This window comes from Mugil cephalus, chromosome 13, assembly GCF_022458985.1.
Source record: "Mugil cephalus isolate CIBA_MC_2020 chromosome 13, CIBA_Mcephalus_1.1, whole genome shotgun sequence".
Taxonomy (NCBI): Eukaryota; Metazoa; Chordata; class Actinopteri; order Mugiliformes; family Mugilidae; genus Mugil; species Mugil cephalus.
Genome location: NC_061782.1, coordinates 251,019 through 395,197, shown reverse-complemented (window position 1 = coordinate 395,197; position 144,179 = coordinate 251,019). Strand labels below are relative to the sequence as shown.

Here is a 144,179-nt window from a genome sequence, read left to right as displayed (position 1 = left end):
CTTACATTTAAGCTAATGTTAGCTCGATTAGGCGATTGTTAGCTAGTTTGGATAAATGTTTAGCCAATGTTTCATTTAGCTTAGCTTGTTTAGGTGAATTTTGGTTCATTTAAAAATGTTATGTTTAAGCAAATGTTAGCTTGTTAAGCTAAGATCGGACTTTATGCATCCCAGTCGGGAAGGTGCTACAGCGGCATGACACAACAGTGCAAAATACAATAAGGTAAGACAGGAGAAAACTATATGACAGTTAATATATATTTATTTGTACAAGAAATATTTAGCTGTGGATTAGCAGCCATGTTTCCACCAGTCTGCCCCAGGGCAGCCATGAGCTGTTAGTTCACCACCACCGGGGTGTGACTGTGCGAGCGAATGAATAATGCATCAATGGTAAGAGCTTTGGGCATCTAATGGAGAAGCACTATATAAAACCAGTGCATTGACCCAGGGGTTCTCAAACTGTTTGGAGCTCGGGACCCCGTACAAGGGAATTAAACATATGTTTACTACCATTTATGATTTCAGATGCCAGGAATTATTTGTTTGAAGCCGTGCGACAAGTGCCTCATGAGTAAAGTGACAGATTTACACGGTGTCACAATCATATCAGGTTTTTTATTGACCCAACGCTGATGAAGGAGGAAATAATTGGTTTGATATGTTTGTTTTATTGGTGCAGCGATCCCAACGTGTAATTACGACTTTTTTAAGGACGTAACTTGTTACAAATTTATCACAAAATATTTTGTGAACCCTCAAACTATGGCTCAGGGACCCAGCTTGAGACCATTGCATTAACTAACCAAAAAATAAAAAAATAAAAACAAGTTTGTGTTGGCGAATGTTACTTTGTTCAGGTGAACGTTAGCCTGACTGTGTAGCGCTGTGGTTATCTGTATTTTATTTATTAATCAGGGACTGCCAACAAATGAACTGTCTGCTATAATCCAACATATTTACAGCTGTATTCTCTCATACTGTTGTTCGTCAATGTGCACTGTCCCAAATAAATTCATCTTGTCTTGTCTTAGGAGAATGTTAGCTAGTGTAGACAGATTTTACCATGTTTAGGAGAATATTAGTTGGTTAAGTTTAAGCAAATGTTAGCTGGTTTACGTCAATGTTAGCTTATTTAGCCATGTTTAGGCTAGTGTTAGCTTGTTTATGCTACGATTCCATTTTTAGGAAAATGTCAGCTTGCTGGCTTCTGTTTCCTTTATTGGGCGGCTGTTGGGTAAACAGTAGCTTTTGTAGGCTAATATTTCATCCTTTCTTCTTTCTATTCTTTCATCCTTTCATCCTACAAATAATTGATGGATCATGATGAGTTGCATTTTCTTTCCCCGTCTCATCTTTCATCTTCATCTCCACTTTCAATGTTTCAGGATTCATCCTTTTGTCTTCCACCTGTCACCTCCATCCCTCTGTTCATCCCTCCATCCCTCTATTCATCCCTCTATCACTCCATCCATCCCTCTGTTCATCTCTCTATCACTCCCTCCATCCCTCTATTCATCCCTCTATCACTCCTTTTATTCTGTTCATCTCTCTATCACTCCCTTTATTCTATTCAACCAACTTTTTCTTTTGCCCTTTTCTCATTTATTTCTTCCTTCTCTCCATCTCTTCTCTCATCCGTCCGCTCATCCCTCCTTTTCCCTGTGGTCAGATTTAACATCCGTGACTTTAATATTTCAGGATTCAGTTTCTTGTCGTCCATCTGTCACTCCCTCCATCCCTCCATTTATCCATCCCAGTGTGAACTTCTCTCATCCTCCACTCACTCGTCTTTCCATCCCTCCATCCCTTCTTCCTTCATAATTCATTACATTCACTTTTTCTGTCATTATTTCAGGTTTTCATATTAAATTCATCATCTTTTCCTCCCTCCGTCCCTTTCTATCCCTCCTTTCATCTCTCCATCGTTGGTCCAACTCTTCTCTTCTTCTCTCGTTCTTTTACTTTTACCAGTATTTACAGATACTTAATGCCGTTTCTTTTTATTTTGCATCCATCCATCGTCTCACCGACATAGATGACCCCCTCCTTGGTTTTGGCAGCGGCCTCCCCGACGCCGACCTTCGTCTTCTCGGCGGCCGCCACCACTCCGTCCTTGGCCATGGAGAATCCCTTCTTCAGAGCGTCCATGATGCTTCTCCTCTCTTCTTCTGGTCTTTTCTTTCTGTTCTGTCTCTTCTTCTGCTGCTGCTCCGTCTGCCTCAGTCGTCTCTTCTCATCTGCCAGCGATCTGTTCTTCCTACTAATGGAAGAGAGAGCGACGGATAGAGAGAAGGGTGGAGAGAGGGCACGTGAGAGAGAGAGAGAGGGAGAGAGAGAGAGAGAGAAAGGAGGGAGAAAGGAGGGAGGGAGGGAGAGTCATGTGTTGAAGAAACCTGGAACTGTGGCTGATCAGTGAAGGAAAGAAAACAGAAAAGTGGAGAAAGAAAAATAATGAATCAGTTTTATCTCGACCTAAAGATTTCAGGGAAGTCAGAATCTGAGCAGCTTCTGATAGAAAGTGTGTTTTATTAACGTGATTTACTGAACTGGAGGCAGAACACCAACACAGAAGACTTCTCTAATCACACAGAAGACAACAACCAGACACAGGCAGACAATATCAGAACAAACAATATGTAACATTTTGACACACAATTACAAAACAATATCGATTAAGAACCCTGAGGACAGACATCACATTTATTCAGGCTGTATCATATCATGCTAACATGCTAGCGGCTAGGTTAGCTAGGTTCTTATCAAACCTTCATCTCTGCTCATTCACTGTGTTGAATCTAATTCTTCGAATAATTCCAGAACAACACGGAAACACATTTTAGTTAAATCTGATCTGAGGAGCAGCAGAATAATACACTATAAATAACAACAAGATACTGTAAGTATGAAAGTGTACATTTACATTTACTGAACTGTCCCTTTACTAAACATTTCATGAACATCTCTCAAGTCTCTTAAGAATTTATTGCATCTGCTGTTTCATGAGTCACAGCTCTGACTAAAACAGTGACCCCTGGTGGTGAAACTAGGAATGGCCGTTTTACTGAAAATTTGTAGTTGTCTTGTATTTTTGCACGTTGAAAATTCACCCCACGTCTTAATTTAGACAAATGATATTCGACTATACAAGCTGTCGTTAGCCTAGCGTTTTTCAGTACTTCTTATATCTGATAACTTACTGGTTCTCAGACTGTCTCTGATCTGCAGTTTAAATGTTTGTAGACATGTTGAAAAGTGTGTTTTAATGGTGTTTAATGGTGCAGCATCCATGCTAAACGAGTTAGCCTGAACCACTTGTTCTAAATGAAGTTCTGGAGCAGGGTTAAAATGTCCAGACACTGCTCTACTTGGCAAACAGCACCAGACATTTTTGTGGAAATGTTTCTTCATCCTCTGAGTCAGAAGAAACCTTTAACCTGAACCAGCGACTGTTTGCTGCGCTCTGATTCTGGAGATGTTTGGTTTCTTATCTTCTGGACCAAAAAGGATTCTCACTGCTTTCACCGGTCCGGCCCGTTCATGAAGGACAGAGGAAACCAGAGAGGCCTCATCGTCCAGGAACCTGGATGTGACTCAGCAAAACTCACACCTCTCCTCTGATTGGACGACAGCTGGCTGGCGCCGTGCTATTTTAAGACACATTTCATTTTTTCCAGCATGGATTGGCAGCAGATCAGCTGCTGCATTATGGTCTGTTGAGGGTTACCGTGGCGATGATAGCTGTCCTCCCAGTGATCGATACAGACCGCTGCACACTCATACAGTGATGTTACTTCAATTCTCATACGATCTGTGTCACTGGTCGTGCTGATGCAACGTTCAGACCAGTGGTTTACAACATCAGGGTGGGGCCCGTTCCAGGGTCATTAGATCAGTCTGAGGGGTCCTGACATGTGCAGTGATTCTCTGGGCGTCCATGTCTTTGTAGCTGACAGTTGCCTAGGTAACCAGAAAATCCTACTAAGGCCAGCTGAGATTAGTGTACGTCCACAAATGTTAACGTAAACCCATTAGCATTAGCATAAATCTGAACCAGTTATTGTTAACCTACTGCAGGACATATATACACCGTAACATTTCACACCTAGCTTACACTGGTGTGAGCCATTTAAACATGTACCTTCTATCTCGCCCAAACTCTAGGTGGCGCTGTGTCTTTTTTGCCAGTCAAGTGAATTTTTGATTCTACACCTTCTCCACTTTCAACAATGGCAACAAATGGATTCCTGCATTTAGCTTCCTGTTCTCTCTAGTGTTGGTGCCATATGTCTCTTAATGGAATAAATGTGAGAGGAACATTTACATGAAGGTGATGTAGAAAATAGCACAAAGCAGTTATTTGAGGGTCGTCCAGTGATTATTTGATCATATTTTAGGGCTCATTATTTTAATGATAATAACCAGAAGAGTGTTGATGACTACAGGACAGTGGAGGAGTCAGATGTTGGTCTCAGGGCTGGACTCCTCGTTCCTGATCACCTCTGTGAGGAATCTCAGAGCTGATTGAAAGCTGCAGTAAAGAGTGAGTCAGTGTCCAACATGTTTCTGTTAATGACACAGTCACATGAGTGTTGTTGCAACAACCTCCACTTTTAGCTGAGGAGGAGAGAGTGCTCTTATTTCTAAACCACTATTGTTGTTAAGGGATCCACTGATCTACTGTAACTAAACTAATACAACTTAAGGTTTATACAACAGTACTGCAGTACTACTCAGCAGTGGTTTAATGTGTCTTACTCCATTGTATTGTTCTGAACCAGCTCAGGGGAGTAAAAAAATGATTATTGGTTTCCAAAGCACGGCGCCCTGTTTGTAGATAAGAATATTTTTCCTCTACTAAAGTGTGTGTTTTTCTACTCGTTACAGAACTTTATATGAGGCAGGTTGAGCCTTTAAAGGCAGATGCAGCTTTTATTTTTCCACGTCTTTTTTCTGAACAGATCATCTGGCTTGTCCTTATGTTCTTTAACTTGTTCAGTTTCAAACTGTGACGTTTATATTTTTAGATCTTGAACACACTGGTCTCTCCTCGTTATCCACCGTTGGTTAAACCACAGCTGATCTCTGCCTCATCAGATTTTGCTTTCTTTGATTTGGAAGTTGTGTTGTGAGCTGAAAACGTGTCCTGTACTGTACGTTTAGCTGGGAGCTCACTAGCCACCCAGCTAACAGTAGTTTTTCATAGCTCGCTTACCTCAACGCTAACAATAACTCTTTGTAGCCTCCCAGTGTTAAAATTCACTAACTCTTCCAAAAGGAAGACTGTGTCTGCTTCTTGCTATGTGTAAAACGTTTTTTGAGATATAGAAAATAATTCATGTAGCTACACAGTCCCTAAAGTTTCTAACATTACAATGCGTCACATCCAAATCTCAGAACGAATGTGACTGGTTGCCTATAGTTGGAAGGAGCCTTCCCATTCATGGACCAGCTGAACCGCCCCTTCCTCTTCTCTCTCTCTCTGTTTCCTGGTTTCAGTTTACTTTCACTTTCTCCAGTCCTGTTATTCACTGTATGAAGGACATTCTACTTTCTCCAGGGTCGTGTCTCAGATCTTTTTCTCCATCTGAAGGTAATGAAGCAGTTTGTGGTGTTTTCTTCATCATCAGCTCAGTTCCAGCAGAAATCTGCCGCTCCATAGTTCACGTTAAACTCAGTCACAGCTGAAAGGAAAGAGTCTGGATCAAACTCATCCTCCATTTTGTGTCTCTGGTCCGTTTGTGTCACTCGGTGCATGAATATGATTGAAGATGATTTTCTTTCCTTCACCTTTTCATCGAGGACACAGTCGGGCTTTTATTTTGAAACTGTCTGTAGAAGTTTGATCTGATTTTATAACGTAAAACCCTGAAAGTAACTAAGTACTTTTACTCCAGTACTGTGAGGTATGATTTATCCGTCACATGGAGCTGAAATTCAAAGAGAATTCAAATATCCAGAGTGCGTTTCCATCCATCTGCTGGAGGAGAACAGCTAATGAGCAGAATATGAAAGAATCCATTTGTAAAGATGTGTCTGGATGCCAGGTGTAATAACTAGTGTCCTCCATGGCTCCATCTAGTGGACTGACAGTAGAAGTACAGCAGCTGTTGAATAAGAGAGAATCAGTGGAGGATCAGCTGACAGGGTAATGGAGGATTCACTCATTAAGGAGCTGGTTCATTAGTGGAATCATCATGGGACATCGGTAAAGATGCACGTCACATGTGTTTGTCATTGATCTTCAGATAGTTAGTGGGTATGTGTGTGTGTGTGTGTGTGTCTGTGTGTGTGTGTGTGTGTGTGTGTGTGTGTGTGTGTGTGTGTGTGTGTGTGTGTGTGTGTGTGTGGTTGTGTAACCATTACAATAAAGACATAAATAGACATCAGTTACATCTGAAGTATTACATACAGCACAGCAGCCACACTCCACAACTCACTGGAACTGTTTCCACCATTAACACCAAATGAATTAGTTCCAGTTCTACAGGATATTAAACATCCCTCAATAACACAACACAGTAACAAAATAACAAAGGAAACAGGACATTCACACAAAAAATGGCACTCGTATATCACTAAATATTTGTTATTATACACAAAAACAACTTATCAGCGGACGCACACAGACTCACACTGTCCAGACTAAGTCTGTAACTATTAAACCTGCACACTGTCTGGTCAACAGAACAAAGATCCAAACATTAACCAATCAGAGCACTGGGTGGGCGGGGCTTAACAGGACAAAAGGCAGCTGTGAAATTAAAGCAAATATATCCTGACAATTCAAACTGAACCAGAATAAAACAACAACACAAACTCTGATGATCTTTCTACAGCAGGAATGATTTCATTTGATGTTCACATGAATGATCAGTGTTTCCTCTGCAGGTGGAAGAAGAAAGTGAATTCAGCAGCATGGACCAGAGAGAGGACAGACTGGAGGGACCAGGACCTGGACCTGGACCTGGACCTGGACCTGGACCTGGACCCGGACCCGAACCCAGCTGTGTGCCCTTGAAAAGCAACCAGTCAAAAGAGATTGAGATTACTTTTAAAGGAGGACGTGGTTCTGGTCCAAAGAGGTAAAGAGTGGGTGAAGCTGTCCTCCATGAGGAGCTGATGGTTCTACTTTCATGTCTCCTCCTCTTTGGGTTAAAGCAGGTTCATCTTACATCACTGAGTTTATTCAACATGTTTGTTTCATCCTTTTACTTCTGACGTCTCTGATTTGAATTTATTCTCATCAGTTTTTATCCAACATGAACATTTATCTGTGGTGGTTTGGTTTGAGGATCCAGCAACAGGGACAAGACTCTCTTAGATCTGGACCTGGATCTGGACATGGACCTGGATCTGGACCTGGACCCAGCTGTGTGTCCTTGAAGAGCGACCAGTCCAAGGACTTTTGGATTACTTTTAAAGGAGGACGTGGTTCTGGTCCAAAGAGGTAAAGCATCAGTAAATGTTGAGTGTCTTGGTTCCTCTTGTCTTCTTGCAGACTGATGAGTGTCTGATCACTAGATGTCTGTCCTGTTGTAGAGAGACCAGCTCTACACACTAGTGTTGTTGCTTCTTTGCTTGTTCAGGTCCATGTGACTCAGAGAGGAATCACCATCAGCAGACAGTCAAAGCCAGTAGTTCCTTAGTGATGCTGCAGCTGCTGCTGCTTTCAGGAGACACAGTGTCCACTTCTTTAGTCACGTTCTGTCTTAGTTTCCTCTTGAAAACATGAATGACAGTAGATCTGGTGCATATTTAACTCCTGCAGCCTCTACACTCATCTGACAGCATTGACTTCACTCCTGTATCATGTAGGAAGACGGCCTTTGTTCACAAGTGACCAGGATGTTCATTCATACAGGACAGAAACGTGTTAAAGTGGCATCACATTAACACAGAGGAGTAAATGTCTGAGTCTAAACTGTCCATGACTCTCATCATTGTTCACAGGAATGAACCTGGACCTGAACCCAGTTGTGTGTCCTTCAAGAGCGAATGGTCCAAGGACTTTATTGATGAATTTAAAGAAAGTCAGAGGTAAGTTGTTGACTCCTTCCACCTGATGAACAAGGCACCAGGTTCTGCAGAATGTTCTGTAACTAACCACCAGTCAGTTGGTCGTACAACAGGGTGTGTTTTAATGTCTCTAAAAGATCAGACTTTAATCTATAGAGATAAATGTCCAAGTGTATTTTATTTAAAATAACATGTAGCCTTGTGTTCTTAAATGAGACTCTTTGGCTAGCAAGGTGTCACAGTGTCAGGTTCAGAAAGAGCAGACTGAAGGTTGTCACAGATGTGGGAAGTGTCAAGGATCATTTCTATGTCCGGGTGGAAACCATGAACCTGTTTACAGGCTGCTGATGAAGTCAGAGTAACCAGGCTTTAGGCTCTGACCTGATGAAGAAATACATTTCTCAACACAGGGATTCTCCATTGTTGTGAGATTCAGTTGTATAACAGTGGTTGGTTATGGTGTTGTGTTTCAACCTTGTAGTGGAGCTTGGACACTAGTTAACCAAACCAGTGGTGACCTACTATATGGGGACTAGCTTCTCATGTAAGAAGACAGGTTATTAGCACCATCTAGTGGCTCTAGTAGGCGTAGTAGGCTTGACCAGACACTAGCTGAGATGCTCAGCAGTAACAGTCAGGGAATTATCTCCAAACGTTGACTCAACCTGGAACATGTGACAGTAACAGCTAGGTCTGGAACTATTTTACAGGCTGGTAGCTGTGGCTCTAGATTTCACTCTGTTTCTCACTCAGACAGAAATGCATGGCAGTAACAACCATGTTTTTACAAGCTACAAGGGCTAAAGCTAATATTGTATAAAGTGACTGACCTTAAATGACGCGAGCAAACAGAGATGCAGAGGAAGAGGACATTGTTGGAATGTTTTGAAGCTATAAACTAAATTAACTTGTCTGTTGAAGAGTAATCAGCATTGTGTCTCTGGAAGCTGTTGAACCTTAGAAAAACATGAATATTTCTTTCTTGTGTTCATAGCAGTGGTTGGGAAAACACAGCCTTAGAAGAGGTGATCAATAAGTGGATATTTGAAGCAGAGTAGTGTCTTCTATCTTCTAATGGAGGAGAGCTAATTGTTGATGATTGGTCCACAGAGTCCACCAGCAGAGCTCAGAGGTTCTCAGTGGTCAGTCTACCCAGCAGCATCAGACACAGCTGGACTCCATCTTTCTGGTCTGTACATGTACAACAACTACTTTCCATCATGTCCATGCTGCTCTTTGTAGACCAGTGGATTGTCAGTGTGTCCAACATGGATCTGATGTTTGTCTCCATGGTTTCAGTCTGCTTTTGTCATTCATATCGTCTTCTGTTCCAGCTGCTGGAGGACAACATCATCACTTTTATAAGAAACGAGCTGAAGAAGATCCAGAAGGTTGTGAGACCAGATTACCCAGAATGCTCAGAGAGTCAGAGGGAGGATGAGGAGGTGTTGGAGGGTGAGGATGAAGAGCAGAGGAGGAGCAGCAGAGATTTATTCCTGAAGATGACAGTGAACTTCCTGAGGAGAATGAAGCAGGAGGAGCTGGCTGACTGTCTGCAGAGCAGTAAGAGGATTTCTCTAAACATTGAAGCTGCTGGAGAAATGAGACATTTACTAATGTCTCAAGAGACGAACCAAGATATATTCACACACTCATTCTTTAGAGCAATGACATGTTGGAATATTTACTGGAGAGTTTATTCATTCATCTTATTTCTTGTTTCTTCATTCAGGACATTTTGCTCCAGTTTGTGGACGTAAAGTTAAATCTGGTCTGAAGGAGAAGTTCCAGTGTGTGTTTGAGGGGATTGCTAAAGCTGGAAACTCAACCCTTCTGAATGAGATCTACACAGAGCTCTACATCACAGAGGGAGGGACTGCAGAGGTCAATGATGAACATGAGGTCAGACAGATTGAAACAGCATCCAGGAAACCACACAGAGCAGAAACAAGCATCAGACAAGAAGACCTCTTTAAAGCCTCACCTGGAAGACATGGACCAATCAGAAGAGTGATGACAAAGGGAGTGGCTGGCATTGGGAAAACAGTCTTAACACAGAAGTTCACTCTGGACTGGGCTGAAGACAAAGCCAACAGGACATCCTCTTCATATTTCCATTGACTTTCAGAGAGCTGAATGTGGTGAAAGAGAGAAAGTTCAGCTTGGTGGAACTTGTTCATCACTTCTTCGCTGAAACCAAAGAAGCAGGAATCTGCAGCTTTGAAGACTTCCAGGTTGTGTTCATCTTTGACGGTCTGGATGAGTGTCGACTTCCTCTGGACTTCCACAAGACTGAGATCCTGACTGATGTTACAGAGTCCACCTCAGTGGATGTGCTGCTGACAAACCTCATCAGGGGGAAACTGCTTCCCTCTGCTCGCCTCTGGATAACCACACGACCTGCAGCAGCCAATCAGATCCCTCCTGAGTGTGTTGACATGGTGACAGAGGTCAGAGGGTTCACTGACCCTCAGAAGGAGGAGTACTTCAGGAAGAGGTTCAGAGATGAGGAGCAGGCCAGCAGGATCATCTCCCACATCAAGACATCACGAAGCCTCCACATCATGTGTCACATCCCAGTCTTCTGCTGGATCACTGCTACAGTTCTGGAGGATGTGTTGGAAACCAGAGAGGGAGGAGAGCTGCCCAAGACCCTGACTGAGATGTACATCCACTACCTGGTGGTTCAGGCCAAAGTCAAGAAGGTCAAGTATGATGGAGGAGCTGAGACAGATCCACACTGGGATGAAAAGAGCAAGAAGATGGTTGAGTCTCTGGGAAAACTGGCTTTTGATCAGCTGCTGAAAGGAAACCTGATCTTCTATGAATCAGACCTGACAGAGTGTGGCATCGATATCAGAGCAGCCTCAGTGTACTCAGGAGTGTTCACACAGATCTTTAAAGAGGAGAGAGGCCTGTACCAGGACAAGGTGTTCTGCTTCGTCCATCTGAGCGTTCAGGAGTTTCTGGCTGCAGTCTATATGATCCACTGTTACACCAACAGGAAGACAGATGAGCTGCAGGAACTCCTGGGAAGAAACTACAATAACTCACCTCTGGATGAGTTTCTAAACAGAGTCATGATTAAATCCCTGGAGAGTAAAAATGGTCACCTGGACCTGTTAGTTCGCTTCCTTCATGGCCTCTCTCTGGAGTCCAACCAGAGACTCTTAGGAGGTCTGCTGGGTCAGACAGAGAACAGTCCAGAAATCATCCAGAGAACCATCAACAACCTGAAGAAGATGAACACTGATAAAATGTCTCCTGACAGAAGCATCAACATCTTCCACTGTCTGATGGAGATGAAGGACCTCTCAGTTCATCAGGAGATCCAAGAGTTCCTGAAGTCAAAGAACAGATCAGAGAAGGAACTCTCTGAGGTCCACTGCTCAGCTCTGGCCTACATGCTGCAGATGTCAGAGGTTCTGGATGAGTTGAACCTGGATCAGTACAGAACATCAAAGGAGGGACGACGGAGACTGATCCCAGCTGTGAGGAACTGCAGAAAGGCTCAGTGAGTCCTGATCATTAACAGAATCAATCAGTGGAGATTAGTAGTTTAGTTCTTCAAACATTCTCATTGTTCCACTTGTTCTCTGCAAACATTACAGTCAGTTGTATTTAGTCCCAGATGTTCTCCAGCTGTTTAAAGCTGTTCTTCTCTTTATTTCTAATCCTTAGTACATTTGACTCTTTAATTTCTATTTCATTATATTCACTGGAAATATTCACATGTTCACTGAGCTCAACTAAAAAGATCCAGAGTCCATTAACCAGTGAAGACAGTCCAGATGTTTGTCTCATCCAGATGTCCCCATGATGGATCAGATCCACTGACAGACTGTGGACAGTCTGGAAGCGTCAATGTAACTCAGTCTTGTCTCCATTCATCTAAACAAAGGTCTGACAGAGATGATGACAATGATTGTTTCCTGTCAAACACAGTCAGCTCAACCACTGATGTGGAGACAAAATGTCCAACAGGACGTGTCCAACTGTCCATGATCAACACATCACCTTCATAGAAATGTCTTCTTCCATTATAACACATTTTATTTATTTGTCTCATGACAGACTTGTTAACTGTGGACTCTCAGAGAGTCACTGTGAAGTCGTGGCCTCAGCTCTGAAGTCCAACCCCTCCCATCTGAAACATCTGGACCTGAGTGACAACAGCCTGAAGGATTCAGGAGTGAAGCATCTCTCTGCTGGACTGGAGAGTCCAAACTGTAAACTGGAGACTCTGGGGTCAGTTTTCATTTCTTTTCTTCTCAGGCTTCTGAAGAATGGAGATCCAGTTTAGATGAGTTCTCTTGTCAGGACTGTCAGATAGAAAAGGAACTGAAAGAGTTGAAATGAAGGAGCATCATGTTCCTGAACATCAGCAGGTATCTCCTCAGTCATCGGTGGTGGGTCTGATCACAAACCACATCAAGTCCAGTCTTCACATGTGTTGACATTAACAGAGTTCTTGGTGTCACTGATCATTCTTTCTGTCCATACTGTCTGTGGACAAATCCCCTTATAGTCTGACTCCAATCAGCCCAGATGGAGGACAACACCCACAGTGTTGTTGTGTTGTGTTGATCTTAAACTCATCTTTTCTTCAACACCAGTCAGTACGTTTTTTTTTCCACGGTTTCCGGGTGCAGTGAGGGACAGGAACCCCAAAAGGAATTTTGATTTAGTGTCAGTCAGACTGCTGAAGTTTATTTTAGTGTCAGGCTCAACAGTGGAGTTGTGTTAGGAAAAAAGAAAAATTCACGTCAGTGTGGCAGGGGAATTAAAACAACTCTGGAATCAGCCCATATGACATGTGATGTTTTGGGAAACCCACTTGAAAGTAACTTGCCCTTTTTAAACTTTTGAATGACACAAACCTCCGGACACCAAATCAGGAAGAAAGGTTTGGAATCAAAGAACTAATCAACAGTTGTAGCCCAACTGTGTGAGGAGATATTATCCTTAATGAGGTCAAGATTTATTGATCTGTGTTGACATAAAATTTTTGGTCTGAATGTTGTGCTACGTTTGGAGATGTCTGTAGAAGGCTGACTGATGAAGATCCCCAAAAACCAAAAGGAAAAAGTCACTTACTCATTTTTAAGAACAGTCATTGTCAGGACACATTTCACACCTCAACCCACCGACTGATCATCAATCTTTTTCATCTTTTATTTTTTTTCAGTTTGATGATTGCATTTTGTCAAGACAGCTGTGATTTTTGGGGCCAGCCTGATCCAACCCCCCCATCTGAAACATCTGAACCGGGACTAAAAAACCCTGAAGGATTCAGGAGTGAAGAGCGTGTGGTTTTTGGAGAGTCCAGATGTAAACTGGAGACTCTGGTTGAGTTCACTGCTGTTACTGTTGTTGATCTGTATGTTTAATCACCAATAAATCTAATTTCATGTTCATTAATAATTTATTGATCCCAAAGTAAAAGTCAAATGGTAAGTTCACCAACCCTCCTCAGGTCGGGAAAAAGGTCCCCTGACATGGCCTTAAAAACTAACTGGGCCTTATTTTCATCATTATTTGTCTTCTGTGTGTTTTTGATTGTTGACGCCTTGTAAGCATTTTGGTTCTGTTGAGTTGTGTAAAGTGCAATATACAGAAATAAAATACATTACATTCTTATTTCCTATTTACATCATACTTTAGTTGATGTCACTGACATCAACCTCCTCACTGACCCACTCCCTCCCTCACCACCTCTCCCTTTCCCCCACACCTCCCCCCCTCCTCACCCCTTCTACCCTCCCCCTCACCCCACCCCCCCCCACTCACCACCCCCCCCTCCACCACCCCTCCCGACACCTCCCTCCCCCAACACCTCCTCACTGACACCCCTCCTCACCACCCCTCACGACACCCCCCACCCCCCCCTCACTACCCTCCCCCCCCCTTTTAAACCTACCCTCCCCACCCCTCCTTCCCCTCCTCCCTGACATCCAACCCCCCCACATCACCCCCTCCTCACCCCTCACTGACATCACCCTCCTCCCTGACCCTCACCTCCCACCCCTCAACCACCCTCCTGACCACACCCCTCACACCCCCCCACCCCTCCCCCTACCTCCTCACAACCACCCCCCCCGACACCCTCCCAACCCTACTAACCCACCCACTACCCCTCCTCCTCCCCCCCTACACTCCCCTCACCACTAACCCCCCCACACAACCCCTCACACACCTCCTCCCACCACCTCCTCACACCACCCCCCCTCCCCCACACCTCCTCAAAACCCCTCCTCACACACCTCCACCACCCCTCCTACTCACCCCCCTCCCCCCCTCCCCCTCCTACACACCCACCCTACACCTCCCCTAACCTCACCACCTCCTACTCCCACACCTCCTCACTGACCCCCTCCCTGACACCTCCCCTGACATCACACCCCTCACGCCCCTCCCATCACCCCTCATCCACACCCTCCTCCCCTACCCTCCTCACTGACACCTCCCCTCTCACACCCTCCCTGCCCCTCCCCACCTAACCCTCCTCACTGAAAACCCTCCCCCCTACCTCCTACCCTCCTCCTGACCACTCCTCCTCCCACCTCCCACTACACCTCCCCACACCCACCTCCCCTGACCCTCCCCCAACTCCCCCCCCCACACCTCCCCCCCCCCCCAAAACTCAACCCCCCTCCCCATCACCCCTCCTCCACCACCTCCTCACGACCCTCCCACCCCCCCCACACCTCCTCCCCCAAAACCCCGCCTCCTACCCTCCCCCTCAACCCCCTACAACCCTCCTCCTACCCTCCAACACACCACCCCCCCCTCCTCACTGACACCTCCTCACTGACTACCCCTCACTAACACCACACCCTCCCACAAACCTCCTCAACCCCTCCACTCACACACCCCTACTCACCACCAACCTCCTCCCAACCTCCTCCCTGACACCTCCTCACTGACATCCCCTCCTGAACCTCCACTACACTCCTCCCTCATCCACCTCCTCACTGACACCCTCCTCCCTGAACTCCTCACACACCTCCTCCCCACCTCCTCACTCATAAAACACCCTCATTTCACTGCCCCCCCTAACCTCCCCACCCCCTACAACCCCTCCTCCCCCCACTCCCCTCACTCTCCTCCTACACCTCCGCCCTCCCCTCCAACCCTCCTACATACCCACCCCTCTACCCCCCACACCCCTCCTGACACCTCCTCCTGACTAACCCCTCACTGACACCTCTCCTCCACCCCCCTCACCTCCTCACTGACCACCTCCTGACATCCACCTCCTCCTGACACCTCCCCCACACCCTCCTCACTGACACCTCCTCACTGACACCTCCTCACTCACCCCTCCACACACACCTCTCACTGACACTCCCTCCTCACTCCCCCTACATCACACCTCCTCACTGACACCCTCACCTACACCCCTACTACACACCCTCCTACCCTCCTCACACCCCCTCCCAACACCTCCTCTACACCCTCCACTGACACCTCCTCACTCACACCCCTCACTAACCTCCTCACCCCCTCCTCCCTGCCCCCTTCACTCCCCACCTCCTCCTCACCCCTCCTCCTCCTGACTACACCCCTCCCTGACATCACACCTCCAAACCACCACCCTCCACACCCCTACCCTCCACCACACCCCCCTCCTGACCCTCCTCACATACACCCTCACTCACCTCCTCACTGACCCTCCCTACACCTCCTCCTCACACTCACCCTCCCACCCACTCCTCATAACCCCTCCTCCTCCTCCTGACACTCCTCACTGACATCACACCTCCTCACTGACACCTCCTCCCACCCTCCTACACCACCTCCCATCACCCCACACCCTCCACTGACCTCTCACTCACTCCACACTCCTCCCCACTCACCCTACACCCTCCTCACTACACCCTCCCACTGACACCTCACTCCCTCACTCCCCTCACCCTCCTACATACACGCCTCACTGACACTCCTCACGACACTCCCAACATCCTCCTCCCACTGCATCACCCTCCCCTACCTCACCTCACCCCTACCTCATAACCCCACCTCCCCTGACACCCTCCTTCCTCCCCTGCTCCCCACCTCCTAACCCACACCTCCCCACTCTACCCTCCCTGACATCACCTTCACTGACCACACTCCTCCCTACTCCCCCTCCCTCTACAACCTCCTCACTGACACCCTCCTCACCTACACACCCCTCCTCATCACCTCCTCACTGACAACACCTCACCACTCCTCCTCATACTCCCCCCTAACCCTACACCCTCCTCCTCACTCACGACCTCCTCACGACGCCTCCTCTACTACACCCCCTCACATCACCTCTCCCCCCCTCCACACCTCTACACCACCTCCTCACTACACACACCCTCACTGACACACACCTCCTCACTGACACCCCTCATCACTACACCTCCTCATGACACCCCTCCCACACCTCCTCACCTCCTCCTCTACACCCTCCTAACCCACCCTCCCACCTCCCTCCATCCTACCCCCCTCCACATCCTCCTACTCCACCCCCTCACTGACACCACCTCCTCTACACCTCCTCCCTACACCTCTCACGACCCTCCTCCTCACACTCACACGCACCTCCTCACACACCCTCCTCACCCTCCTCACTCACCTCCTCCTACACCCTCACCTCACCTACCCTCTCACCCCTCCCACACCTCCTCACTGACACCACCCTCCACTAACACCTCCTCACTGCACCTCCTCACTCACCACCTCTCACTGGACACCTCCCATGACACCTCCTCACCACCTCCTCCCTCCACCCTCCTACCTGCACCTCCTCATCACCTCCTCACTGAACCTCACACCATCACCTCCCCTGACACTACCTCCCTGACACACCCCCTACTCCCACTGACCTCTCCTCATCACACCCCCCTGACCTCACACCCCCTCCTCACACCTCCTCTACTACCTCAACACCTCCTCCCTGACATCCATCCTCACTGACGCCTCCTCACTCCCCACCTCCTACACTACTCCTCCTCACTCCACACCCCTCCTCACCCCTAGCACCTCTCACTGACACCTCCTCACACCCCTCCACCCTCTCACTCCTCCTGACCACTCCTCACTCACACCCTCCTCACACACCTCCTCCTGACACCTCCCACCTACATCACGCCTCTCTCACCTCTACATCACACCTCCTCCACTCACCCCCCCCTGCACCTCCCACTGACACCTACACACTCCCTCACACCTCCTACACTCACCTCCTCCCTGACCTCCCCCATCATCACTCCTCCTCACCTCCTCCACACCTCCTACTACCCTCCTACACCCCTCACTCCCACTGACACTCCTCCTGCACTCCTCCCTGCACCTCCTACACTCCTCACTGCACTCCTCCTCCTCACTCCTCATGACACCTCTCACTGACACTACTGACTCACCTCATGACACCCACACCTCCTCACTGACACCTCCCACTGACCTCTCACTACATAACAAACCTCACTGACCCTCCTCCTACCTCATCCCTGACACCCTCCTCACTGACATCATCAAACCACCTCCTGAACTCCTCACTGACATCACACCTCCTCACTGACACCTCCTCCACACTCTCCCTCCACACCTCCCACTGACCTCCTCCTGACACCTCTCATCTCAACATCACATCCCTGAAACCTCGCAATCACTCCACTCTCATGAACCTCTCCTCGCACTCACTCCTGACAATCACGCCTCCCTCACTTGACTCACATCCTCCCCAATCATGACACACTCCTCACTGAACCTCTCCTGACACCTCCTCACTCTGACACCTCATCCTCATGACATCATCCCTGACCATCACTGACACACCCTCCTCACTGATCAACCACCCTCCTACTGACACTCCCATGACACCTCACTCCACTGACATCTCACTACACTGCACTCCTCACTGACTCGCACTCCTGCCTTCACTGACACCTCCTCTACATGACGACCCTCCTCACTACACCCCTCACTAAAGTGCACCCTCTCACTGACTACCCTCCTCATGACACAACCTCCTCACTGAACACCTCCTCCTGACATCACGACCTCCTACTCCACTCCTCCTGACACCTCCTCATGCACCTCATCATCTCACTCCCTCCTGACACCTCCTCACTGAATCCGCACTCCTCACTGACTACACTCCTCACTAGACACCTCTCACTACCTCTCATGACACCACTCTCAACGTCCACTGCACCTCCTCACTGGACCCTCCTCACTGACTCACACACTCCTCACTCACCTACTCCCCCTGCATCTAAACCTCCTCACTGACCCTCCTCCGACACCTATCCTGAACTCCCTACCATCACCCTTGCACCTCCTACACTGCCTCCTCACCTGTACACCTCCTCCGACGCCCCCTCCTACTTGACCCTAAAATCACCCACGCCTCCCATACCCTCACTCATGACATCAACCTCCTCCTGACTCTCTCCTGACTCCTCCCTCACTGACACCTGACCTCTCATGTGCCTCCTCACTGACACTCCCACTGACACTACACACCTCTCTAACTGACACCTCCTCACTGACACCTCCTCACTGACTACACCCTTCACTACGCACTCTCTGCACCTCCTCACTGACCCTCTCACTGACTCACCTCCTACACAACCTCTCACTCACCTCCTCCTGCACTCTCACGCACCTCTCCTGACATCACTGCCTCCCACTGACCCTCCTCACTGACATCAACCCCACTCCCTGACCTCACTGACACTCCTCCTGCACCTCTACTAACCTACACTCCTCACATACACCTCCTCCTGACACTCCTCCTGACCCTCCACTGACACCTCCCCCCCTGACACTCTCACACCCCTGACATCACACCTCCTCACTGACATCCCCTCCTAAACCCCCCTAATCACCCCCTGCACCTCTCACTGACTACCTCCTCACTGACCTCCTCACGACATCTCTCCTGACCTACCCTCCTCCTGCACACCTCTTCACTGACCCTCCTCCCTGACCATCCCCCTGACATTCCTCCTGACTACCTCCCATGACCCTCCTCCTGCACCTCCTCATAACACTAAAAACCCTCGACCATCTCACTGAACCTCCTCCCTACACCTCTCACTGACATCACACCTCCTCACTGCACCCCTCAATGACATACACTCCTCTGACCTCCTCATGACGCCTCAGACACCTCCTCACTAACGTCCCCTCCTCACTGCACTCCTCACTGACCTCCTATGACACTCTCACTAACTCGACCCTCTCCTACACCTCCTCCTGTTCACACCCTCACTACCCTCACCTACACTCTCACTGAACCTCCTCACTGCACCACCCTCCGACACTCCCGACACCCTCCTCACTGACATCACACTCTCTGCACTCTCACTGAATCACACCTCCTCACTGACATCCACTGACCTCCTCACCTGCACCTCCTCACTACATCACACCTCCTCACTGACCCTCCTACACTAGACACTCCTCACTGACTCCTCCCCTGACACCTCACTAACATCACACCTCCTCACTGACACCTCACTGACTAACGCCTCCTCACTGACACCTCCTCGAACTCCTCACTGCACCTCTCACTGACCTCTCCTGATACACCTCCCCCTGACACCTCTACTACATAGCCTCTCACTGACACCCCCCATCCTGACAACACTCCTCACTGCCCTCTTCATGACATCACCCTCCTCACTGACACCTCCTCGCCCTCTCACTGACATCACACCTCGCTCCGACCTCTCATGACACCTCTACTGCTCACACTCCTCACTGACTACACTCCCTGACACCTCCTCACCTGACACTAACCCTCTCCTGACATCACCTCTTCCTGACGCCTCCTCCGCACCTCCTCACTGACGCTCTCAATGACTCAACTCCTCCTTGAATCACCTCCTCACTGACATCGCTCCCCTGCACCTCTCAGAGCCTCCTCAATGACATACACTTCCTGATCCACCTCCTCACTGACTCAGCCTCCTACTGCACCTCCTCACTGCACTCCTCATGACACTCCTCACTACACTAACACCTCCTCCTGCATCACACCTCCTCACTGACGCCTCTCATGCACTCCTCACTGACGCCTCCTCAGCTCACACCTCCCTGACTCACACTCTCAGACTCCGCTCTATGATCACGCTCTCCTGAACCTCATCCTGACACTCCTCATGACATCAGCTCCTCATGCGCCTCCTCATAACCTCCTCACGCATCACGCCTCCCTGCACCTCCTCACTACATCCGCCTCCTCCTGCACCTCCTCATGACATCCTCACTGACCTAACACCTCCACTACACTCCTCAAGACATCCCTTCTCACTGACCTAACACTCCTCACTGACACTCCTCACTGACACCTCTCATGACTCAACCTCCTCACTGAGCTCCTCACTGACGCCTCCTCACTAACATCACACCTCCTCCCTGACACCTCCTCCCGACACCTCATGCATCACACTTTCCCTGACACCTCCTCCTGACCTCTCACTACCACTCCTCCCTGACACTCCTCCCTGACCCTCTCACTAACCTCTCCTGACACCCTCTGAACCTCTCCCTGAACCTCCTCATGACATCACCCTCCTCACTGCGCCTCCTCATGAACCTCCTCACTGAATCCACCTCCTCACTGCACCTCCTCACTGACACCTCCTCCTGACATCACACCTTTCACTGGCCTCACCTGCACTCCTCACTGAGCCTCTACTGACATACACCCTCCTGACACACACCTCCTCACTGACATCAGCTCCTCCCTGCACCTCCCACTGACCTCATCACTGACATCCGCCTCCTCACTGACGCCTCCTCACTGACTCACCTCCTCCCGCACCTCTCATGACCTCCTCACTGACACTCTCACTACACTAACCCCTCCCTGACATCACACCTCCTCACTGGACCTCCCTGCCTCCTCCTGACTCCTCACTGACTCACTCTCCTGACATCACCCTCCTCCTGCATCCGCCTCACTGACATAACCTCCTCACTGACATCCCTCTCGCACTCTCACTCACTTCACATACACCTCCTCACTGACACACACCTCCCATGACACCTCTCCTGACACTCCTCTGCATTCTCATAACATCACACCTCCTCACTGACACCTCCTCATGACGCCTCCTCACTAACACTAACAACTCCTCACTGACGCCTCCTCCCTGACACTCCTCCTGACACCTCCTCACTGACACACACCTCCTCACTGACACCTCCTCAATGACATCACACTCCTCACTGACCTCTACTGAGCTCTCCCTGACTCTCCCTGCACTCCTCAGCACCTCCTCACTGACATCAACTCCTCACTGCACCTCACTGACTCCTCCTCATGATCACACTCCTCACTGACACCTCCTCACTGACATCACACCTCCTCATGACACCTCCTCACTGACACTCCTCACTAACATCACCTCCTCACGACCTCCTCATGACATAAACTCCCACTGACGCTCCTCACTGCACCTCTCACACATCACTCCTCACTGCACCTCTCACTGACTCAACCTCTCAGACTCTCCTCACTGACATCACACTCCTCACTGACTCTCACCGACTCCTCCTCACTGACATCACTACCTCCTCATGACACTCCTCACTGACATCAACTCCTCACTGACGCCTCTCCTGACACCTCCTCACTACATCACACCTCCTCACTGACACCTCTCATGACATACCCTCCTCCTGACGCTCCTCACTGACACTCTCACAATACCTCCTCACTGACACCTCCTCACTTACATAACGCCTCCTCACTGACACCTCCTCCCTGACACCTCCTCACTGCACCTCCTCACTGACACCTCCTCACTGACATCACACCTCCTCCCTGACACCTCCTCACTGACATCACGCCTCCTCACTGACACCTCTCTGACATCACACCTCCTCACTGACACCTCTTCATGACATCACACCCCTCACTGCAACACCTCTCCTGCACCTCCTCACTGACATCACACCTCCTCACTGACGCCTCCTCACTGACATAACACCTCCTCACTGACATCACACCTCCTCACTGACATCACACCTCCTCACTGACACCTCCTCACTGACACTAACACCTCCTCCCTGACATCACACCTCTTCACTGACGCCTCCTCCCTGCACCTCCTCACTGACGCCTCCTCAATGACATCACACTCCTCCTTGACATCACACCTCCTCATGACATCACGCTCTCCTGCACCTCTCACTGACCCTCCTCAATGACATCACACCTCCTCACTTGACATCACACCTCCTCCTGACATCGCTCCTCCCTGCACCTCCTCACTGACACCTCCTCACTGACACTCCTCACTAACACCTCCTCCCTGACATCACACCTCCTCACTGACGCCTCCTCCCTGCACCTCCTCACTGACGCCTCCTCACTGACATCACACCTCCTCCCTGACATCACACCTCCTCACTGACATCACGCCTCCTCACTGACATCACGCCTCCTCCCTGAAACCTCATCACTGACACCTCCTCACTGACATCACGCCTCCTCACTGACGCCTCCTCACTAACACCTCCTCACTGACATCACGCCTCCTCCCTGCACCTCCTCACTTACATCACGCCTCCTCCCTGCACCTCCTCACTGACATCTCCTCACTGACACTAACACCTCCTCACTGACACCTCCTCAATGACATCACACCTTCTCACTGACACTAACACCTCCTCACTGACACCTCCTCACTGACACCTCCTCACTGACATCACACCTCCTCATGACGCCTCTATGACCCTCCTCACTACATCACACCTCCTCCCTGACCTCCTCCCTGACACTCTCACTGACATCACACCTTCTCCCTGACACCTCCTCCCTGACACCTCCTCACTAACACCTCCTCCCTGACACCTCCTCCCTGACACCTCACTAACACCTCCTCACTGACATCACACCTCCTCACTGACACCTCCTCCCTGACACCTCCTCACTGACATCACACCTCCTCACTGACGCCTCCTCACTGACACCTCCTCACTGACATCACACCTCCTCACTGACACCTCCTCACTGACACCTCCTCCTGACTCACACCTCTTCACTGACGCCTCCTCCCTGCACCTCCTCACTGAGCCTCCTCACTGACATCACACCTCCTCCTTGACATCACACCTCCTCACTGACATCACGCCTCCTCCCTGCACCTCCTCACTGACACCTCCTCACTGACATCACGCCTCCTCACTGACGCCTCCTCACTGACATCACACCTCCTCCCTGCACCTCCTCACTGACACCTCCTCACTGACACCTCCTCACTAACACTAACACCTCCTCCCTGACATCACACCTCCTCACTGACATCATGCCTCCTCACTGACATCACACCTCCTCACTGACATCACGCCTCCTCCCTGCACCTCCTCACTGACATCACGCCTCCTCCCTGCACCTCCTCACTGACATCTCCTCACTGACACTAACACCTCCTCACTGACACCACACCTCCTCACTGACACCTCCTCCTGACACCTCCTCCCTGACATCTCCTCACTAACATCACACCTCCTCACTGACACCTCCTCACTGACGCCTCCTCACTAACACTAACAACTCCTCACTGACGCCTCCTCCCTGACACCTCCTCCCTGACACCTCCTCACTGACATCACACCTCCTCACTGACACCTCCTCACTGACATCACACCTCCTCACTGACACCTCCTCCCTGACACCTCCTCACTAACACCTCCTCCCTGCACCTCCTCACTGACACCTCCTCACTAACACCTCCTCACTGACACCTCCTCACTAACACCTCCTCACTGACGCCTCCTCACTGACGCCTCCTCACTGACATCACGCCTCCTCACTGACATCACACCTCCTCACTGACACCTCCTCACTGACACCTCCTCACTGACACCTCCTCACTACCGTGACACCTCCTCACTGACATCACACCTCCTCACTGACACCTCCTCACTGACATCACACCTCCTCACTGCACCTCCCCACTGACACCTCCTCACTGACACCTCCTCACTGCACCTCCTCACTGACATGACACCTCCTCACTGACACCTCCTCACTGACACCTCCTCACTGACGTGACACCTCCTCACTGACATCACACCTCCTCACTGACACCTCCTCACTGACACCTCCTCACTGACATCACACCTCCTCACTGCACCTCCTCACTGACACCTCCTCACTGCACCTCCTCACTGACACCTCCTCACTGACACCTCCTCACTGACATCACACCTCCTCACTGACGCCTCCTCACTAACCCCTCCTCACTGACACCTTCTCCCTGACATCACACCTCCTCCCTGCACCTCCTCACGGCACCTCCTCACTGACATCACACCTCCTCACTGACACCTCCTCACTGACATCACACCTCCTCACTGACACCTCCTCCCTGACACCTCCTCACTGACACCTCCTCCCTGCACCTCCTCACTGACACCTCCTCACTGCACCTCCTCACTGACATCACACCTCCTCATTGACACCTCCTCACTGACATCACGCCTCCTCACTAACACCTCCTCACTGACATCACACCTCCTCACTGACACCTCCTCCCTGACACCTCCTCACTGACATCACACCTCCTCACTGACGCCTCCTCACTGACACCTCCTCACTGACATCACACCTCCTCACTGACACCTCCTCACTGACACCTCCTCCCTGACATCACACCTCTTCACTGACGCCTCCTCCCTGCACCTCCTCACTGACGCCTCCTCACTGACATCACACCTCCTCCTTGACATCACACCTCCTCACTGACATCACGCCTCCTCCCTGCACCTCCTCACTGACACCTCCTCACTGACATCACGCCTCCTCACTGACGCCTCCTCACTGACATCACACCTCCTCCCTGCACCTCCTCACTGACACCTCCTCACTGACACCTCCTCACTAACACTAACACCTCCTCCCTGACATCACACCTCCTCACTGACGCCTCCTCCCTGCTCTCCTCACTGACGCCTCCTCACTGACATCACACCTCCTCCCTGACATCACACCTCCTCACTGACATCACGCCTCCTCACTGACATCACGCTCCTCACTGACATCACGCCTCCTCCCTGCACCTCCTCACTGACATCACGCCTCCTCCCTGCACCTCCTCACTGACATCTCCTCACTGACACTAACACTCCTCACTGACACCACACCTCCTCACTGACACCTCCTCCCTGACACCTCCTCCCTGACATCTCCTCACTAACATCACACCTCCTCACTGACACCTCCTCACTGACGCCTCCTCACTAACACTAACAACTCCTCACTGACGCCTCCTCCCTGACACCTCCTCCCTGACACCTCCTCACTGACATCACACCTCCTCACTGACACCTCCTCAATGACATCACACCTCCTCACTGACACCTCCTCACTGACGCCTCCTCCCTGCACCTCCTCCCTGCACCTCCTCACTGCACCTCCTCAGTGACACCACACCTCCTCACTGACACCTCCTCACTGACATAACACCTCCTCATTGACACCTCCTCACTGACATCACAACTCCTCACTGACACCTCCTCACTAACACCTCCTCCCTGCACCTCCTTACGGCACCTCCTCACTGACATCACACCTCTTCACTGACACCTCCTCACTAACACCTCCTCACTAACGTCACACCTCCTCACTGACACCTCCTCACTAACACTAACACCTCCTCAATGACACCTCCTCACTAACACCTCCTCACTGACACCTCATCACTGCACCTCCTCACTGCACCTCCTCACTGACACCTCCTCCCTGCACCTCCTCACTGACACCTCCTCACTGACGCCTCCTCACTGACATCACACCTCCTCACTGGACGTCCTCACTGACACCTCCTCACTAACGTGACACCTCCTCACTGACACCTCCTCACTGACATCACACCTCCTCACTGACATCACACCTCCTCACTGCACCTCCTCACTGACACCTCCTCACTGACATCACACCTCCTCACTGACACCTCCTCACTGCACCTCCTCACTGACACCTCCTCACTGACACCTCCTCACTAACGTGACACCTCCTCACTGACATCACACCTCCTCATTGACACCTCCTCACTGACATCACACCTCCTCACTGACACCTCCTCACTGACACCTCCTCACTGACACTAACACCTCCTCACTAACACCTCCTCACTGCACCTCCTCACTGACACCTCCTCACTGACATCACACCTCCTCACTGACACCTCCTCCCTGACACCTCCTCACTAACACCTCCTCCCTGCACCTCCTCACTGACACCTCCTCCCTGCACCTCCTCACTGACACCTCCTCACTAACACCTCCTCCCTGCACCTCCTTACGGCACCTCCTCACTGACATCACACCTCCTCACTGACCCTCCTCACTAACACCTCCTCACTAACGTCACACCTCCTCACTGACACCTCCTCACTAACACTAACACCTCCTCAATGACACCTCCTCACTAACACCTCCTCACTGACACCTTCTCACTGCACCTCCTCACTGACATCACCCCTCCTCATTGACACCTCCTCACTGACATCACAACTCCTCACTGACGCCTCCTCACGGCACCTCCTCACTGACATCACACCTCCTCACTGACACCTCCTCACTGACACCTCCTCACTGACACTAACACCTCCTCACTAACACCTCCTCACTGCACCTCCTCACTGACACCTCCTCACTGACATCACACCTCCTCACTGACACCTCCTCCCTGCACCTCCTCACTGACACCTCCTCACTAACACCTCCTCACTGACGCCTCCTCACTGACGCCTCCTCACTGACATCACGCCTCCTCACTGACATCACACCTCCTCACTGACACCTCCTCACTGACACCTCCTCACTAACGTGACACCTCCTCACTGACATCACACCTCCTCACTGACACCTCCTCACTGACATCACACCTCCTCACTGCACCTCCTCAACTGACACCTCCTCACTAACGTGACACCTCCTCACTGACACCTCCTCACTGCACCTCCTCACTGACATGACACCTCCTCACTGACATCACGCCTCCTCACTGACACCTCCTCACTGACACCTCCTCACTGACGTGACACCTCCTCACTGACATCACACCTCCTCACTGACACCTCCTCACTGACACCTCCTCACTGACATCACACCTCCTCACTGCACCTCCTCACTGACACCTCCTCACTGACACCTCCTCACTGACATCACACCTCCTCACTGACGCCTCCTCACTAACCCCTCCTCACTGACACCTTCTCCCTGACATCACACCTCCTCCCTGCACCTCCTCACGGCACCTCCTCACTGACATCACACCTCCTCACTGACACCTCCTCCCTGACACCTCCTCACTAACACCTCCTCCCTGCACCTCCTCACTGACACCTCCTCACTGACACCTCCTCCCTGCACCTCCTCACTGACGCCTCCTCACTGACGCCTCCTCACTGACATCACACCTCCTCACTGCCCCTCCTCACTGACACCTCCTCACTGACGCCTCCTCACTAACGTGACACCTCCTCACTGACATCACACCTCCTCACTGACACCTCCTCACTGACATCACACCTCCTCACTGCACCTCCTCACTGACACCTCCTCACTGACACCTCCTCACTGCACCTCCTCACTGACATCACACCTCCTCATTGACACCTCCTCACTGACATCACGCCTCCTCACTGACACCTCCTCACTGACACCTCCTCCCTGCACCTCCTCACTGACACCTCCTCACTGACGCCTCCTTACTGACATCACACCTCCTCACTGACACCTCCTCACTGACACCTCCTCACTAACGTGACACCTCCTCACTGACATCACACCTCCTCACTGACATCACACCTCCTCACTGACGCCTCCTCACTGACGCCTCCTCACTAACCTCACACCTCCTCACTGACATCTCCTCCCTGACACCTCCTCACTGCACCTCCTCACTGACACCTCCTCACTGACATCACACCTCCTCCCTGACACCTCCTCACTAACACCTCCTCACTGACACCTCCTCACTGACATCATACCTCCTCACTGACACCTCCTCACTGACATAACACCTCCTCCCTGACACCTCCTCACTGCACCTCCTCACTGACGCCTCCTCACTGACACCTCCTCACTGACGCCTCCTCACTGACATCACACCTCCTCACTGACACCTCCTCACTGACTCCTCCTCACTGACATCACACCTCCTCACTGACACCTCCTCACTGACATAACGCCTCCTCACTGACACCTCCTCACTGCACCTCCTCTCTGACACCTCCTCCCTGACATCACACCTCCTCACTGACATCACACCTCCTCACTGACGCCTCCTCACTGACATCACACCTCCTCACTGCACCTCCTCACTGACACCTCCTCACTGACACCTCCTCACTGACATCACACCTCCTCACTGACGCCTCCTCACTAACCCTCCTCACTGACACCTTCTCCCTGACATCACACCTCCTCCCTGCACCTCCTCACGGCACCTCCTCACTGACATCACACCTCCTCACTGACACCTCCTCACTGACATCACACCTCCTCACTGACACCTCCTCCCTGACACCTCCTCACTGACACCTCCTCCCTGCACCTCCTCACTGACACCTCCTCACTGACACCTCCTCCCTGCACCTCCTCACTGACGCCTCCTCACTGACGCCTCCTCACGACATCACACCTCCTCACTGCCCCTCCTCACTGACACCTCCTCACTGACGCCTCCTCACTAACGTGACACCTCCTCACTGACATCACACCTCCTCACTGACACCTCCTCACTGACATCACACCTCCTCACTGCACCTCCTCACTGACACCTCCTCACTGCACCTCCTCACTGACATCACGCCTCCTCACTAACACCTCCTCACTGACATCACACCTCCTCACTGACACCTCCTCCCTGACACCTCCTCACTGACATCACACCTCCTCACTGACGCCTCCTCACTGACACCTCCTCACTGACATCACACCTCCTCACTGACACCTCCTCACTACACCTCCTCCCTGACATCACACCTCTTCACTGACGCCTCTCCCTGCACCTCCTCCTGACGCCTCCTCACTGACATCACACCTCCTCCTTGACATCACACCTCCTCACTGACATCACGCCTCCTCCCTGCACCTCCTCACTGACATCACGCCTCCTCACTGACGCCTCCTCACTGACATCACACCTCCTCCCTGCACCTCCTCACTGACACCTCCTCACTGACACCTCCTCACTAACACTAACACCTCCTCCCTGACATCACACCTCCTCACTGACGCCTCCTCCCTGCTCTCCTCACTGACGCCTCCTCACTGACATCACACCTCCTCCCTGACATCACACCTCCTCACTGACATCACGCCTCCTCACTGACATCACACCTCCTCACTGACATCACGCCTCCTCCCTGCACCTCCTCACTGACATCACGCCTCCTCCCTGCACCTCCTCACTGACATCTCCTCACTGACACTAACACCTCCTCACTGACACCACACCTCCTCACTGACACCTCCTCCCTGACACCTCCTCCCTGACATCTCCTCACTAACATCACACCTCCTCACTGACACCTCCTCACTGACGCCTCCTCACTAACACTAACAACTCCTCACTGACGCCTCCTCCCTGACACCTCCTCCCTGACACCTCCTCACTGACATCACACCTCCTCACTGACACCTCCTCAATGACATCACACCTCCTCACTGACACCTCCTCACTGACGCCTCCTCCCTGCACCTCCTCCCTGCACCTCCTCAGTGACACCACACCTCCTCACTGACACCTCCTCACTGACATAACACCTCCTCATTGACACCTCCTCACTGACATCACAAACTCTCACTGACACCTCCTCACTAACACCTCCTCCCTGCACCTCCTTACGGCACCTCCTCACTGACATCACACCTCCTCACTGACACCTCCTCACTAACACCTCCTCACTAACGTCACACCTCCTCACTGACACCTCCTCACTAACACTAACACCTCCTCAATGACACTCCTCACTAACACCTCCTCACTGACACCTCATCACTGCACCTCCTCACTGCACCTCCTCACTAACACCTCCTCCCTGCACCTCCTCACTGACACCTCCTCACTGACGCCTCCTCACTGACATCACACCTCCTCACTGGACCTCCTCACTGACACCTCCTCACTAACGTGACACCTCCTCACTGACACCTCCTCACTGACATCACACCTCCTCACTGACATCACACCTCCTCACTGCACCTCCTCACTGACACCTCCTCACTGACACCTCCTCCCTGCACCTCCTCACTGACACCTCCTCACTAACACCTCCTCCCTGCACCTCCTTACGGCACCTCCTCACTGACATCACACCTCCTCACTGACACCTCCTCACTAACACCTCCTCACTAACGTCACACCTCCTCACTGACACCTCCTCACTAACACTAACACCTCCTCAATGACACCTCCTCACTAACACCTCCTCACTGACACCTCCTCACTGCACCTCATCACTGACATCACACCTCCTCATTGACACCTCCTCACTGACATCACAACTCCTCACTGACGCCTCCTCACGGCACCTCCTCACTGACATCACACCTCCTCACTGACATCACACCTCCTCACTGACACCTCCTCACTGACACCTCCTCACTGACACTAACACCTCCTCACTGACACCTCCTCACTGACACCTCCTCACTGACATCACACCTCCTCCCTGACACCTCCTCACTGACATCACACCTCCTCACTGACGCCTCCTCACTGACATCACACCTCCTCACTGCACCTCCTCACTGACACCTCCTCACTGACACCTCCTCACTGACATCACACCTCCTCACTGACGCCTCCTCACTAACCCCTCCTCACTGACACCTTCTCCCTGACATCACACCTCCTCCCTGCACCTCCTCACGGCACCTCCTCACTGACATCACACCTCCTCACTGACACCTCCTCACTGACATCACACCTCCTCACTGACACCTCCTCCCTGACACCTCCTCACTGACACCTCCTCCCTGCACCTCCTCACTGACACCTCCTCACTGACACCTCCTCCCTGCACCTCCTCACTGACGCCTCCTCACTGACGCCTCCTCACTGACATCACACCTCCTCACTGCCCCTCCTCACTGACACCTCCTCACTGACGCCTCCTCACTAACGTGACACCTCCTCACTGACATCACACCTCCTCACTGACACTCCTCACTGACATCACACCTCCTCACTGCACCTCCTCACTGACACCTCCTCACTGCACCTCCTCACTGACATCACGCCTCCTCACTAACACCTCCTCACTGACATCACACCTCCTCACTGACACCTCCTCCCTGACACCTCCTCACTGACATCACACCTCCTCACTGACGCCTCCTCACTGACACCTCCTCACTGACATCACACCTCCTCACTGACACCTCCTCACTGACACCTCCTCCCTGACATCACACCTCTTCACTGACGCCTCCTCCCTGCACCTCCTCACTGACGCTCCTCACTGACATCACACCTCCTCCTTGACATCACACCTCCTCACTGACATCACGCCTCCTCCCTGCACCTCCTCACTGACATCACGCCTCCTCACTGACGCCTCCTCACTGACATCAACACCTCCTCCCTGCACCTCCTCACTGAACACCTCCTCACTGACACCTCCTCACTAACACTAACACCTCCTCCCTGACATCACACCTCCTCACTGACGCCTCCTCCCTGCTCTCCTCACTGACGCCTCCTCACTGACATCACACCTCCTCCCTGACATCACACCTCCTCACTGACATCACGCCTCCTCACTGACATCACACTCCTCACTGACATCACGCCTCCTCCCTGCACCTCCTCACTGACATCACGCCTCCTCCCTGCACCTCCTCACTGACATCTCCTCACTGACACTAAACACTCCTCACTGACACCACACCTCCTCACTGACACCTCCTCCCTGACACCTCCTCCCTGACATCTCCTCACTAACATCACACCTCCTCACTGACACCTCCTCACTGACGCCTCCTCACTAACACTAACAACTCCTCACTGACGCCTCCTCCCTGACACCTCCTCCCTGACACCTCCTCACTGACATCACACCTCCTCACTGACACCTCCTCAATGACATCACACCTCCTCACTGACACCTCCTCACTGACGCCTCCTCCCTGCACCTCCTCCCTGCACCTCCTCAGTGACACCACACCTCCTCACTGACACCTCCTCACTGACATAACACCTCCTCATTGACACCTCCTCACTGACATCACAACTCCTCACTGACACCTCCTCACTAACACCTCCTCCCTGCACCTCCTTACGGCACCTCCTCACTGACATCACACCTCCTCACTGACACCTCCTCACTAACACCTCCTCACTAACGTCACACCTCCTCACTGACACCTCCTCACTAACACTAACACCTCCTCAATGACACCTCCTCACTAACACCTCCTCACTGACACCTCATCACTGCACCTCCTCACTGCACCTCCTCACTAACACCTCCTCCCTGCACCTCCTCACTGACACCTCCTCACTGACGCCTCCTCACTGACATCACACCTCCTCACTGGACCTCCTCACTGACACCTCCTCACTAACGTGACACCTCCTCACTGACACCTCCTCACTGACATCACACCTCCTCACTGACATCACACCTCCTCACTGCACCTCCTCACTGACACCTCCTCACTGACACCTCCTCCCTGCACCTCCTCACTGACACCTCCTCACTAACACCTCCTCCCTGCACCTCCTTACGGCACCTCCTCACTGACATCACACCTCCTCACTGACACCTCCTCACTAACACCTCCTCACTAACGTCACACCTCCTCACTGACACCTCCTCACTAACACTAACACCTCCTCAATGACACCTCCTCACTAACACCTCCTCACTGACACCTCCTCACTGCACCTCCTCACTGACATCACACCTCCTCATTGACACCTCCTCACTGACATCACAACTCCTCACTGACGCCTCCTCACGGCACCTCCTCACTGACATCACACCTCCTCACTGACATCACACCTCCTCACTGACACCTCCTCACTGACACCTCCTCACTGACACTAACACCTCCTCACTAACACCTCCTCACTGCACCTCCTCACTGACACCTCCTCACTGACATCACACCTCCTCACTGACACCTCCTCCCTGCACCTCCTCACTGACACCTCCTCACTAACACCTCCTCACTGACGCCTCCTCACTGACGCCTCCTCACTGACATCACGCCTCCTCACTGACATCACACCTCCTCACTGACACCTCCTCACTGACACCTCCTCACTAACGTGACACCTCCTCACTGACATCACACCTCCTCACTGCACCTCCTCACTGACACCTCCTCACTAACGTGACACCTCCTCACTGACACCTCCTCACTGCACCTCCTCACTGACATGACACCTCCTCACTGACATCACGCCTCCTCACTGACACCTCCTCACTGACACCTCCTCACTGACATCACACCTCCTCACTGACACCTCCTCACTGACACCTCCTCACTGACATCACACCTCCTCACTGCACCTCCTCACTGACACCTCCTCACTGACACCTCCTCACTGACATCACACCTCCTCACTGACGCCTCCTCACTAACCCCTCCTCACTGACACCTTCTCCCTTTCATCACACCTCCTCCCTGCACCTCCTCACGGCACCTCCTCACTGACATCACACCTCCTCACTGAGACCTCCTCCCTGACACCTCCTCACTAACACCTCCTCCCTGCACCTCCTCACTGACGCCTCCTCACTGACGCCTCCTCACTGACATCACACCTCCTCACTGCCCCTCCTCACTGACACCTCCTCACTGACGCCTCCTCACTAACGTGACACCTCCTCACTGACATCACACCTCCTCACTGACACCTCCTCACTGACATCACACCTCCTCACTGCACCTCCTCACTGACACCTCCTCACTGACACCTCACTGACATCACACCTCCTCATTGACACCTCCTCACTGACATCACGCCTCCTCACTGACACCTCCTCCCTGACACCTCCTCACTAACACCTCCTCACTGACACCTCCTCACTGACACCTCCTCCCTGCACCTCCTCACTGACACCTCCTCACTGACGCCTCCTCACTGACATCACACCTCCTCACTGACACCTCCTCACTGACACCTCCTCACTAACGTGACACCTCGTCACTGACATCACACCTCCTCACTGACATCACACCTCCTCACTGACGCCTCCTCACTAACCTCACACCTCCTCACTGACATCTCCTCCCTGACACCTCCTCACTGCACCTCCTCACTGACACCTCCTCACTGACATCACACCTCCTCACTGACACCTCCTCACTAACACCTCCTCACTGACACCTCCTCACTGACATCATACCTCCTCACTGACACCTCCTCACTGACATAACACCTCCTCCCTGACACCTCCTCACTGCACCTCCTCACTGACACCTCCACACTGACATCACACCTCCTCACTGACACTAACACCTCCTCACTGACACCTCCTCACTGACCATAACACCTCCTCACTGACGCCTCCTCACTGACATCACACCTCCTCACTGACATCACACCTCCTCACTAAACGCCTCCTCACTGACACCTCCTCTCTGACGCCTCCTCACTGACACCTCCTCACTGACGCCTCCTCACTGACATCACACCTCCTAACTGACACCTCCTCACTGACTCCTCCTCACTGACATCACACCTCCTCACTGACACCACACCTCCTCACTGACACCTCCTCACTGACATAACGCCTCCTCACTGACACCTCCTCACTGCACCTCCTCACTGACACCTCCTCCCTGACATCACACCTCCTCACTGACGCCTCCTCACTGACATCACACCTCCTCAATGACACCTCCTCACTGACACCTCCTCACTGACATCACACCTCCTCACTGACACCTCCTCACTGACACTAACACCTCCTCCCTGACATCACACCTCTTCACTGACGCCTCCTCCCTGCACCTCCTCACTGACGCCTCCTCACTGACATCACACCTCCTCCTTGACATCACACCTCCTCACTGACACCTCCTCACTGACATCACGCCTCCTCACTGACGCCTCCTCCCTGACATCACGCCTCCTCCCTGCACCTCCTCACTGACACCTCCTCACTGACACCTCCTCACTAACACTAACACCTCCTCCCTGACATCACACCTCTTCACTGACGCCTCCTCCCTGCACCTCCTCACTGACGCCTCCTCACTGACATCACACCTCCTCCTTGACATCACACCTCCTCACTGACATCACGCCTCCTCCCTGCACCTCCTCACTGACATCACGCCTCCTCACTGACGCCTCCTCACTGCACCTCCTCACTGACGCCTCCTCACTGACATCACACCTCCTCCTTGACATCACACCTCCTCACTGACATCACGCCTCCTCCCTGCACCTCCTCACTGACATCACGCCTCCTCACTGACGCCTCCTCACTGACATCACACCTCCTCACTGACACCTCCTCACTGACACTAACACCTCCTCCCTGACATCACACCTCTTCACTGACGCCTCCTCCCTGCACCTCCTCACTGACGCCTCCTCACTGACATCACACCTCCTCCTTGACATCACACCTCCTCACTGACATCACGCCTCCTCCTGCACCTCCTCACTGACATCACGCCTCCTCACTGACGCCTCCTCACTAACACCTCCTCACTGACACTAACACCTCCTCACTGACACCACACCTCCTCACTGACACCTCCTCCCTGACATCTCCTCACTAACATCACACCTCCTCACTGACACCTCCTCACTGACGCCTCCTCACTAACACTAACAACTCATCACTGACGCCTCCTCCCTGACACCTCCTCCCTGACACCTCCTCACTGACATCACACCTCCTCACTGACACCTCCTCAATGACATCACACCTCCTCACTGACGCCTCCTCCCTGACGCCTCCTCCCTGACGCCTCCTCCCTGACACCTCCTCCCTCACTAACATCACGCCTCCTCCCTGCACCTCCTCACTGACACCTCCTCACTGACATCACGCCTCCTCCCTGACACCTCCTCACTGACACCTCCTCACTGACATCACACCTCCTCACTAACATAACACCTCCTCACTAACACCTCCTCATTGACACCTCCTCACTGACACCTCCTCACTGACATCACACCTCCTCACTGACACCTCCTCACTGACATCACACCTCTTCCTGACGCCTCCTCACTGACACCTCCTCACTGACACCTCCTCACTGACATCACACCTCTTCCTGAAACCTCCTCACTGACATCACACCTCCTCACTGACACCTCCTCACTGACACCTCCTCACTAACGTGACACCTCCTCACTGACATCACACCTCCTCACTGACACCTCCTCACTGACATCACACCTCCTCACTGCACCTCCTCACTGACACCTCCTCACTAACGTGACACCTCCTCACTGACACCTCCTCACTGCACCTCCTCACTGACATGACACCTCCTCACTGACATCACGCCTCCTCACTGACACCTCCTCACTGACACCTCCTCACTGACATCACACCTCCTCACTGACACCTCCTCACTGACATCACACCTCCTCACTGCACCTCCTCACTGACACCTCCTCACTGACACCTCCTCACTGACACCTCCTCACTGACATCACACCTCCTCACTGACGCCTCCTCACTAACCCCTCCTCACTGACACCTTCTCCCTTTCATCACACCTCCTCCCTGCACCTCCTCACGGCACCTCCTCACTGACATCACACCTCCTCACTGAGACCTCCTCCCTGACACCTCCTCACTAACACCTCCTCCCTGCACCTCCTCACTGACGCCTCCTCACTGACGCCTCCTCACTGACGCCTCCTCACTGACATCACACCTCCTCACTGCCCCTCCTCACTGACACCTCCTCACTGACGCCTCCTCACTAACGTGACACCTCCTCACTGACATCACACCTCCTCACTGACACCTCCTCACTGACATCACACCTCCTCACTGCACCTCCTCACTGACACCTCCTCACTGACATCTCCTCACTGACATCACACCTCCTCATTGACACCTCCTCACTGACATCACGCCTCCTCACTGACACCTCCTCCCTGACACCTCCTCACTAACACCTCCTCACTGACACCTCCTCACTGACACCTCCTCCCTGCACCTCCTCACTGACACCTCCTCACTGACGCCTCCTCACTGACATCACACCTCCTCACTGACACCTCCTCACTGACACCTCCTCACTAACGTGACACCTCCTCACTGACATCACACCTCCTCACTGACATCACACCTCCTCACTGACGCCTCCTCACTGACGCCTCCTCACTAACCTCACACCTCCTCACTGACATCTCCTCCCTGACACCTCCTCACTGCACCTCCTCACTGACACCTCCTCACTGACATCACACCTCCTCACTGACACCTCCTCACTAACACCTCCTCACTGACACCTCCTCACTGACATCATACCTCCTCACTGACACCTCCTCACTGACATAACACCTCCTCCCTGACACCTCCTCACTGCACCTCCTCACTGACACCTCCACACTGACATCACACCTCCTCACTGACACTAACACCTCCTCACTGACACCTCCTCACTGACATAACACCTCCTCACTGACGCCTCCTCACTGACATAACACCTCCTCACTGACATCACACCTCCTCACTAACGCCTCCTCACTGACACCTCCTCTCTGACGCCTCCTCACTGACACCTCCTCACTGACGCCTCCTCACTGACATCACACCTCCTAACTGACACCTCCTCACTGACTCCTCCTCACTGACATCACACCTCCTCACTGACACCACACCTCCTCACTGACACCTCCTCACTGACATAACGCCTCCTCACTGACACCTCCTCACTGCACCTCCTCACTGACACCTCCTCCCTGACATCACACCTCCTCACTGACATCACACCTCCTCACTGACGCCTCCTCACTGACATCACACCTCCTCACTGACACCTCCTCACTGACACCTCCTCACTGACATCACACCTCCTCACTGACACCTCCTCACTGACACTAACACCTCCTCCCTGACATCACACCTCTTCACTGACGCCTCCTCCCTGCACCTCCTCACTGACGCCTCCTCACTGACATCACACCTCCTCCTTGACATCACACCTCCTCACTGACATCACGCCTCCTCCCTGACACCTCCTCACTGACATCACGCCTCCTCACTGACGCCTCCTCACTGACATCACGCCTCCTCCCTGCACCTCCTCACTGACACCTCCTCACTGACACCTCCTCACTAACACTAACACCTCCTCCCTGACATCACACCTCTTCACTGACGCCTCCTCCCTGCACCTCCTCACTGACGCCTCCTCACTGACATCACACCTCCTCCTTGACATCACACCTCCTCACTGACATCACGCCTCCTCCCTGCACCTCCTCACTGACATCACGCCTCCTCACTGACGCTCCTCACTGCACCTCCTCACTGACGCCTCCTCACTGACATCACACCTCCTCCTTGACATCACACCTCCTCACTGACATCACGCCTCCTCCCTGCACCTCCTCACTGACATCACGCCTCCTCACTGACGCCTCCTCACTGACATCACACCTCCTCACTGACACCTCCTCACTGACACTAACACCTCCTCCCTGACATCACACCTCTTCACTGACGCCTCCTCCCTGCACCTCCTCACTGACGCCTCCTCACTGACATCACACCTCCTCCTTGACATCACACCTCCTCACTGACATCACGCCTCCTCCCTGCACCTCCTCACTGACATCACGCCTCCTCACTGACGCCTCCTCACTAACACCTCCTCACTGACACTAACACCTCCTCACTGACACCACACCTCCTCACTGACACCTCCTCCCTGACACCTCCTCACTAACATCACACCTCCTCACTGACACCTCCTCAATGACATCACACCTCCTCACTGACACCTCCTCACTGACACCTCCTCACTGACATCACACCTCCTCACTAACATAACACCTCCTCACTAACACCTCCTCACTGACACCTCCTCACTGACACCTCCTCACTGACATCACACCTCCTCACTGACACCTCCTCACTGACATCACACCTCTTCCTGACGCCTCCTCACTGACACCTCCTCACTGACACCTCCTCACTGACATCACACCTCTTCCTGAAACCTCCTCACTGACATCACACCTCCTCACTGACACCTCCTCACTGACCTCACACCTCCTCCCTGACACCTCCTCACTGACACCTCCTCACTGACATCACACCTCCTCCCTGACACCTCCTCACTGACATCACACCTCCTCACTAACATAACACCTCCTCCCTGACACCTCCTCACTGACATCACACCTCCTCCCTGACACCTCCTCACTGACACCTCCTCACTGACACCTCCTCCCTGACATCTCCTCACTAACATCACACCTCCTCACTGACACCTCCTCACTGACGCCTCCTCACTAACACTAACAACTCATCACTGACGCCTCCTCCCTGACACCTCCTCCCTGACACCTCCTCCCTGACATCACACCTCCTCACTGACACCTCCTCAATGACATCACACCTCCTCACTGACACCTCCTCACTGACGCCTCCTCCCTGACACCTCCTCCCTCACTAACATCACGCCTCCTCCCTGCACCTCCTCACTGACACCTCCTCACTGACATCACGCCTCCTCCCTGACACCTCCTCACTGACATCACACCTCCTCACTAACATAACACCTCCTCACTAACACCTCCTCATTGACACCTCCTCACTGACATCACACCTCCTCACTGACACCTCCTCACTGACATCACACCTCTTCCTGACGCCTCCTCACTGACACCTCCTCACTGACATCACACCTCTTCCTGAAACCTCCTCACTGACATCACACCTCCTCACTGACACCTCCTCACTGACCTCACACCTCCTCCCTGACACCTCCTCACTGACACCTCCTCACTGACATCACACCTCCTCCCTGACACCTCCTCACTGACATCACACCTCCTCACTAACATAACACCTCCTCCCTGACACCTCCTCACTGACATCACACCTCCTCACTGACACCTCCTCACTGACACCTCCTCACTAACACCTCCTCACTGACGCCTCCTCACTGACGCCTCCTCACTGATACCTCCTCACTAACACTAACACCTCCTCACTGACACCTCCTCACTAACGTCACACCTCCTCACTGACACCTCCTCACTAACACCTCCTGTCCTGGAGTCACTCCTCAGACCAGACTCCTTTAAGAATCTATGTTTAATCACCAACTGAATCTAATTCATGTTCATCCAGAACTTTCCTCCATGAATCTGTAAATGTCCTTTAGTTCAAGACGAGTGTTTGTAGCAGAAACTGTAGAAAATGTTAAAGTCAATGAAGCTTAAAGGCTGTTAGGACCAGTGATGTTGAGCTGAACATTTAAAACCTGAACACATCTGATTGAATTATTCAGGATTTAATCTACATTTATTCTTTATTCAGGTTGATGAGCTGCAGTTTGTCAGAGATCAGCTGTGATTCTCTGGGACCAGCTCTGAAGTCCAACCCCTCCCATCTGAAACATCTGGACCTGAGTACCAACAACCTGAAGGATTCAGGAGTGAAGCAGCTGTGTGGTTTTCTGGAGAGTCCAGACTGTAGACTGGAGACTCTGGGGTCAGTTCACTGTCTGTTACTGTTGTAGATCTGATATGTTTAATCACCAACTGAATCTAATTCATGTTCATCCACAACTTTCCTCCATGAATCTGTAACTGTCCTTTAGTTCAAGACGAGTGTTTGTAGCAGAAACTGTAGAAAATGTTAAAGTCAATGAAGCTTAAAGGCTGTTAGGACACAGTGATGTTGAGCTGAACATTTAAAACCTGAACACATCTGATTGAATTATTCAGGATTTAATCTACATTTATTCTTTATTCAGGTTGATGAGCTGCAGTTTGTCAGAGATCAGCTGTGATTCTCTGGGACCAGCTCTGAAGTCCAACCCCTCCCATCTGAAACATCTGAACCTGACTAACAACAACCTGAAGGATTCAGGAGTGAAGCAGCTGTGTGGTTTTCTGGAGAGTCCAGACTGTAGACTGGAGACTCTGGGGTCAGTTCACTGTCTGTTACTGTTGTAGATCTGATATGTTTAATCACCAACTGAATCTAATTCATGTTCATTAATAACTTTATTGATCCTCAAAGTAAAGTCAAACTGGTAAGTTCACCAAGCCTCCTCAGGCTCTGGAATAAGGTCCCGCTGACATGCGCCTTATAACTAACCTGGGCCTTATACTTTCACTCATGTATTTGTCTTCTAGTGTGTTTTTGATTGTTGACGCCTTGTAAAGCATTTTGGTTCATGTATGAGTTGCTGTAAAGTGCAATATACAGAAAGTAAAGTACATTCACATTCTATATTCCATATTTCACATCATACTTTATGTTGATGGGTGGATAGAAACAGATAAATCCAACTATCAGCATAGGAGTTCTGTGCAAGGGGGCCTGAGTTTACACACATTTAATAGGATTATTTTAAAGTATGGCTTATATATACTTGATGAGGTTCATTATGTCTTTTTAAGATATCTACTTTGTGTTATTATCTTCACACATGAAATTAAAAGGATCTAAAAGGGTGAATAGTTCAGCGACATCTTGACTTTGAGTTATAGCACATCCTTCATCATATTTAAGATCCACAAATCAAACAAAAGTCTGGAAAAAGTAAAAACTCACTCACACTGGATTAGTTTCATCAGTTATTGAGTTATTGTGGGTAATTTGCAACGTAGTTTTTAGTTAGAAATCATGGACATGTTCGATTTGCTTAGGATTAAGATCACAGACGACCTCCATGACTGTTACAAACTCCCAGACGTCCCAGATTCAACTGGTCCTGTGCAAATAAGGCTGATGAGTCTATTGATACGACGCTTCATTCTATGGCTCCACCTTCCTCCAGCTTTCAGGATCAGTGACATGATGCCTCATACGTAGCAACGGGCTCAACCCGCCTCCTCCCTGCACCTCCTCACTAACACCTCCTCCCTGCACCTCCTTACGGCACCTCCTCACTGACATCACACCTCCTCACTGACACCTCCTCACTAACACTAACACCTCCTCACTGACACCTCCTCACTAACACCTCCTCACTGACACCTCCTGTCCTGGAGTCACTCCTCAGACCAGACTCCTTTAAGAATCTATGTTTAATCATCAACTGAGTCTAATTCATGTTCATCCAGAACTTTACTCCATGAATCTGTAAATGTCCTTTAGTTCAAGACGAGTGTTTGTAGCAGAAACTGTAGAAAATGTTAAAGTCAATGAAGTTTAAAGGCTGTTAGGACACAGTGATGTTGAGCTGAATATTTAAAACCTGAACACATCTGATTGAATTATTCAGGATTTAATCTACATCTTTTATTCTTTATTCAGGTTGATGAGCTGCAGTTTGTCAGAGATCAGCTGTGATTCTCTGGTCTCAGCTCTGAAGTCCAACCCCTCCCATCTGAAACATCTGGACCTGAATAACAACAACAACCTGAAGGATTCAGGAGTGAAGCAGCTGTGTGGTTTTCTGGAGAGTCCAGACTGTAGACTGGAGACTCTGAGGTCAGTTCACTGTCTGTTACTGTTGTAGATCTGATATGTTTAATCACCAGCTGAATCTAATCAGAACTCATGTTCATTCAGAAATTTATTGATCCTTAAACTGAAGACAAATACTGACAAGTTATTTACGAAATATCAGTGGCAAGGAGCTTGAGGCAAGTGTGAGTGGGTTTCACAGATCAGTTCAGAGGAAAGTACAGAGACAACAGTGGTCAGTTCTTTAAATTTATCTTAGACCTGTTTATTTTGACTTTGAGTTCATGTAAAGATATTGAGGTGCTGTAACCACATGAAGTTACCTGTGTGTGTGTTGGTGTGTGTGTTGTTGTAACATAAATGTGTGGGACACAGGGATCAGCTGCATTAATAGCAGAGACATCAGAGGAGTCCCTGATTAATGAACTGGTCTCAGCTGTGGCTCAGGCCTGAGGGTCAGGGGTCGCCGTGGCAACTCGCAGTGGTCGATTTCCTCGGTCAAGCAGTCAGACGTGTGTACTTGTTAAAAGTTTGTTAACTTGTGTGTGTGAATCAACGTCAGTGTTGCCTACTCACCTGGTGAGAAAGAGAGCTGGTCTACGGGCTCCTCCCTGGATACTGACGTGTTCATTCACACTTGCTGGTTGTCGCATGGTTTATTTGCTCTACAGCTACCGACTGGCAGCATAAACATTGTCTCCTGTGAAATCTGACTTCGTCGGAGGACGCGGCGGGAATACTTCCCAGCTGATTCCCAGGAAACCCACCAACATCCCAGAGTTTGTCAAGTAGGGAGGGAGGTTGTAGGTGAGGACCCAGATGCAGGACAATAGATGAGGCACAAAGTTCAAACAAAAAGTATTTCATAACAAACAAAAGGCGCTGCAAGCATGGCAGGGAAATACAAAAATCAAAAGACATCATCAAACACGGCAGGGTAACGTGGAACAAAGACGTGAAAACATGGAGCTAACATTAACAACACAACAAAGGGAAAGGCAGGGCTACATATACACATGAGGACTGAGGGATGACAAGACACAGGTGAAACACATGACAATCAACACAGGTGAAACCAATGAACAATCAAAAGACAAGGAGGCACAAGACAGGAAACTAGGAAACATGACAAAATAAAACAGGAAACTTCAAAACATAGAACCTTGACAGAGTTGAAGCTGTTCTGAACGGAGGAATAGGCTAAAATTCCTCCAAGCCGGTGCACAGGGCTGATCAGCAGTTACTGGAAACGTTTAGTTGCAGTTATTGCTGCACAGCGGGATCACACCAGATACTGAAAGCTAAGGTTCACATACTTTTGCCACTCACTAATATGTAATATTGGATTGTTTTCCTCAATAAATAAACGACCAAGTATAATATTTTTGTCCCATTTGTTTAACTAGGTTCTCTTTATCTACTTTTAGGTAACAATCTGAGGATGTTTTAGGTCGTGTTTATGCAGGAACATAGAAAATTCTAAAGGGTTCACAAACTTTAAAGCACCACTGTATATAGCCACGGGTGTAATTAATGCACGGCCACCACAGGTGGAGATGTGTATCTATAGAAAGAGTAACCCACGTCAGCTGCCCCTGTGGGGGTCAGTCGCCATTCATATGAAATATGTAGGGTGGAGAGATAGTCTTTCCACTCAGAGAACCTGGTTTACAACCATCCGTTTTCTTCTTCTGTGCTTTCGTCCATTGACTGTGGCAGAGCCATGTTGAGCTCCACATTTCAAAGCTTCATAGAAGAAAAATCCTCCACTGGATGATTGACTCTGAAACTCTGACACTCTTCACTTCCACCTTAGAGTTTTTCAAATTAAAAGCAGGCCCCCCAATGCCCGGCTTTTTATGTTATATCGGAATTCAGTAATTTAATGATTTTTTTTAAAAAAATATTAAACATTTGTTTCCCCAGTTTTGGGAGTTCGGGGGTGGTTTTCCCAAATGTTTATTTTGGGCTGAACCGACTCTAAAAGATTTTCACTGGAAGGGAACAAAACATTTTTAACAGGGAAAATTTTAAAAAATTGTTCTTTCTAAACCTTTTCAGCTTGAAAAAATGATTTAAAGGGGAACTTTAAAAAAACTAAAATCTTTTTTCTTTATTCAGATTGTTTTGCTGGGGTTTTAAAAGATCAGCTTTTGATTCTCGGGGTTCAGCTCTGAAGCCCAAACCCCCTCCATCTGAAAAATTGGACACGGGTTTCACAAAAACCCCTGAAGGATTAGTTGTGAAGCGTTTTGATCTTTGTGGAGAGTCCAAAATTTTAAACTGGAGACTCTGGGGTGAGTAGAGGGTTCCAGTCATTTCCCATGTGCTTTCTTTCATTTATCGCCCAAAACACAGTTAGTATAAAAGGGGTTCCAGTGTTTCCTGTAAACCGGGCAGCTTCTCAGTAAAGCTGTGAGGGGGAGGTGGGGGACGGGTTTCAGGTTTGGGAAAAGGGAAAGACAGAGAGAGAGACAAAAAGTAGCAATCAGATGAGCCAGAAGCTTGTTGTGAATTTTTTGGGGTTTGAGTTGATGTGATAGCGATTTTGGGTGGTTTGTGTTGATGTTTTCCGGGAAAATAAAGCTGGATTAAAGCTGCACCCCCTTCCAAGTTTGTATAGAGCAGTGGGGGTCATTCATCACATCGGATCAAAAAACTGATCACAGCTCTGGGGATCAGTTGACTAAAAGCCTGCACATAAAAGAAGCGCGCTAAAATTTGGGAAAACCCCATAAAGTTCTTAGTCAGCTGATCTTTTTTTCCCTTGGTGCAGCGGGAAACCCAATCCTAAAGTTTTGGTTTGCATTTTAATGAAGCGTTCAGGCCCCTTCAGCATTTTCCCTTTGTAAAAAATTTTGAGAGGAAACAGACTTGAGCTAAAATTTCTTGCAGGTTGTGTGTGTTCACTCCAACACGTTAACTTGAAGCTAAAAGGAAGTTTGGCTGAGCTCCACGATGCCCCAAATTGCTGCTCTAAAGGACTAAAGCCCCCTGCTGTCTTTCAAATGGATGTGATGATGGGGGAAAAACCCATCCTTCCCCTCCTTCTTTTTCTCCTTTCCTTTTTCTACGGGGGGTGGGGGTTTTGGGGGTTAGTTTAACCAGGGGGGGGGTGTGTGTTGTGAGGGGGGAGGGCCCTTTTGCCCTGAGGACCCAAAGAGGGTAAAGCGGGACTTTTATGGACCTTTTAAATGGGGGGTTTGGAGAGGAGGGGCTTATCCACAACCACGATATTTTTTGAAGCTGTCAGCCCCTGCAACTATATGTTTAAGGGTTTTGTTTGTTTTTTGTTTTTTTTTTGCCCCTTTTGAATTTTAATTTTTTTTGGGTTTAATTCTTATTCCCCTTGTCTTATTTTTTTTTACCCTCTTCGCCCTCAAATTTGGCCCTTGGGGGAAAAATAAAGTTTTTTCGTTTTGGGTTTCAGTTTTGTGTGATTTATTTATCATTTCACCAAAAACCCGGGTGGTGGGGAAATTTTTTCATCTTTTATATGAGATGGGTCTTTATTTTCCACTTTTCGTTTTTTCATTTTTTTTGTCGATTCAAACATCATTTCCATTTAAACAGCCCTGAACGTAAACCATTTTGGGGAAAACCCAGCATTTTTTTTATTTATTTGTTATTTAAGATTAAAATGGCTCCCGGTTTGCCTTTCAGGACATCACATGTCCGGGACGCCCGGGACGAATCAGTCCCTAAACTTTTCCACCCCCGGGCGGGAAAAGGGGCTGGGACGAAGAAAACCAAAACGTTAAAACTTTAAATAAAATATTCTGTTTTTCCCAAACTTTGTTGTTGTTGCCCCGTTTTTATTCTTTATGGTTTATTACTTTTCAAAAACCTGATTTGGGTTTCTTTGGCCCGGTTAATTTATCTATTTGTTGTTGGTGGATTTCTTTTTTAAAATTTAAATTTTAACAATTTAAAAAAAAAAATAAAAATAAAGCAGAGGGGAGGGGGAGGAGGAGGGGAGGGGGAGCTTCCTGGTCCCCCCGGGCCCTGTTTTCTTCAGAAAGGTTTCACCGTCCGTGTCAATCTCAAAACCCCCTGTTTCCTTTTTAAAACTCCCCGGGAAACCAAAAGGGACCGGGATGGTGAATCCCCGTGGGGGGGGCAGGTGTGCTGTCTGTGGTGTTTTGTGTGTGTTGTTTGGGTTTGTGGGTGTTTTGGGGTTTGGGGGGGGGGGGGGGGGGGGTCTCACCTGGATGAAAGAGATTTTTTTGGGGGGTTTGGTTTGTCCTGTGGGTCCAGCCCCTCCCCTCCTCCAAAGAGGCGCTTTGAAGGACCCCAGGACTTTTATAGGGGCAAACCACTAAAAGTGCACAAAAACACAACACAAATTTTGTAATTGGGTCCATTTTCGGGAATCGTGTTTTCTACGTCCTCCATCGTTCCACCCTATTAATTAGCAGAGGATTTGTTTTTCCCCTTTGATTTGTTTTGCTTTTTGGGTCCTTCCCCCTTGTTGGGTTGTGTTGTTTTTTGTGAACTTAAAAAAAGGGTTTGTTGATTTTTTTTTTCCGGGACCCCCAGGTTTGGGAGTGTTTTTGTTTGAAGAAAAATTTACTCAAGCCCAATTTCCCATGATTATTTTTTAAATTTCTGAAATGTCCAACAAAACCACAGGTTGATGTAGTTTAGGAAGTTTTTCATTGATTTAAAATTCTTCAGTTCTAAGAGATGGGGGAGGTTTGGGTTTTTAAAAAAAACCTGGACAAAAAAACCCATCAGAAACTGGTTCCCCCTGTTTAAATAAACTCTGTTTTGGTTTTCGTCTATCTTCACTGACCCCCTCCGCACACATGGGGAAAGGGCAAACGTTGGCGGGGAAAGAAAAATGCCTTTACTCCATTAGAGCTCTAAATCCTCAGCAACGGTTTTTCCCTGGAAACCCCCTGAGGAAGAGTTTTATTTTAAATTTTGTTTGTTAAAAATTAAATTCAAAGAAAAAAATTCACGGGGGCCCCCACAGGTAGGCGGTGAGGGCGGGGGTTGGGTTCCTCAAAAAAGCAGCAGGGACGGAGTTTGGGAGGGAATCAGCAGAGCGCCCGGAAACCTTTCGCCTGTTCCTGGAAACAGGGCCCAGTAAATTCATTCATCAATCAATTCATTAAATTCATCCATAAACCCATTCATTCTTTTCATCCATCAATAAATTTCATTTACCCAACCCACCCTAATCAATTATTCTTCCATCAATAAAATCATTCATTCCCCAAAACAATCCATTCATCCACCCCTCAATCCTTCTTTAAATTCACAATCCATTCATTCATTAATTCATTCATCCATCAATCCATTCATTCATCCATCCATCAATCCATTCTTTCCCTTATCAATCCTTTCCCTTCTTTAATCCATTCATTAAATCCATAAAATTCATTCATTCATTCACCCACCCAAATTAAATCCTTTCATTTCATTCATCAATCCATTCATTCATTAATCCATTCATTCATCCATCAATTCATTCATTCATTCACCCATAAATTAAATTCATTATTCTTCATCCATCAATAATAAATTAAATTTATTCATCCATAATCAATTCATTCCCCTTAAACAATCAATTCTTTACTCTTTCCACCCTCCATTCTTTATTCATCCCCCTTTCATTTTCATTCTTCATTATTCATTCATTCATTCATCAATTCATTTATCCATCAATCCATTCATTCACCCTCCTCAACCCCAATTCATTCATTCATAAATTTCCTTTCATTCAAAAAACCATTCATTAATCCATCAATAAATTTTTCATTTCATCCATAAATCCTTTCATTCTTTCCCTTCCCTTCTTTCATTCTTTCCCATAAATTCTTTTAAAAACAATCCATTCATTCACCCTCCTTCAATCCATTCATTCATTATAAACCCTTTCATTCATTTTTCTTTTCCTTCATTCACAATAAATTTCCCTTTTCTTAATTCACCCAATTATTCATTATTCATGAATAAATTTTAATTTAATTTAAAATTAAAACCCCTTCACATGTTAGGGGCACACGTTTTTTTTCTTTCCCGGGTTTGTTTTTTAAAAAACTTTTTGTTTTTTTTTTATTTACCAAATGTAACTCCTTTTTTTTATGTACCCAATTTAAAAATCAAAAAAGAAAACGTAAAGGGAAAAATGAATGTTTTTTTAAAATGTTTAGTTTAAAATTTTAAAAAACTGTATGAAATTATTTAGTTTTTTCCAATGTTATTATGTCCCTGAATGCACCCGATCAAAATGGATATTTTGTTTTTTTTCTTTCTTTTTTTTTTTTTTTTAAAAACTGTTTATTGGATCAGGGGAAATCAGTTTTTAAAAATTGAAACAAAGAATCCGGGTTTTTAATAGGGTGCCCCCCAAATTGGGAAATTTTTTGTTAAATTTAGATAATAAAACTGATATTTTTGGGAAAATTAAATCCTATTTAATTTTTTTTGTCAAAAAATTTTTTTTTTTTCTTTTTTTCATTTTAACTGTTTTTTATCTTGTGTTCATCTATTTATCTTTTTTATTCTGTTCTAATAAAATTCATTTTTTTTTTTTTTTTTAACTAAAGCCGGGCATTTCTTTTATGTTTAAAAATTTTTGTTTCCTGAGTTTTCATTCTTACTTTTCCCGGGGTGCTCCAGTGGGTGGGAAACCTACCCAATATACTAATCCAAAAAAAAAAGTCCTGGTATTGCGAAACCCCTCAAAAGTGTTAAAAGAAAATTTTTTGGCGAGCCACCCAGGAGCACTGTTGAATGTTTGAATTGACCTATTTGGTCTAATTTTCCCAATTGCTTTTTGGTCTAGAAAAAAAAGGGTTTCTTTAGGTCAGGTATAAAAACCAATTTTCGAACAAAAGGGAAAAATTGTGATGCTTTTAGTAAATTTTAAAAATACCAAAAACTCTGAAATTGTTTGGGGAAAAGACAGGGATGACACCAAAAATTAACTATTCACTCGAGGAGAAGTATGGTTCAATTAACCATTTTCTTCCCATGTTTGACCTGACCTCAGACTTTTTTTTTCTGTAGTTTTATTTGTATTTTTTAAATTTGCTTTTTGTTTTACTTGCTGTGTTTTATTTTTTAGTTTTATTGCTGTGTTTTACTTTCTGTGTTTTACTTGTTGTAGTTTTTTTGTAGTTTTACTTGCTGGTTTTATTTGAGTTTTCTTGCTATAGTTTTACTTGCTGTAGTTTTACTAGCTGTAGTTTTTTTGTGTTTTATTTGGGCTGTGGTTTTTACTTGTTGAAAGTTTTATTTGAATTTTTATTCCTGTATTTTAAAATTGCGTATTTTTTACTTGCTGTAGTTTTATTTTTTAGTTTTTACTTTTTGTTTGACTTTGCTGTAGTTTTACTTTTTTTTTTTAAACTTGCTGTATTTTTAATTTGTAAGTTTTACTTGCTTTTGGGTTTCTTCCCTAATGGTTTTCCTTTTTTTCCCCCTGTTTTGGGAGCCAGTCTGTGGCAGAGAAAGAAGAAGAAGAAGCCCTTTTCTTCACGTCTTTTCCAAACAAACCCCTCCATCAAATTCATTTCTCCCAAAAAAAAAATCATTCACCCGTTTCATGCGCACTTTTTAACTTTCTTTTGATGGGTTTGAAAAAAATTTAGAAAAGTCAAGATTTTCACACAAAAAATCGCTTTTTAAAAAAGGAAACAAAGGTGTTTTAATTTGTTTTGGGAGAAATGTTTAATTTTATATCAGATATATTAAAAATGTTTTTTTGGGTTTGTCAGATGAGAGGGAAAAAGCCCCGGGATTTTGGGTGTCAGAACTAGAAGCAAAAAAACTTTTTTTGCCATCGGGCCATTCTCATTTCATTCTTTTAACATGGTTTGAAATTTTCCTTTGTTTTGAAGGGTTTTTAGTCGGCCAATCCCAAACGCCCCTAACAAACAACGGCCCTTCCACGTTTGGGTTTCCCCCTTTCCTCCTCCTGTCCCCCACCCAAACAAAAAAAAAAGACAAAAAACTTTATTATTGTTCTTCTTTGGATTCTATTCAAAAAAATTATGCTAATTTTATCCTTTAAAAACAGGCCCCCCCTCTTAAATTTTAAAGACGAGATGAGAAAAGTTGAGTTTGTCTTTACTCATCCCAAAAAGGGGGGAAAAGTGTCTTCATTAACAGCAGCGAGCTTTTTCAGACTAAAAAATAAAAAAAATGAAGAATACAAAAGCAAAGTTCCAAAAAGGAGGCATTTTTCCCCAAAAACTTTAAAACCCCCATGTTTTACTATGAATACAACGAAAAATTTTTCAGAAAATTTGTAAAATTACGGCCCAAAAAAGCAAAATTGAAAGATTTAAAGAGACATTTTAGCCCGGCTGATTGATGTTATTCCCCACCATTTTCGTATGGGGGATGAAAAAAAAGTAAAATAATTTTTTGAAAAAACCAAAAACTTGAAAAGGGGTAAAATAATAATTATTTAGACAAAAAATTTAAATAAAAAAGCAAAAAACTTTTCCCCACTTTCCGAAAACCTTCTTGCCCCTGCCCTTTTAATCCTTAATACCTTATCATTAACAAATCACAAAATTTAAAATTTAAAAACTAGTTAACAGTACGACCCCAAATGTATATAAATATGAGGATGTTTGGGCTAAATCTCATTTCATTCTCTCATCTATTCATCTCATCTCATTCTTTGGGCCGTTTTTTAAACCCAGTGAGGGGAGTGCGATGGTTTTGTTCTCTATGAAAAAACTGATCACTGTTCATGATGGTTTTCCCTAATTTCTCGTCTGTAAAGGTTTTTTAGGGGAAAAACAGCAGGGACTTTATGAACGTCAGCAGAGTTTCTAGAAGCTTTATAGTTTGACATGTTTTCCTTTTTATTTTGTTTTAAGAAAACAAAAAAGTTCATTTTAAAAGAAAACGTTGTTTCTACAATGAAAAAACTCTCTGTATGTAACTTTTTTTAAAAACTTGAAGTAAACAGGGGGGGTTTGACACCCACTCACCGGGGCTGACCAATCGTGGCGAGTGCTGCGTTTCCCCCCGCCCTCCACGGCTGTTTTGGGCCACTTCTTTGGCCCCGGGACCCCGGCGGGTCGGCCAAATTTTGGGCCCTGCTGGGGGTCTTCGGGGAGGAAAACTGGGAACGGGAAAAGCGGAAGGTTTTAAAATTGGGGAATAAAAAAAACATTTAAAAAAATTTTAAGGACCCGGGTTTTGGGAAACAGCCAATAAGGGGGAGGAGACCATTTTTTCCACCTGTGTTAAAAATGGGGCCCAACCCCCTTCTATCTTTTTTCCCTAAAAAAGGGACAAAAATAAATTTTAAAAATACTCAAATGAGGGCGGGGGTTTTATTTTTAAAGGGTTTTTCAATAGAGAACGTGAACATTGATTTGTTTTAGCTGAAATTCTTTTTAAAAATTAAAGACTGGGCGTGTTTCGGGTCGAATTCTGGGACACCATGGACATCCCTGGCCATTCGGGGGGAAAACAGGCTGAGCCCAGCCCTGCTCTAAATTCCCCATAAAGGTTCTGCTTTCAGTTTTACTTTCTTATAACTACGATGTTGTCTTCATAAAACTTTTGAACTGTCCGGGTTGTAAAATTTGAATCTTTCCTCAGTTTAAATCCTTTTTAAAATCCGGGTAAAATCCCCAAACCTTTCCCCTGATCGGCCCCCATGCTGTAAGTGGGGAATTAGTTCCCCAGGCTTTTAATTTTTGATTTTCATTCCACCCTTTTTGCAGTATTCGCTCAAGGATCGGACCACCCAAACTTTATGTACAGTACATGTATACATGTGCCGTAGGGTTTTTTTTTCTAGTTGACTTTGTATATACAGGCTAGATTTTACGTAGTTTATAAATATATAGGGTTGAATCTCAACTTTTTTGCCACCTTTGTTTCTTTTTTGTGTAGTCGCTGCACCGTGGTGGGCCCTTTGGGGAATGTCATTTCTATGACAATGAATTTGATAATTTGATTATTTATTATTTGAACCCCTTTTCCTTTCCCTATTATTTAAAAAAAAAAAATGTTTGTCCTCCCAAATCTAAAAAATTTTCACATGATTTTTTTGGTTTAATAATATTTTGGTAAAAAATTTTTTAGCAGAAAAAAGTAGGGAAAGGGTTTCTCCAAACTATTTCCTCTAAAGTAAAAGTAAAGCACTGCCCCGCTTTCCCAATAAATTGGTGACTTCTACCCCCGTTTTTTTAATCACTCTGATTTTGACTGGATTACCGAGTTTTTTCCAGAATTATTCACGTGAGAGGAACTTTTCTGTCTGTGGGCGTCGGGTAAAACCGACCTAAACCAAAATCTTTTTTTGAAGAAAAACAGCGACTGATTCACTGACGACATCGGCTCAGATAAAAGGAAAGGGAGGAGGAATTTTAAAATTTCCCCTTTTGGACTTTTTTCTTTCTTTCCAACAATAACACTAATATGTTTTTCTTTGGAAAATTTCCCCAAAGTAAACTGTTTGGGGGGTAAAAAATTTATCCCCTTTCATTCTTTTCATTTTCACATTTTTCTGAAGTTTTTTGGACTTTTCAAAAAGCATATTAAACTTGATCTTTGCTTTTTGTTTATTTAAAGGTAAAAACTATGCTTTTTTAACATTTTAATACTTTTATAGTTTGGGGAAAGTGGGTATTTTACGATTTTTTCCCCTCCGAAAAAAATCTTTTTTAAAAAGTCCAACTAGAGCCAAAAAATTCGGGACCCCATGCCCCAGAACCGGAAATTTAAAAAAAAACAAAAATTAAGATTTTAAACTACAGGTTAAATAAAACCACGGTCTTATAAACTATGATTTTTTTAACTTAAACTAAAAAAAGTTTTTAGTTGTTGTCATTGCTCATTGGGAAAAAAAAGCCCGTTTGTATTTAGAAATTAGATCAGTTTTCGGGCATTTCAACAAAATTTTTTTTAAAAATTTTTATACATTGATTTTTGCTTTGAAAATTTTTCAATGAAGCAAATAATATGGATCCTTTCTCAAAAAGGGGAAAATTGTGCAGTTTTTTTGAGAATGTAGCTTCTTACTTTTTTTTTTAAACTAATGTTAGCTCGATTGGGGCGATTGTTAGTGGTTTTGGAAAAAATTTTTAGCCAATTTTTCTTTTTAGCTTAGCTTGTTTAGGTAAATTTTTGGTTCATTTAAAATGTTATTTTTAAAGCAAATGTTAGCTTTTTAAAGCAAAGGATCGTTTTATGCACCCCCAGTGGGGGAAGGTGCTACACCCAGCAGGGAAACAACAGTGCAAAATACAAAAGGTAAGCCTGGGGGAAAACTATTGACATTTTAAATATATATTTAGGGGGTAAAAGAAAATTTAGTGTGGTTTAGCAGCCATGTTTTCCACCGGGTCTGCCCCAGGGCAGCCATGAGCTTTTTGTTCACCCACCGGGGTGTGACTTTTTGGGGCGAGCAAATTGAATAATGCACAATGTTAAGAGCTTTGGGCATTAATGGAAAAAAAGCACTATTTAAAACCGGGGTGCATTGCCCAGGGGTTTAAAAACTGTTTGGAGCTCGGGACCCCTTTACAAGGGAATTAAAATTTGTTTAAACCCATTTATGATTTCAGATGCCAGGAATTATTTTTTTTGAACCCTTTTTGCGGAAAAGTGCCTCTTTGGTAAAGTCCCTAAATTTAACGTGTCCCCATTCTTATCAGGTTTTTTATTAAACCCAAAATGATAAAGGGGAGGAAATAATTGGTTTTTTATTTTTGGGGTTTTTTTTTTGGTTTGCAGCGATAAAGTGAAAATTACAACTTTTTAAAGGAGGTAACTTGTTACAGTTTTATTACAAAATATTTTGTAAACCCCCTTTCCAAACTTTTGGCTCGGGGGACCCATTTTTGGGGGCATTGCTTTAAAAACAAACCCAAAAAATAAAAAAATAAAAACAAGTTTGTGTTGGGAATGTTACTTTTTTTGGGTTTGAATGTTGGGCCGGGACTGTGTAGCGCTGTGGTTATCTGTTTTTTTTAAAAATCGGGGGACTGCCAAAAAATTGTTTTTTGGCCCTGCTATAATCCAACATTTTTTACGGCTGTTTTTCTCTAAATTATGGTTGTTGGGTAAATTTTGAAATGTCCAAATTAAATTAAATCTTGTTTTGTCTTAGGAGAATGTTAGTATTTGTGGGGACAGTTTTTTCCCCTGTTTAGGGGAATATTAGTCGGTTAAGTTTAAGCAAATGTTAGCTGGTTTCCCGTCAATGTTAGCTTTTTTTGCCATGTTTAGGCTAGTGTTAGCTTGTTTATGCTACGTTTCCCTTTTTTAGGAAATGCCCAGCTTGCTGGCTTTTTTTTCCTTTATTGGGGGGCTTTTGGGGTTTTAAACATTTGTTTTTTTGTAGGTAATTTTTCATCCTTTCTTCTTTTATTTTTTTTCCCCTTTCTTTCCTACAAATAATTGAGGGGGATATGTTGGTTGAAAATTTTTTTTCCCCTGTCTCTCTTTCATCTTCTCCCCCACTTTCAATGTTTCGGATTATCCTTTTGTTTTTCCCACCTTTTCACCTCCATCCCTTGTTCTTTCTCTATCACTCCCCCCATCCCTCTGTTCTTTCCCTTTTTCCCACCCCCCTTCCTTTCCCTTGTTCATCTCTCTATCACCCCTTTTTATTCTTATTTCATCCCTCTTCACTCCCTCCTTTCCCTCTTTTCATCCTACCCATCCCCCCATCCCTCCCTCCACCCCTCTGTTCATTTTCCTTATCACTCCTTTTTTTTCTTTTAAACCCCTTTTTATAAATCCCTCCTTCCCTCGGTTCATCTCAAACACTCCCTCCATCCCTATTTTTCTCTCTCTATCACCCCCTCCATCCCTTTTTCTTTCTCTATCACTCCCCCCACCCCTCTATTCATCTCTCTATAAATCCCCCCATCCCTTATTATCTTTTTACACTCCCTCCATCCCTTTTTATCTCTATCACTCTTTTATTCTGTTCATCTCTCTTCACCCCCTTTTTTCTTTTAAACCCAATTTTTTTTTTTGGCCCCTTTTTATTTATTTTTTTCCTTCTCTCCATCTCTTTCTCTACCGCCCCCTCATCCCCCTTTTCCTGTGGTCGGGTTTTAAAATTTCCGTGACTTTAATATTTCAGGATTAAAGTTTCTTGTCTTTCCATCTGTCACTCCCTCATCCCCCCATTTACCCCATCCCAGTGTAAACTTTCTAAACCCTCCACTCCCCTCGTCTTTCCTTTCCCTCCACCCCCTTCTTCCTTTAATTCTTACATTCCTTTTTCTGTCATTATTTCGGGTTTTTTCCATATTAAATTCTCATCTTTCCCCCCTCCGCCCCTTTCTATCCCTCCTTTCATCTCCCCTTTTTCGTTGGTCCAACTTTCTCTTTTCTCTCGTTTTTTTTTTATTTTCCCACGTATTTACAGTACTTAATGCCTTTTTTTTTTATTTTGTTTCCTTTCCATCGTTCACCGACATAGATGACCCCCCCCCTTGGGTTTTTGGCAGCGGCCCTCCCCGACCCCGGGACCTCGTCTTCTCGGGGGCCCCGCCACCACCCCGTCCTTGGCCATGGAAAAACCCTTCTTCAGACCCCGCCCCCAAATGATGCTTCCCCCTCTCTTTTTTGGGGCCCCCTTTTTTTTTCTGTTCTGCTCTTCTTCGGCTCCCTGCTGGGCTCCCTCATTTCGTCTCTTTCATCTGCCAGCGATCTGTTCTTCCTACTAATGGAAGAGAGAGCGCCGGATAGAGTGAAGGGGGGAAAGAGGGGAATCGTGAGAGGAGAGAGGGGGAGAGGATGGAGAGAAAGGGGGGGTGGGAAGGAAAAGGAGGAGGGGGTTTGTCTTGGTTTAAAGGGAAACGGGAATTTTGTGGTGATCAGTAAAGGGAAAAGAAAACCCAGAAAAGTGGAGAAAGAAAAAAAAATTGAACGTTTTATTTTCTTGCCTAAAGATTTCAGGGAGGTCAGTTTCTGGGGCAGCTTCTGATAGAAAGTGTGTTTTAAAAACGTGTTTTTTACTAAAAACTGGAGGCAGAACCCCAACACAAAAAGACTTCTCTAATCACACAGAAGAAAAAAACCCAGACACGGCAGAAAAATATCAGAAAAAACAATATGTAACATGTTGACCCAAAAATTAAAAAAAAATTTTATCGTAAAAAAGAAAACCCCTGAGGACAGACTTTCACATTTTTTCCCAGGTGTTTATATTTGCAAACATTTTTGCAAATGGGTTTTGTAGGTTCTTATAAAACCCTTTCATTTTCGCTCTTTCCCACTGTGTTGAAATATTTTCTTTTTTTAAATTCCAGAACAACCGGAAACACATTTTGGGTAAATCTGTTTCTGAGGAGCAGCGGGAATTTAAAAACACTATAAAAAAAACAAGATCTTTTAAGGTTTTTGAAAGTGAAATTTTTACATTTACTAAACTGCCCCTTTTTAAAAAACCCATTTCAGGAAATCTTCAAGCCCTTTAAAGGAATTTTTGCATCTGCTGTTTAAATGGGGTCAGTTTGACTAAAACCCAGTGCCCCCGGGGTGGTGAAATTTTTAAAGGAATGGCCGTTTTACTGAAAATTTGTAGGGGTCTTGTTTTTTTTGACGTTAAAAAATTCACCCCATGTCTTAATTTAGAAAAATTAAATATTGGGACTTTACAAGCTGTCGTTACCCTTGCGTTTCTCAGTATTTCTTATATTGATAACTTACTTACTCAGAACTGTTCTGATTGCATTTTAAAAATTTTTGTAGACTGTTAAAAAAGTGTGTTTTAATGGTGTTTTAAAGGGTTTGCAGCTTCCGGGCTAAAAGGGGTTACCCAACCACTTGTTCTAATGAAGTTTGGAGCAGGGTTTAAAATTGTCCGGGGACACTGCTGTATTGGAAAAACAGCCCCGCCATTTTTGGGGAAAATGTTTTTCTTTCTCGGGAGTCAAAAAAAAAAATTTTTAAACCCTTAAAACCAGGGGGACTTTTTGGGTCCCTTTTGGGTTTCTGGAGATGTTTGGTTTCTTTTTCTTCTGGCCCAAAAAAGGTTTTCTCATGTTTTTTAAAACCGGTGGGCCCGGGTTCATGAAGGACAGAGGAAACCGGGAGGGGGCCTCATGCCCGGGAACGGGGTTGTGACTCAGAAAAAACTCACCCCTTTTCCTTTTGATTGGCGACAGCGGGGCGGGGCCCCGGGGCTTTTTTTAAGACACTTTTTCTTTTTTTCCCAAAGCTTGGTTTTGGCAGCAGTTCAGTGCTGCTTTTTGGTTGTTGGGGGTTTTCCGTGGGGGAGGGATAAGTGTCCCCCCTTTGGGGGATACAGACCCCCTGAACACTCATACGTGATGTTACTTAAATTCTCTTAAAAGGGGGGGTTTTTGTGTAAACTGGTCGTGCTGTTTGAAAACTTTTCAGGACCAGGGGTTTTAAACATCAGGGGGGGGCCCGTTCCGGGGTTTAAATAAGTTCAGTCTGAGGGGCCCGACAGGTGCAGTGATTTTTGGGGCTTTCCTTTTTCTTTGTAGCTGACGTTGTAGGAAAACCAAAAAAATCCAAAAAAAAAAGGGGCCAGCTGAGATTAGTTTACGTCCACAAATTTTAAACGTAACCCATTTGCATTAGCATAAATCTGACCCAGGTATTTTAAAAACCTACTGCAGGACTATTTTACACCAAAAACCATTTCCCCTAGCTTAAAAAGGTGTGAGCCTTTTAAAAATTGTACCTTTTTCCCCCCCCCCAAAAATCAAGGTGGGTGTTTTTTTTTGCCAGTCAAAAGGGAAATTTTTTGTTTTACCCCTTTCCATTTTCAACAAGGGGCAAAAAGGGTTTTTCCTGATTTAGCTTTTGTTCTTCTAGTGTTGGTCCCAAAAGGTCTCTTGTTGGAAAAAAGGGTGAGGGGAAAACTTTTTACATGAAGTTGATGTAAAAAAAAATAGCAAAAAGCAGTTTTTTGAAGGTCGTCCAGTGTTTTTTGATATTTTTAGAAGAGTGTTGAGGGACTACGGGAAACGTAGAGGGTAGTTTTTGGGTTTCAGGGCGGGAAATTTCCTCTTTTCCTGATCACCTTGGAGGAATTCAAAAGCTGATTGAAAGTTTGCTTAAAGGTGAGTCGGTGCCCAAAAACATGTTTCGGGTTAAGGACACAGTCACTTTGAGGGGTTTTTTGCAACAACCCCCACTTTTAGTGGGGGGGGAAGAGTGCTCTTTTTTTCCCAAAAACCCACTTTGTTGTTAAGGGACCCCACTAAATTATGTAAACAAAAAATAATAAAATTTAAAGTTTTTTACAACATTTAACAGTACTACTGAGCAGGGGTTTTTTAAAGGGGGCCCTTTAACCCCCTTTGGGATTTTTTTCTAAACCCGGGCTCAGGGGAGTAAAAAAATGTTTATTGGTTTCCAAAAGAAACGGCGCCTTTTTTGTAGATAAGAATATTTTTCTCTACCCAAAGTGTGTGCTTTTCTACTGTTACAGAACTTTTTATGAGGCAGGTTGAGCCCCCTTTTAAAAGGGAGTTTCAGCTTTTATTTTTCCCCCTTTTTTTTTTTTAACAGATCATTGGATTTTTTCCCTTTTTTCTTTAAAAAATTGTTCAGTTTCAAACTGGGGGGGAAAGTTTTTATTTTTAGATCTTGAAAAACATGGTTCTCTTCCCCCGTTTCACCGGTTTGGGTTTTTAAACCCCCCCGTGATCTCTGCCCTTTTATCAGATTTTGCTTTCTTTTATTTTGGGAAATTGTGTTGGGAGCTGAAAAGTGTTTCCCGTATGTCGGGTTTTTTGGGAGCTCCCCTAGCCCCCGCCCAAAAGTAGTTCTTCATAGCTCGCTTACCTCAACGTTTAAAAAATAATCTTTGTAGCCTCCCCTTTTTAAAATTCACTAACTCTTCCCCAAAAAGGAAAAACTGTGTCTGCTTTTCTATGTTTTAAAACGTTTTTTTTAGATATAGAAAAAAAATTCAGGGAGCTACACAGGGCCCTAAAAGTTTTAACATTCCCAAGCGTCACATCCAAATTCAGAAAGAATGTGATGGGTTTTCCCATAGGGTTTGGGAAAGGGGCCCCTTCCCCTTCATGGGGGCCCGTGGGAACCCCCCCTTCCTCTTTTTCTCTCTCTCTGTTTTGGGTTTTAGTTTTTCCCTTTTACTTTCTCCAGTCCCGTTATTAACTGTTTTTGTAGACATTCAACTTTTTCCCGGGCGTTTTTCTCAGATTTTTTTCTCCAAACTGAAGGTAATGAAGCAGTTTTTTGGTGTTTTTCTTCATTCGCTCAGTTTTCCCGAGAAAAACTGGCTCCCCAAAATTAAAGTTTTTAAATTTAGTCACAAATGAAAGGGGAAAAAGGGGCTGGATTTTTGGGGTCTCTGGTCCGTTTGTGTCATCGGTGCATGAAAATTTATTGAAGATGATTTTCTTTTTCCTTTTACCTTTTTATCGAGGACCAAGGGGGCCCTTTTTTTTTTGAAAAAATCTGTAGAAGTTTGGGTTGATTTTTTTTAACGTAAAAAACCCCGAAAGTAAATAAGTACTTTTACTCCAGTACTGTGGGGGTATGTTTATCCCTCACATGGAGCTGAAAATTTAAAAAAGAATTTTTAAATATCCAGAGTGTGTTTCCATCCATCTGTGGAGGAGAAAGCTAATGGCAGAACATGAAGTTCACTTTTTTGACCACATGTTTAACACCCTTGTGATATTGAAAAATTTATCTTTAAACAAAAGTTTAAAGAATCCCTTTTTTAAAGATGTGTTTTTTTGGATGCCGGGGGAATAACTGTGTCCTCCCTGGCCATCTAGTGGGGCGACAGTAGAAGTACAGCAGCTGTTGAATAAGAGAGGGAAACAGTGGAGGATCAGCTGCCGGGTTTTTGGAGGTTCACCCCATTAAGGAGCTGGTTCATTAGTGGAATCATCATGGGGGCATTTGGTAAAGATGCACGGGCCCCATGTGGGTTTTTTTATTGAATCTTCAGATTGGGTTGGGGGGTTTGGGGTGGTGGTGTTTTTGTGGGGTTTTGGTGTGTGGGGGGTGTGTGTGGTGGGTGTAACCATTTTCAATTTAAAAACATAAAAAGACATCAGTTACATTGAAAATATTACATACCGCCAGAGCCACACTCCACAATCCTGGAAATGTTTCCCCATTAAAAAAACCCAAAAGAAAAGTTCCGTTCTTTCAGGGATATTTAAAAAAAATCCCCCAAAAAAACACAAAAAAAATAAAAAAAATAACACAAAGGAAAAAAGGCATTCAACAAAAAATGGCAATGTATAAACACTAAATATTTGGTTTTTATACACAAAAACAATTTTTCAGCGGAAAGCACACAGTTACACTGTCCAAAACAAAGGGCTGTAAATATTAAACCTGGGACATGTCTGGTCAACAAACAAAGATCCAAAAAATTAACCCAAACGAGCATGGTGTGGGGGGGTTAACAGGGAAAAGGAGCGTGAAATTAAAGAAATATATCCTGGGCAAATTTAAATGAACCAGAATTTAAAAAAACAAACCCAAAATCTGATGATCTTTCTACAGAGGAATGATTTAGTTGTGGGCCCCCTGGGAAAGATCAGTGTTTCCTTTGCAGGTGGGGAAAAAGAAAGAAATGAATTCAGCAGCATGGCCCAAAAGGAAAAAGGACAGATGGAGGGACCAGGGGCCCGGACCCGGGCCCGGGGAATGGATTAACTGGACCCGGTTCCCGGTCCCTTCCCCGTCCCGGGTCCCGGACCCGGGGCCGAACCCCGTGTGTTTCCCTTTAAAAGCAAACCCGGGCAAAAGAGATTGGGGATTAAATTTTTAAAGGAGGACGTGGGGTTTGGTTTCCCAAAAAGGTTAAAGGGGTGGGTGAAACTTTCCCCCCCTGGGGGGAGTGATGGTTTTTTACTTTCAGGGCTCCCCCTTTTTGGGTTAAAGCAGGTTATTTACACATGGGGTTTTTTCAAAAATGTTTGTTTTTTCCTTTTACTTTGAATCTCTGATTTGAATTTATTCTCATCAGTTTTTTATCCCCATGAACATTTTTTCTGTTTTTGGGGGTTTGGTTTGGGAATCCAGCAACGGGGCAAAAAACTTCTTAGATCTGGGGCCTGGTTTTGGACATGGACCTGGATCTGGCCCCGGCCCCCGCTTTTTGTGTCCCCTTTAAGGGGGGCCGGGCCAAGGGGCTTTTTTGGGTTTCCCCTTTTAAAAGGGGAGTGGGTTTGGTCCAAAAAGGTAAAGGGTAAATAAAAAGTTGAGGGGTCTTGGTTTTCCCCTTTTTCTTTTGCAGGGTGAGAGTGTTGTCAGTAGATGTCCTGTCTGTTGTGGAGAGACCAGTTTTAAAACCTAGTGTTTTTGTTCTTTTCTTGTTTTAGGGCCATGTGCTCAGAGAGGAATCACCCCTCAGAGGGCAGTCAAAGCCAGTAGTTCCCTTTGTTTTGATGCTGCAGTTGTGCTGCTTTCAGGAGACAAGTGGGCCACTTTTTGTAGTTCTGTCTGAGTTTCCCCTTGGGAAAAAATGAATGAAAAGTGATCTTTGGGGCATATTTAAAACGGGGCCTCTACACTCATCTGACGGGGGGGGGGGGGAAATTTACTTCACTTGTATATGTTTGGAGACGGCCTTTGTTCATTTGGACCTTTGGAAAGTTCATTTTATACGGGGCAGAAAAGTGTTAAAGTGGCATCACAAAAAACACAGAGGGTAAAAGTCTGGGGTCTTTAAAATGTCCCTGACTTTCATCATTGTTTCCCGGAAAAGAAAACCCGGACCTGGACCCGAACCCCGTGTGTGTCCTTTAAGAAACGCCCGGGCCAAAAGGGCTTTATTCTTGACTTTAAAGGAAAAAAATTTAGAGGTAAATTGGGTTGGGCTCCCTTCCCCTGATGAAACCCGGGGACCAGGTTCTGCAGAAAGTTCTGTAATAAAAAACCAGTCAGTCAGTCGTAAAAACAGGGTGGTTTTTTTTAAAGTTCTAAAAGGTCAGACTTTAAACTATAGATATAGATTTGATTACTGTCCCCAATGTATTTTATTTTGGGAAATTTTAAGCCGAATGTCAGAATTGTTTGTGTTCTTTAAAAGGGCTCTTGGGTAGCAAGGTGTCACCCGTGTCAGGTTTCCCGAAAGGGGGGATGAAAGGGTTTTTCACGATGTGGGAAAATGTCGGATATTTTTATGTTCCCGGGGGGAAACCCATGAATGTTTCGGCGCTGATGGGAAATCAGAGTAGCCAGGCGTTAGGGTCTGGGCCTTTGAAGAAATACATTTTTTCAACCCCGGGGGTTCCCATTGTTGGAGATTCTTTTTTAAAAACAGTGGTTGGTTTTTGGTGTTGTGTTTTAAAACCTTTTTAAATGGAGCTTGGACACTAGTTAACCAAACAGTGGTGACCCATTTATGGGGACTAGCTTCTCATGTAAGAAGACAGTTTAGCACCATTAGTGGCTTAGTAAAGGGGGGGAGGAGGGTTTTAAAGACCAAATAACTGAGATGTCGCCGTAACCCGTAGGGGAATTATTTTCCAAAAGTTTTATAAAACCCGGAACATGTTTACAGTAACAGTAGATCTGAAAAAATTTTAAGACTGGTGCTGTGGCTTTAGATTTCACTTTTGTTTCTCAATCAGGGCTGAAATGCTTTGGGGGTAACAAACCCCGTTTTTTCCCTGTCAAGGGGGAAAGTAATATTTTATAAAGTGACTGCCTTAAATGGGCGAGCAAACAGAGTTTCAGAGGAAGGGACATTGTTTTTTAATGTTTTGGGAAACTTTAAACTAAATGAACTTTTTCTGTTGAAGAGTAATCAGGTTTGGGGGGTCTCTGGGAAAAATGTTTTAAACCTTAGAAAAAAATGAATATTTCTTTTCTTGTGTTCATTCAGTAGTTGGGGGGAAAAAACAGCCCTTTGAGGAGGTGTTTAATAAGTGGATATTTGAAGCAGAGTAGTGTCTTCATTTTCTAATGGATGGGGGTAATTGTTGATGATTGGTTTCCCGAGTTTCCCCCCAGCAGAGCTCAGGGTTCTCAGTGGTCAGTCTACCAGAGCTTTAGAACAGTGGGGCTCCCTCTTTTGGTTGTACAAGTACAAAAAATACTTTTCCCTCATGTCCATGCTCTCTTTGTTTGACCCGGGGGATTGTCAGTGTGTCCAAAAATGGATCTTTATGGGTTTTTCTCCCCTGGTTTCAAATTTTTTGTGTCATTCATATCGTCTTCTGTTTTGGGTGTTTGGGGGACAAAATTTATTTACTTTTTTGAAGAAAGGGGTGAAGGGATCCAGAAGGTTGTGGTCCAGATTACCCCCGGAAATTTCTCAGAGGATTTAGGGGGGAGGGGTGAGGAGGTGGGGTTGGGGGGTGAGGATGAAGAGCAGAGGGAGGGCAAGCAGAGAATTTTTTTCCGAAGTGACAGTTGGGTTTGAGGAGAATTTAAGCAGGAAGAGCTGGTGGGAAAATTTGGGTTTTTTTTTGCAGAAACAGTAAGAGGATTTTTCTAAAATTTGGGGAAAAAAAGCTGGAGAAATGAGAAATTTACTAAAAATCTCAAGAGATTTAACCCAGATATATTCGCACACTCATTCTTTAGAGCAATGACCTGTTTGGAAATATTTATGGAGAGGGTTTTTCATTCATTTATTTGTTATTTCTTCATTCTGGCTTGAACCCCATTTGTTTGTGGACGTAAAGTTAAAATTTGGGCTGAAGGAGAAGTTCCGGGGTGTTTTGAGGGGATTGCTAAAGCTGGAAATCAAACCCCTTTGAATGAGATCTTTCCAAAAAGGTTACATACAGAGGAGGGGGCTTTCAGAGGTCAATTTTTGAAAATGAGGCAGGGCAGATTGAAACAGCATCCAGGGGAAAACCCCAAAAGAGCAGAAAAAAGCATCAGCAAGAAACCTCTTTTTAAAAACCTCACTTTAAAAGACATGGGGGCCCCAAACAAAGAGTGATGACAAAGGGAGTGGCTGGCATTGGGAAAAAAGTTTTTAACACAGAAAATTCCTCGGAATGGGGGTGGGAAAAAAAAAGCCAACCGGACAAACCCCTTCAAAATTTCCCTTTACTTTTTTGAGAGTGAATTTTGGTGAAAAAGAGAAAGTTCGTTGGTGGGGTTGTTCTTTATTCTTCATGAAACCCAAAAAAGAAAGGGAAACTGCAGGTTTGAAGGGCTTTCAGGGGGTTTTTTTCATTTTGTTGGGCTGGATTTAGTGTGATTCCTCTGGATTTTCCCAAGCTTTAGATCCGTTTATGTTAAGGAAATCCACCCCAGTGGGGGTGCTGCTGACAAAAACCTTTTGGGGAAAACTGCTTCCCTCTGCTCGGGCCCCTGGGTAACCCCAAGACTGCAGCAGCCCAAACAGATCCCTCCCCGGAGTTTTGTTGAATGGGTTGACAGAGATCAGAGGGTTCATTTACCCCCAGAAGGGGGGAGTACTTCAGGAAGAGGTTCAGAGATGAGGAGCAGGCCAGCAGGATATCTCCCACATCAAGACAAACACGAAAAACCTCCACTCATGTGTCAATCCCAGTCTTTTGCTGGATCCACTGCTACAGTTTGGAGGTGTGTTGGGAAAACCCGAGAGGGAGGAGAGCTGCCCAAAACCCTGGACTGAGTGTACATCCACTTTGGTGGTTCAGGCCCAAAATCAAGAAGGTTTAAGTATGATGGGGGGGAGCTGAGGGCAGATACAAAAGGGGGAATTAAAAAAGAGGAAAAAAAGGGAAAATGATTGAGTTCTGGGGGAAAATTTGGGTTTGGATTCAGCTGCAAAAAAGGAAACCCGATCTTCTATGAAACAGACCTGACAGAGTTTGGGATCGATATCAGAGGGAGCCTCAGTGTACTCAGGGTGTTCACACAGATCTTTAAAGGGAGAGAGGGGGTGTTACCCGGGGGCAAGGTGTTCTGCTTCGTCCCTCTGAGCGTTTTAGGAGTTTTTTGGTGCAGTCTACATGATCCACTGTTTACACCAACCCGGAAGGGCAGAGGGGGTGCAGGACTTCCCCCGAGGGAAAGGCAATAAATCCCTCTTGGAAGAGTTTTGAAAAAGAGTCATGAATTTAATTTTTGGGGAGTAAAAATTTGGGCAACCCCGGGCCCGTTTGTTCGCTTCCTTCATGGCCTCTTTTCTGGGTCCAACCGGACTCCCTTTGGAGGTCTGCTGGGTCAGACAGAGGGAAAAGTCCAGAAAAACATCCAAAGAAACCATCAACAACCTGAAGAGTGAACAAAGATAAAATGTCTCCCGACAGGGAAAATTAAATTTTTCCCCTGTTGGGGAAATGAACGACCTCTCAGTTTATCAGGAGATCCAAAAGTTTCCTGAAGTCCCCAAAAAACAGTAAAGGGTATTTTCCTGAGATTTCAAATTTCTCCGCTCTGGCCCTACCCTTTTGCAGATGTCAGAGGAGGTTTGGATGAGTTGAAAAACCCGGATCAGTACAAACACCCATGGGGGGAACGGAGGGACTGATCCCGCTGTGGGAACGGGAGAAAAAGGTCGGTGAGTCCTGATTTTGATTTATTTAACAGAATTTAGTGGAGATTTTTGTTTAGTTTTTTCAACATTTCCTTTTTCTTTTAGTTTTTTCAATGTTCACTGCCCAAACCTTACAGTCGTTGTATTTTAGTCCCCGATGTTCTCCCCGTGTTTTTAAAACTGTTTTTCTTCTTCATTTCTAACCTAAATTTCATTTGAACTTTTTATTTTTTTAATTTTATTATATTCACTTTTGTTTATTCACATGTTCACTGACTCAATAAAAAGAAACCAGGTCCCTTTTAACCCGTGAAGAAGTCCCGATGTTTTGGCTCATCCAGATGTCTCATGAGGATCAGTTTCCCCTGACGACTGGGGGGACAGTTGGAAGTCAATGTAATCAGTCTTGTCTCCCTTCATCTAAAAAAAGGTTGAGGGGAAAATGATGCAATGATTGTTTCTGTCAAAAAAAGTCAGAGAAAGATGGGGGTTTTAAACCAAACTGAGGGGGGGGGAGACAAAAAAGTCCAACAAAGGGCGTGTCCCAATGTCCTCTCAACCAAAAATACCTTCATAGAAAGTTTCTTCCATTTTTAAAAAATTTTTTTTATTTGTCTCATGAAAAGATTGGTGGCTTTTGGAAATCTCAGGGGAGTCACTGTGAAGTCGTGGCCCCAGCTCTGAAGTCCAAAACCCCCCCCATCTGAAAAATCTGGACCTGTGGGGAAAAAACCCGGGGATTCAGGAGTGAAACATCTGTTGCTGGATGGAGGGGTTTCCCAAATGTTTAAAAAGGGATCTGGGGGTCAGTTTTCATTTTTTTTTCTTCTCAGGCTTCTGAAGAAAGGAGATCCCGTTTAGGTTTGGGTTTTCTTGTCAGGACTGTAAAATAGAAAAAGGGGTTTAAAAAGTTGAAATGAAGGGGGATCATTTTTCCGAAACATCCGCAGGTACCTCAGCATCGGTGGTGGGTTTTTGATCACAAACCAACAAGTCCAGTTACATGTGTTGACAAAGAACAAGTTCTTGGTGTCCCTAATTTATTTTTCTGTCCATTTTTGTTGTGGGGGCAAATTCCCCCTTTTAAACTGACCCCCAATCAGGGCCCGATGGAGGAAAAATATCCAAAAGTGTTGTTGTGTTGTTTTTGGGTCTTCAATTTTATTTGTTTCTTAGCACATCCCGCGTTCAGGTTTTTGTTTTACAGTGTTTTTGCTGAGCGCGGGGGAAAGGGCAGGAACTAAAAGGGAAAAATTTTATTAGTGTCAGTCAGACTGTGAAGCTTCATAAATTAGGGGGTCAGCTCAACAGTTTGGGGTTGTGTTAGGAAGGGGACCACTTCCCCGTCAGTTGGGGGACAGCGGAAACTCAAAACTCTGGAATCAGTCCCCTATGAAACCCCCCCCTTGGGGGACTGTTGTTTGGGAAGGGGCACATTGAACATGTCAACTTGCCCTTTAAAATTTGAATTTAACAAAAACCCCCGAGACACAAATCCGGGAAGAAGAAGGTCCCGGAATCAAAAGGGAAATAATAACAAATTTGTAGTCCCAAAATGGTTTTTGAGGAGATATTGATCCGGGAAAGGGTCAGCGCATTTTATTGATCTGTGTTGGGAAACAATAGTTGTCGGGAAAGTTGTTTTGAGTTTTGGGTGATGTCTGTTGAAGGGCTGACATGATGAAGATCCACAATAACACAAAAAACTTACTCATTTTTGAGAAAAAGCTCATTGATCAGGGGCACATTTACACCTCAAAAACATCTGGGGCTGATCATCAAAAAATTTAAATTTTTTTTCTTTATTCAGGTTGATTAGATGAGTTTGTCAGAGATCAAATGTTATTCTCTGGGACCCGCTCTGAAGTCCAACCCCTCCCCCCTTTAAAAAATTTTGGACCGGGGGTTAAAAAAAACCTGGAGGAAATTTAGGATGTGAACGCTTTTGTGGTTTTTGGAGGGGGCCAGGGCCCGTAGACTGGAGCTCTGAAGGGGCAGTTCATGTTGTTATGTTGTTTTTTTGATATGTTTAATCACCCAACCCGAATCTAATTCATGTTCATTAATTAAAAATTTATTGATCCCAAAGTAAAGTTTTAAAATGGTTTGGGTTTAAAAAGCCTCCCCAGGCTCTTGGGGAAAAAGGGCCCCCTGACATGCGCCTCATAACTAACCTGGGGCCCTTTTTAAATTTCCCCATGTATTTGTTTTTTAGTGTGTTTTTTTATTGTTGACGCCCTTGTAAAGCATTTTGGTTCATGTTTTGGTTGCCCGTAAAAATGCAATATACAGGGGAAATTTAAGTACATTCCCATTCTATTTTTCCCTTTTTTTACATCATTTCTTTATGTTGTTTGGGTGGAATTTGAAAAAAGATAAAAACCAACTTCAGCATTGGGGTTCTGTGCAAGGGGGGTGAGTTTACACACATTTAATAGGTTTAAATTTTTAAAAATTTTTGGGTTTTTTTACACTTGATTTAGGTTCATTTATTTTCTTTTTTAAGATTTTCTACTTTTTGTTATTATTTACACATGAACTAAAAAGGATTCCCCAAAAAGGGGGAATAGGGTTTAGCGAAAACTTGAAATTTTTAGTTATAGACATCCTTCATCTTTTTTAAGATCCAAAATTTAACAAAAAATCTGGAAAAAGTAAAAAAAATCACTCACACTGGATTAGTTTCATCAGTTATTGAGTTTTTTTGGGGGTAATTTGGAAAAGTTAGTTTTTTTTAGAAATCATGGAATTTTTCGATTTGCTTGGGATTAAAAATCCAGAAAGACCTCCATGACGTTTTCAAAATCCCCGACGTTCCCGATTAACTGGTCCTGTGCAAAAATAAAGGTTTTCCGGGTGAGTCTATTGATAGCGCTTCATTCTATGGGTCCACCTTCCCCCAGCTTTCAGGATTAGGACATGATGCCTTATTGTAGCAAAAAAGGGTCAAAAACCCCCCTCCTCCCTGCAAACCCCCTCCCCGACATCCTCACTGGAAAAACCCCCCTCATTTAAAGAAAATCAACCCCCCCTCACTGGACACCTCCTCACTGAAAAATCCCAAACACCACCTCCCCCATACCCCGAACCCTTCCCCCCTGCCCCTCCCCTGCACCTCCTCACTGACACCTCCTCATGGAAAAACCCCCCTCATGACACCCTCACTGAAAAAACTTTCCTCCTGACACCCCCTCATGGGATTTACACCTCCTCCCGGGACCCCCTCACTGAAACCCACCCCCCTCACAAAACCCCCTCACTGAAATCACACTCCTCACGACACCCCCTTTTCCCCGCACCCTCAATGACACCCCCTCTGAGCCTCCTTTATGACCCTACAAACCCCCTACTTTAACCTTCCCCACTGACATCAAACTTCCTCCCCGGGCCCCCTCATGCCCCCTCCCCACTGACATCACACCTCCTCACTGACACCTCCTCACTGAATAACACCTCCTACTGAAACCCCACCTCCCCACTGCGCCCCCTCATGAACCTCCTCAATGAACCAACCCCCTCACTGACCCTCCTCATGAATCCCCAAACCCCCTCATGGGCACCTCCCCACTAACACCTCTCACTGGACATCAAATTTCCCGGGCACCTTCCCCCCTGACAACCCCCTCACTGACATCACACCTCTTCCTGACCCTCCTCATGACGCCTCCTCATGACATCACACCTCCTCTTGACGCCTCCCTCTTTACACCTCCTCAATTTACTTACACCTCCTCCCTGACGCCTCCTATGAACCCCCCCTCCTCCCTGACAACCCCCTCATGAACCCTCCCACCCACTTTAAAAAACACCTCCCCTTACACCCCCTCACTAAAAAATCTCACTAAAAAACCCCCTCATGGGCATCACACCTCCTCACGACACCTCCTCATGACATTTACACCCCCCTCATGAATAAGCCTCACTGACACCCTCCCTCCCTCAACCTCCCCACTGAACCCCCTCACTGGGCATAACAAACCCCCCTCATGGGGGCCTCCCCATTGGGGGATCACCCCTCCTCATTTAATTTAAAACCCCCTCACTGACACCCCCTCTGACTTTACACCCTCATTTCAACCCCCTTTCCCCACTGGGGCACCTCCTCACTGCAAACCACCCCTCACTACGCCCCTCACTGACATACACCTCCTCAATACTTTAAAACCTTCTTTCCCGACACCTCCTCAATGACATCACACCTCCTACTAAAATAACACCTCCTCATGAACCCTCACTGGACATCACACCTCTAAAAATTTTAAAAACCCCCCCTTTGCCCCTCCTACTGACACCCTCCTCCCTGACACCTCCCCCTGACACACAACTCCCCACTGACGCCCCCTCCTGGAAAAAACCCGCTTTAAAGAACCTCCTCCCCATAAATCACCTCCCCACTACACCTCCTAAATAACATCCACCCCCCTCACTAAAACCCCCTTCACCCAAGCCTCCTCCTGACATCACAATCCCCACTGAAAGCCTCCCACTGACACCCCTCTTAGACATTCCCCCTCCTCATGACGCCTTTCCCCACTGACACTTCACTTTTACATCACCCTCTTGGGCACCTCCCCACTGACATTTACTTTCCCCCTCACTAACATAAAAACCTCCTCAATGACCCCCCCCTCATAACACCTTTTCCCCACTGAAATTTACAACCCCCTATGACACCCCCTCACTGGGCATCCACCTCCTCCTTAAAATAACACCTCCTTTATGACACCTCTCACTTAAAAACCCCCCTCACTGAAATCAAAACCTCCTTTATGAAAACTCCTCACTGACATACACCTTCAATACAACCCCTCCCCCACTGGAAAATAAAAACCCCCTCTCGGGACCTCCTTTACTAAACCCCAACTCCTCCCTGACCTCCTACTAACGTCCAGTCCCCACTTTAAAACCTCCTTTACTGAAAATCCTCACTAAAAACCTTTCCCCAGAAAACCCCCTCACTGACATCCCCCTCCCCAAATGAATCAACCCCCCTCAAATGCACCCCCTCAAAGACGCCTACTCACCCGAATCACACCCCCTCAAGAATACGCCTCCTATGACACCTCCTCATGACATAAAACCCCCCTCACTGCAAACCCCCTACCCGACATAAACACCTCCTCACTGAAACCTCCCATTTACAAACAAACCTCCTCCCTGCACCTCCCTCATGAACCCCCTCACTACCCCCTCCTTTTCCCGCATCAAAACCTCCCCCACTGCACTCCTCCCTGCCAAACCCCCTCCTGACACCCCCTCATGACCGGCCCCCTCACTGACTTCCCCCCTCCTAATGCACCCCCTCACTGAAATCAAACTTTTCCCCCCTGACCCTCCCCAAATGAACCTCCCCCACTGAAAATCACCCTCCTCCTGAAACCCCCTCACGACCTTTTCACCCCCTTAAATGACACACCCTTTCCCCAATGGACGACTTCACTGGGCACCCCCCATGGGGCACCAAAAACCCCCCACTTTAACCCCCTCACTGACTTTTAAACCCCCCTTGGGCACCTCCCCACTTTAAAACCCCCTCAATGAAAATCTCACCTTTTTCCCGACCCTCCTCATGGGCACCTCCTTTAATGAGCCTTTCCCCACTTTACTTTAAACCCCCTCTCCTTTAGCCCCCTCAAAGAAAAACCTCCTCACTGAAAATCACACCCCTCCCTGACGCCTCCCCACTGACATCACACCTTCCTCCCACCTCCTCACTGGGCAACAACCTCACTAAAATAAACCCCCTCTTAACCCCCCTCACTTAAAACCCTCACTAACAATCCTCACGACATCACACCCCCTCACTGGCACCTCCTCAATGAATTAAAACCCCCCTCATGACATAACGCCCCTCAATGGGCACCCCTCATGAATCACGCCCCCTCAAAAATTTAAAACCCCCTCACTGCATAACACTCCTCAATGAAGGCCCCCTCACGGCATCACACCTTTTCAATGACAAAAAAACCTCCTCACTGAAAAACCCCCTCCTGACATCACACCTCTCAATTAAAACCCCCTCACTGCACCACACCTCCCCATGACCCTCCTTTACTGACATCACACCTCCTCACTGACGCCTTCCCCACTGGGGCATCAACCTCCCCCACTAAATAACACTTTTTCCCTGACAAACCCCCTCACTGACCCTCACACCTCCCCACTAAAAAAACACCCCTCACTGACAACCCCCCTCAATGACCCTCACATCCCAAATAAAAATAAACCTCCTTTACGGGCCCTTCCTTTACCATCCTCCTGACCTCCTCACTGGGGCTTCAAACCTCCTCCCCTGAGCCTCCTCAAATGACATCACACCCCCTCACTGAAAACCCCTCACTAAAAATACACCTCCTTTACTGACACCTCCCCACTAAACATCACACCCTTTTCCCCAATAAACCCCTCTTCAGGGCGTTCCTTTACTGACATCACACCCCCCTCACTGACGCCTCCCCCCATGACAAACCCCCTCACTGACCCTCACACCTCCTCACTGGCCTCCCACTGCTTCCCCTGACATCACACTCCTACTGACACCTCCTCCTTTACATTTTACACCCCCTCACTAAATTAAAAACCCCTCATTTAAAACCTCCTCAACCCAAACCCCCTCACTGACATCAACACTCCTCAATGACAACCCCCTCGTGACTCAACCTCCTCACTTAAAATAAACCCTCAAATGACACCCCCATACTAACACCTCCTTTATGCATCCCCCACCTCCCACTGAAATCCTCCCCCTGCCCAACACCCCCTCACTGACCCACCTCCTCAAGGGGAAATCCTCACTGGCATAAAAACCTCCTCTTGGGCCCCCTCCCCCACTAAACACTAAACTCCCCCCGGACACCCCCTCCAAACGTCACACGTTTCCCCACTAAAAACCCCCTACTGACACCTCCTCACTAACACCTCCTCACTGACACCTCCTCACTGACATCACACCTCCTCACTGACATCACACCTCCTCACTGCACCTCCTCACTGACGCCTACTCACTGACATCACACCTCCTCACTGACATCACACCTCCTCACTGACACCTCCTCACTGACATAACGCCTCCTCACTGACACCTCCTCACTGACACCTCCTCCCTGACGCCTCCTCACTGACACCTCCTCACTAACGTCACACCTCCTCACTGACACCTCCTCACTAACGTCACACCTCCTCACTGACACCTCCTCACTGACACCTCCTCCCTGACGCCTCCTCACTGACGCCTCCTCACTGACGTCACACCTCCTCACTAACGTCACACCTCCTCACTGACACCTCCTCACTGACGCCTCCTCACTGATACCTCCTCACTAACACCTCCTCACTGACACCTCCTCACTAACATCACACCTCCTCACTGACACCTCCTGTCCTGGAGTCACTCCTCAGACCAGACTCCTTTAAGAATCTATGTTTAATCAACTGAATCTAATTCGTGTTCATCCAGAACTTTCCTCCATGAATCTGTAAATGTCCTTTAGTTCAAGACGAGTGTTTGTAGCAGAAACTGTAGAAAATGTTAAAGTCAATGAAGCTTAAAGGCTGTTAGGACACAGTGATGTTGAGCTGAACATTTAAACCCTGAACACATCTGATTGAATTATTCAGGATTTAATCTACATTTATTCTTTATTCAGGTTGAGTTACTGCAGTTTGTCAAAGATCAGCTGTGATTCTCTGGGACCAGCTCTGAAGTCCAACCCCTCCCATCTGAAACATCTGGACCTGAGTGAAAACGACGACCTGAAGGATTCAGGAGTGAAGCAGCTGTGTGGTTTTCTGGAGAGTCCAGACTGTAAACTGGAGACTCTGGAGTGAGTTCACTGCCTGTTACTGTTGTAGATCTGATATGTTTAATCACAACAGTGGTCAGTTCTTTAAATTTATCTTAGACCTGTTTATCTTGACTTTGAGTTCATGTAAAGATATTGAGGTGCTGTAACCACACGAAGTTACCTGTGTGTGTGTTGGTGTGTGTGTTGTTGTAACATAAATGTGTGGGACACAGGGATCAGCTGCATTAACAGCAGAGACATCAGAGGAGTCCCTGATTAATGAACTGGTCTCAGCTGTGGCTCAGGCCTGAGGGTCAGGGGTCGCCGTGGCAACTCCCAGTGGTCGATTTCCTCGGTCAAGCAGTCAGACGTGTGTACTTGTTAAAAGTTTGTTAACTTGTGTGTGTGAATCAACGTCAGTGTTGCCTACTCACCTGGTGAGAAAGAGAGCTGGTCTACGGGCTCCTCCCTGGATACTGACGTGTTCATTCACACTTGCTGGTTGTCGCATGGTTTATTTGCTCTACAGCTACCGACTGGCAGCATAAACAATGTGTCCTGTGAAATCTGACTTCGTCAGAGGACGCGGCGGGAATACTTCCCAGCTGATTCCCAGGAAACCCACCAACATCCCAGAGTTTGTCAAGTAGGGAGGGAGGTTGTAGGTGAGGACCCAGATGCAGGACAATAGATGAGGCACAAAGTTCAAACAAAAAGTATTTCATAACAAACAAAAGGCGCTGCAAGCATGGCAGGGAAATACAAAAATCAAAAGACATCATCAAACACGGCAGGGTAACGTGGAACAAAGACGTGAAAACATGGAGCTAACATTAACAACACAACAAAGGGAAAGGCAGGGCTACATATACACATGAGGACTGAGGGATGACAAGACACAGGTGAAATACATGACAATCAACACAGGTGAAACCTATGAACAATCAAGAGACAAGGAGGCACAAGACAGGAAACTAGGAAACATGACAAAATAAAACAGGAAACTTCAAAACATTGAACCTTGACAGAGTTGAAGCTGTTCTGAACGGAGGAATAGGCTAAAATTCCTCCAAGCCGGTGCACAGGGCTGATCAGCAGTTACTGGAAACGTTTAGTTGCAGTTATTGCTGCACAGCGGGATCACACCAGATACTGAAAGCTAAGGTTCACATACTTTTGCCACTCACTAATATGTAATATTGGATTGTTTTCCTCAATAAATAAACGACCAAGTATAATATTTTTGTCCCATTTGTTTAACTAGGTTCTCTTTATCTACTTTTAGGTAACAATCTGAGGATGTTTTAGGTCGTGTTTATGCAGGAACATAGAAAATTCTAAAGGGTTCACAAACTTTCAAGCACCACTGTATATAGCCACGGGTGTAATTAATGCACGGCCACCACAGGTGGAGATGTGTATCTATAGAAAGAGTAACCCACGTCAGCTGCCCCTGTGGGGGTCAGTCGCCATTCATATGGGATATGTAGGGTGGAGAGATAGTCTCTCCACTCAGAGAACCTGGTTTACAACCATCCGTTTTCTTCTTCTGTGCTTTCGTCCATTGACTGTGGCAGAGCCATGTTGAGCTCCACATTTCAAAGCTTCATAGAAGAAAAATCCTCCACTGGATGATTAACTCTGAAACTCTGACACTCTTCACTTCCACCTTAGAGTTTTTCAAATTAAAAGCAGGCCACCCACTGACAGTCATTTTATGTTATATCTGAATCAGTAATTTAATGATTTATTTTATAAAATATTAAAACATCTTGATTCCAGTCTCAGAGTTCAGGGTGATGTCTTCAAATGTCTTAGTTTGTCTGAACCAGAATCTAAAATAGTTCACTGTGAAGGAACAAAACATCTTCAACATGTCGACTTTAAACTTGTTCATTCTGAACCTTCTTCAGCTCTGAACACATGATTTAAAGGAGGAACTTTACAAACTCACATCTTTTATTCTTTATTCAGATTGAGGAGCTGTGGTTTGTCAGAGATCAGCTGTGATTCTCTGGTCTCAGCTCTGAAGTCCAACCCCTCCCATCTGAAACATCTGGACCTGAGTAACAACAACCTGAAGGATTCAGATGTGAAGCAGCTTCTTGATCTTGTGAAGAGTCCAGACTATAAACTGGAGACTCTGAGGTGAGTAGAGGGTTCCAGTCAGTCCATGCTGTTTTCATCAGTATCGTCCTAAACACAGTTAGTATCAAAGATCCAGTGTTTCCTGTAAACCTGCAGCTTCTCAGTGAAGCTGTGAGAGGAGAATGGAGACAGGCTTCAGGATTGGACAGAAAGACAGAGAGAGAGACAACAGTCAGCCAATCAGATGGGCCAGAAGCTTGTTGTGATCATGTGTTTGAGTTGATGTGAAGACGACTGTTGTTGTTGTGTTGATGTGTCCAGGAAATAAAGCTGGATTCCAGCTGACAGCCTTCCAAGATGTATAGAGACAGTGGTGGTCATTCATCACATCTGATCAACAACTGATCACAGCTCTGAGATCAGTCTGACTGAAGCCTGCACATCACAGAAGCAGCATTACATTTAGTAACCATGAGTTTCTCAGTCAGCTGATCTTTGTTCCCATGGAGCAGCAGTAAATCCATCACTAAAGTGTTGGTGCAGTAATGAAGCGTTCAGGACTCTCAGCAGTTTCTTAGTGAAATCTGCAGAGGAAACAGACTTGATGCTAAAAGTCTCTGCAGGTCTGTGTGTGTTCACTCCAACACGTTAACATGAAGCTGAAAGGAAGCTGGCTGAGCTCCACAGCTGCTCCACTGCTGCTCTGAACAGGACTCAAGTCCCTGCTGCTCTTTCTACTGGATGTGATGATGAAGGGAAACACTCCTTCACCTCCTCTCTTCTTTCTCCTCCTCTCTACAGGTGGTGATAACCATGGTAACCAGGAGGGTGTGTGTTGTGAGAGGATGAGCTGTGTCCTGATGATCCAGAGGTTGAAGCAGACTCTGACTGGACCATGTTACTGGGAGGTGGAGAGGAGAGCTTCATCCACAACCACGATAATATTAGTAGCTGTCAGCCCCCTGCACACATATATGTTTATATGTTTTGTTTGTTTTTTGTTTTTTTCTTTGCCCACTTTTGCAATTTTCATTCTTTTGTTATCTTATTCTCTTGCTCTTATTTTTTGTACCACTCTTCGCCCTCTAATTGCCCTTAGGGGATAAATAAAGTTTTTTCTGATTCTGGTTCAGTTTTGTGTGATTATTTATCATTTCCACCACAAACCAGAGAGTGAGGATGTTTCATCTTGTTACTATGAGATGTGTCTTTATATCCACTGTCAGTTTATCATTTTCTGTCAGATCAAACATCATTTCACATGTAAACAGCCTGAACGTCACCACTTGTGGAAACCAGACATTTATTTATTTATTTATTTATTTATTTATTTGTTATTTAAGATTAAAATGGCTGCCGGTGCCTTTCAGGACATCACATGCTCCAGGACGCCCTGACGAATCAGCTGCTCACATTTCCACCGCGGCAGGAAGTGCTGAGGACGAAGAGACCAAACGTTAACACATTAAATAAAATATTCTGTCCGACATGTTGTTGTTGTCCAGTTATTATTCTTTATGTCTTATACTGTCAAAACCTGAGTCTGGTCTTTGGTCCGGTTCATTTATCTATTTGTTGTTGGTGGACTCATGTTAAATAGAAATTAACAACTTGATCAAAAAATACAAATAAAGCAGAGGAGGAGGAGGAGGAGCGTCCTGGTCCCACCTGGCTGTTCTTCTTCAGCAGGATCACCGTCCCGTCGTCAATCTCAAACTCTCCGTGATCCTTTAAACACCTCACCTGGAACAACAAGGACCAGATGGTGACATCACCGGCAGGGGGCAGGTGTGTGTGTGTGTGTGTGTGTGGGGGGGGGCTCACCTGGATGTAGAGACTTTTTGGGGGCTTGGTGTCCTGTGTGATGTCCAGACCCTCCCCTCCTCCCAGAGAGCGCATGAAGGACGCCAGAGACTTCTTATAGTGGCCGAACCACTGAAGCTGCACACAAATACAAACACAACACAACGAAACTTGTCATGTAGGACTGTAGTCTGTCTAGGACTCAGTCTCACTACAGTCCCCAATCGTACAAACTACACCAATCACTAATTAATCTTAGCTAGATGGACCGTGTCCTACCTCACTGCACTGTCTCATCGTCCTCTTATCTAGAGAGGACGGTCCTCTCCTGCTGTGCTCTTGGCTTCTCCTTGTTGTGTTGTGTTGTTGTTAGTGAATTAATGGTGATGATTAAGATTTTCCAGACTCCCAGGTTTAGAGCTGTTATGTTTGAAGATAAATTAGTCAAGTCAACTTCACTGATTATTATTTGATTCTGAAATGTCCAACACAACACAGGACTGATGTAGTTTAGAGAAGTTTTTCATCTGAGTAGATTCTTCAGTTCTAAGAGACTGGAGGAGGTTTGAGGTTTAAATAGAAACTCTGAGAATAAAACCATCAGAAACTGGTTCCTCCCTGATAAATAAACTCTGATCTGGTCTCGTCTCATCTTCACTGACCTCCTCCGCACACATGTGGAAGCGAACGTTGGCTGGAAGAACACTGCCATACTCCCACCGTAGAGCTCTGATCCTCAGCAGACGGTCGTACCTGGACACAACCAGAGTTTTATATAAATTTGTTTGATAAAGATTAAATTCAAAGTAAAAACTCACAGGGCCTCACAGGTAGGCGGTGACGCAGCGTTGGTTCCTCAACAAGCAGCAGTGACGGAGTTTGATGGAGGGAATCAGCTCAGAGCGACCGGCACCTTTCGCCTCGTTCCTGGAACACAGAGGACAGTCATTCATCAATCAATCCATTCATTCATTCATCCATCAATCCATTCATTCATTCATCAATCAATCAATCAATCCATTCATTCATTCATCCATCAATCAATCCATTCACTCATCCATCAACTCATTCATTCATCATCCATTCATTCATCCATCCATCAATCCATTCATTCATCCATCATCCATTCATTCATCCATCCATCAATCCATTCATTCATTCATCATCCATTCATTCATCCATCCATTAATCCATTCATTCATTCATCAATCCATTCATTCATTCATTCATCAATCAATCCATTCATTCATTCATCAATCAACTCATTCATTCATCAATCAATCCATTCATCCATCAATCAATCCATTCATCCATTCATCAATCAATTCATTCATTCATCCATCCATCAATCAATTAATTCATCCATCCATCAATCAATTAATTCATTCATCCATCAATCCACTCATTCATTCATCAATCAATCAATCCATCCATCCATCCATCCATCCATCCATCCATCCATCCATCCATCCATCCATCCATCCATCAATCCATTCATTCATCAATCCATTCATTCATCCATCAATCAATCCATCCATCCATCCATCCATCATCCATTCATTCATCCATCCATCAATCCATTCATTCATCCATTCATTCATCCATCCATCAATCCATTCATTCATTCATCAATCCATTCATTCATTAATCCATTCATTCATTCATCAATCCATTCATTCATTCATCAATCCATTCATTCATTCATCAATCAATTCCTTCATTCATTCATCAATTCATTCATTCATTCATGAATCAATTAACTAATTAATTAACCCTCATCACATGTTAGGGGCACACGTGTCATCTTCCGGTTTGTTTTTTAATAACTTTTTGTTTTCATATTTACCAAATGTAACTCCTTTTATTTATGTAGCCCAATATATTAATCAGAAAAGAAACGTCAAGGAAATGAATGTTTTATTAACTGTTTAGTTCACAGTTTAAACTGTATGTATGGTAGTGTTTCCCATGTTGTTATCTCCCCTGAATGCATCAGATCAGATCGGCCAATCAGAGAACTGTAAACACATCTTAGCCCCGCCCACCAGTAACTTTGGGTGTGAGTGTCAGTCTACGCAGAGACAGAGAGCATCGAGTCGGAGCAGAGTTTTGGAAAGTGAGCAAAGTGAACGAAAGAAAGAAAAACAGGATAAATTCAGTGAAATGGAGTCTACTGAAGGCAAACAAACAGTCAGTGAGTGTTTACTAGTTAATGATATGGTAGATGTGGTAACTGTTGCCATGGTAATTGAGAATGACAACTGTATTACTAAATAACTGATGATATTTCTCTGACCCAGTGTTTTGACAGGTCAGTTTTTTTCTTTTTGTTTGTTTGTTTTTGTTCTTTTGGATTTTGTTTTGCCTGTTCCAGTGAAGTGAAGTGAAGCGATGGCGAGCCACACACCCACTCGATCTAGAGTGGGTGTGTTCTCCATCCCTGGATGGAGAAAATGGACCTGCACTCATCTTTTGACATTTTCTTGGACACTGAACTTCTTTTGGAATTGGAAACACATAGCTGTTGTGTGGAATAATTTGTTTAAACACACAAATTTTGTGTTTAATTTGTAAGTGAATGGTGTTTTTAATGTATTTTAACTGATATTTTGTTTTTCTTTCTTTGGTTTATTTAAAACTGTTTCATTGGATCAGAGAAACTCAGATTTGAAATTGAAACAAAGAATCCAGGTTAATAGGGTGCACCCAAATTAGAATATTTTTCTTAATTAGATAATCAACTGATATTATTGGAAATAATACCTATTTAATTGTTTTGTCAGAAAATTTTATTTGTCTTGTTTTCACTTTAACTGTTTATTTATCTATGTGTTCATCTATTTATCTGTTTATTCTGTTCTAATCCATTCATTTTTATTTGTTTTCTAACTAAAGCCAGCATTACTTTTATGTTTAAAATTTTGCCTCCTGAGTGTCATTCTTACATTTCACGGTGCTCCAGTAGTCGAACCTATCCAATATACTAATCCACAAGTCCTGGTATTGCGAAATCCCTCATAAGTGTTACAAGTAAATTTTGGCGAGCCAGCCAGGAGCACTGTTGAATGTTTGAATTGACCTATTTGGTCTAACTTTCAATTAGCTGTAGTCTAGAAAAAAACGTTCTTTAGGTCAGGTATCAAAACCAAGTCGAACAAAATGGAAATTGTGATGCAATAGTCAATTAAAATACCATACTCTGTAATTGTTAGCGGACTGACAGGGACTGACACCAACAATTAACTATCCACTCACCAGGAGAAGTATGGTTCAATTAACCACTTCTTCTGCATAGATGACCTAACCTCAGACTTTCACAAACACATGATAGAGTTCACACATGGTACTGCCATGCAGACATTAGAACATTTTCTGCCACTCCAGCCTAAAAGCTCCACGGAAACTGACACTGTATAGAATAAGGAGCTTAGCAAGTGAGTATGCAGCTAATGCATGTACTAATGCTACTAGAGCATACATGAAGGAACTACATGAAATAGCGAAACTGAGTGGAAATTCCCACTTCATTGCCAGCCTCACCACTGATGGATAATGGCAAACCCCAGACTTCTTTTGACCTATCGCCACCCGGGCATTCAGAGGGTGGTGGTTGAACATGTGCGCAGTAATGAAAATTCATCACACTACACCACACCAAACAGACTTAGGGCTATTTCAGGAAAAAGTCCACACCCAAACAACGAGGCAGATTGTGATACATGGCGCACGAGTGTAGAAATCCTCATGAAAGACCCATCAGTTTCTAATGTTCATTGCACACACCGCATCCTTGACCGCTTACTTCCACCTGCAGCTGAGATGGTCAAGCATTTAGGTCCTCAGGCTCAACCTTCTGCTTATCTTAGAGTACTTGACTCTGCGCATGGAACTGCTGAAGATGGCGACGAACTCTTTGCTAGGTTCATGAATACGCTGCAGAATGATGGAGAAAAGCCATCACTTTTCTTGCACTGACTGCATGTTTGCCTGAGCAAGGCCATGAGATGCGGTGGTGTGTCTGCCCATGAATTTGACATACAGCTTCTAAAGAAGTTCTGCCGTGGTTGTTGGGACGACACCCTAATAACCAACCTCCAGCTAGAGCAGAGAAAGGTAAGTCCTCCCACTTTTGCAGACCATGGAGGACAAGCAAGCCACTAAAGTCAGCTGCATGAGACAGCACCTAGGTACAGCCAAACCTACTCCTTGTGGCACTAACCCACGCATCTCGTCTCATTTGCAAACTGCACATGCTCCTGAATCTGAATATGAGTTGTTGAAGAAGCAAATACCTGACATTAGTGCTCAGCTTAGTAGTATGAAAATGGAGAACTGCAAACAGAACAGTTAGTCCCCTTTTTCTAGCGCCAAGGTGGAAGCTCGACCCATAAAAAAGAAAGCAGCACAACAACAGAGCTCCACTACCAAAACAAACAGTATGCCACGCCCCTGGTATTGTTTTCAGTGTGGCGAGGATGGTCACATCATTTCAGCTTGTGAATATGAGCCAAATCCTTCTCTTGTGGCCACCAAGAAAAAGCAGCTGAGAGAAAAACAAGCTAGCTGGGATGCTTCCAAAGTGCTTGAAGATGAGCAACATTTAAACTGATACCTGCTCCCATGGGGGGGGGGACATGTCATAAATCCAGTCCCAAATGAAAAAGAACTGTCTTGAAGAGAGCTCATTCCAAGACAAAGTCTATCAAACTCCCTAAAGGCCTTGTAGGAACCAAGGCAACTGCTCTAGTTACCATTGCAGGGAAAAACACAACTTGTCTTTTGGATATAGGGTCACAAGTGATGACAGTACCCAAGTCTTTTTATGAAGAGCATCTTTCAGAGCTCACAATCCATCCAAAGCAGAGATCAGATCCTGCAATTAGGGAGGTGATTACGCAGATTAAGACTGGTCAAAGTCCACCTTCAGGTCTCAGGGCAGAGCTCCCTGAACTTCCTTGCTTCTGCGTCAGTTCAACCGGTTGGAGCTGCGTAATGGTGTGCTCTATAGAAGGAGGCAAGATGGGCCTCACACCACTCTTCAGTTGGTGCTACCTCAGGAGCTGAGAGCAGTGGTGTTTGAGAGCCTCCACAACAACATGGGGCACATGGGAGTTGAACGAACAGTGGATCTAGCAAGAACCAGATTTTACTGGCCAAAATTGCAGATGACAATTGAGAGAATGATTAGAACCTGTGAGCGTTGTGTACGCAGAAAGACCCCGCCTGAGAAAGTCACACAATTGGTGAATATAAAGACCAGTAGGCCTGTTGAACTTGTGTGTATGGACTTCTTGTCTTAACAACCAGATAGGTCCAGCACTAAAGATATATTGGCCATCGCTGACCACTTTACTAAGTATGCAGTGGCTGTGCCAACTCCCAACCAACGAGCATGCACTGTAGCTAAGAGCCTTTGGGAAAATTTTATTGGTCATTATGGGTTTCCTGAGAGGTTACACAGTGATCAAGGTCCTGACTTTGAATCAAAGACCATAAAGGAACTCTGTGATCTCACTGGCATGAAGAAGGTGTGGACTACCCCATATCATCCAAGGGGGAACCCAGTCGAGAGGTTCAACCACACTCTTCTCCAAATGCTGTGAACATTGAATCATAAAGAGAAACGGCATTGGAAGGACTTCGTGACACCTCTTGTTCATGCTTAGAGTTTCACAAAACATGAAGCACCAGGGTTCTCTCCATATGACCTCATGTTAGGCAGACAACCCAGGCTTGCTTTTGAGTTGCCCATCAACACCCATAAAAAGTCTCTCTCCCGGTATGTCAGTGACTTGAAGCGTCACTTGGAAGAGAGTTATAAGCTTGCAGCCTCTAATGCACAAAAGAGCTCAGATCACAACAGGATTCGATTTGATAAACGGGTCACAGAGTAAACTTTGGAAGTTCGTGATAGAGTGCTAGCAGACAAATGGGAAGAGGACGTTTATGTGGTCCTCAAGCAAGCGGGTGACATCCCTGTTTACACGGTTAGGTCTGAGAGAAGGGATGGGCCTGTGCATCCATTGCATCGTGATCTGCTCCTTCCTTGTGGTTTCCTACCTTCAGCTACTGTTATTGAGCCTGTTAAACATCCTTTAGTCGGAGGCTGAGAGCAAGACAGAGTCCAGATAGTGAGAGTGGGGAGGAGGAGTGTTCTGACACTGAGGAGATACATGTGTGGGCATCTGTTCCTGTACACAATCAAAAGCCTGATGTGTTCTTCACTGTCAATGAAACCCAAAAGTGGAGAGATCCTCCTTGTGTGCTCACACAACCTACCTTACCTGATGTGTGACTTTCTGCTGTCCTTCCTGCTTCCTCAGCCGTTGAACCTTCAGTAGAGAAAGGAGATAGATATCTACCTGTAAACAACTTACCCGTGTCCCTTGTGTCAGAATGAACGGAGCCTGTAAAGGAAAACTAACCCGATACACACATCTTACCTGAACATGACAACTTACCTGAACATGACAACTTACCTGACAAAGACATCTCCCTAGGAAACAACCACCTAACCCAACCAGAACAAATATCCAGTTGTGACTCACCTGTCAGTGTACCTCTGGACATACATCAGCAACCTCCTGAGGATACATTCGTCAATGCAAATGAACAGTGTCCGGTGTTGCCAGATATGACTGATGTAGGAGAAACTATAACCAATCAGCCTAAACCTGTGAGTTCATTAAATGAGAGCTTTACAACAGAAACCCCTCTCCGTCACTCTGTCAAGCCTGAGAGACTCCAGTATCCAAGGTTAGGCAGTACTTTGCTTCATGTAGTGAACTCCCTCTTTCAAGGTCTTAGTGAAGCATTTGCAAGTTCATTGCATGGAATTGATGACATAGAACAGCAACCATATCAGAGACTTCAGACATGATGTAATCATCACTGTGCAAATGCCCCAGGATGGGCATACCGTCAAGAGGGGACGGTGTAACCCCTTTAATATATTGGGCTACACAAATAAATTAGAAAAGAACGGAAAGGAAATGAATGTTTTATTAACTGTTTAGTTTAATAAGAAAATGTATGGTTTCATCCAGTATCAGTGTTTCCCATGTTGTTATGTCCCCTGAATGCATCAGATCAGATCGGCCAATTAGAGAACTGTAAACACAGCTTAGCCCCGCCCACCGATAAGTTTGAGTGTGAGTGTCAGTCTATGCAGAGACAGAGAGCGTCTAGACGGAGCAGAGTTTTGGAAAGTGAGCGAAGTGAATGAAAGAAAGAAAAACAAGATAAATTCAGTGAAACAGAGGATGAAGGTAGACAAACAATCAGTGAGTGTTTGCTAAAATAAAAAGGGAGTTAATGATACGGTAGATGTGGTAACGGCTGTTGCTTTTAGCCGTTACTGCCATTAGCTGTTTAAGCTATTGGCTGTTGACTAACGTTAACTCGCCGGCTAACCTTTGTGGCCGTTGCTGCTGTTAGCTCTTAACTACCGTTAGGTTGTATGCTAGCACTTAGCTGTTGCTCCTAACTCTCTGTGTGTGAACAACTTCCCCCTCGACTGTTAAAGGTAAAGGCACAATCCATGAACGATGTGTTGCCTTGAAATGTCACCAAAAGTACATTTGTTAATTACTTTACTTTTTGTGTAGAACCTGTTGCGGTACCAGGTGCCGGAGCCGTTTTGTGTCTGTGCCCCGCTGAACACAGAGATCGGTGAACATGATTATTGATTTTAATGAATTAGTTTGTTTTATTTTGCAATTGAATTGGTTCATGATTATATTATAGAATGTAGACGTTAAAACGGTTACAAGAAGTAGTTTAACTAAGATGTGCAGTATTGCATATTGTTTTGTGTCATGGTAACTGTTGCCATGGTAACTGAGAATGACAACTGTATTACTAAATAACTGATGATATTTCTCTGACCCTGTCTGTTGACAGGTCAGTTTTTTTTCTTGTTTTGTGTTGTTTGTTTTTGCCTGTTCCAGTGAAGTGAAGTGAAGTGAAGTGAAGTGAAGCGATGGCGAGCCACACACCCACCTGATCTAGAGTGAAGTGAACCCTAGATATCCCGTGGTCCCTGGACAGGTCCTGCTACACTCTCTGGTGTTGGTCGGCCCAACATCTGGGACACCCTCACACTCAGCCCTGTCACATAATTCCCTACCCTCAATTTCCCAAACTTACATTTTCTTCAGCCCTGCAACACTGGACCTGCACTCGCCTTTTGACATTTTCTTGGACATTGAACTTCTTTTGGAATTGGAAACACATAGCTGTTGTGTAGAATTATTTGTTTAATTTGCAAGTGAATGGTGTTTGTAATGTATTTTAACTGATATCTTGTTTCTTTTTTTTCCTTTGGTTTATTTAAAACTGAAATTTTGCCTCCTGAGTGTCATTCTTACAACCTATCTGATATACTAATCCACAAGTCCTGGTATTGCGAAATCCCTCATAAGTGTTACACAAAGGTTTTTTTTTTTAATAGAAATTTTAACATTTTAACCTGAAATCCCATAATACTTTAATTTTTACCACTGTGGAACCTAAATAGTTACGTCACTAAGCGACAAAAGAGTCCTCTTCAAAAGTAAAACATGTTAATGTTTTTACATAAATCTTTTAATCCACTTCAGTCCTGATCATAAATACTTTGAGTTTGATTCATTCTGACTTTTAACTTTTTATATTCCAGTGTCAAAAAAACTCAAAAACTGAAATATTTACAATGATCCAAATGCAAAGTGGATTTTTCTTGGGGGATTTATTAGAGCCATGTACATGTCAGTGATCAGTAGCAACAGTGATTTAGATTTAGATTTTAGTTTTTATTCCTAGTTAGGGCTACTGGGCGATGCCTCAGCCTCGGCCTTGTTAAAAATCCTCTCCCATTAAAACTCATTAAAACTGAAAATGCTGCACTTTGGCTTAAAATAAAAAGGTTCCACGGTGGTAAACTGGAGAATTATGGGATTTCAGTTTAAAATATCAAAATTTTGTAAAAAGCAGCTACAAGGCTAAATGTGAAAGCAAAAGGCAGAACTACCACTAAAAAGGAGACTAGTCTCCATCAGGCCATGATGTTTAAATGAATTAATCATTACTGGTTGTGATCAGTGAATCAGGGACATGTGACTGATCTTCATCTGTTGATGACACTGAGTTTATCTGGACTCACACGTCGCTCTGGTTCTGTTCGTAAAGAGCTTCCATCTCCTGCAGAACCTGCCGCAGCCCGTCCTCCTGCAAACAGCAGCCACGTTCAACACTCCGTTCACATTATCGCCACTTTAAAGTTCACCTCTTATCTGTTTCCTGTACCGACTGACAGCATGAAACAACAATGGATATCAACTCTGGACAGCAGACGGATAAATCCGGCACAACCCCGCACCAAGAAAACCTGAATATGAAGGAGTCTCTACTTTCATACTTTCTTTATAACACAGATCACAGCAATTAATCGCATCCTATTTCAACCACTAACGCTAGGGGTGTATGTAACATACGCCGAAGAATAAGACAAGTTCTAACCTATCTAAATTTGGTTGCTCATATTTTTTAAGTGGCCTATTTATGTTTAAAATGTACGTATCAACTTTAAAATCGAAGAATTTTTGAATGGAGGTCGCCACGGAACACGGTCGCACTCACGTTAAAAGCGGGCAGCTGTCCGTCGCTCATCCGGTGCAGCTCCCGGATCAACTCCACGGCTTTCTCACAAAACATCCCGACGTCGGTAAACACGAACAAACCGCGCAGACAATACCAAATTCAATATTTATCATCCGCCACAAAACGTTGTGGATGGCGACGGGAGGTTCGCGGCAAATTCAGCCACTGGTGATGGGAAGTACAACTCTTTTCTAAGAGTCGACTCTTTTGACACGGCTCCCAAAGAAGAACCGACTCTTTCGGCTCTTTAAGAAGAGACAACTCAAGATTCAAGATCCAAGATCAGTTTGTTGATCCTCACAGGGAAATTGTTTTGTCCAGGAGTCTCAAGATAACAAAGAACATAGTAAGAATTACAGAAAATAACGTACGGTCCACAGCTCTTTATTTGGTCTGGTTTATAGACCCCTTGACGGCCTAAGTTACAGTGATATTAGCTGGAGGCTAAACAGAGGGAAGCTTTAGGCATAATCAGCACAACACGTTGGTGCCGCAGTGCAAAATCTCCTGTGGGCTTTATGTTTTTTATATTTATATTTATTTTATATTTGAATATATTTTCTGCAGCACATGGACTCGGTTTTTAACTTATGGTGTTGAGGATGAAAAAGCTTTAACTTCAGCTTAAACTGACACTAACCCAACTAATGTGAACTGTAATGTGAAAGAAAGTGAGAACTTTTGTTTTGAGGAAACCAGAGGCTCATTTCAAACCACGTTTTGAATCACGAGACTTTTATGACCCAGTTTATCATCATTATTTATCATAATTGCATTACTTACTTTTTCCTCATCCTGACGAATTTAAAAAAAAAAAAAAATCAACAACAACAACTAAAAGTAGTGGGAATTGGCTTTGGCTCCACGGGAGTCGACTCTTCTGATTCATTACCAAGAATCGGCTCTTCTGCCCATGACACATCATGAGTGACGTAGCGCTGTGACGTATCTGCTCCGGAAGCCGCACAGGGACAAACAGAGTCAGAGTTTCGAGCTGTGAAACAATTTAAAGCATTTAAAGCGTTAAAAGCGTCAAACGTTGACCGGAAATGAGGTGAAGTCTCTGTATCCGAGCAGGTCTTTACGGTAAGGAGGAGGATTTATTTATTAGTGTTGGTAAACTGGACGTAGACCGTACGTCGTTGTTATCTCTTCGAAGATTAGCTTCGATGCTAACTTTGTGGCTAATGCTGCGTTCGGGTTCAACCGGAAAGACGAGTTCCAACATGAAAACAAGAAAAAAAGAACTGTTGGGTTGTGGTTTTATAAAGATCAGCAGAACATCAGGAATCAAATATTAACAAGTAATTAATTTAATCTAATATTAACAGTCACACGCTGAAAAATGACCCAAAAAGGAAACGGGCTGGAGATCAGGGCTTAAACTTCGTAAAATTAAATTACCTAAAATATCATCAATACACAATAATCAGAGAAAAAGAATCATTGCTGTCATTTATAATTATTCATTATTTCACATTTTAAGGTTTTCTTATTCCACATTTTTACTCCCAAAATTGAAACTGAAACACATTTATATTTTATTAGTTCCCACTTTACACATTTTAAAAAATCCATCATTTTAATCTTTTAAAGGCCAGTTTGATTACTTAAAGTTAATGTTGCGGGGAAAAAAGTCTTTCATTTGAACAGATTATCTAAAATAGTGATTTGATTGTATGATAGTTTTGGTGTAACATCAGATTTCAAATTTACCGCTTAAAATGTCCCATTGACTTCCATTCTAAGCACGTTTATTAATCTCCAGCCATCACTCAATAAAACCATCCATTCTGGAGTGTGAGGGTTTAATTCATGAGAGAAATTATCAAATTTATCATTTTGAGTGTTCGATAGAGTCACAGGCTCATTTCATTCCTTTAACACCAAAGACAAACATGTAGATGTTGTTTTCTGTGGAAAAGAGTCCGAGTGGAAACACGAGGCCTGTAACTCTCAGAGAAGCAGGAGAGAAACATCGTCGGGAGAGTGTGATGTCGGGTTTGTGGTGGAGTCAGATCCTTCTTCTTCTTCTTCTTCTTCTTCTTCTTCTTCTTCTTCTTCTTCAAGGCTCCAGACGGTAGTAAATTAAACTGACGCCTCAGCTCTAACTAAATTACTGTTTTATTGCGTTGACACAGTCTTAAATACTTCCCTTTACAAGGCACACCTGAAAGCACCGTCCCAGCTCCAGGTATTAACCACAGGTGTCCAACATACGGCCCACGGGCCAAAAGTGGACCCCCCGAGGGTGGAGCATCATGGTGGGATGAATTTACAAAGTGCAACAATTACATTGAAAACATTAACTGTGATTTTTCTGATTAAACAGAAATTCCACTTCTTTCTAGAAACGTCGAGTTGTTCATTCCATGTTTTAATAGTTAAGTTCATTAAGAGGAAACGTTTCCATAATGTTCTTATCTGCACTAAAACAAATGTTGACAGTCTGGAGTTGTCGTTACTTATAAGTTTTTATTCTGTTGTGTTGCTGGTCCGACCCCTTGAAATCAAACTGAACTGAATGTGGCCCCTGAACTAAACTCTGGATTAATATTTTAATTTTTATTATTTATTTTTCATTTAACCTTTATTTAACCAGATAAATCACATTGATATTTTAAACTCTTTTTCAAGGTGTCCTGGTGTAACATTCAGGTTACAGATACATGATCACACACATAGAGCAACAACTAAACAGAAATAATCAATGAGCTACAGATAAATAATAATCAATCAATAAATTTATGATTCACTTGTAGTTCATTGTTTACTATTTATCCATATTTTATATTATTTATGATTTCATTATTTATTCATATGTAAAATTAGCTATTTGTTATTTTTATTTATATGTAATATTGTTTAGATTAAAATATTATTTATCGGTTATTATTTATCCATAGTTTTAATACTTCCTTTTTCGAGGCGCCCTTGAAAGCACCGTGTCATAGCCCCAGGTTTTGTTTTGGTCCTCGATGCTCCGACGCTCCTGTGAGGACATGAACGCACCACCATGTGCACACGTGGTTGTTTTCCTGGCCTGTGATTGGCGGCGGGATCAGCTCCGGATCAGCTGCTCTCTGCGGATCTCCACCAGCTCCCGAGCTCCGTCCCGCCACGGCCTCCTTCCAGAGCTCCGGTCCCGGTCCACGACCCGCCGCCTCGCTCCCGGTTCCTCAGGACCCGTCCCTCTCGGTGTCCCGGTCTCCCGGAGCCTCGGCTCGTCATCCAGTCGCTCCGGTCCCGTTAAAATACATTTTAACTTATTTCTGAACGTTTCCAGTGATGCTAAGGCGGAGTAACTCCCATGACGGCACTCTGCTGGACAGCGACACGGACCTGAGCGGGCCGCAGGAGAGCACCGAGGCCCGGGAGGAAGCGCAGGCCCGAGGAAGGGCCAGCAAACGGGGAAACCGTTCAGGAGGTAAGAAAGAACCGGACCGTACCGGTATGATAGAATAGGCCCAACATGGCAAGATACTAAATAAATAAATAAATGAGAAGAACAAGTTCAAATATTTAATCAGCAGAATTAATAAAATAAAGGAATAAATGAGTCATTACATTTAATTCTGATCCACGTGAACCGGCCGGTCCGACTGGTTCCTCCGGGGCTCGTCCTCCTTCTCCTCCTCTTTCCCCTCCTCCTCCTCCTCTTTCCCCTCCTTCTCCTCCTCTTTCCCCTCCTCCTTCTCCTCCTCTTTCCCTTCCTCCTTCTCATCTTTCCCCTCCTCCTCTTTCTCTCCCTTTTCTCCTGTTTCTTTTCATCTTTCTCTTCTTCCCCCTACCCCCTCCTCCTTCTCTCCTCCCCTTTCTCCTCCTCTTTCTCCTCCTCCTCCTCCTCCTCCTCTGTTGTGTTTTCATTGACCCATTGAAACCTGAACCCAGTCAGAAAGTCAGCAGTGCTGTACCTAATAAAGTGGCCAGACGCCTCCTTCATTCAGCCTGATGCTGATGCCTGTGAAAGAGTCACGAGTTTGATCCGAAAGAAGAAGAAGAAGAAGAAGAAGAAAAAGAAGAAGAAGAAGTATAAGAAGAAGAAGAAGTAGAAGGAGAAGGAGAAAAAGAAGAAGTATAAGAAGAAGGAGAAGTAGAAGGAGAAGTAGAAGAAGAAGGAGTTTGATCTTTGACCTCATGATTCATCACTTTATCAGAATCTAAAGTCTGAAACAACCAGACACATCTCTACCTCTATCATCTCTATCCATCTCTTTCTGGTTGTGTGTCGGCCATCTTGCTTGAATAACCTTTATTGACACTGCTAGCATGCTCCTCCTCCTGCTTCTGCTCCTCCTCCTGCTCCTCCTCCTGCTCCTCCTCCTCCTCCTGCTCCTCCTCCTGCTCAGATAAATAATGATCAATAATCTGTAACAATCAATACATCTGATCATTTATTATTGTTCTTTCTTTACTGACAGTTTATCCAGTATTTGTTCATATTTAATATTATATTATTATATTATCACTATCTTCGGACAGTCAGTGAGGACGTCTCACTCTGCTGCTCTTCAGGAGATTAGATGAATAATTCAGATCTACTGAGCTGATGGATCATGTGACACGTTCTAAATGAGGCCGATCGGCTTACACACACAGTAACACACACACACACTAACACACACACACACTAACACACACACACAGTAACACACACACACACTAACACACACACACACTAACACACACACACAGTAACACACACACACACACACTAACACACACACACACACTAACACACACACACAAACACACACCCACACACTAACACAAAGACACACACCCACACACTAACACACACACACACTAACACACACACACACCCACACACACACACTAACACACACACACACACACACTAACACACACACCCACACACACACACACAAACACACACACAACACCACACACAACACAGACACACACCCACACACTAACACACACACACACCCACACACACACACATACAGACACATACAGACACACACACACACACTAACACACACACTAACACACACACACAGTATGAGGGAACCTCCAGGAAACTACAGGAACCAGCTTCGGTTCAACCTAAGATGCAGACAACACCAGATTTTTCCCATCAGCCTGCACCTCTATCAACGCATGGTCCAACACATGAGACCCAGCTCATCAGGGGACGACTCAGCGGTCCACCTCCACCTGGAGGACAAAGGACACTCCTTTGAGGACACCAACAGCAAAGTCCTGGCCAGAGAGGACAGATGGTTTGAGAGAGGAGTTAAGGAAGTCGTCTATGTCAAAGTGGAGAAACCTTCTCTAAACAGAGGAGGTGGACTGAGATTTAATTTACCAACTATTTATAATTCAGTTTTGACTTCTGTCGCCAAGAAGTTTCAACAACATTCACACTTTGAGCCTCCAGGCTCCTACTGACAATAGCCTCATTACAGCTTTAATTATAGGGTCAGTAGCCCGGACATACATCCCTCAGCCCTGAGATCCACACACCAGCTCACACTGGACCTCCCCAGGTCCTACATCCCAGGTCCTACATCCCAGGTCCCAGACCAGGTTCTACATCCCAGGTCCCAGACCAGGTCCTACATCCCAGGTCCTACATCCCAGGTCCCAGACCAGGTTCTACATCCCAGGTCCTACATCCCAGATCCTAGATCCCAGGTCCCAGATCCCAGGTCCTACATCCCAGATCCTAGATCCCAGGTCCCAGACCAGGTTCTACATCCCAGGTCCCAGACCAGGTCCTACATCCCAGGTCCTACATCCCAGGTCCCAGACCAGGTCCTACATCCCAGGTCCTAGATCCCAGGTCCCAGACCAGATCCTACATCCCAGGTCCTACACCCCAGGTCCTAGATCCCAGGTCCTACATCCCAGGTCCCAGACCAGGTCCTACATCCCAGGTCCCAGACCAGGTCCTACATCCCAGGTCCCAGACCAGGTTCTACATCCCAGGTCCCAGACCAGGTCCTACATCCCAGGTCCTACATCCCAGGTCCCAGACCAGGTCCTACATCCCAGGTCCTACATCCCAGGTCCCAGACCAGGTCCTACATCCCAGGTCCTACATCCCAGGTCCTACATCCCAGGTCCCAGACCAGGTCCTACATCCCAGGTCCTACATCCCAGGTCCTAGATCCCAGGTCCTACATCCCAGGTCCTACATCCCAGGTCCTAGATCCCAGGTCCTACATCCCAGGTCCCAGACCAGATCCAGGGGTGATGGACGAGCTGATCTTCAGTCTTCTTGTCTCTGATTTTATTATCACAGTGTTGGAGACATTTGATCATTAATCTCAGTAAAATGTTGGTCTGGTCTGATCTAACCTGGTCTGGTCTCAGGTCTGGCCTGGTCCGGAGGCTGAAGAGGGTCCTGGTGTGGCTGCTCCTGGTCTACGTCTCCATCCCCTTCATCATCAAACTCTGCCCCTCCATCCAGGCCAAACTGGTCTTCCTCAACTTTGGTGAGTCTCCTCCTCTTGTAGACGTCGGCCATCTTAAACAGGAAGTGAATGAGTCATGTGACCAGTGTGTGACCCCCCCAGTGAGAATGCCCTACTTCATTGACCTGAAGAGGCCCCTGGACCAGGGCTTGAACCACACCCACAACTTCTACCTGGAGCCAGAGACTGGACTCAAGATCGGAGTCTGGTAAGGGACCCCCCCCCCCACACACACACACACACACACACACAACCCCCCATCCATGTCTGTGTGTGTGTGTATTTGTGTGTGTTGATGTCTATGTGTGTGTGTACTTCCAGGCACACTGTTCCTGCCTCCATGTGGAGAGCTGCTCAGGGTAAAGATGGAGACTGGTACGAGTCCACGTTCAGCTCCGCCCACCCCGTCGTCCTCTATCTCCATGGAAACGCAGGGACCAGGTGACCCCCCCCCCAGCTGAGCTACACCTGTCGTTGTTGTTGTTGTAGTGTTTGTTGACCTCTGTCCTGTTGTGTCTCTACAGAGGAGGAGACCATCGAGTTCAACTCTACAAGGTTAATAACTGTTTCTGATTGGACGGGACCAGAGGACGAGACGTTCACTGACTGTCTCTGTCCCCTTGTCTCATGTGTGTGTCTCTGTGTCTCTGTGTGTCCAGGTCCTCAGTTCTCTCGGTTACCATGTGGTGACATTTGATTACAGAGGTGAGGATCAGACTCAGAAGAACTGGGAGGGGGGGGGTTAGTCCAACATGAGTCATGTGTCTATGTGTCTTTGTGTCTTCTCTGTGTCTTTTTCAGGGTGGGGGGATTCAGACGGCGCCCCCTCCGAGGGGGGGATGACCTCAGATGCTCTCTTCATCTACGATTGGTTGAAACAGAGGACAGACAAAACACTGCCGCTCTACATCTGGGGACACTCTCTGGGGACGGGGTAACTCTAACCTCCCTCCTCCAGCGCTCTACTGTCTATACTTCTACTACAGCCTGTTTCTATTGTCTCTATCACACCAGTGAACTCTGATCTTTAACCTGATTCTTTGTTTTTTCCAGAGTTGCCACTAATCTGGTCAGAAGACTGTGTGACAGAGGTGAGGACGCACGGAGAGCTCTGATTGGCCCCCGCTGGTCTTAATCTGATTGGCCCCCGCTGGTTTTAATCTGTTTGGCCCCTGCTGATCTCACCTGAATGCAGATTTTAAAGAATAATTCCTTCCTTCCTTCCTTCCTTCCTTTATCTCCTTCCTTCCCCCATGATGACTTTGCCTCGTGATAAATGTGTGTAAATGTCGTAGCTCAGACAGTGAAGTGGTAGCTGGTGTCGTATTCATTCAGTCTGTTCAGTGTGAGAATCATTTTATCCTGTATCTGTCTTCTCTTATTTGTGTGGTTGGTTTCTACCGTCCAGCAGCTCATTAAAGGCTCTAAAGGTCACAATGATCTCAGACTGGATGAACACGCTTATCGTTTACCTCCAGGATGCTGAAATTTATGGGGATAACCTTTTAGCCCATATCACTCTTTCCTCCCTCCTTCCCTCTATCCTCCCTCTGCAGAGGATTATGGGTATTGTAGTATGTGGATGAGTTGTGTGTGTCGTTGTGTTTCAGGAAGTCCTCCTGATGCTCTGGTCTTAGAGTCTCCGTTCACCAACATCAGAGAGGAGGCCAAGAGTCACCCCTTCTCCATGGTAATGCCCAAACTTTGACCCTGCCCCCACGACGCCCCCAACAAGGACCACTGCTACAGATGCTAGGCTAACGTTAGCAAGCTAAGCTAAGCTAACTCTGTTTCAGGTGTACAGATACCTGCCCGGATTCGACTGGTTCTTCCTGGACGCCATCACAGCCAACAACATCCGCTTCGCCAGCGACGACAAGTACGTAGCTTCACTTCCTGTTTACAGCAGCAGCAGCGACCTTTGACCTCTGCAACCAAGAGACACTCCTCTTTCTTCCTCCTCCTCTACCTCCTCCCCTTCTTCCTCCTCTTCCTCCTTCCTCCTCCTCTGGGCTCTAGGCAGACTCAGTACGTAAAGATTAAAGTATGAATGGAAGCTTCTCTTTTAGCACAGTTAGCTTCTCTCCTGCAAGGATTCCACCTGGAGACTGTTGAGGAAATTCTCTGCTACTGGTGAAGAATCAAGTAGAGACTTCTGCCGGCCGACTTCTGCTTTGCAAAGAAAAGGTCAATCAATACATGAGCGGTCAGAATGAAGACAGACACTGAGAATGGGGAGATGTAGACATTTTAAACCTGAGGAAGTCACACCCCTTACGATGTGTTTTACATATCATTGTCTGTTGGGGAGTCTCGGTGCCGCCTCCCTGGAGTGTATTTCACACCTGGGGTGTCCTGCGGTCTTTTTCTTTAGGTGGAGGATAAAGGAGTCTAGACGACACAATTTGCAAATGGAAAAAACAAGAAGGTTTTAGAGAGAGAATAGGAGGTGGGACATCTCAAAGGAATTGAATTTGCAATTACAATTCCTCCCTTTTGATTATTAATTAATCAATAATAATTGGGGTGGCACAGTGGCTCGGTGGTTAGCACTGATGCCTCCCATCGAGAAGGTCTGGGTCCAAGTCCAGCTCGGGCCTTTCTGGGTGGAGTTTGCATGTTTTCCCTGTGTTCGCGTGAGTTCTCTCCAGGTACTCCGGCTTCCTCCCACCTCCAAATCGTTGGAGGTGGGAGGGGGCGCTAATTGGTGACTCTAAATTGACCCTAGGTGTACGTGTGAGTGCACTGCGATAGGCTGGCAACTTGTCCAGGGTGTGCCCCGCCTTCACTGGGATAGGCTCCATTGTTAGCCCTGGACAAGTCGCCAGCCTATCGCAATTGCGATAGGGTTTTGCCAGCCTATCGCAGTCTGGAGCAAGGGTTTTGTCAGTAGCGGCCATGATCGAGTGCCAGTCATGTGGGCAGCAGGGATCTCTGCATAGATATTTGTTATATTTGGCATAGTATGCATGTTGTCAAACTTCAGGGTAGACAGTACAGGTGAATGTAGCACTTAACCCTTCTGTTAGAGTGACAATTTTGTAGGTATGTAGGTATATGCCTTTATCATCATTATTAACCCTCTATGGTACGCATTATGATGCCAGTTAGGAAAAAAATGTTTGGAGTGTTTCTTTGTCTTAAAATAGACTAAATAAACATAATCTAAAGAATTTTTTAAATTTTTTTATTTTTTGGAAGTTTTTGGGCTTTGTTGCCTGTAGGCAACATTGTACCATAACGGTAAAAAATGAAAGAGACTTTTTGTTCAATTTGAACATCATTTATGTCCTAAACATGTATAAAATATTTAAAAGCATCAACAGGGTACAATATATACCATTGTAAATTTGAAAACATTAGAAAAGGAACTCTTTTGAAGAGTTTGTTGTCTGAACGATGGCTGTAGGCAACATTGTACTCTTGTGGAACAACAAATTGAAATGAATGTTTTGAAGAGTCAAAGCATAATACTTTAAAGAAAGTATTCAAACAAAGATCATAACCATTAGAAGTGCGATTTCTACCCTCTTCTTCTTCAAAGAGGCTAGAATGAGGCTGAATTCATTCTGTAAATGGAGGCAAATATGTATAAGCAATTAAGGCAGCCAAAGTTCAGTACAATAGTAGACTGTGGTCTACAGAGTACAGTAATAGCCTGAACCTACTGCAGCCAACATCAAATTTATCTTTGTTAAATTGTACAAATCAAAATAAAATGATGATGAATGGCATGCTTTTGAACATGATACCTAAACACACAATACTCACACAGTCTCATGCTGCCATCGTGATTCCATAATGGTTCACTGTTGCCTCAAGGCAACATATGCAATTTACCATTATGGTACATTGTTGCCTCAGGGCAACAGTTGCATTTTAACATGTTTCCATTATTTAATTAGCAAATAAATTGCATGGAACTATCAAAAATTAAAGTTTACTCATCTATTAGTGTGAATATATTTTTTTCCAGATGGAAAAGGGCCAGGAAATTATGTTTTCAGATGATTTCTGTGGTGCAAAATGGCAAAGCTGTTTCCTTTGAATTAGTCTGCAAAAAAGGGTTCCAAGATGGTCTCCTGAAAGTCATGTGTCAAATTAAAGCATTGTGATTGGTTCCCTATGGTTTTCCCTCTTTTTTAAAGTATTCCATCATTCAAAGGGATGCATTGTGGAGATTTAGCAGATTGAAAATGGGTATGTTGCCTGAGGGCAACAACGTACCATAGAGGGTTAAACATGGTAGGATCAGGAGTGGGTAGTGCATGGTGTCTGGTGGGTGGAAGAAGGTTGGTCCCTGAGTTATTCCTTGTTTTGTTCTCTCTTGTGCTTGTCCATTTCTGCGTTGTTCAGGTTGACAGTTGAGTTCTTCTGTTGGCTCAGGAATCTTTCTGCAGTGGTTGGTATGAATCCACGTTGCTCTCCCGGCGACCTTTACAGCAGTGTGTGTTGTCAGGAGTATCTGGAATGGACCTCGCCAGCGTTTAGAGTGCCAGTGCTTTCTCCTTAGATACTTTATCACCACCCAGTGGCCAGGTTGGAAGTTATGTAGTGTCTTAGAGGCAGGTGTTGGAAAGGCTGATTTTACCTGTTGAGAGATGAGAGAAAGAGTGGAAGATAAGGTTTTGCAATATTGTAACATGTCATCCTCATAAGCCAGTGGAGGGGAGTGGCCTGGTTAAGGGCTCCACTCCCAGGAATGGAGGTCTGCCAAAAAGAATTTCAAAAGCACTGTTAGCACTGGACCTTTACCTCATTCTCATGTGTGTTAAAACAATAGGCAGAGCTGTTGTGCATATCAATCCCATTTCTTCACAACATTTGGCCAGTCTTGATTTCAGAGTGCCATTCTCTCATTCAACAGCACCTCCACTGGCAGGGTGTTATGCACAATGTTTTCTAAGGTCAACTGCAAGAAATTCACTGATTTGGGTTATTGCTGAATTGACAAAATGTGAGCCATTATCGCTGCTCAATTTCGTTGGTATTCCCCATTTAGGAATGATTTCCGTTAACAGAGCTTTAGCTACTTCTTGGCTGCTTTGGTGTTTTGCTGGAAATGCTTCAACCCATTTTGACCACATATCAACTATTACCAAACAGTATTCTTTTCCTTCTGCTGGTGACAGTTCTATGAAGTCCATCAAGTGTTCAAATGGTCTGTCTGGTGGTGGATGAGCAGTGTGTGTGATTGATTTGGTTTTACCTGCGTTGCGTGTTGCTCAAATCATACATGCTTGACAAAACTTCTGCGCATAAACAGAAAAACATTTAGTGCACCGGTGTTGAGTTATGGCATCCAACATCCCCCCTTTTGACACATGGTCCAATCCATGTGTCAATTTTGCAAATAGGGAAAATGAATGTTTGGGTAGGCAGGGTTTGTTGTCAGGTCCTGTTGTGTGGGACCACAGCGTTTCCACACTGTCTTTTCTTGCAAAGGACTGTATTGCTGTAAGGGAGCTGGGAATAGAAACCGGAGTTGAAACAAGGATTAAGGGTAGTGGGTTGGAGTGCAGCTCTTTTTGCGGTAGTATCAGCTCGTGTTTCCTAGAGAGACAGGATCTGAGTTGTTAGTATGAGCACCTTGTCATGATGAAGAATGGGTTTCCCGTCAGATTTTAAGAATTGTCTGTGTTTCCACAGAGCACCAAAATCATGTACAACACCAAATGCATATCTAGAATCAGTGTAAATGTCTACAGTTTTGTTGTATGCCAGTTTGCATGCCTCTGTCAATGCTATCAGCTCTACTGCTTGTGTAGAATAGTGAGAGGGGAGTGAACCTGAGACAAGAGTTTCATGATTAGTGACAACAGCAAATCCAACTCTGTTGAGACCGGTCAGTGGTTTGCGTGAAGCGGATCCATGTACAAAAATGACCAAATCAAGATTAGTTAATGGTGTTTCTTGTAGATTTGGTCTTGGCGAGCATGTCTGTTGAAGGCTGTCCATCGTCTGGTTTGGGAAAGAGAGTAGCAGGGTTTAAAACATTGCATCTTTTTAAAGTGATGTTAGGCGTTTCTAAAGGTATGGTGTTATATCGAAGCCATTGTGCTGTGGAGAGGTGAGAGATTTTTTGTTCTAGTAAGATCGTGGATACAGCATGTGGGACAAGGGGAGTTGCATCACAGTTGCCCACAATGTCTCTGGAAGCGTTAACTGCCTTTTCAGCAGCAGCCACAGCTGTGAGACATCTTGGGAGGCCTGCAGCCCCAGGATCCAGTTTTTAAGAAAAATAAGCTACAGGGTGTTCTGTGATGCAACTAAACAAGTCATGCATCCATTTTTCTCATCAATTGTTTGAGTGAAGGGTCTGGTAGGGTCAGGTATTCTTAAAGTTGGAGCGGTCTGTAAGGTAAGTTTGAGTTCAGTGAAAGATTGTCCTGCTTCAGGAGTCCATGTGATCTTATCCTGTGATTGAAGGCCTCTGCCATGAATAAGGGAGGCAAGCGGAAGTTCAAGAATGGCATAGTTTGTAATGAATTGTCTGCAGTAAGAGCACATGCCAAGAAATAACATCATCTGTTTTTTGTGATTTTTTTTTTGGAAGATTCTGAATTTCTACTCTTTTTGGGGAAAAAGTTTTTCCTTCAGAAGTAATGATATGACCTATGAAAACAACTTTTTCTTGGACAAATTGGAGTTTTGTCAAGCTGGCTTTGTGACCACTGTTAGCCAGATGTTTCAAGAGCTGCTGCATTTACTGCTTGTAGATCCTGAACAAAACGCCATTCTACTACTAGTCTTTGTCTCTGATTTACTTGACAGGGAACAAAGGTGTGCACAATGGAGAGCTCTCACAGGGAACAATTAGTCCTGCTGCTTTAAGAGACTCAAAAATGGGTGTTATGCCATCGATGGCTTCTTGTTTAAGTGGATATTGTGCCTTTGCCTTTTATTGTGCTCAAGCACTCTGCAGAGGAGTACGGTGTAGAATGTATCTAAAAAATAAATAAATACATGTACATGTATATTGAGCCACTAGCATAACTGGTTCCAAACTGGTCTGATGTGATCTGATCTGATCTGGTCTCTGTTGGTCTGATCTGATCTGATCTGGTCTGATCTGATCTGGTCTGGTCTGATCTGGTCTGCTCTGATCTGGTCTGGTCTGATCTGATCTGGTCTCTGTTGGTTTCCTCAGTGTGAACCACATCTCCTGTCCTGTGCTGATCCTCCACGCTGAGGATGACGCTGTCGTTCCCTTTCATCTCGGGAAAAAGGTACGAGGAAAAAACTCTGTTCAGTCCAAGGAATGTTTCATGTGCTCATTATTCTCCTCCTCCTCCTCATCCTCCTCCTCCTCCAGCTCTACAACATGGCGTCTCAGTCCAAGAGTCTCAATGGCCACAAGCTTCAGTTTGTTGCGTTTCCTTCGTCCCTCGCCTACAAACACAAGTTCATCTACAGGAGCCCAGAGCTGCCAAACATCCTCAGGTACTGGTCTCTACATGGACCCTGGTCTCTATGGACCCTGGTCTCTCTGTGGACCCTGGTCTCCATGGTAACGGTCCTCTCTTCCTCTTGCAGTGATTTCTTCGGTACAGCTCATCCCATCACTCGCTGATTCCTCACCACGGCGACGGTGACCACTGTGACCATGGCAACGGTTGCCGGGGGGTAGTTTTGACACTGTAGAGCCAAGAGGACATCGGCATGTGTGTTTTTATCTTTTTAAATCCTCTCATTACTTGAACTATGAATTAAAATTATTCTGTTTTACGGACATCGACGCGTCTTCATAAAACTAAAAGTGAAACATGGAAGTCGTCATCAGTCTGGTTCTAGTGGTCAAAGCAGAGGAAGAAGAAGACGACACATTAGAGGAACATATCAGAAACACAGACAAACTTCTATTTAAAAATGTTACGGGGGAAAATGAGGAAAATATTAATAAAGTATAACAATTATGAATTAATTTTGAATGTAAGAAAATATCAGAAGCAAATGTTAAAATCATTTTTCAGTTTGAATTTGAACAGTTTGTTTTTGTCCTGGTTTTATTAAAACTTATTAAAGTTCACGGAGTCAATGTGAAGAGCAGGACTCCATTACCCACAGTGCATCAGTCCCCAACCCCACCACCCCAAAGTACCACTAAGCTTTTTCAACTTTTCAACAAAAAACAAGTTACAGCTATTTTAGTTTGGTTTCCTCCTCGTCTATTTCTTCTCCTTCCTCCTCCTCCTTCTGTAAATTCAAGTTCTTCTTCATCTCCAGGACTCATCTGGTTTGTCCTATCTTTAATTCTTTCCACTGTGAGGGTGTTCCTGTCCCCAGAGTGGACGTAGAGACACCGTCTCAGCAACGTGAGGACATGGAACTACGTTTCCCAGAGTTCATTTAGTCTCATCATCATCATCCAGGAAGCACTGAAGGAGACTGATCAAAGAAATAACTAAACTAGTCCATAATTGAAGTCTGGTTTGACTTAGTTTATCTTTAGTTTATCTTCACATTAACTGAAAGAGAACGGACCAGCACAGTCACTTTATGATAAGAAATTAAACTGGAAGACTTTAAAGGCTTATTAAAGACGAATAAACTGAGTCTGTTTCATTCTCTATTCTTGTTTTATTTTGCCATTGAGACTGTGAGTGAGAGCGTCACACCAAACTCCATTGGTACATATGCAAATTTTTTATTTATTTGTTTTTAATCATTTATATGGATATAGACACATAAACACACAGTGCCAAGAGAAAGAAAGGAAAAAAACAACTAAAGAACAGATAAACGGAATACAATAACAGATGAGAAGAAACAAAACAAACCAGTAACAACCAGTCGGTCACTCAGCAAAGAACAGTTTAACCAAACAGAATAATTCTTAACCAAAAAACACAGTCACTGTCCTGTTTCCTTAAGTTGAGAAAGTAAAGTCTCCCACAACTCAACAAAAACTTTTACCGACTGTATTTGTTATATGTGAGTCTCTCTAAGAGAAAAGGTTTTAGAAGGTGGTCTACAAATAACATAGGAAGTAATTGATCTTTCCATAGTGTGAGTTTACTTTTATAATATGAAATATTTATTAGAAATCTGCATTTTTTTTTATTATTGTCTAAATAGAAACCACACATGTAATGGAGTAAATAAAAACATGGATTTAAATCAAACTCTAATTGAAAAACTGATTTGGTAAAAAGATGAACTGAAGCCCGGAAAGGTTTTAATAATTCACAATAAACCAAAATAAAAGCATAAATGTTCCTTGTTTGGTTTTACATCTCGGGCAAAATGGTGAATTATTTTTGGAGATTTTATATAGCTTCCTTGGAATGAGGTGCAGTCTGTGGATAAATTTAAAACTTGTTTCTTTTATCTTATTACTTGTAAAATGGAAAATGTATTCTATCACAAATATTTAGTGAGGTGTTTTCATCGATCTCACAAATCTTTAACAGGAATAATAGGTTTTGGAAAGATGAATGTCCTCCTTTAGACAGCACAACAGATACGTTGCTCATTTTATTTTTTAGTGTGAATGATGTTAACAGTACACAGCAAAACTCCCAGTGTACATTGTACTCTATAGGTGTACATTTAACTCCGGCTTCGTTGTACATATAGGTCCAAGAGTTCAGTGTTCGCTGAACACCGATAAAGTGTAAAACATTTACTCCAAGTAAAAAGTTACATTTGAACCCTCTGAGAGTGCAATTTTACTGTCACTGGTACTTTTAGACACTACTTCAGTGCTTTCTGACACTTGCAGTGTAAACCTAGAACTCCCAGAGAGTAAAATATATACTCTGAGTAAGTAATTTATAGCACTTTGCAGAGCTGGTTATTTAACACTCTGAGAGTGAGGATGTGCTCTATGACACTTTTGAGGTGAATTGTTAACACTTGAGGAATTTATAGTCCACACAAGAGTTTCTTCTTTAATATATCCTAACACATTTCTTATACAAAAACATGCACAGGCACCACATACTGATCATCTCCTTCAAAACCATATGTTGTTTGCAGATCAAACAGCTTAGCTCAGTTTATGCTGCAACCTTGTGTACTTTGTGTCCATTCGACACCAAAGTGTAACCAGCACAAGGTTACTAGGGTGCAATGCCCTATCCTGCCAGAGGGTGGCGTATACGCCCCGGGGGATTGTCAAAAAGACGCTTGATTTTCCTTTCTTCCGGTCAAGACGTTGCCCAACGCATGAAGGACTGGTATGAAAATATCACCAAAATAACAGAAATTCATAAAGTTTCACATCAAAATACTGAAATATCGTGTCCGTTAGGTCGAACGCTGCGAGGAGAAGAGTTGAGCCGCATTCCGTGAAAGCTCCTCAAGATAAGGATGATAATGCTAACACAGTGTTATGCTAAATGTGCAAGCTCATTGTAACGTGAAATGCCGCCGTACAAAACCAATCGGAGATATGACTTTTCTTCTTACTGTTGATGTCTCATCGTTTCAAGTAGTTTTATATTGTTAAAAATGCCTATAAAAGATCGCTAATCGCGCTAGCCGCGTGCTAATCGCTAGCATTTGAATGCGGATTTGGTTGTTTTAGTTCTGCTGCTAGCACGGTTAAGCTAGTTACCATTGTAGCACATCTTTTTCACCGTTAAATGTGCCTTTAGACTCTGTTTGTAACGTAGAAATCACTTGATTGAGGGAATATTTATCCTCTTGTCTATATGTAAAATATGGGTGATTTAATGCATTTAATTACCAACATGTTATATATGTATGTTAGAGGTAACAAAAGTTATCTAACTGCTAAAATGATAAATATATTAAAATGTTTAAAAGGTGATGGTTAAAATGTTAAAATGCATAAATAGATTTAAAAGGTTAAAAAACATAAATATATGGTTTCATAAACTTCATGATTTTATTTCTATGCTGTGAGGTGGAAATACATGATTGATTGATTGTTCATTAGAGACCAATCCACGGTGTGATGTGTACATATTCATTTACATAATGATTAGAGTATTCATATCCCTAACAATGGGGTATATTTGATTTGATATTTGAATGGAGATGACTTGATCAGATTTAAACAGAAATGAAATAATAGTAACTAATGCATTCTGTACTGTATGTATAGTTTGGTTTTAGAGAGAGAGACAGAGATCATCTGAATCTGACTCTAGCAGTCAGCGGCGAGCCAACTGCAGAATCGACGAAAGGACCAAGAGCCTGGTGTGGCCGTGGCGTTTTGGAAGCGTCACCATCCTACTACTTCATTTGAAACACAGATAAGAACAAGTCTACCCGGGTAGTGAAGGAACACATTTTACTGAACACACACACCAAGAACTCTCATGAACTCCGGAAAGAGCAGCTTTATTTCCTTTAACTTTGAATGAAATCTCATAAAGGGACACTTTTTGTTGCGATTATTTATTTTCTTGGGCCCTTATAATATGCGTATGTGCATTTAGGAAGCCGGCTTAGGTAGGCAGGGTTTGTAATTGATTTTTTGTATAATATAATTTTCTAAACCTACCTGTTTTGTGTTGTGTGAAGTTTTCTGCTGACTTTTATTGTTTCAGGCTCCATAGTCGCATCTAGAATTTCTGATATCAGCCCAGCTTTAATTTGATTGACTACCTTTTATGTTTACCTGGTAACAGAGGGTTACGAGAGGGTTACAAAAGTGTAAAATTTGATATTCTCGTCATGCTGGCTACTCTGTGAAGCGTTGCACTCAGGTACTTATAATAAATATTGACCAATACTTTGTTTAAAAATCATAGCTCTCTCTCATTAATACCTCAATTTACTCAGTTTACAGCAAAACCCAGACATGAAAAATACCTGAAGTCAATCATTTATGGCAAATTTTGGTACACAGTAAAATCAACATACCCAAATTAACACTGTAAGAGTTGATTTTAACACTTTTAAAGTGTCTATATGGGTCCACACTTCAGACTTTTAATTTAACACTTTTTAGAGTGTTGGTAACTTTACACTAAGTTAGGGGCTTAACACTTGAAGTGTTAACTACAGGATCAGAGTTTAGAGTAAGAAGTTGGGAGTTAATATTTAAACATTCCCACCTAGAGGTTTGATTTAGTGACACTTCCTTTTTACACTCGGTTTTGACACCAACTATTTATTGACAGAGTAAATTATAATGGATTAACTCTACACTGTAAAAAAATGTACTGTTTATTTTACAGATTGTTTCTGTATTTTTAAAATACCATAGTAACTGTGAAAATACGTGTGAAAACATGATATTTCTGTTCTTTTACAGAAAATGTTCAATTATGTTAAAATGTGTTCACAGGTGTATAGTAATTTTACGAATATTTGCCTGTTATTTCATGGAATAAACTGTAAAATTCTACTTTAAAACTTAAAAAAATCATTTAAAATTACTGAGAAATTAATAGTAAAATAACGATTTAACACTATAGGTTATTGTATATATATATAATCCAATGTAAATCACAAAGTCTTGAATTATTTCACAGCATGTCTGAACAAAACACGTGTAATCAGGAGACATTTTACTGCTGCAACGTCTCCCTGCACAAACACAAAGGACAAAAACGTGAACGCGACACGTCATTGGAGCGCGTGCTTTGAAAAGCGCGGATCCCGTTTGGATTGGTCGACAGAAACGGTTGGAGAAGAAGGAGAAGAAGAAGAAGAAGAAGAAGTAGAAGAAGAAGAAGACATGCCATTGGCTGTTGGGACACTGAACATCCGTCTTTGACGTTACGCTTAACAAGGTCAACAACCACCACGCGGCTGTTCCCGTTTGGTCACAGAAACTTGGAGCAAACAGCAGCTAATGTCGAGGCTGGAGGAAGGACGAAGGCAGAAGGCAAGTATCAAACTGAAGCTGAGTAGTATTAGCTTTATTTACCACCATGCCTCTGACTTTACTCAGTCGACAAAACCAATCCGCTAACACAGGGGTCGGGAACCCGCGGCTCCGGAGCCGCATGCAGCTCTTTCGTTCCTCTGTTGCGGCTCTGCAGCGAGCGGTGCGGAGCAACGACACTGATCAAAGCCGATCACTTTTTCACACTAACTAACTGCCTCAGAATAGCAGCAACTAGTCACTAGTCAGTTACACAACAACTGAATGACACTGAATGCCACACCACACTCACGGTTGTAACATCAACCAAAAAACACTGAACTCCCACAGTGCATTGCAGCTCATTTACTAGTTGCTGTCGCGTATTTAATTCAAATGTATTTTTATTTTAGTGCGTTATTTTTTTTTTAATATAATTCTAAATTTGAATTGATGGTGATCTTTTAACATTAAAATAAAATGTATTTAATTTTTTGTTGCACAAAATATACGCCACAACTGCCGACGTACGACACCCGCCGCCAGGTCCAGCCCGCTATTTATTGGACTATTCGGCCCCAGGTCAGCCAACCATGGATAAATCCCTGTTATGTTACATAAATGCAATTTCGTTTTCATTGTAGCAGTTATTTCATTTCATAATTGCAACACACTATGGGCCGAGCATAGAGGGGAAAACGATATATGCAGTGTTATCTTCATTTTAGATGTCAAAAGGGTTTTGTGGCCCCCAGTGTTTTCTTTTCTGTGGGAAACGGATCCAAATGGCTCTTTGAGTGTTGAAGGTTGCCGACCCCTGCGCTAGCATGTCGTCAATTGAAATGTTAGCTAACTATGATGACAAAAGTATGGCCGGCAGTGGCGTCTGCCAGTGTTAGTCATAGATATATATCTATGAGTGTTAGTAGTCAGCCAGACCAACCACTTTTTATTTTATTTACGCTAACGTTAGCTTAGCACTTAACAGTCAGTCACTACGTTTACTTTTGTGAACTGACTGACACAGGCGGAGAGCAAGAGGAACAACATTTGTTTAGAGCTGCAACAATGAACAATAATCTATTATTAACCCTCTTCTACATTTTCACTAATTTTTTGGCCATAACTTTTACAGCATGTCTTGAAATGACATGATTTCTGGCTAGGATAGGAAGCTGGATTTTATGGAACGTGTCAAAATGTCAAAGTCTTCTTTCCACACAGACTGCTCCTACTTCTCCACTTGCAGGTGTCGCTAGTGAGACATTTTAAGTGGATTTTCTTCCAAAGAAGAGAGAAGAAATGTTTTATAAATGATACTTAGATTTGGTAATGGTTTATTTCAACCAGTTACTCTTTCTTAAAACTAATATTTTCATCTTCCTCTTGCCTCTCACAAATATATTAGGAGCGACCTACTCTGCCTTTTTCAAAGTTTTTCAAATTTTAATTTTGGTGCAACACTAGTCAGTGGTCAACATGAAATTCAAAACAATACTGAAAAATATGGAAAGGATAAGCTAACGATCATCTTCTAGTTTATTGAGGGGAGATCTGCTAACACAGTTTAGGTCGACTATTTCACAACCAATAGCATTTATTTTGATTTTGCCAAATTTCATGATTCATCTTTTTTTTTTCTTTCTCTCTGCAGATAAGTGGTGAGAGTTGATTTCATGGCATAATCTGGTGGTTAAGAACTCCACTCCTTTCCATGCTGAACTGTACAGTGAAGCAGTGGCACTCAGTACAAAAAGGGTCTTTCTGTGTTTAAACCAAGGTGAGGCACTTGAATTCAGACAGATTCAGCTCGTGCTTGTGATGCAGGACCAGCACGTATACTTTGTTGTTACACCTCATGATGTGTCCTATGTGCCAGCATTTGCATTGTATGAAGTGAAACCAGCATGAAATGTTGGAAGCCTGAGCAGAAACTAGATTATTACCCTTTGCATGTGCAAAACCCTAACCCTAAGCATTATTATTCATATTACAATGTTAATTTTCCATCTTCATGGGTAATTTCATTATTTTAAAATGTAAAATGTTTGTAATTAAACATCTAACCAAATATCTAGTTTTACAACAGTTTTTTGATGTGTTTTGAAAGATTAATCACATTATTTTGTGTCATATACTGTTGTATTATATCAAATATAAAGTAATATACAATCTCTTCCCATAAAATAATGTCATTAAAACCAACTTATAACAGCATGTTTCTGTAAATTTAAGCATTATTATTCGTAATACAACATTTACTTCTACCATACCATATTTCTAGGTAATGAAAACCTGAATATAAGACAAAATCTTGTTAAAGTTTCAAGTACAAACTGTATTTTAATTACGGAAAATAACTGTGTCTTTACGAGAAAGTAGATTTCTGTTATTTCACGGTATTTTTATGTGTGGGGAAAGACTGGGCTGATTAGACCAGATGGAGTTCATCCCACCTTGGCGGCTGCTTCTCTTATCTCTAGGAATTTGGACGATTTTATTAACACCCCAAAACCATGACAACACAAAGTTCAGCCCAGGAGGCAGAGCTGCAGTCTTACACGCCTCTCTGCTGCTTCTCTAGTGCTGTCTCACACCATAACTCCACAAACTCCATAGATGTGCTGTCTGCTCCCAGATTTTTTAAATGGAAAAATAACAATAGAGGAGTCATTCATAGGAACCTTATCCAAATCAACACAAATTCACTAGTACAACAGAGCAATAAAAACCTAAGCAAAGCTTTACTTATTCTTAGTCTGTCACATCCAGACTGGAAAACACAGAAACCAGTTCTCTTTGTTGTGGTGTGTCGCCCACCTGCTCCTTACTCTGAATTTTTAGCTGAATTCTCTGAGTTTCTCTGTGATTTAGTGCTTAGAACAGATAAAGTCATTATAGTAGGTGACTTTAACATCCATGTTGATGTTGGCAGTGACAGTCTTAGCTCTTCATTTATGTCATTATTAGACTCAATTGTCTTTTCTCAGAATGTAAATGGTTCAACTCACTGTTTCAATCACACCTTAGATCTTGTACTAACTTATGGCATAGAAACTGAAGGTCTAACCGTATATTCTCACAACCCTCTATTGTCCCATCATTCTCTTTAACATTTGCATTTACTATAAGTAATTACACAGAAATTGTAAAGACATTTCATTATGGTCGACACTTATCTGATGATGCTGTGACTAGATATAAGGAATTAATACCTTCAGTATTTACCTCAGTGCCTTATGTTAGTGATGTGGATGTCAGAAACCACAATCTAACTCCATCACAAATAGATTATTTTGTTGACAGCACGACAACATCGCTTACTACAACTCTAAATCTAGTTGCTCCTCTTAAAAAGAAGGTGGTAAATGGAAGGAGGGCAGCTCCATGGTATAATTCACTTCAATTCTTCATTAATAGAAGAAAACAAGAACAACCCCAGATTTCTTTTCAGCTGTAGCCAGGCTGACAAAGAGTCACAGCTCTGTTGAGCATCTATTCCTTCAGACCTCAGCAGTAATGATTTCATGAGCTTCTTCTCTGATAAAATTGTTGCATTAGAGATAAATTCATAGCACCCTTCCATCTGTCAAAGATGTGAGTACAGTGGCATTAGAAACCTCTGTAGGACCGAGTCAGTATTTGGATTCTTTCTCTGTAATTGATCTTCCTGAGCTCACTTCAGTTATTACAGCATCTAAACCATCAACTGGTTCTTCTAGACCCCATCCCGACTCAAGGCCAGCTGTGGGCCTGGTCTCTCCAGGGGAAGAATGCTGGGTCTCAACCTGCCAAAACATTATGACCACCGTGCACTACTAATAATATAATTTTAATAATAATAATATCATTATTAGTTGTTATGTTTTCAGTATAAAAACTATAGAGCCTTCATGTTTAATGTATAAGTGACCGTACATATATATAAACAAATAAAAGGGAAAAGATAAATTGTATTTCTGTGATTTGAAGTATTTTAGTTTTCCAACAAAAATATTTTGGGAAAAAAACAAAGCTGCTAAAAAAACACGTGTTGTTTCAATAGTGTAAAGAACAATAATGATAAGTTTCTCAGAGCCTGTAGCTTATGGAGGAGCTCAATCAGAACTTTTACTTTTACCAGAGTTTTTATTTCACTTCAGTACAATAGGTTAAAACAAAGCCCTGAACTTTAATCCTGGTTCTGGAGACTCAAAGTCCAGTCTCCTCCAGGACCAACGTAGACCCCCATCAGGGTCCCTGGAGTCTGGGTCTCTTCAGGGTCCTCCAGTATCACCGTAGACCCCCATCAGGGTCCCTGGAGTCTGGGTCTCTTCAGGTCCTCCAGTATCACCGTAGACCCCCATCAGGGTCCCTTCAGGGACTCCATGTAGTGGAACGTGGCTCCCAGAGCCCAGCTGGTCTCCACCCGGTGGATCTTCCTCGCCAACTGAGACAGAAACAATCACAGCATGAAAACCACATCCTGAACCAGACCCCGCTGGTCCAGACCCTGGTAGACCAGAAACAGACCCTGGTCCTCACCTTGAACTGTTTGTGGGGAGGGAACCCGAGCTCCTGCAGCAGAACTGAGATGTAGACCAGGTCCAGACAGAGGAAGGGGTTCTGGTTTTGGTCCTCGTCCTGGTTCTGGGGGGGATTGCTGCACACTGCAGGAAGAAGCCGTCTATCAATCACTATGAATTGTGGGTGGTGTAGTTCAGAGAGTGTCCAGCAGGGGGCGCTGCCTCACCTCTGTTAGCTGCCTGCATGTAGTCAGACACTGAGATGGTTCCTCCGGCCGGATCCTCTGAGACAAACAAACGCAAACATCAAGGAATGAGATGGTTCCTCTTATGAGACACAACTAGACGGACAGACCAGGAACTACATGAGCTAAATTAGAATGAGCGTTGTCATTAGCATTAGCATCATGCTACCGATGGCTCCCAGGTCGACTGCGCGGTCGTAGTAGTAGGAGAAGGCGTAGAAGTCCATGTCTGCCACCTCCCACGCCTTCAGGACCTTCCTGGACACCACCTTCTCCACCTTGGTGAGGCACGCCTCGTAAAGCGGCTCCCCTGAAACACACATGGAGAGCACCAAGGTTCCTACCAGTGATACACTGAAATACCGATACCTCCGAAACCTGACTTTTACTCCATATCAGATCGGTATCAGGCCGATACCAGCCTGGTTTTTACTCCATATCAGATTGGTATCAGGCCGATACCAGCCTGGTTTTTACTCGGTATCAGATCAGTATCAGGCCGATACCAGCCTGGTTTACTCGGTATCAGATCAGTATCAGGCTGATACCAGCCTGGTTTTTACTCGGTATCAGTATCAGGCCGATACCAGCCTGGTTTTTACTCAGTATCAGATCAGTATCAGGCCGATACCAGCCTGGTTTTTACTCGGTATCAGGTCTTACCGGCCTTCTGCCCCTTCACGGTGTAGATGACGTCTGCGTGCTCCCAGCTGCCTGAGTACTCTGGAGCAAGGCAGGGGCTGACTGGCAGCTCGGTGCTGCCCCCTACTGCAGAGACAGAGACACACAGGACAGAAGTCTTTATTCAGACAAAACTGGACTTTTTCCACAAACTGCTTCACACAGTTCACTAGGTTTTGTTTATTTTGTACATAGTTTTTTTTTATTGTTTGTTGTCTAATTCCAGCTGCTGAGACAAGGACAACACACGAGATAAATACACAACATCTAATGTCTTGAAACGACACAGACTAAAGAAGGAATGAATGAATTAACTAACCAATGAATGAATGAGGAGATTAAACCTTTTCGGTTGAAGATCTTGTGCACATGAATCATTCTTGAGGTTTGGTTGATTAACATTAACATTTTATTTGTCCTTGGATGAGGAAACAAGCAGCAAAGCCTTCCAGAGTAAAAAGAGCAGGGCTTAAATAATAAAAGATAAATAAGAAAATACAATACAGACTATTGAACTGCACAGACGACCAGGAGTAACCGAGTTATGAAGTTGTATGTACTAGATGTTGTGTAATGTTGCCTAGTGTACCTAATGAAGTGGCCAGTGAGCGGAGTCACTGAGCTGCAGCTTCTTCTTCAGCAGCTAAATCACAGCAACAGCTGGCAGCAAGGAATTAATCTTACTGTGTGTTATTAAAAGATTAGATAATGGCTTATTTATCTGATGGGGGTGGGGGGGTGAAAGCCTGAAAAATAAGAGCAGGAGGAAATAAACAGGAAGTGAAGAGGAGGAGGTACGTACGGGGAGGAGCTTCGACGCCTCCAAGGATGGCGAGTCGAGCCGACATGAGACCCAGACCGAGATAACTGCACACAAGTACACATCAGTACATGTAGATACACACACAAGTACACATCAGTACATGTAGATACACACACAAGTACACGTCAGTACATGTAGATACACACACAAGTACACGTCAGTACATGTAGATACACACACAAGTACACATCAGTACATGTAGATACACACACAAGTACACGTCAGTACATGTAGATACACACACAAGTACACATCAGTACATGTAGATACACACACAAGTACACATCGGTACATGTAGATACACACAGATACTCAGACACTGCCTGACCACAACAACTAAAGTCCAGCTTCATTCTGAGTCACTGATTCAATAAGAAGCTTCTTAAATCAACTCTCTGAGGTGTGGACCCATTAAACGTGTTAAGATCAACTCTTACAGTGTTAATTTGGGTTTGTTGGTTTTACCGGCCGCAGCCCCCCATCACAGCACTGACCATATTTCTTCCTGGTAGAACATGGTTCTCCACTATCCTTCCAGTCTGTAATAAAGGTCTTAAGCCAGTTTCAGTAGTTTCTACATGTTTCCTCTGCTTGATGCAGCCAATGATTTGACCCTTCTCCTCCAGACTAACATCTCCTCCTCCACCAGACTAACATCTCCTCCACCAGACTAACATCTCCTCCTCCACCAGACTAACATCTCTTCCACCAGACTAACATCTCCTCCACCAGACTAACATCTCCTCCTCCAGACTAACATCTCCTCCACCAGACTAACATCTCCTCCTCCACCAGACTAACATCTCCACCACCAGACTAACATCTCCTCCTCCACCAGACTAACATCTCCACCACCAGACTAACATCTCCTCCACGACTAACATCTCCCCCACCAGACTAACATCTCCCACCAACTACCTCCACCAGACTAACATCTCCTCCTCCACCAGACTAACATCTCCTCCTCCACCAGACTAACATCTCCACCACCAGACTAACATCTCCTCCTCCACCAGACTAACATCTCCACCACCAGACTAACATCTCCTCCTCCACCAGACTAACATCATCTCCACCAGACTAACATCTTCTCCATCAGACTAACATCTCCTCCACCTCCAGACTAACATCTCCTCCACCAGACTAACATCTTCTCCTCCACCAGACTAACATTTCCTCCAGACTAACATCTCCACCAGACTAACATATTCTCCTCCAGACTAACATCTTCTACGAGAAGCTCCTCATTGCATCAGTTGGTCTTAAATAACCTGTTGAACTAATGATCCACCAGGAGGCGCTGGACTATGAGCTCAGTTACATCCAGGAGGAGGAGACTTGTGGCCAGATCAGTGTGTATATAGATATAAATACACATGTATACATATAAATACACATTTATATCTGTGTACCTGTGAGTGTAGACGGTGTGTGTGTTGTTGAACATCTGGAATGACCTGATGTCATCGATGGGCGACGTCTGGATGGTTATCTGAGAAAAACCACAGGGCTACAGCTGACTGCACGCTATTTATAAAGCCTCCCAGCTAACAGTAGCTTCTCCTAGCCTCCCAGCTAACAGCAGCTTCTCCTAGCCTCCCAGCTAACAGTAGCTTCTCCTAGCCTCCCAGCTAACAGCAGCTTCTCCTAGCCTCCCAGCTAACAGTAGCTTCTCCTAACCTCTCAGCTAACAGTAGCTTCCCATAGCCTCCCAGCTAACAGTAGCTTCTCCTAGCCTCTCAGCTAACAGTAGCTTCTCCTAGCCTCCCAGCTAACAGCAGCTTCTCCTAGCCTCCCAGCTAACAGTAGCTTCTCCTAACCTCTGAGCTAACAGTAGCTTCCCATAGCCTCCCAGCTGACAGTAGCTTCTCCTAGCCTCCCAGCTAACAGTAGCTTCCCATAGCCTCCCAGCTAACGATATCTCCTCCTAGCCTTTAACTCATGAAGAAGAATGAGCTGACCTACATAAGCCCCTCCCCTCCTGATGTCAGGGTGTTTATTTGGGATTAGAGCCACATTTGCAGATTAAAGCTCCTAAGATGGAGTCATCCTGGTAGTTTGAGGAGAGAGAGTAAGACCCCCCCCCCAATTGTCCTCCTCCTCACCTCATCCTGTGGGCTGAAAGTGATCTGAGTCGACCCCCCACCCAAGTCCAGCATCCCCACAGTGGGCGAGTTAGCACCACGAAGACCTCCTGAGAGAGAGTGAGAGAGAATAATCAGGCTATGAATCAGAGTTAGCATCAGGGTTCAGGTCAATCATCACTATGTGAAGACGTCGATTAGCTCGAGAGACGCTAATAGAGTCTGGGAGGCTACAGACGCCAAAGACGATGCTAATCTACTCCACGCAGCCTAATGTCTCCTCCCTCCATCCTGACCGGTGAGTCCAGGTGTTCCAGTCCCTTCCATGACCAGGTGTATAAACCCAGCCCCGAGGCTGCAGACTGCTTCTACAAACAGTAGAGAGAGAATGGGAACCAACTCCCTCTCAGAAGAGTTGGAGCTGTTAGAGCTGCAGAGGCTGGAGACGTCACGTTAAACCCTGGAGACTAAGAACGGACGTGACTGGAGGTCAGAGAATAATAGTGGAGATACAGCAAAGATGCTAACACAAGTGCTAATAAGTGGCTTGGTCTTACAAAGAGCCTGTCAGTCAATAGGGACTATCCAGAGCCGATGCTAATGGTGATGCTAATGGGTAGCGTAGCTGTGCTGTTTCCCAGCTGTGTCTCCCTACATGTGGATAAAAGACCAGGTAGATGTCAACCTCTAACAGATCAGTAATCAGAGGAAACATCTTTCCTAACGACAGTGAACTAACTTCATCTGGTCAAAGTTCAAACACGTGTTGCTTAAGCTTGAATTGAAGCTAATGATGTAGCTGTAAATTGTCTGGACAGCAGCAGGTCAGAGGTCCAGGTCTCACCAGTGAGGAAGTTGACGGTGATCCAAGCAGAAATACCTGAAACACAAAAGGAGAAAAACAAAACGTGTGAGCTGCAACATTAGCTCTGATGCTATCAGCTGCTGTAAGGTTTAAATGATTCTTCGTAAAAATTACACAAAATATCCTGAAAGTCGACAAAGAATAATATTACATCGGTTTTCTGTTAACTTCATCTCATCATATTGATGGAAACTCATGGACACGTGGACTCTGACTGGACCTGGAAATGAACTCTCTGCTTTGTAAGATTGGCTCATTTGAGGAGGAAATTTCAGGACTTTTAAAACCTCTGTACGCTGAGACTAGAGGAACTAAACATTCTGACCATTTCCTTTGAATACACTGAAGGAGCAGGTTCTTTCATCCATGGAGTTTTTCTTCCATGTTCCAAGATGAAGCTTTGATCAGTGGCTCTGACATCATCAACACAAGATCTGAACTAAAAACACTGGATGAAATAAACCTGGAGACATTGGAGAAGCTTCTGATTGGACCAATGGAGTCAAAGGTGGAGGAGCTCCGCCCACAGACTAGAGGGGAGGAGCTCCGCCCACAGACTAGAGGGGAGGAGCTTCATTGGCCAGATAGCTTGTATATTTCTTCTGTATGTTTCCATACATTTCTGTATGTTTCTATATATTTCTGTATATTTCTATATATTTCTGTATATTTCTGTATGTTTCTATATATTTCTGTATATTTCTGTATATTTCTATATATTTCTGTATATTTCTATATATTTCTGTATATTTCTGTATGTTTCTATATATTTCTGTATATTTCTGTATGTTTCTGTATATTTCTGTATGTTTCTATATATTTCTGTATGTTTCTGTATGTTTCTATATGTTTCTGTATAATTCTATATATTTCTATATATTTCTGTATATTTCTGTATATTTCTATATATTTCTGTATATTTCTGTATGTTTCTGTATGTTTCTATATATTTCTGTATATTTCTGTAGGTTTCTATATATTTCTGTATATTTCTGTATATTTCTATATATTTCTGTATGTTTCTATATGAGGGCTTTGGCTCTGGACCGACATATAATCCAATCCTTTTAAAGTAGTTCATACAAGCAATTATGTCCATGTGGGATAATGTCCCTCTTAATCTTGAAGATTATCCGTCCCGTTTATTCCTGAGGCTGAAATGTTTTCTCCTTGTGAGTGGGCGGGGTCATGAACGTCCTCTAACGAGGCCTGAATTACCGTCTGGTCCCGGCCACTAATGGACGGATTCCTCTCAGGAGTCTGACCGGATTCCAGCAGCCTTATTACGGCTCAGATATTTGGCCGTTCTTGGCCGGGACGACGCTCATCCCGGCTCAGATTACCCTGCTGAACGGAGGCGAGCGCTGGTTAATGGAGCCCTCTGATTGGTTCCTGGGGCGGCGCTAAGTGCCGGTGTTGTTTGTCCGGTTTCTATCCTCTCATGATGCAGCGCTGCAGGGCCTCCAGGTCAGAGGTCGCTGGTAAAAGGCTCTAATGCGGCCGAGTGATGTCGTCTTTGAGGGACCTGGATAAGCTGGTCCTCAGCGTCCTCAGAGTGGACGCCACGTTCACGCCACCATCAGGACACGCCCACTACCTCACCAGGAACCTACAGCCTGTCGAGTTTAAACCAATCAGAGCCTCCGACACAGTGACATCACACCTGAACTGAACCCTGGAGGCTTCAGACAGAGTCAAATCTCAGGTGTGATCAGACTAGCCAGAAATTAGCCCACCTGCTGCTAGCTAACATTAGCCGCCCTGACGCTAGCTAACATTAGCCGCCCTGACACTAGCTAACATTAGCTGCCCTGACGCTAGCTAACATTAGCCGCCCTGACGCTAGCTAACATTAGCCGACCTGCTGCTAGCTAACATTAGCTGCCCTGACGCTAGCTAACGTTAGCTGCCCTGACGCTAGCTAACATTAGCCGACCTGCTGCTAGCTAACATTAGCTGCCCTGACGCTAGCTAACATTAGCTGCCCTGTCGCTAGTGCTCGTCTCTCAATCCCACGGCCGTCCCTCGTCTCATCTCGTGCGGTTGTTAATCCTCCATGTTGACGGCTTGCGTTGGGGAAATCAGAGACGTGTCTCCGAGGACGTGTCTCAGAGGACGTGTCCTCTGATCTGCTGCAGATTACACTAATGAAACAAAGTCTCTGATCTGATAGACACACGAGGACGGGACGAGACCCGCTGCTGTCTCTATCAACAAAGACGAGTCCCTCCTCCTGTCCTCTGTGTTGGACCTTACCTTCATCAGTGCCGTCCATGATGGACACGCTGTCCTCTCTGGACAGAAATGGAGACTCCTGGAACAGCGTCCTCACCTGGACACAGAGGAAACAACAGAGCGTCTTTACAATGATTCAGGACGTGAAGAATGAATCGGCTGACAGGACAGGAGGTGTCTCACGGTGTCCAGCAGCTGCTCGGCCTTCTGTCCCGGCAGGAGACGGAGACCGGCCGTGGCCTTCAGGACCACCGGGGTTCTGGTCCAGAAAGACGGGGGGATGCTGGACTTGGCCACGTCCAGGAGCTCCAGGATTCCAGCAGCACACTGGACACAGATGCTTCAATTAAGTGACACTAATGGACATTTATCCTTCAAAGACACCCAGTCCCTCACCCGTCCCTCTTACCTTGTGTGGAGCGTCCCTATAGGAGGACAGTCCAGGTTTGATGGCTCTGAATGTCTCCGTGTCCAGCTCCTGAGGATCTCCTGGGGGACGACACAGGGACAGGTTAGCTCTGATGCTAACACAGCAGCCAAAACAGCACTCAGCCTTAGCTTAGCTTAGCTTAGCGGCTAAAAGCGCTAATGAAGGACTTAGAGACTGAAAGCTCCACATCTGGTAATTAACGTTTAAACCTCATGAATCATTTAAAGATTAAAATTTAAATTCGCTGATATCTGAATGGACCCTGGTGGCCACTGTTTGACCAACAACATAATTAAACCCGATAGTTAAATTCAGCTTTAACCAGATGATGGTCCTCAATGTCCCAGAGTCTGTCCCCCTGGGGACGTCCCTCTCTGGTGTCAGGTGTCCCAGAGTCTGTCCCACTGGGGACGTCCCTCTCTGGTGTCAGGTGTATATGTGCCACAGGGACGTGGTGTTGGTTTAAACTTAATAACTTTTCGTTTCTGTCCAGGGACCTGATGAAAAGAGGCGTCTGGATTCGAAGTGAGACCTGGTCCAGAGAGACGTCCGTTTACCTGTGTCCCCCACCAGGAACTTGAAGATGTGGACTCTGGTCCCCGTGCTGCCGGCGTCGAACATGATGCCGTACTGGTACCGGCGGCGGTCTGGACTGGGTCTGAGGTGGGGGGGCGGTCTGGGGGTGCCGGGCTTGGAGGTGGAGAAGTGATGCTTGATGAACATCAGGTAGGTGAGGAGGCAGCACAGGAAGAGGACGACAGCGGCCAGCTTCGGTCTCTTCATCCTGACTCATCCTGTGTGGAGCCGCTACACCAGAGTCAATGCACAAAACGGAACATTTAACAGACTTTTACTGCACACGGTGGGAAACATTTACTGGATCACATCCAGACAGCAGGTATGATTGTTAGACCGATCACCAGGCCTAGGTTCAGACCGGGTTGTAAATATTTGGAAGAATAACCAGTCCAGTCAGTTTCTAAACTTTAAACTGTCTCTTAAAACTGCAGAATGTACTCAGATAAAACTCCACAGGTGCAGATGTTTTTTAAACTCTTTTGGACATAAACCAGGACCCGGAAGACTGAGAACCTTCACACACATTTACTGATTCACTCACAAATATCACAGAATGTGAATGGAGTCAAAAGCAGAATGATTCATCTCAACAATCGTTAAACCGTGACATGTGAATGGGGTCCGGCCTTATTTTGACAGGAAAGTGAATGGACTCTGGTGTTAGCCGTGTGGCTGCTTACCTTTAATGCCTTTAATCCGACACTTGATTCACTTTCCTCCTCATTCGGCTCCGACGTAAACAACACGGCGCTCTGTGATGACGTCAGAACGCCCGACGTGGCCCAAACCACGAGAGCGCGACGGAAATAGTAAACAAACAATGTCTCGACTAATCGAAGGAACGAGTTAATTCGATTCTTCTGATCGATTCTGGGTCCATTTCCAGGTCGAATTAATTAGTTAATTTACTTTATTTTATTTATTTAATTTTTATTTGTAACTTCTGGAAAATACAATCAATAAAACAATAATAATAATAAATAAAGTTTCTCTTTTTACTCTAGAAAATGTATTATTTATTTTATTATTTATAGCAACAAACAATAATATCTGTTATTGTTCTTTATTCAATTTCAAAACGAATTAATAATGATAATAATAATATAAAATATTTCTCTTTCACTCTAACAACACTTTTAATTTCTTTACAATCGATAAACATGTTTATTAATTTTTAGCTCTGGGTCCTCCTCCTGCTCCTCCTGCTCCTGCTCCTGCTCCTCCTCCTCCTCCTCCTCTGTAAGCCTCTAATAGCTGTTTATCAGTTAATGGCGGCCTCTAATGGTTCTATAATCTTTCTGCTGCTTTTTATTTTCATCACTCTGATGGTGAAGCAGAACAAAAGCAGCTCTGAGTGAATCCTAATCGTCCTTTAGTCCCACTCTCTAATCTAATCCAGCTAAGTTGTTCACCGACACACAAACACAGCCAAGACCTCGGGAGTGGCCACTTCATTAGGTACACCAGTAATAATATAGTACTCTGTTGATTTATTTATCATGAAACAAACCATAAACACCTTTATTCATTTTAACTGTGAATGTAAACAAACAATCACTCTGTGTTACTATTATTGACATTCATAATAATAATAACAATAATAATAATAATATGTTGGTGATGATGAATAATAAAATTAATTAGGTTTATTTTACACAAAGTATTTTTTCATATATATATATTTATGTGTGAGTATCCAGCTGTGCGTCTGTATCTCTGTATGTGGGTCATGTGATCCCATCAGGAGGATTACCAGGAACCATTTGGAGGATTTTTTTCTTTTCTGCATCATAACCAGTGGAAGATTCCTCTTTCATCTTATAAGACACAGCTCCAGTGTGGATTAGACATCTGGACCGAGCTGCCTTATTCCATCATCCGCTCCCTGGCCACTTCATTAGGTACACCAGTCAAGCCCTTCTCAACTGAGTCCAGGTCTTAGACACTGTCTTCTCTCATTAGCATTATTCAGTTAGCTTAGCTTCACCTAGCTTTAGTTCCATTAGTTTTAGATTTTCACTAGTTAGCTGAAGTTAGCTTCTGTTCTGTTGGTTGACTGGTTGACTGGTTGGTTGGTTGACTGGTTGACTGACTGGTTGACTGGTTGGTTGGTTGACTGGTTGACTGACTGGTTGACTGGTTGGTTGACTGGTTCGTTGTGTGACTGATTGGCTGTTGCTCTCTGTGGTTTCTCTGTAGAGGGTGAATGGTGATTAGTTGCGTTCAGGGCTCTAAAGTTGCGCGGTGGAGACGACATGTCGAGCTTGGAGTGAACTCAGGTCACGACGACATTTCATAAAAGCATCAAAGCTCCTAAAAACCAATAAAGAAGAGTGAGCGTCCAATCCGCAGGAAAAAAGAAAAAGAAATGATGATGAATGTTATTGGATTATTTAACACGACTGAGCCCCAGAAATGAAATTAAAATGTGTGTTGAACGGGATTTTCCAGGAAAGTCCAGTAAAACCACGACGGTAATAAGGAGTCGATTAAGACGAGGATTAGACGCTAAGAGGAAGATTAACGGTCATTCTTTCATTATTGTTCCCAGATTAACTCACCAAACCTGGACCCGGATTACAGAGATACACCAGACCAGGTCCAGGTCCAGGTCCAGGTCCATGTCCAGGTCCAGGTCCATGTCCATGTCCATGTCCATGTCCAGGTCCAGGTCTTCTTTTTCATTAGCTTTAATTAGCTTCTGGTCCATTAGCTGATACATGGCGGGACATTGTTGGTTCTGAGAGGACAGTCAGAAGACGTGGTGGACGGAGACGTCCTCTTACGTAATGATGGATCTAATCACTGTAATGGGATAATTTGATGCAGTTTTTCTTTATTTGATGCACTCGGCTAATCTGGACGCTCTGTCCCCAAAGATAATCCTGGACCAGGAGGACGCAGCCACCACTGAGGACGCTGGGGATGTAGAGGACACTGTCTTTTTTAAAAGACGTCCAACTCTGCAATGGTTTTAACTGTAGTGGAAGATATGGACATCCCAGCGTCTAATGAAGAGACAGACGGAGACAGACAGTTTGTCCCTTGCGTTGGACAGTCTGACTTTTGTTGGTTGGATGTTGTCCTAACTCTAACTCTTCTTGTTTGACTCTTGGAGATGACGTGAACCGGACTCGTCTTTAAATGTTGGACTCGTCCTTTCAGCTCCTGTTGTCTCTGAGCCCACGTCCGTCCAGATTGTCCTAATTAAATAGTTTGTAAGGAGACGCCCCCTAGAGGAGAAATGAGCTTTGGTTTCCATGAATCGTGGTGTAAACGGGACTTTAAATGACATGTGGCTGGTTTAAAAGTCTCTGTCTGGGGACAAATGAATCCTCTGAGTTTAATCATGTTGAGGACAGGGAACATATTTGTGAGACGGTGTTTGGACATGGCTTGACGGGTTGTTAGATTACATGTTGACCTCTAATATCACACAATCTGCTGCTCAGCGATTGGAGTGGCTGCAAAGCTGATCAGACACAAACTGAATCAAATCAAAGCTCAACTTCTGCATCATTTTGGATCATTGAGAGGTCGGAGGTCACGACGCACTCGGAGGATTTATTTTACCTTCAGAGACAGGAAGGGACTCGGAGGCTCGCTACGAGGCGCTGGATGCTACGAGGCGCTGGACGCTACCAGGCGCTGGACGCTACCAGGCGCTACCAGGCGCTGGACGCTACGAGGCGCTGGATGCTACGAGGCGCTGGACGCTAACAGGCGCTAAACGCTTGCAGGAATGGAAACGTGAGGCCGGGAGGTCCTCAGGGTTCCTTTCTAGATCCTCCCGTCTTTCTGTTATAAATTTAAACAGGTTGAGATGAATAATCTGAGGAGATGTGGTAGATGATGTTTTGAATCAGAGATGCTCATCGTGCATCTTTAAATGGTGGCTCGCATGCAAGCTCATAACAATAAGGTGACACAGACAACACATTTGTTCCAATGTGCTACATAAATATACAGTGAGCTCTGCACGACAAAAACCACAAACATCTGCATCGTTCCTCTCCTTTCACCTGAGTTAATGGTGTTTTTAAAGGGTAGTGAGTCAAACCCAGGTTATGCTAGTTAGCACCGCTAGCCAGGTGAGATGCAGGCACAAAAAAATAGACAAAAACAAAACAAAAACCAGACGGACAGACAGCGTTGTAACAAACAGACAAATATCAGGTTCCAGTAAAACACCAAAGGTACGAGGCTACAAGATGAAAAGAGGGAATTTAATGAGTTCTGATTCGTTCTTCATGGCTTGAACCCTCTGAATTCTGGAGCCGGGTTTCTGAAACAGGCTTTGGAACCACGGTAAAGTTGTTTCTGTCCGGTTTAGACTCGTGTGTTGCTGTAAAAGTGTTTCTACCCTTGATTTTGCTCCGTGACAACAGTGAGGATCGCTGTGTAGTTGGTGTTGTGCGTCTTTAATCCTTTTAAATCTCACTTTTCTTTGCGTCGTGACTTTGAACCGACGGATGAGAGGATGAATTTGTGATAAATAACCCCGGTATCGCCTCCTCTCTGTCCCCTCAGTGCCTTCATTTCCTGATAACCTGTTAATTTTATTGTTTTTCACTCACATTACATGATTACGACTCAAATCACTTAATGCATTATTATTGAGGCCAGGCCGGGCTCCTTTAGCCAAATGACTGTTGATATTTGCTTTTAATTTAAGCAATCCACTACAAGACTCATTACCATGCTGCGAGATTAAGCGCCTCCACGCTGAGGTTATCCGCCTCTTAGCGCAGATAATCCCTGCTAACTTGGACCGAGGCTACGATGAGATAAGCAGCGAATATGAAGAGATGAAGAACCTCCAGCGCTCGTTGTTTTCCTCCTCTCTGCTGCAGCCTTTCAGTTTAATTTGGATTTTAGTTACAGGCCCTGAAGGCAGCACCAATAAAAGGACTAAAAGAATAAAACGGTGCTTAGTTCAGATCAGTGAATCCAGAACAAATAGAACAAATAGAACCAATGGAACCAATAGTACAAATAGAACAAATAGAACCAATGGAACCAATAGAACCAATGGAAGAAATAGAACCAATAGAACAAATAGATCAATTGGAATCCAATAGAACAAATAGAACCAATGGAACAAATAGAACCAATAGAACAAATGGAACAAATAGAACCAATGGAACAAATAGAACAAATAGAACCAATGGAACCAATGGAACCAATAGTACAAATAGAACAAATAGAACAAATAGAACCAATGGAACCAATAGTACAAATAGTACAAATAGAACAAATAGAACCAATGGAACAAATAGTACAAATAGAACAAATAGAACCAATGGAACCAATGGAGCCAATGGAAGCTAACAGTGGTTAGCATCTAAATGCTACACTGAGACGTATTGTTGGCAGCACATTTTAAACTGTGTCCCTGTCAGAGAAGATCCAGGAAACATCCTCAGGTCTAATCAGGGTCTAATGTGGTCTACAAGGTCCCCCCTCTGATCTGGTTTATCAGGAACCATGAAGAAGAACAAGTGTCCTAATGTTTCTAATGTGATGATGTTGACAAGTGTCTGAATCAGCTCTGATGTTCTAATGTGACAAATACATGTTTACATTAGTTTAAGGACCAGGAACCAGATATGAGACCAGGAACCAGACATGAGACCAGGAACCAGATATGAGACCAGAACCAGACATGAGACCAGGAACCAGATATGAGACCAGGAACCAGACATGAGACCAGAATCAGATATGAGAGCAGGAACCAGACATGAGACCAGAATCAGATATGAGACCAGAACCAGACATGAGACCAGGAACCAGATATGAGACCAGGAACCAGACATGAGACCAGAATCAGATATGAGAGCAGGAACCAGATATGAGAGCAGGAACCAGACATGAGACATTCATTCATCTGTATTTAACTCAGGAACATTAGAAACAATAGAAACATGTCAGTGAAACTTCTCATGTCATGCACATTAACACTCTGGGGTTGAACTTCAGAGTTTCAAAGAAGAGTTAAAGGTCGACGTCGGCTCTGGAAAGTGTCTCCTCCTCCTTCTTCTTCTCCTTAATTCTTCTTCTTCTCCTCCTTCTCCTCCTCCTGAGCGGACGTCACCAGTTCCCAGCAGGAAGTAAATAATTGAATTCATCAGGACAATGTTTAATCGTGGAGCTTTTAAATTAGCATAATGCATGTAGCTTATTGGGCACGCGTTGGCATCATGTGTCGGCGGCGGCGGTGGTGGTGGTGGGTGGTGGTGGCGGCGTGACGCCTGATGGTGGGTGGCGTGACGCCTGATGGTGGGTGGCGGCCGGCTGAAGGAACGGCCCAGACACATACAGTATTAAACGTTTTAATCATTAGCCATTAGCGCTAATGGCTCCAGACAGACTGTAGCTTTCTCTGGATGCTGTTGTTTGTCTGGCGTGGCCTCCTGCACTTTCAGCCTCAGATTACAAAATGTAAATGAGGCCGGGGGGGTGGGGGGGGGGGGGGGCTTCATATAAGAGTATATGGTCCAGACTTCCAGACAGAGACTCCAGTCTAATTTAAAAAGTTTAATCCCGACCCAGGAGTTGTTTACATCACTGAATTAGGTTAATCTATCCCCTATTTGCATAAATGTGCATTTATGAATAATTAGTGGGCCACTAAGGGGGGCGGGTCACAGAAGGGGGGGGGGGACGCGTGTCCAGACTATTGTTACCGTTGCCGGCGGTAACAATAGAGCAGCTACACAATGAAGAACAAAGAGGCGTCTGCTATCGCTTACAGCAGCACGTCGCTCATTTCCTTCCAGCTGCTGCTTTAATTGGTCTCATTCAGTCTGAGACTCTGACGTCTCCAAACGTCTTCACGTCCAACAGGTGTCTGAGCAGTGAAAGTGTCTCTGAGGACGCGTGGACAGACACACGGATGGTGTGGACCTGGATGTGTCTCTCTCACAGTTCAGGTTCTTTTCTCTAAACTCGATAAATGAAACATAACGACCACAAGAACAAAATGAATAAAACTAAATGAAAACAATCCATTGAACCCGTTCAGCGTCTCATCTCACGCTTTGGTTCATTTCATCAAGTTCAAGATTTTAGTTTGTTTTATTTTTATATATAAAATCCTTATTCTGTTGTGTTTCTGTTGCACTAATTCAGCCAAGATGTCGTCACGTCCTCACTGAGCCGCTGAGATAATCTAACGTACAAACATCAGTTTTAACGTGAATGAACCAACTAATTAACCCACAACTGTTTGAGGGAATAGAAAAATATACCAACATTTTTATGTTTGAGTTTCTGAAGTGAACGATTTATGTCACATTCAAATTCACACAGAACGTGAGGAAAAGTTCGCTTTCATATATTTATTTACATTCACATCCATTAAATGTCTTTAAATATGAACAATATAATTTATTAAAAGATCTATAAAAAGTAAGAAACCAGGTTTAACGTTGTAACTTTTAACTGACACAATTAATAACAGACAATGGAAGATTTTTAATTCTCTGAACCAACTTTTTTGATTTGTTAAATTTGATTAAATGATGAAAAAATGGTTTAGTTTTGTGTCATTTGAACAGATGTTTTATTTATTTAATTTCATTCCAAAACTGCTCCACGTGTTAACTAGCTGCTATTGTAGCATTAGAGGCTAACAGTTAGCTCATTTAAGTTAAAGTTCGGTTAGCATGTTAGCATGTTAGCATCCTGGGCTGTTTGCCTGTTTGTCTGACTGAAGTGAAGGTGGCGTGTGACGATGAATCAGCTTTGGACCTGATCTCAGGGTTAATTACAACAGGAACCAAATAAAAGCATAAAGATAAAGTGGAGCAGGATGAAAAGCTCAGAGCAGCCAAAAGAATGAAGGACCTTAATCTGAAGATTATTCAGACGCACATAATCAATCCATGTCCTGCCTCATTCAAGGTAATCCACACACACACTCACACACACACACACACACACACTAACACTAACACACACACACACACACACACACACACACACATACTAACACACACACACACTCACACACTAACACACACACACACACACACACACAACAACACACACACACACACACACACACACTAACACCACACACACACACACACACACACACCACTAACACACTAACACCACACTCACACACACATACTAACAACACACACAACACATCACACACAACACACAACTAACACACACACACACTCACACACACACACTAACACACACACACACACACACACACCACACACACCACACACAAACTAACACACACACACACACACACACACTCACACACACACCACACACACATCACAACACAACACACACACACACACACCACACAACACAACTAACACACACACACACACATACACTACACACACATACTAACACACACAACACACACACACACACACACACACACACACACACACAACACACACATACAAAACACACACAACACACACACACACACACACACACACACACACACACACACACACACAACACACACACACACACACACAACACACACAACACAAACACATAACTAACACACACACACAACTACACACACATACACTACACAGTAACACACACACACACACACACACAACTAACAACACACACACACACACACGAACACACACACACAACACACAGAGACACCAACACACACAGACACACAGCGTCAAACGAGGAAGGACACATCACAGACAAACACAGAACAAAACTGACAAGGAGACAGAGGAGACGATGAGACAGAAACACCAGAACGAGCAGCAAGAGAGACGAGAGGAACAGAGGAGACAGAGGAACGAGGCAGCAACAAGAGACGAGAGAACAGAGAGGAGAGAGAGACATGAGAAGACACGAGCGAGTCGAGGATACAGAGGAGGAAAGACGGAGAACGAGGAGAGGAGGAGACGAGGAGGAGGAGACGAGGAGGCAGAGGAGACGAGGAGGAGACGAGGAGGAGGAGGAGACGAGGAGGCAGAGGAGACGAGGAGGAGACGAGGAGGAAGAGGAGGAGGAGAGGGACAGGGGGAGGAGAAGGAGGGAGAGGAGGAGAGAGGAGAGGAGAGAGGAGAGGAGGAAGGAGGAGAGAGGAGAGGAGAGAGGAGGGAGGAAGGAGGAGGAGGAGGAAGAGAGGAGAGGAGGAGGAACCAGGAGGAGGGAGGAGAGGGGGGGAGAGGAGGAGGAGAGGAGAGGGGGATTTTAACAGGCACAACTCTCATTTTCTGAACTTCTCTCCTGATCGGATTCTCCTTCTCCTCCTGGTCTCCTCTTCTCCTTCTTCTCCTTCTTCTCCTTCTTCTACAAAAATCAAACATTGTGTCCAGCCTGACTCTCTGACTCTGACTCTCTGACTCTCTGACTCTCTGACTCTCTGACTCTGACTCTCTGACTCTCTGACTCTGACTCTCTGACTCTGACTCTCTGACTCTGACTCTCTGACTCTCTGACTCTGACTCTGACTCTCTGACTCTCTGACTCTGACTCTCTGACTCTGACTCTCTGACTCTCTGACTCTGACTCTCTGACTCTGACTCTGACTCTCTGACTCTGACTCTCTGACTCTCTGACTCTGACTCTCTGACTCTCTGACTCTCTGACTCTCTGACTCTCTGACTCTCTGACTCTGACTCTCTGACTCTCTGACTCTGACTCTCTGACTCTGACTCTCTCTGACTGATTTACTGTTTATTATTTATGATGTTATGATCTATAATCTGCCCATTAATCCCTCAGCTCTGACTCAATATTATTATTAATAATAATACATTAAAAATCAATTATCCTCCTCCTCCTCCTCTTCCTCCTCCTCTTCCTCTTCCTCCTCCTCTTCCTCCTCCTCCTCCTCTTCCTCCTCCTCCTCCTCCTCCTTCTCTTCCTCCTCCTCCTCCTCCTCCTTCTCTTCCTCCTCCTCCTCCTCCTCCTCCTCTTCCTCCTCCTCTTCCTCTTCCTCCTCCTCTTCCTCCTCCTCCTCTTCCTCCTCCTCCTCCTCCTCCTCTTCCTCCTCTTCCTCCTCTTCCTCCTCCTCCTCCTCTCTGATCGGATTGGAGATAAATTGGTGCCAATTAATCCTCTGGGATTGAAAAGAGAAAAGCGGGAGATCCCCCCCCCCCCCCCCCCTCCTCCTCCTCCTCCTCCTCCTCCTCCTCCTCCTCCCTGGCTCCTGATTGGCTGCCTCCGTGATCTCCGGGGGCCGGGACCAGATAAATGGAGCCCGCTCAGCGCCTTCATCACCTTCATCATCAGCCTCCTGCTCCTCCTCATCCTCGGTCATGACGGGCAGGGAGGACCTCAGCGAGGAGAAGCCCCGGGTCCGGATGTTGTCTCCGGGCTTCGGCATCGACAAGTCCCGGCTCCACGGCTCCGGGTTCCGGTCCAAAGGCTTCGCCATCACCGACCTCCTGGGCCTGGAGCAGCCCGGCTCGGCCCCGGGTCTCTCCGCCTCGGTGGCCTCCGCCGGGCCCGGGGCCGAGCCGCCGGGCCCCGGCGGAGGAGGCGGAGGAGGAGGAGGGGGGCTCGGCGGCTTCTCCTTCCCGGGGGGGTCGCTGCCCCTCGGCCTCGGGTTCCTGTGCAGCCTGGCGGCCCAGCAGCCCTCCGGGACCCCCTGCTTCCTACCCGGACACCTGCCGCTGCTCCAGGCCCGGACCGAGAGCCACTACCTGCAGAACCTGGAGGCCCAGAGGGACGCCTACTCCGGTACGGACCGGCCCGGCCCGGCCCGGACCGGCCCGGACCGGCTCATTTATCCCAGGGAACAGAGAAGAGAATGAGGTTTATCTGACAGAATGTTTTAACCCTGTTTCAGATGAAGAGTGTCTGTCCGACAGGAACGACCCGAAGAGCAGCGGCGGATCCCAGAAGAGGAAGAAGAGGAGGCACCGGTGAGGACGCAGCACCACCCATCACTCCATCCACAAGCCGAGCATCCACCTTTCATACGAACCACATTTTACTCCTTTATTATTATGTAGTTTTTATTCTAAGCAAGAAAAAAATGTACCAGTAATTTAACAATTTAACGGATTTAAAAGAATTTAACTTTTAAAAACCAAACCAATAAACCAATTATTTAATAATTAATTATTTAATGTGAAAGAGCTTTGTTTTCCGTTTAAATTATTTCATTCTGTACTAATAACATTTACATTTCATTTTATTATTTTATCATAATTTCGATTTTATTCTAAACAAGAAAAAAATAAAATAAACCGTCTAATTTATAAACCGTAATTTAACAATTCAACGGATTTAAAAGAATTTAACTTTCAACAAAAAAACAAACCAATAAACCAATTATTTAAAATTTAAGAATTTAAGTTACAATTTGAAGAGCTTTGTTTTCCGATTGGTCTAATTAGATTTGATTTTATCACTTATTACTTATCTACTCTCTTATAATTTAGTTTTTAATCTAAACTGAATCACTGGTTTCATAATTCAACCGATTTAAAAGAATTTAAGGTACAATTAAAAAAGAGATTTGTATTCTTTATTCACTAATTAGATTTATATTTTGTTTTATTATTTATTTATATTTTATTCTAAACGGAATCAGTGATTTACTCATAAGAATTTAAATTACAACTAAAATTTACGTTTTATTTAATTATGTTATTATAATTTAGTTTTTATTCTAACGCCGAAACATGAATCAATGATTTAATAATTAAGAACCGAAGTTATAATTAAAAGGGATTTACTTATTATCATTATTTATCTACTCTTTTATTATAATTTCGTTTTTATTCTAAATTGAATAAATTATTCAATAGTTCAACCGATTGAAAAGAATTTAAGTTAAAATAGGTTCGTTTTCTCATGTTTAAATGTTTTAAAGCTGAACTAATTAATTTACTTTGTTTTTTTTTTACAATTTTATTACTTTATTATAATTTAGTTTTTATTCTAAAGCAGAAAAATGGATCAGTGATTTAATAATTCAGCCGAATTTAGAGGAATTGAAGCTAAACGAAACGAAGGGTTTGTTTTTCTGTTTAAATGATTTAAAGCTGAACTATTCAGATTTATATTTCTTTATTTAAAATTAAATTAGAAATATTGATCGTTTCAAATAAAATTCGTTGTTAGAAATAAACGGTAAGAGCTTTAAACTAAATTCATTTCAAACATTTTAACAGATAAATAAAAGAAAATAATAATTCATTCATGTTTTATTGGATTAATCCAAAGAAACTAAACATTTACATCTTCTTTATCTTCATTTACTTGTCTTAAATCTTAAATATTTTTAAATCGTTGGCAAAGATTTAAATTATTCTGGGGGGGGCAGACCAGTAACACAACACAATAAAAACCTGTAAATAACGACAAATACACACTTTAGTGTTAGAGAAAAGACACAGTTTATATTTATTATAATTATCATTATTATTATTATTATTATTATTATTATTATTATTATTATTATTATTATTATGTTATTATTATTATTATTATTATTATTATTATTTTTATTATTATTATTATGAACTGTCTTAACTTAAATCAGTGTAATCTGGGTTCATGTGTGTCTGCTGTCTGGTCCTGGTTCTGGTCCTGGTTCTAGTCCTGATTCTGGTCCTGGTTCTGGTCCTGGGTCTGGTCCTGGCTCTAGTCCTGGTTCTGGTCCTGGTCTCAGTGTTGGGTTCTCTGAATATATTGCCCTGACTGTCAGACATTCGTGCTGTGGACCAGAATAAACCATCTAGTGGCCACTTTATATGTTTGTCACCTGTGTTGTAAAATGTAATGGATTAAAAGATCACATGAAGCCAAATCTAGGACCAGGTCTACATCCAGGTGTAGATCCAGGCGTTGATCCAGGTGCAGATCCAGGTGTAGATCCAGGTGTAGATCCAGGTGTTGATCCAGCTTGTTCTCTGCTGCAGGACGGTGTTCACCTCCCACCAGCTGGAGGAGCTGGAGAAAGCTTTCCATGAAGCTCATTACCCCGACGTCTACGCCCGAGAGATGCTCGCCATGAAGACGGAGCTGCCAGAGGACCGGATACAGGTGAGAGGGTGGGGTCATAACCTGGTTATAACCTGGTTATAGTCTGGTTATAATCTGGTTATAATCTGGTTATAATCTGGTTATAGTCTGATTATAGTCTGGTTATAGTCTGGTTATAATCTGGTTATAGTCTGGTTATAGTCTGGTTATAATCTGGTTATAATCTGGTTATAATCTGGTTATAATCTGGTTATAGTCTGATTATAGTCTGGTTATAGTCTGGTTATAATCTGGTTATAATCTGGTTATAGTCTGGTTATAGTCTGGTTATAATCTGGTTATAACCAGGTTATAGTCTGGTTATAGTCTGGTTATAGTCTGGTTATAATCTGGTTATAACCAGGTTATAGTCTGGTTATAGTCTGGTTATAATCTGGTTATAATCTGGTTATAGTCTGGTTATAATCTGATTATAGTCTGGTTATAGTCTGGTTATAACCTGGTTATAATCTGGTTATAGTCTGGTTAGATTCGTTCAGACTGAACCGTACGTCCTGGTTTGGTTTCCAGGTGTGGTTCCAGAACCGACGAGCCAAGTGGCGTAAGCGTGAGAAGTGCTGGGGCCGCAGCAGCGTCATGGCGGAGTACGGCCTGTACGGCGCCATGGTGCGTCACTCCATCCCGCTGCCCGAGTCCATCCTCAACTCCGCCAAGAACGGCATGATGGGATCCTGCGCCCCCTGGCTGCTCGGTGAGCCGCATGCACGTCAGTGCCACGCCAACGCACCACACCATGACATCACAGCATGACATCACAGCATGACACCACAGCATGACATCACACTGAGAGGATGAGGTCACATGATGACATCACACTGAGAGGATGAGGTCACACTGAGAGGATGAGGTCACATGATGACATCACACTGAGAGGATGAGGTCACATGATGACATCACACTGAGAGGATGAGGTCACATGATGACGTCACACAGCATGAGGTCACATGATGACATCACACTGAGAGGATGAGGTCACATGATGACATCACACTAATGTGATGACATCACACTGAGAGGATGAGGTCACACTGAGAGGATGAGGTCACATGATGACATCACACTAATGTGATGACATCACACTGAGAGGATGACATCACACTGAGAGGATGAGGTCACATGATGACATCACACTGAGAGGATGAGGTCACATGATGACATCATGTCTCGTCTTCAGATCCTGATTATCTCCACACAAACATTTCACTAAGGTTAAATGAACACGATCGTTTCATCAGGAACAACCTTCAAACTGAATTCTGTGACAACGTTTACACCGTTCAAGTGTCCTTAAGTAAAGTCTGGTTTAGGACCTGGACTAGACCTGGTTCTGGTTCTGGTCTAGACCCGCCTGTGTCTCACAGACCCGACTGAATTGTGATCTGACTCCGTCCTCACAGGGATGCACAAGAAATCTCTGGAGATGTCCAAGAAGTGTTCGAGTCCTCCGGCCTCAGACTCGACTCGCTCCGATTCGTTCTGCGAGGCACCGGAGCGGCGTGGCGGCGAGGCCAGGGAGGTGGAGGAGGAGGAGCTACTGGAGGAGGAGGAGGACGAGGAGGAGGAGATGGAGGAGGAGGTGGCCATCGACCTGTCCAGCTCCTCCAAACAGCAGCAGCAGGAGGAAGGGGGCGGAGCCTCGATGAGGACCGCCTCCTCGCCACAACGGCCCAGCGGCCGCGAATCGGACGAACACAGCTGAATGTGGGAGGAGTCTGATGATGTAACTCTGTCCTAGGATTTGATTGGCTCTACGTTGAGGGAGCTCAGCCAATGAACAAGCAGATGTGACATCATTCGTTACGACGCTACTATTAATAATTTAAAAGGTTAAAGTCTGCTAGCATGTTAGCATGCTATTACCAGTGGGCAGCATTTTATCATGCTAACTGTTGATGAACAACATGCTAATGAGAACGTTAGCTGTTTGCTAGCTGCGCTCCCAGGAAGCAGAGCCTATGCTAACACGTGGAGGAAGGCTAACGGCGCCGCGTCTGATCGACGTCTGGAATCAGAGCAAATGTTTTCTGACGGATGTGAACGACGATGTTTCTGTCTGTGTTCGTTCTTTATTTCCATGTTTGTTTGTTTGTTTTTTATTGAATGTTTCCTTCCTGTTGGTTTCTGTGGGTTTTCTAGTTGGACCTGAGTGAAGCACCGTGAACGAATGTAACTTAAATGTAATATTTAAAAAGTGTTTATTATCATCATATTTATGTACAGCTGGAAGTTCAGCAGCTGGTCAATAAAAATATTTTTGGAATCACTGGAATTTTTATTTTCATCATTAACATGAAAACGGGTCTAAGAGATATTATATTATATTATATTATATTATATTATATTATATTATATTATATTATATTATATTATATTATATTATATTTATTTTTTAAACATGGAGAATAACCAATTAGTCTGTCAGCCACTGATTTATACATGAAGTATTTTAATTTTAATAATCTGATTTGAAAAATATATATATACAATTTATACTCGTCAACATAATTATGTAAAAGAAAATCCTTTGACTTTGTAGTTGAAATGATTGTAAAATATTAAACACAAATGTATAAAATATTTAGTTGAAGCATATGGGAAAATAATGTTACAGCAAATGATCTCAGTGCCTTATTGTAGTTGAATTATTTAAGTCATTTTATTTACAAAAGAAAAAACAAACTTCATGTAAAAATCGTCTAATTGAAGGTTAGACATGTTCATTCAGTTTATTGGCTACGTACGTCCAGAGTTGACCTGAATAAAACAACACATAAAACAGTGAAGACTTCCCGGCCTCAATAATATGACTGAACTCAATAGATTTAGTCAAATAAATATTATATTTCTTTATTTCATCTCATTTATGGAGTGACTGTCGCTGGAGGAGACAGTGACGTCACTTCCCTCTTCCGCATTTAGCCGTTTGTATGCTAAGCTAAGCTAACCGAGCGTTTCGAGCCAGGATTATTCAACATGGTGGATTTGTTGACTTTTAAAAACCAAGTGGCGCTCGTGGTGAATAATCTGGCCAGGGCGGTGGTGGCGGAGATTTTTACAGCGGCCGAGAAATTATCTTTAAAGGAACAAAACCCCGAGACTGAGGTAAGCTAACGCGGCTAGCGGCGGCTAACTGGTTAACAACTCTTTAAAATGACAATAAATGTCATGGTCGTAAAGTGACTTGCGCCGAATTCACTATTAGTTGTGTCTTTATGGTGTAGATCATTGTATGTTCACATATTCATGAGTAAACTGAAGTGACACAAAAGAAAAGTTGAAAACATAAAGATTTTTAGGCAGGTTCTGCAGCGTCTCCCTCTGGCTGTGATCGCTCTAAATGCTAAATAAATAAAAACCTTAATAAATGAAAATTATCTGGCTAAACGTCACAATAACGACTTAAAAACATAATCATTAAAACTCGACTTCTCTTATTTATATCTCAGTTTTTGATAAATTTAAACTTTATTTGACTTTTTTTTTTTTAAGCTGTGACAATAAATAAAATAAAACAAAATAAAACTTTCAACAATAAATGATATATCCAAATATTGAGATTAAATTTAAATTTTGAGTTTCAGATTTGAATTTTAGCGCCTTGCGGAGTAGCAGATAATTATTATTCAGTTATGGGTCTTTCTGTTATATTTTTAATAGAAGTTTGTGATTTTCTTGGTCAGACCTTTGAGTTTACATCTTTTTTTCCGTTCTTAAACAGTTAAAGTTCAGTTAAAGCCTAATTAAAAATGTTCTTGGCCCAATTTTGAGTTCAAATTCTGACTTTCTGGAGTAACAGCTCTGTCAGATTTTACCTCCTGATTCCAGACCATGAAACTAAATAATAAGTGTTATTGTGATATTGTGATATATGTTATTTTGTGGTATTTGTTAGTGTTTGTGTGTCCTCCCAGTTAAACCCAGGTGAAAACCTGTAACTGACTCCAGACTCTAACGTCCTCTCAGGAGAAACTCGGGGCTCTGGTGGAAAGTCTGTGTGTCGACGCCGTGGAGAAAATCCTGAAGATAGTTGAGCCGACGAAGCCGGACGAGGATCAGTGTGATGGCAGCGGAGGAGGTTTAATGAATGATTGATACTCTAAACCGAGGGGGGACCTGGATCTACACCTGGATCCTGGTTCTGTCTAGTCCTGGTCTCAGTGTTATAAATAAACCTGTGGATAAAGTAGAGACAGAAGTTATTTCCATTAAATGAATTACTTCTATGTAAATTCATGAACCCTGACCCAGATTAGACCGTCTGGTGGCCACTTTTGGTCCACAGGCCACATGTTTGACACCTGTGCTGTAAAGGATTTAATTCTCAAACTCTTCAGGGTGACTTGGGGACATTAAATCTATCAATTAAACTTAACCCACTGCACCAGACTCCATTTGAAAATCGTCTGTTTTGATGAAGCTGTTGATCCCTTGAAGGTTGAATTGCTGTGACGCACTCATCGTGTTGTTCTGTGTTTCAGGTGAGGACGGGGGGGACGGGGGGGACGGCGCCCCCCCCGCAGAGCCGACCTACATCCTGATGTACGAGGTGAATCCAAGCCGAGTCCGAGAAGACGAACGATGACACCGAACGAACCCAAACACTCACGACTGTTCTCTGTCTCGTAGAGCGCTGCTGCCGACTCCAGGTGTCTGCTGCCGAGCACTGCTAACAATGCTAACAGCGCTAGTGGTGAGTTCAAGGTTAAAGATGTAATACGCCGCCTGGCCAATAAAGCTCCTCCCCTCTAGTCTGTGGGCGGAGCTCCTCCCCTCTAGTCTGTGGGCGGAGCTCCTCCCCTCTAGTCTGTGGGCGGAGCTTCCCCCGTCTAGTCTGTGGGCGGAGCTCCTCCCCCTCTAGTCTGTGGGTGGAGCTCCTCCCCTCTAGTCTGTGGGCGGAGCTCCCCCCCCCTCTAGTCTGTGGGCGGAGCTCCTCCAGCTTTGACTCCATTGACTCCACAGATCTTGTATTGAGTCTATATTATGTCTGAGTCTCCAGCTCATCCCAAACTTTCTCTGTGGGGTTCAGGTCTGGACTCAGGTCTGGACTCTGGTCTGGTCTCTGGTCTGGACTCAGGTCTGGACTCTGGTCTTGACTCTGGTCTGGACTCAGGTCTGGACTCAGGTCTGGTCTCTGGTCTGGACTCAGGTCTGGACTCTGGTCTTGACTCTGGTCTGGACTCAGGTCTGGACTCTGGTCTGGTCTCACGCTCCCTGAACCTCTCTGGAAATGGTTGGTGAAGAAATGAGAAGCTCCTCATTGCATCAGTTGTTCTTAAAGAACTTGTTGAAGTACTGATCCACCAGGAGGCGCTGGACTCTGAGCTCGGTCAGATCCAGGTGGAGGAGGCTTTTCTGTGGATCGGTGTATTTGCAGAAGTCTAACGGTGACACTGTGTCGTACCTGGATGGGACCAACTAGTTACTAACCAGGAGCTCTTGTTGCAGGTGAACATAAAGGCCTCTCAGGTGAGGAGACAGCGCTGCACGGCTCCTCCCCCCCTGCCCCCCCCCAGGCTGATGACCATGAGTACGCCCGGCCGCCTTCGCTGTCGCCGCCTGGTGCTGCTGCGTCGAGGACGGGTCGCGTCGGGCGGAGGAGGAAAGACGGCGCGAGAGCGGCTGCAGAGATTCTCCTGCCGTGCTCACGTTGCGGCATGATGTTTCTGAACGCCGAGCGTCTCGCCGACCACGACAGGAAGTCTCACCCCGTGTGCTCCGCATGTGGGGCGATGTTCTCCGGCATCCTGAAGCTCCGCCAGCATGAGATGAAGGAGCACGGCCTGCTGCCCTACGCCTGCGACTACTGCCCCAAGAGGTTCAACCACAAAGCTCACCGCGACATCCACGCGAAGGCGCGGCACACCGGGGAGAAGCCCTTCCACTGCGACATGTGTGGGAAATGCTACTCCAGCGTCAGCGTGCTGAAGACACACAGGACCACGCACTTCCAGAAGACCTTCATCTGCGACGTCTGTGGGAAAAGCTTCTACCACGCCTGCCACCTCAACCGCCACAAACTGGTGCACCAGGAGGTCCGACCGTACCACTGCTCCACCTGCGGCAAGGGCTTCACCCAGGCCACCAACCTGCGCAGCCACCAGCTCATCCACAGCGGAGAGAGGCAGCTCTGCTCCATCTGTGGCAAGAGCTTCCGGTACCTGAAGAACCACGTCATCAGCAAACACTCCCACGAGCTCCCGGCCGACCAGCTGCCGTCCACGGGCTCCATCGTCAGCTGTGACGTCTGCGGGAAGAAGTTCCCCAACTCGTCGCAGCACCGGGTCCACCAGAGGAGCCACACCGGGGAGAAGCCCTTCCACTGCGACATCTGCGGGAAGAGCTACCGCCTGAAGGACCTGCTCCGGGACCACAGGTACACCCACACCGGGGAGAAGCCCTACCGCTGTTCGCTCTGCTCCAAGACCTTCAACCTGGCCACCAGCTTCATGAGGCACCGCAGCATCCACACCGGAGAGACGCCCTACAGCTGCCACGACTGCGGGAAACACTTCCGCCTCCTCACCTTCCTCAAGGCGCATCTGCAGACCAAAGCTCACCGCAAGCAGACGCAGCAGAAGGAGGCGGCCGCCTCCCACCTCTGACCTTCAGCACCGGCCCAGGACCACAGCTGGAAATTAGCTTCATTAGCTGAAGCTGACACTTTGTACAGTGGATTCAAAGGAACCGTCCACGTCACAATAAACTAGTAAAGTGAAGTGAAGTGACCTCAGACCAGGGAAACTGAAACATCCTCCACCACAGACTGAGGAGAGCATGAGTTCACTGTTCGGCTACAAAACAACGATGAACTTCATGAGCAACTTTAAACAGTAAAACTCCTGAGGGAGTTGGAACAAGGACGACTCTGATATTAGTGGAATAACACGTTCACATGTGTTTGAGTGTCCAGTTACAGTCGGATTAAAGCAGAAACTCGTTTTGAAGTCATGTCCTGTCTCTAACAGATCGACCCTGAACACATCTGACATCATCTGCATTTTCTATCTCAGTCTTTTAATCTGAAAAGTCAAAGTATAGTTGTGATGTTGGAGGCGAGTTAAACTACGCCTGAAAAAGATAAGAATTAAACTTTGTGATTTACTGAGTCAGAACTGAGGAAAAAGTTAAAACGATTCTGCACAAATATAGAAATTTAAATATACAAATGAGAAAAACTGATAAAATTCTGACTTTACATGAATAAAAAATATAATAAATTCTTTTTGTAGCTCAGTCTTCTCCTCCTCCTCCTTCCTCCTCCTCCTCCTTCCTCTTCCTCCTCCTCTCCCTCCTGCTCCTCCTCTCCCTCCTCCTCCTCCTCCCCCTCCTGCTCGTTGGCTCTAATCCAGATGTTTGTCTGCAGATTACAGGATGTAAACAACGTTAATCCCGGCTTCGTTATTAATTATCTGCTTAAAGGCTCCACAGAGGAATTTACATTTCATTTCATTTCTGTCTCTGTCACCTGTGACCTTTGACCTCCCCAAACAAACACGTGTCAAACCTGCTGTGACCTGCAGGGGGCAGCACTCAGACAACAACAGCAAAGAATCTGTGAATTATTCAATTAAACATGAAATAAAATAAAAAATTATTCATTTAATTTAAATTTAAATCAAATTAAACATTATTATACATTATAATTATTATAAGTCTCAGTTCTGATAAATCTGCAAATTTATTTGATGAAATAAAAAAAAAGTATGAAGACTTAAATGAGACTGAAGGTCACATGATCAACATCTAAATGAATCTTTGCAGCTTTTTCTACAGAACGAAGAGTAAAACCAGTAAAACATTTAACTTCTAAACGAAGCTGATCCCGGACTCTAACCTCTGCGTCAGGAACCGAGCTTCTCTGATGTTTTTCTGTCTCTGGTAATAATCCAATAACATTCCAATAATTCTGCTCTTTGTGATTTAGTCGCTGCGTGACACTCGGACGGGATCTTCAGCCTTAAATCCATTTTAGGATTAACATTCAATCAGAGTCTAAACGAGATGATGGCGTGAGTCCACAGAACAAAACACCCACGGAAAAACTTTCTGCTCTGGTTTGAAATCAGCTGTTTGCTTCATGTCATTTCGTAAAATCCACTTATTTTACTGTTCTTGGAAATATCGTGTGTATATATAAATAAATATAAATATATATAAATATATATATATACACACAGTATATCTGTATATATATATACAGTCCAGGGTCCAGGGTCCCTATAGACCAGGGTCCCTATAGACCAGGGTCCAGGGTCATTAGAGGGTCCCTATAGTCTAGAGGGTCCCTATAGTCCAGAGGGTCCCTATAGTCCAGAGGGTCCCTATAGACCAGGGTCCCTATAGTCCAGGGTCCCTATAGACCAGGGTCCCTATAGTCCAGAGGGTCCCTATAGTCCAGAGGGTCCCTATAGACCAGGGTCCCTATAGTCCAGGGTCCCTATAGTCCAGAGGGTCCCTATAGACCAGGGTCCATATAGTCCAGAGGGTCCCTATAGTCCAGGGTCCCTATAGTCCAGAGGGTCCCTATAGTCCAGGGTCCCTATAGACCAGGGTCCCTATAGTCCAGAGGGTCCCTATAGTCCAGGGTCCCTATAGTCTAGTTGACCCACCTCCTCCATGGAGTCTACAGGTTTTAAACTCAGGGTCCTGATTAGAGACTTTCTGAGACTCTGATGATGTGGTTTCGTCTTGGTTCTGGTCTAAAGTAGATCTCAGCTTTGGGATGGATCTACTCAGGTTGTGGTTCTGGTTGTGGTTCTGGTTGTGGTTCTGGTTGTGGTTCTGGGTCTGAGGAATCAGGTCAGGATCTGGTTTCACTGATGTGCTTGGTCTGGTTCCAGGTGGCTGGAGGGGGACGGAGTCCTTCAGTGGACAGAACCAGGTCGTCCACGGGGGGGTCTGGGGGTCTTTGTGGGTCCACAGTCCCCCCGTCCTCATCCATCGTCTCTGGGGGACTTTCCCTTCGTTTCCTTTCTTTTTTAATTCTGTTTTTATTCAGGAATCAACATGTACTCAAGATTATTTCCCCTTTTTAGGAATAAAGTCCAAACTACGATGTCAGATCAGGGTCCAGACGAGTCTGTGGTCCAGTCCTCCTCTTAGGGGGGACACCGGGCTAAACTAAAAACTAATTCTCCACATCCAGACAGAACCCAGCTGTTAGTCACATGGAGAACAGATGTGTTCACCTCAAACAGCTGCACGTCAACAAAACTGTCAACAGACGAATAAAAGACGGAGGATGATATTAAATAGTATCCGGTTATTCCAGGTTTGGGATCATTGACCCGGACTCCTCAGGACCCGGTCCTCCTCAGGACCCGGTCCCCCTCAGGACCCGGACCTCCTCAGGACCCGGTCCCCCTCAGGACCCGGTCCCCCTCAGGACCCGGTCCTATATTATAATATAATATATTATAATATAATATAATATAGATACTAGTAAACAGGGAATAAACAAGATAAAGTAAAAATATAAATATGAATACTAACGGTAACAGAGCAGCATGAATTGTTTGAGTCTGTGAAGGGGAATAAATGTAAAAACTATTTGAGTTGTGTAAATGTGGTACGTGGTCCTGCGCTCTGGGTCCTGGTCTAACAGCCCTGGATGGAAGTGGGTTTTATTCCTGGAGCTTGTTTGTGATCCAGCTCTAAGTCTGGAGCTTTAACCCTAATTTGAACGATTAGCAGCAGAACATCTGCAGCGCTGCAGAAAACGAATTAAGATCCAATCCACCTCCTCTGCTGTGGAGGAGGAGGAGGAGGAGGAGGAGGAGGAGGAGGAGGATCACTGACTGCAGAGTGTGACCTAATTCCTCGAGTGTTGCTTTTAAATCGGACTTTAAACTCTACGACAGCTGCTTCTGACTCTTAAAAGGAAAAAATCCCCAATAAATTAAGAAATTAAAGGAAATTAAAGCTTCGTTCAGAGGAAACATGTGAGGCCCCCTAGTGGCAGAGAGACGTCACAGGCCAGACAAATAGAAATAAGAAGGGAAGGAAGGAAGGAAGGAGGGAAGGAAGGAAGGAGGGAAGGAAGGAGGGAAGGCTAAGTGGATGCTAACCGTGGTAGCATGTGCTCTAGGATGCTACGTCTCTCTAACGTCGCCTCATAAACTGATTTATTTCCTCTCATCAGTCTCTGACCTCGGAGCCTCGTCTCTTTCTCAGTTTAATCTTTCTATTAAATCACAGCATCTGTTTGCGTTTAACAGACTTTCTGTGTCGGGATGATCGCAGCCCAAATTAATTATCCACTAGTTTCCTGATTCTCATCAGTGTGGATGGAATTAGATTAGAGGAGGTCGAGGTCACTTCACTTTCACTGAAATCCTCCGAGTTCACTCACACACATGAAGGAAAAACTGTTCTTCAATACATGTGGAATATAAGACAGAAACTGGATTTACTCTGATAAAAGTCTGAAAGTCTGAACTCTAAGAATCATCTCAATCATCCCAGACACGTTTAAAAGTTTTAGTTTCTACATTTATTCATGAAAACACTCAAAACATCCTAAATATTATAAAATGAATCAATATCACATACGGGTTAATGGAGAAGCTTTTAAATTTGTTGTGCTGCTGTGATTCAGATCCTGATCCTGATCCTGATTCAGATCCTGATCCTGATCCTGATCCTGATTCTGATTCAGATCCTGATTCCGATTCTGATTCAGATCCTGATCCTGATCCTGATCCTGATTCTGATTCTGATTCTGATCCTGATCCTGATTTAAATTCAGATTCTGATCCTGATCCTGATCTTGATTCTGATCCTGATCCTGATCCTGATTCAGATTCTGATTCAGATCCTGATCCTGATCCTGATTCTGATTCTGATCCTGATCCTGATTCAAATTCAGATTCTGATCCTGATCTTGATTCAGATCCTGATCCCGATCCTGATTCAGATACTGATTCTGACCCTGATCCTGATCTTGATTCTGATTCTGATCCTGATTCAGATCCTGATCCTGATTCAGATTCAGATTCAGATTCAGATTCTGATCCTGATCCAGATTCTGATTCTGATCTTGATCCTACATCCTGATCCTGATCCTGATTCAGATTCTGATTCAGATCCTGATCCTGATCCTGATTCTGATTCTGATCCTGATCCTGATTCAAATTCAGATCCTGATCCTGATCCTGATTCAGATTCAGATTCTGATCCTGATCTTGATCCTGATCTTGATCCTGATCCTGATCTTGATCCTGATCCTGATCCTGATCCTGATTCTGATCTTGATCCTGATCCTACATGTTTCTGATTCCTGGCCCATTGCTGCCTCCTGCTGGTCTCTCTGAATCTGATTTATTCAGATATTTAGAATTAATAAATTTGGATCATTTCTAGACGACGTTGAGGAATAAAATGCACTTTCACTAATAAATATGGAATCTATCGTCTGTTTAATATAATTTACTTTAACAGCAGAACTTCATTTTCACTTTACATTTATTACTTAAGTTACTCATGATTTTGTGTTTTTACTCTTTCTGATTCGTTTTTAACTTAATGTTTCTTTTTTAATGTTTATTATCTTAAAAAATATTTTCGTTCACAAACATTGACATAAATTCTAATTTGTCATTTCAGTTTTTCAGTGTGATAAATTATTTTATCTGGAGTCCTTTAAATTCTATTTATTTTTTTCTTATTTTTTAACTTAATTATAAATTATTTATGTTTCTATATTTAGATTTAACTTATAACGGATGTTTATTTGATAGGACAGAGCATATTAAAGAACATCTGTAGACAGAAATATGCTGGATTATAGCAACTTTATACACTGTATAAATTCATTTATAAACATCTCTGTTGTCGTGTTGCTGACCTTCCTCCAGGGGGCAGCGTCCTATCTCCCGTCCACGTCATCAACATGACCTCACCCGGAAGTGTTCCTCTCCACTTCCGGTCCGTTAGCATGTCTGTGTCAGACTCGTTGTCCTCCGTCCTCCGGGACTTCAGGTCCGCGGCGGTGACTGAAATCAGCCTCAGAGTTTCTCTCCAACCCGGAACCGGCGGCATGGAGGTCAGTCACGTCACGGTAACGGGAAAATGACGGAAGTCGGCCGTTAAACGAGGCGGACTTTCACAATAAAAGCACGTAAACTTTCAAAACTGAGAAAGAGAAGAAGAAGA

The 144,179-nt window shown here is 45.1% G+C and overlaps 7 protein-coding genes and 1 pseudogene across 12 annotated transcripts in view; 5 read left to right on the top strand and 3 right to left on the bottom strand.

Moving 5' to 3' along the window:
• sncga (synuclein, gamma a) overlaps positions 1–2,296 on the bottom strand; it is a 9,794-nt gene extending 7,498 nt beyond the window's left edge. The window contains exon 1 of one of the 2 annotated variants that reach the window (XM_047602496.1): positions 2,031–2,296. In XM_047602496.1, coding sequence (XP_047458452.1) covers positions 2,031–2,151 — 121 coding nt within the window. In that variant the 5' untranslated portion in view covers positions 2,152–2,296. The remainder of the gene's footprint in view (positions 1–2,030) is intronic. The other variant, XM_047602497.1, reaches the window with a different exon arrangement.
• A 3,202-nt stretch (positions 2,297–5,498) lies between these two features.
• LOC125019003 lies at positions 5,499–20,142 on the top strand (annotated as a pseudogene).
• A 57,058-nt stretch (positions 20,143–77,200) lies between these two features.
• On the bottom strand, positions 77,201–87,520 carry gins1 (GINS complex subunit 1 (Psf1 homolog)). The gene is made up of 7 exons (XM_047602490.1): positions 87,312–87,520; positions 86,836–86,900; positions 78,522–78,620; positions 78,356–78,446; positions 77,715–77,831; positions 77,559–77,633; positions 77,201–77,325 (listed from the first exon to the last, which is right to left on the bottom strand). Exons 1-7 carry the CDS (start codon positions 87,384–87,386, stop codon positions 77,257–77,259), a joined length of 591 nt encoding a protein of 196 aa, XP_047458446.1. The 5' UTR covers positions 87,387–87,520; the 3' UTR covers positions 77,201–77,256.
• A 3,177-nt stretch (positions 87,521–90,697) lies between these two features.
• abhd12 (abhydrolase domain containing 12, lysophospholipase) lies at positions 90,698–101,509 on the top strand (the record flags this gene model as incomplete). The annotated part of the gene is made up of 13 exons (XM_047603501.1): positions 90,698–90,759; positions 93,675–93,796; positions 93,878–93,983; positions 94,097–94,216; positions 94,300–94,330; positions 94,435–94,480; positions 94,577–94,709; positions 94,829–94,866; positions 95,386–95,465; positions 95,572–95,654; positions 100,926–101,004; positions 101,091–101,218; positions 101,312–101,509. Coding segments are annotated over 13 exons (1,065 nt in total), but the record flags the coding sequence as incomplete, so codon positions are not given.
• Positions 101,510–110,670: 9,161 nt separating this feature from the next.
• On the bottom strand, positions 110,671–119,797 carry entpd6 (ectonucleoside triphosphate diphosphohydrolase 6). 3 transcript variants are annotated; one of them, XR_007113954.1, is made up of 15 exons: positions 119,690–119,797; positions 118,988–119,237; positions 118,410–118,489; positions 118,184–118,327; positions 118,022–118,097; positions 115,745–115,780; positions 114,922–115,010; positions 114,229–114,308; positions 112,796–112,860; positions 111,976–112,080; positions 111,482–111,622; positions 111,295–111,351; positions 111,087–111,211; positions 110,846–110,991; positions 110,671–110,787 (listed from the first exon to the last, which is right to left on the bottom strand). XR_007113954.1 is itself a non-coding variant. In XM_047602477.1 (15 exons), exons 2-14 carry the CDS (start codon positions 119,211–119,213, stop codon positions 110,908–110,910), a joined length of 1,308 nt encoding a protein of 435 aa, XP_047458433.1. In that variant the 5' UTR covers positions 119,214–119,237; positions 119,690–119,797; the 3' UTR covers positions 110,671–110,845; positions 110,903–110,907. The 3 variants fall into 3 exon arrangements, 2 of the variants coding, with proteins under 2 accessions (XP_047458433.1, XP_047458432.1); XM_047602477.1 differs by having other exon boundaries at positions 110,671–110,845; positions 110,903–110,991; XM_047602476.1 differs by having other exon boundaries at positions 110,671–110,991.
• Positions 119,798–129,254: 9,457 nt separating this feature from the next.
• vsx1 (visual system homeobox 1 homolog, chx10-like) lies at positions 129,255–134,289 on the top strand. 2 transcript variants are annotated; one of them, XM_047602485.1, is made up of 5 exons: positions 129,255–129,710; positions 129,820–129,895; positions 131,903–132,026; positions 132,537–132,717; positions 133,424–134,289. In XM_047602485.1, the coding sequence occupies exons 1-5, from the start codon at positions 129,287–129,289 to the stop codon at positions 133,723–133,725; spliced, it is 1,107 nt and encodes a 368-aa protein (XP_047458441.1). In that variant the 5' UTR covers positions 129,255–129,286; the 3' UTR covers positions 133,726–134,289. The 2 variants fall into 2 exon arrangements, with proteins under 2 accessions (XP_047458441.1, XP_047458440.1); XM_047602484.1 differs by having other exon boundaries at positions 132,537–132,732.
• A 633-nt stretch (positions 134,290–134,922) lies between these two features.
• LOC125018507 (zinc finger protein 79-like) lies at positions 134,923–138,970 on the top strand. Of its 2 annotated transcripts, none has more exons than XM_047602474.1 (5): positions 134,923–135,128; positions 135,990–136,101; positions 136,505–136,572; positions 136,653–136,716; positions 137,472–138,970. In XM_047602474.1, exons 1-5 carry the CDS (start codon positions 135,000–135,002, stop codon positions 138,626–138,628), a joined length of 1,530 nt encoding a protein of 509 aa, XP_047458430.1. In that variant the 5' UTR covers positions 134,923–134,999; the 3' UTR covers positions 138,629–138,970. The 2 variants fall into 2 exon arrangements, with proteins under 2 accessions (XP_047458430.1, XP_047458431.1); XM_047602475.1 differs by having other exon boundaries at positions 134,993–135,128; positions 135,938–136,101.
• Positions 138,971–143,912: 4,942 nt separating this feature from the next.
• Positions 143,913–144,179, top strand: part of LOC125018503 (zinc finger protein 883-like) — a 3,239-nt gene continuing 2,972 nt past the window's right edge. The window contains exon 1 of the mRNA XM_047602469.1: positions 143,913–144,069. Within this exon, the coding sequence (XP_047458425.1) occupies positions 143,917–144,069 (153 nt within the window). The 5' untranslated portion in view covers positions 143,913–143,916. The remainder of the gene's footprint in view (positions 144,070–144,179) is intronic.

Coding starts and splice junctions, on each gene's coding strand:
- LOC125018507 (XM_047602474.1), top strand. CDS start 135,000: ATGGTGGATTTGTTGACTTTTAAAAACCAAGTGGCGCTCGTGGTGAAT. Junction 135,129..135,989: donor AACAAAACCCCGAGACTGAG/GTAAGCTAACGC, acceptor ACGTCCTCTCAG/GAGAAACTCGGGGCTCTGGT. Junction 136,573..136,652: donor CCTACATCCTGATGTACGAG/GTGAATCCAAGC, acceptor TCTGTCTCGTAG/AGCGCTGCTGCCGACTCCAG.
- entpd6 (XM_047602476.1), bottom strand. CDS start 119,213: ATGAAGAGACCGAAGCTGGCCGCTGTCGTCCTCTTCCTGTGCTGCCTC. Junction 118,328..118,409: donor ATAGGGACGCTCCACACAAG/GTAAGAGGGACG, acceptor ATCTGTGTCCAG/TGTGCTGCTGGAATCCTGGA. Junction 111,352..111,481: donor AGTCGACCTGGGAGCCATCG/GTAGCATGATGC, acceptor TGTTTGTCTCAG/AGGATCCGGCCGGAGGAACC.
- vsx1 (XM_047602484.1), top strand. CDS start 129,287: ATGACGGGCAGGGAGGACCTCAGCGAGGAGAAGCCCCGGGTCCGGATG. Junction 129,896..131,902: donor AGGAAGAAGAGGAGGCACCG/GTGAGGACGCAG, acceptor TCTCTGCTGCAG/GACGGTGTTCACCTCCCACC. Junction 132,733..133,423: donor GCTCGGTGAGCCGCATGCAC/GTCAGTGCCACG, acceptor CCGTCCTCACAG/GGATGCACAAGAAATCTCTG.
- gins1 (XM_047602490.1), bottom strand. CDS start 87,386: ATGTTTTGTGAGAAAGCCGTGGAGTTGATCCGGGAGCTGCACCGGATG. Junction 77,634..77,714: donor CAAAAAGTCTCTACATCCAG/GTGAGCCCCCCC, acceptor TTGTTGTTCCAG/GTGAGGTGTTTAAAGGATCA. Junction 77,326..77,558: donor TGCTGAAGAAGAACAGCCAG/GTGGGACCAGGA, acceptor CTTCGTCCTCAG/CACTTCCTGCCGCGGTGGAA.